The 121,896-nt window shown below is 50.4% G+C and overlaps 3 protein-coding genes across 4 annotated transcripts in view; 1 reads left to right on the forward strand and 2 right to left on the reverse strand.

Moving 5' to 3' along the window:
* Positions 1-1,314, reverse strand: part of IRF2BPL (interferon regulatory factor 2 binding protein like) — a 3,941-nt gene extending 2,627 nt beyond the window's left edge. The window contains exon 1 of the mRNA XM_052646465.1: positions 1-1,314. This exon is cut by the window's left edge and continues 2,627 nt beyond it. Within this exon, the coding sequence (XP_052502425.1) occupies positions 1-547 (547 nt within the window). The 5' untranslated portion in view covers positions 548-1,314.
* A 58,651-nt stretch (positions 1,315-59,965) lies between these two features.
* On the forward strand, positions 59,966-75,993 carry CIPC (CLOCK interacting pacemaker). Of its 2 annotated transcripts, none has more exons than XM_052646599.1 (4): positions 59,966-60,093; positions 65,353-65,540; positions 69,555-69,724; positions 72,514-75,993. In XM_052646599.1, the coding sequence occupies exons 2-4, from the start codon at positions 65,405-65,407 to the stop codon at positions 73,405-73,407; spliced, it is 1,200 nt and encodes a 399-aa protein (XP_052502559.1). In that variant the 5' UTR covers positions 59,966-60,093; positions 65,353-65,404; the 3' UTR covers positions 73,408-75,993. The 2 variants fall into 2 exon arrangements, with proteins under 2 accessions (XP_052502559.1, XP_052502560.1); XM_052646600.1 differs by lacking the exon at positions 59,966-60,093 and adding an exon at positions 60,313-60,333 and having other exon boundaries at positions 65,358-65,540.
* Positions 75,994-94,493: 18,500 nt separating this feature from the next.
* On the reverse strand, positions 94,494-100,273 carry ZDHHC22 (zinc finger DHHC-type palmitoyltransferase 22). Its single transcript, XM_052646601.1, has 2 exons — positions 99,748-100,273; positions 94,494-94,759 (listed from the first exon to the last, which is right to left on the reverse strand). The coding sequence occupies exons 1-2, from the start codon at positions 100,271-100,273 to the stop codon at positions 94,494-94,496; spliced, it is 792 nt and encodes a 263-aa protein (XP_052502561.1).
* Between the last annotated feature and the right edge of the window lie 21,623 nt (positions 100,274-121,896).

Genomic DNA, 121,896 nt, shown 5'->3' on the forward strand with positions numbered 1-121,896 from the left:
CCTCCGGGTTGGGCTTGGGGAAGCCGTTGGGGCCCCCCAGGCCGTTGGGCAGCCGCGCGGCGTGGCTGCTGCTCCCCAGGCTCACAGGCGGTGGCGGGTACTCGAAGCGGCTGCGTTGTTCCACCGCTGCCGCGGCGGCCGCGCTCAGGCCGTAGCGCTCCAGGCCGGACGGGGCCGCCAGCACCGCAGGCTTGCTGGAACCATCGACGTGGTTGAGCTGCTGCTGCTGCTGTTGTTGCTGCTGTTGTTGCGCGGCGGCCGCAGCCGCTGCCGCTGCCGCCGCCGCCTCCTTAGCCGACAGAGCCACCGTCTTGACCCCGACGGGCGGCGGCGGCCCGGGGGAGCGGCCGTCCTGGAAGCAGCCGTGCGCCCGTTTCAGCTGGCGCGCTGTCTCAATCACAAACTCGATGCGATCAGCTCCCTCGTAGTTGACGCAACCGCGGCATACGGGTTCCGAGAAGTCCCAGATCATGGCCCAGGGCATGCGGGGCAGATCGCACAGGTAGCAAGACTGTCTCCGAGACGAGGACACCTGCGCCGCCGACATGATGCCGGCCCTGGGGAAGGGAGGCCCCCTCCCCCGGCCGAGCTGTCTCCGCGGCGCCTGCTCCTCCCGGAGGGCCGGCCGGCTGGGGCAGGAGTCCGGCTGCGGGGGGAGGAAGCGGGGGGTCGGGGGGGGTGAGAAAGTTCTGCCCCAGGGGCTGGAGCGAGCGCGAATGTCCACCGCCAGCCAAGTGCCTGGCCACCGGGGACTCCACCGCCCGGGCAGCGGACGAGTGCAGCCCAGCTCCTCGCCCCCACCTCCTCCTACTGCGGCTGTCTCGTCGCGAGGTGAGCTCCGGCGCCTTCTTCCTGGTGTCGCGGAATCAGGCTGGAAGCTCCGGGCCCGGGACGGGGGAGGGGGCGAGGGTGGCCGGGTGCTGGCGGCCGTTGGCTCTTGGCCCCCTCCCCGGAGTATAAACTGATGCGTGGAAGCTCGCAAGGGGTTGTCTCTTCCTCTCCCCTGGTTGGCGGGGTGTGTGTGGGGGGGAACCCCCTACGACCTGCGTCCTCTCCCCTCCAGGCTCCCCGGGACGAAGGCTAGAGGGTGCAGTGCCACCCGACGCTCGGGTCCAATCTTGCTGAAGAAGCGGCTTCCCTGGAGGGCCGGGGGAGGAGCTGGCAGCCGCGAGGCGCTTCTCCCCCTCCGCAGAGGTCGGCCGGCCGTTCCGCTGGCGGCGGCTGGGCGTGCACGGCCGCGAGTGCAGCCGCCGCGGTCACTGCTTCCAGGACGCACGAGAGCCGAGGAGAGAAGGCGTGCACGCCAGCAGGCTCCCGCCGCCGACCCCAGCCCCTCCACCCACCCGCCCGCCCGCCCGCCCCGGGCCTGGCCGGCGGCGCCGGGGGGCCCCTCGCAGCTGGCGGCGCTCACGTTGGCTGCAGGGCGCTCGCGCGGCGCCTCGGCCCGGGTCGCATCCCTTTCCCAGCTAGCGCTCGCCCGGAATGTGGGGTTGTGATTGTTAAAACTCTACGTTCCGGAGGCGCGGCGCGGCGCTCCCGCTCGCGCTGCGGCTCGCGCTGTCCCGGGCTTGGCCGCGCGGGATGCCGCCCGGGCGGAGCGCTGACGTCACCACCACGCTCTGCACCAGTTCTCCCCCCCTCCCGCGCCGCCCCTCCCCTTTACACTTCCTCCGTGGAGCCCACTTGTTGCTCGGAAAAGCGCATGCGCGGCAGGCCGCCCAGATTCCTCCCAATTGGCCCCTCCTCCGCGCCTCCGCCCTCCCCTCCCCCCTGGCCTTGCGTGAGTGCGTGTGTGTGTGTGTGTGTGTGTACAACAGCTGAGGCCCGGCGAGCTGATGCTGGAAGTCCAGCGCTGGAGCGGGGAGGGGGGGTTGGAAATTAAAACAGACGATGACCTTTCCTTTCCCCGCCTGGCTTTCCCAAGTTTAAAACGCTTTTCAAAAGCACGAGCGTCGCTTCCGATCCCGCTCCCTACCCCATCCCCGCCCCACCCCGGGGGCAGTGAATTTAAATATGTCCTGTCTCAAGATTTTTTTCGCTGTGAATTTCATAATATAATATAAAATTTGCATATTTCATCTGCAATCAAACCTCTTTCCCCCCATCCACGCCCCCCCCGGATGAATGTTACACTCATTACTACCCCTGATGCCGAAGCACCTGCAAGACTAGCTGTTCTCCAGTTTTCCAGAAACTGCCTTTTCGCTTTTGTTTTTGTGCCCTGGTCTAGGAACCTGAGCTTCAGAGACGGAGCTAAAATGAATTCAGGGTGAGACACCCCTCCCCCCAAGCCGCACTCTTTAAAAATTTTGGCTGAATGTCTAAAGAAGCTACGAGCACCCCCGGAGGCCTTTAAGGAAAACAGTCTACTGGCTGCGCACAGCTGCAGTTGGGGGCAGGGAGGGGGAGGTGCTGGAGAGACCAGACAGGTGAGTGGTTTTCCCCGGTTTGATAAAAAGAAGGTGGGGACAGCCATTTAATAATATTGATAGAGCTTTGTAAAACACCGCCGCCGTTTTTCAAAATTCTTTTCTCTGTGCTGTGATTTCATTCCATAGGGCCCTAGAAGGCTGAGCAAGGTCATGATTTCTTTTCAGTTACAAGATCACGTCTCATCATTAGTGTTTATTGCAGAACAGATATCTTGGTCAAAGGGGCATTTCCACTGATTCTTTCAAGTATTGGTTTTTTCCATGAAGACTAAGGTAGTCCTGGGCAAGAAGGGTGGCCATGTAATGGAATTTCAGATTCTGGAGTCTGACACACTTAGAATTTTCTCTTACTGGCTTTGTGACCTTGAGCTATTACTTAGCCTAACATAACCTCTGTTTTCCATCTGTAAAATGGGATCCGAGCTCCCAACTTAATTAGGAATGTTTGAATTGTCATTGTATTTCTTGTTATAACTCATTTTGACTTGCTGTGGTTCAGACACTGTTAGGTGGTTTACTTATGTTATCATTAAACCTTCAATATTATCTACAAGGTAAATTCTATTACTGTGTTTTACAAGCTCAGAAAACAAGGAGGTTAAATAACTTGTCCAAGGTCACACACCCATGAGAGACAGAACTGGGATCTGAATACTGTAAATCTGTTTTGAATGCTGCCTTTGACAAGTTTAGGTTCTCAGTGGTATTTTGGAGTGCTCAAAATTTCCATCAGCCCGCCCCCCACCCCCAGTTTGTTACATACAATTCTCATGTAAAGTGCTACGCAAATACATCTTCATAACTGCCCCTCACCCTCCCCTTCCAAATAGATTGTGCCATTGACTTCTTCCATAGAAGCTGTGGACCTGCCACTGCCAGAGACTAGCATAAATATGCCACACATTGTGTAGAACAGTGTCAGGTATATAGGAAGCTGTGAGTAAGTGTTGGCTATTATTGGTATCGATATTGATGGTACTATTGCTGATTAACGTATAGAAATACTTTGTAAATTACATAGAACATAAGGATCCCTGCTTTTATCACTACTATTACTACTAATTGTAAAAAAAAGTTCAGTTGAAGCAACAAGAAGTATTTTGATTTTGACACTTGACCTTCAGAACCTGTTTCCCCCATTCAGCCCTCCCCAGCACCCTGATTGCCCACTCATTCTGGGGTCCTAGGGTGAAGGTGAATTTTTAAGAATAGGGAGAAAGGGGGAAGGAAGAGCCCTAGGGAGCCCCTCTTTCATCTCAAAAGCAGTCAGATTTCTGTTTCTGCAAAACAGTGAGCTCACTGTGCACTCCCCAACAATAATAAACTTTCGCAGGCCGCTGGCTCCCGGCAGTGATTCCTCTGTAAAGAGCTGCTGGGAGCATTGCTTCACCCTCCCAGACTTCAACCCTCCCCACACCACAGCTACCCTGGAGTGAGTCAAAACACAGGGCTAGGAAATAGAGTGACATTCCCACCAGCCTGGGGCTTGAGGCTGTTTAGATTTAGCTTGGCTAGTTAATCTATGCCTTTATACTTATTCAGCCTATCCCATTATTAAACCAAAAAATACTGAAGAAAGCAACTTAGCCCCAACCCTCTAGCCAGGCTGCTAGAGAAAGCAAGTTGGATTCTGTGTCATAGTGCTATGTTTGGTATGCACACACATATGTCTCCATCTCCTTGTCTGCCTTTGCTGTTACTAAAGAAGATACACACACACACACATACATGCCGGGTATCCTCAGACACACGAAGTTAGAAATAAACATGCATTTAAACAAACTTCCATTACAGTCTTGTAATCCTTTAATTTAAAAGGCATAGCTCTCTTGATACCTTTCCCTTCAAAGAGTCATCATCACTGAAGGTGATAAATTTCATCTTAACCGCTTATCTTGAGATGGCCCTGTTTGGGGATGTGTCAGGGATTGTGAGAGGCAAGAATATCAATATTTTGGAGAGAAATTTCCCTTGGAGAATTGCATGTGACAATATTGCCTCCACAAGGGGAAGTGAGGTGGGGGAAGGGGGCCTTCTACCTAAGACACTAGGTGGAGAGACCCACAGCTGGGACAGAATGGTTGGGGGGCGGGGAGTGTCTTGGAGACTGGCCAAGTTAGGGGTCAATCTGGCGCAAGGGGAAATGCCTGCAATTTCCCAAAGTTCCAACGGTGGCTGATCCCCCCACACCACCCGCAGCTTGGCATCTGGGCTGGCATCCTCGGAGGACCCAGCTTTAAAACTAGAGCAAAAGGTCAGCTCTCCACTTGGCCTTTCCGGAGGCGACACCTCCGATAGAGGTGAGAAGGTTGCAGCTGGATCCATGCACCTCGAAGCTCGCTGCAGTCTCCCTCCTGTCCGCGCCCCCGCTGGTTTGTGGCAGAGACAGGGTTGGGGGGGAAGGGGGCGGGGGACTCTGGCCTGGCATCCTGCAGCCAGCTGGCTCAGCCGAGGAGGCCCGGGCTGAACCTCGCGTCACCCCACTGCAACGTGCGGGCCAAGCTCTCAGGCAAGAGAAAGGCCTTTTTTGGTAACACTCAAGCCAGCAGTCAGGAGGACCCATTTCTTCGGCCCGCTAGAGCCGCCTCGAATAAATGAAAACAAACGTGTGGGCTGGGCGCCCCCCATCCCCAGGCCAGGAACCCCCACCCTCAACCCCGGGGGCTGGAGGAGTGAGAGGGAATAGAGTCAGCACGGTGATTTACACATTTACTCCCAGGCCGGTTCCGTGACGGAAGTACTTGCCTTTTCCTAAAGGATTAATCCTGGTATTAAAAAAAAAAAAAAGTTAATTTAGGCCAGGGCATAGGGTTACGCAAGACCCACTAGATCGTGAAATCCCAGGAACAACGTGATTCGCTAAGAGCCCCGGGGGGAGGGGAGGCTGCACCGCCCGCCGGGACCTGCCCGGCCCCGGGCGCGCGGGCAGCCGGGCGCTCCGTGCAAAACTGGGTGGAAGGGAGAGGAGGACGTAGTGCTTGGTGCTGGCGCGGCGGCCGCAGCGAGCGATCAGATCTCTTGACTGCTTTCTTCCTGAAGGGGCGGGGAGCAGGGAAGAGAAGAAAGGCGCGGGGCGGGGGAGTCGCGTCTGGTTCCTGCCTCCTCCCCGCTTCCTCTCCTGGCCAGCGTGCCAGGGCACCGGGGGAGCCTAACGCTGGCCTCAGCAAAAGCGCGTGTTTTTTCAGGTCCCCAAAATCAAGGAACCCTGGAATGAGCCTCTCAGGGACCAGCCCTAGAGGGGGGGCAGGAGGGAAGCGCCAGACAAGGGTGCTATTCACCGATCCATTTGGGTTAAAACAAACATCCACACCCCAAGTAGGGGGGTAAATCGGGAAGGGGGGCTTGGAGGGCGAAAGTGGGCGGAGAGGCGGGCGGCGGGTGGTCAAGACCACAGGTGCTCAGACCCTCCCGCCCCACCCCGTGTGCGCCCGGGGCCTGAGCAGGGAGCCGGCATGCCGGGTTCCCACGGGCCCTCACCAGAGCCCGGGGGTTTCCACCACCCGGCTTCAGAGACCCGTCGTCGCCGGCGCTTTCCTGCCCCGGGGCTGCCAGAAGGCGGGGCGTCAGAGCGGGAAGCCCTCGCTGCGGCCTCACTGTCCTCGGTCAAGTCTGGTATAGAAGGGCAGCCATCAGTGCTGTCCCCGGTTGGGGTGCATGGGCTAGGAACATCGCCAAGTATTTGGACTCATCTTGCTTAGCTAGGCGGTTCAACCTGCAACTCGGGAGAGAAAAAGAGGAGGCGCTTAGCATTTAGTATATACTTAGTTTGATGTTCCACTTGGACTTGGCTGACCCTAAATAGCTCTGTGACCTTGACCAGATCACCTGACCCTGTATTTCTTAGTCTGTAAAAGGGGTATAATTGGTCTCATTGGCCTGTGTGGAAGATAAATATTATAATGTACTTAATAAAATGGAAGCGATTATGAACAATAGAATGACCAGCGCTGGTTGAGAGCTCTGAAATGCCTTCCCAGACATTATCTCACCAATCACCACACCAGCCTTGTGACTTAGGTGTTACTTTCAACACTCTCCCGTGTAGGTCAGGAAAGCACATCCAGAGCTAGTCCAGAATTATTGAAAACCAGGTTCTCTGGCCCTAAATCCAGTGTTCCTTCTTCTGTTCCAGGGGTGCCAGCCTTTTTTGGAGGATGGGGTGGGGGTACCCTACCTGTCTGTAAGAAACTGCAAGACAGTTAAAATGTCTCTCCTGCAGAAATTTCCAGGTGAAGAATGCCACTACTGTGCCAGTAGATGGGAGATTATGCATAAATTAGCACTAGTTTTGGGGGAGTTAAAATCAGTCACCATTCAGCTTTGAGAAAAATTGGATAGCCATGATTCCCAGGCATCCCCTGAGACCTTCCTGGGTTTTCTATACCCTGCCTCTAGGTAAAGGTGATGGAGGAAAATCTGAAGCTGTAGCACATGCTGAAGTATTTAGGAACTTACTGAGTTCCCCTTACTGAGGATAGATATTGATAAATTTTAAATGTCCACACCTGAGAAGGACCCCCAGGCTGCATGATGAAAGAGAAGGAAGTGGAGAAGATCCACTTAATGGTGGACGTAGCCTCTTTCCAAACCCATAAGTCAAGTAACAAATCTTTGCTTTCACTAGATTCAGATAATATGGACTCTGTGTGCAGCCACCCAATAGGTACTGTCCTATACTTGGTCTGGGGGGCCACTTGATGACTATGGCAGGCTACTCCTCAAATCACTTCTAGCCTAGGAGAGGCCTGTACCTTGACAATCAAGCCTGGCATAGGTACCATAGGAGCTGGGAATCCAGGGACTAAGATAGCCCTCAACCCTGACCCCGGAGAAGGCAATGGCACCCCACTCCAGTACTCTTGCCTGGAAAATCCCATGGACGGAGGAGCCTGGTAGGCTACAGTCCATGGGGTTGCAAAGAGTCGGACTGGACTGAGCGACTTCACTTTCACTTTTCACTTTCATGCACTGGAGAAGGAAATGGCAACCCACTCCAGTGTTCTTGCCTGGAGAATCCCAGGGACAGGGGAGCCTGGTGGGCTGCCGTCTATGGGGTCGCACAGAGTTGGACATGACTGAAGTGACTTAGCAGCAACCCTGACCCATCTAGAGGACTGCCATCTGGATAACCTCAATTTCCCTCTCTGGCCAGACTCAGAGGATTCAAGCCTGGTGTGTCTGGATGAGTGTGAAGCTATTCTCATCACTTACATTTTGTTTCGAAGCTGAAACTTGGGTGCCAGAGGGCCTAGTGGGTTTCGGTCTCCTAGCTCCTAAACGTGTGCCCTTCCATTGCCATTCATTAGATTACTTAACTATTTAGAGAATACTTTCTCAGCCCTAGGGATCTAATGATGAATGAAGCCAGGCTGACTCTAGCCCAGAATCTAGAAGCTTCCATTTACTCCTAGGTGTCCTAGTTTCCTGAAGAAAAAGCCCCAAAGTCATCAGAGACAGTGCTTGTATAACACACCCCCACCGGCCACATGACTGACATAGAGCAATCTGCTTATTTTCTCAAGGCCCAGTTTCCTCATCTGCCAAGTGTTGATATTACCTATTTTCCAAACTTTGGGGGCTTACAGTGAGTATCTCTATTTTAATACCTAGGGGTGTAGAAAGGCAAGCCATTGTCAGGAATCTCCTTTCCAGCACTAAATGTTTCTAGGTAAAATAACTAGAAGAATTGAGGCCTGATCCATACTCTTCAGTCGTCCCCCGGCCAGCTCAGCATCTCTGTTTTTCTGGGCTGATGGACAAACAAACAGTGACTGCCTCTGGACCTAAAAGCTGCTGCTGCTGCTGCTGCTGCTAAGTCGCTTCAGTCGTGTCCGACTCTGTGCGACCCCATAGACGGCAGCCCACCAGGCTCCACTGTCCCTGGGATTCTCCAGGCAAGAACACTGGAGTGGGTTGCCATTTCCTTCTCCAGGACCTAAAAGCTAGGAGGAGACAAAAGCCAGGGTAGGCTGTATCCTCATCTCTCCTAGACCAACAGGGATTTCCCATCCCCAGTTCTGGTGGTGCCGAAGCTCGCAGCAGTTGGGATTTATTGGGGGCTTTTACTTTTTTGTTTTGGTCAATTTGAAATGAAAAGAGGCAATGACCTCTTCTTTAAAAAACAAAACTAAGCAGGAAGTGTGCTGGGCCTGAGTGGCAGGGACTAAGGGTGTAATTACAGGTTTTTTGTTCAGCATTTTCATGTAATTAAATCCAAAGGAAAACGAGCCTAGCCGAGGCGGCTTGGATGCAGGGTAGACGTGGGGTGGGGTGTGTGTGTGTGTTGGAGAGGGGAGGCAGGAGGTGAGGGTTTGCTTTTCAGGCTGAGAAGACGCGGGTTTCTCGCGTTTGTTAATAATTTTACACTACACTCCTTTTCCAAAAGGTAGCCGATCATTCATCATTTATTCGGTGCCACTGCACTCTCCTTGGTGACATTTCCCAGCCGCGCGCAGCCTTCTCGGCACTGATTTCCCTTCAGCCCGACTCTTCCTCTCCCCACGTTTTCATATCGCCGCTCACTGCCTGGTTGCCCACACAATGAACCCGCTGCAAAACCCACAGCCAGTGTTCTTGCCTATGGAGTTTCCATACCAGCGGCCTCCGACGCCGCGAAATAGCCCCTGTCTTTGCTGTGAACATCTTCTGGTTCTCCCAGTTTCGCTTTACAATACTTCCTACCGCCGCTGCCCACCCCCTCCCCCCCGGCCCGAGCCTTCCCGGTGGCTGCCTCGGTTTCCCCGCTGGGCGGCTCCCAGCGTAGGAGCCCGCGGTCGGCTGCGCCGGAGCATCCGACCTGGAGTCTGAATCCTCAGGCACGCAGGCTCCCGTCCCCTCCCTTTCCGGAGCGCTCTCCAACCCCTCCCCGAGCCCTCGGTGTCCCTCCGACGTTTCCTGGACGCCGCGAACTGGCAGCAAGAATGGGCCCACTGTCTGCGCACATTCTGAAAGCCAGGAAACCTGACCCACCCCAAAACCACGCGCTCCAAAGGAAGGGCAATTGCATTTGCCGGGAGGGCGGGACTAGAGAGCCCCCTCCCCTCCCCCTCCTCCCGCTGCCCCCAACCCCCCCCAACAAGGCCGGCAGATCACCACCGCGACCCCCCTCCCTTACGCCACCTTCACCTACTCTTCCCAAGAACAGACTGTTTATCAGAACGGGCAGCCAAGAAATCTACTCCTGTTTCTGGCCTCTGCCAGAGATTAATCACACTTGGGAAAGGCACAAAACTTGACTGTGTTGGGGCGGGGCGGGGCGGGGGTTGCGAATGGGGAGAGTAGTTAAAAGGAAAAGACCAGTAATTCTTACATTGACAAGCTAACCAAATTGGTGCTACCTTTCCCCTTCTTTATTTTAACAAGTCGGCGCAGAGGACTGAATTACATTCCTTATGTTCCATTCCACTGCCTCTACCCCTCATATGCCCCCTCCTTCTCTAAGTCTTCATGTTTGATGCTTTAATAGTACTGACTAGCTTTTAATTCTGATTAACATTCTCAGGGGGGTGTGTGTGTGTGTGTTGAAGGCTGGAAACACATTCACAAACCTCTGTGTGTGTGTGTGTGTGTGTGTGTGTGTGTGTGTGTGTGTGTGTTGGGGGCTGGAAAGACACATTCACAAACCTGACCGCCTGACAAATCCCCCCTTTTCATCCTTGCCTTTGAAATGACATCAACATGGACTGGGGAGGGGTGGGAATGAAGAGAGGAGGCATGGAAAAAAGAGGAGGGGGAAGCAATTTATGTGCTTTTCTAAGGCAGCTAGTAAAATTCCTAGGGAGAACAAACGCCAAAATTGACTGTCTTGGTGTATTTTAGACCGGATGGTCAGGGTGACTCATGTCAGGGCTTTGCACTGGACCGGCAGCCTGGAAGCCGGGGACAGACACACAAAACATCCCTGTGGCTGGGAGGTACCCTTCTGAAGGAGGCAGGAGACAGATATTTGCTCTCGCCAGGATCCTCTCCATCAGGATTTTTTTTTTTCCCTCAAATTCATTCCAAGATGGATTTAAAAGAAAAAGTCTGATAAAGAAAAATCAGGGACAGAAAATGCCCCATAAAACATGGCCCCCAAAGGAAAGGTGCAGAACCCATTTGATTCAAGATATAGATATCTCCTCCCTGGATTTTTTTTTTCCTTTACTTTACAACTCTGCAGACATCAGGTTAGCAAAAGGTAATAAATAGCCCTTGCACAGCAGGGTCTGGGCTAGTGAAAACAGTTTACTGAAATTAATGGGCCTCGCTTGAACCAAAACCTCCACTTTGGAATTAATGCCAGACATAGTTTTCCTGAACTCTATCCAACCGCCTAAGCAGCAGACAATTTTCGTTCTATTTGTGCTGGAAAATAAAGCCCAAGCCCTTGATCTCAGTGTAGATTATGATTAAAAAAAAAAAGATTCAGCACAGTGAATGCTTTGCCAATTTGCGGCTTCTGCTAGTAGAAGCCCTTGTGCTCTGGGCTGTGCCTGACAGTCAGAACTTATCGGGTAAACTTTCCATTGAAAATCATCTCCCAGCTTCCTCCCCATCGGTGGTCTCAGAGTTCTCACTGCGGACACCCGAGATTCGAGATTCGAGGAAAGCTCCAGAAAAGACTCTGCTCTCAATAACAACCCTCTTCCCCAAGGCTCTTGGATAAGGCTGGATCTGAACAACGCTGCCTGCATGACCTCAATTCCCCAACCGAAACGAAAGCTGAGAAACACCCAGCCGAAACCCGCACCGCCCCCCCCACCCCTACGTGGGGGGAGGGGTGTCCCCGTACCTCAGGATGTCTACAAGCTCTACTCAGGGTGTCTACAGTCCTGAAACTGCTTTTATTTTTTATTAATGTATTTTTCAGGCCGAAAAAAGGCACATACACGCATGCACACCGCACACAGGTTCACACCCAGTGGGTTCTGGCAGGTACAGCGGAGACCCGGTGCTCCAGACTGTAAAGGGTCTTGATCCCTGCCTGGCCTCCCTCCCCCAGTGATTAATAAAAGCCCGGCCATGGGGAGCCGGCGTTCTGGTTTTCATTGTACAGGCTGCATTGGGTGACACAGGACATGTGGAAAATTTTTGAGAGCGCTGCTGCGGTGAATGGCGTGGAGGGGGGGAGGGAGCGTGGGGGGGAGGGGGGGAGGGGAGCGAGTTACTTTTTAGCTTCCGCTAAGCACTTGGCAGCGCGCCAGGCCCGAAGGATTCTGGGAAGCGAGAGCCTCCCCGGTATAAACTGCCAGCTCTAAGCAGCCCTGACAGCTCTGCTCCTTCCCAAACCTGGCAGCCGTTCAAAGTGCTCTTTCATTCGGGATGCTGGAAGCCTGCCATGTGCAATGCAGATTTCGCTGTGCCTGTGCGCAGAAGGAACTGATAAATGCCGTTGCGGTTGCCATGGGGACGGGAGGCTATCAGAATGGCCTTGTGATCCGCAGCCTCCTCGCGGCGCGGCAGGCTCTCGCTCCGCGCTCCCGCCCCGCCTCCCGCGAGTCGGTGAGATGGTGAAATCAATGTTCTGGAAAAAGAGGTTAACCCTCCCCGCTCTGGTGCCGAGCTTCGTGAGCCTCTGAGCACTTCCCTGGCCTTCAGTGCAACCGGCAGCCCCACGGGCCTCCTTAACCATACCCTGGGCAGGTCACGGTACTCCCTCAAACCCCCCACCTCCCACCCAAACAATCGCCACCCCTCTCCTGCTTCCTTCTGCTCCCTGGCGGCGGGGGGGCGGGGGGGGGACGCTCACAAAGCTGTGTTTTTAATAGAGCTTTTCAGCAAGTCCAAGTCTTTTGAGTCATCACAACCCGGATGTAAACACACCAGTCCTGCCTTCTGCACAGTTGCGTGTATTTTATCTTTTTAATAATATTTGGCTGGCAACTTAAACCGGCAAAGATGCCAGATATTTTAGCCAGCCACTTACATCATGGAGCATCCATCTTGGGGAGAGCTAGGTGCCCGTTCCTTTCCTTGTTCTCCCTACCTACCCTGAGACTTCAGGAAATCTTGGGCCTTTCTGAAGGCATCCTGTTGCAGCAGAGGCAACCCAGGCCCTTAGAACCCTTGGGCTTTAGAATGAGCATGACATCACCCTAGGCAACGAAAACAGAGGGTATGTCACTGTCAGAGACAAGACATGGGGTGATCGGAGGTGGAACAGGTCTTTCATTTATGCTGAGAGTAAGGGTGCGCCTGTCTGCTTGGCTGCTTCCCCCCCACCCCCATTTTGCACAAGCTTCTATTTGAAACACCGCCTGATTCAATGTACAGAAACAAAATAGCACACTCAGATTTGGTACAAGTTCAGGTCTGTAATGCCAACTCTCCGGGTGGCCTGTTTAATGGGGGGAAAAAATGAAATACTCCATTCCAGCCAAGGCCTGTGGAGGCCAAGGAGGTTTAGTGATTTATTTACATTGAGCAGTATTCCTTCTCAACCCAACTCGCTATTTCCTGAAGGTTTCCTGAACCTAAACCTTCATTAACATCCCAGGAAGAGAACATATTTTTCCTGTGGCTTTCAATATTTTCTGCTAAATGTATTTCAGCATACTGTTTATCTAGGGTTTCAGCTTTCAGACCTTTATGTACTTTTGACACCTTGAGGCTGTTCCACTGAAAAATGGTGTATGTTTATTAAAGAGGACTTTCTGTGCTGGGCGTTAAGGCAGTGGGAATTTCTGTTGGGTCTGTCTGTATAATGAGGGCTTCAGGATAAGAACCAAGTCAGAGGCCTATTTGGTTGTGAAGCCCCTTTGACAAAGCAGGCTCTACAGAGCTCACACAAACCCTTGAATACCACAGAAGGTTGAACCAAATGAGGTAGTTCTTCATAAATGCACGGCTGACATGGAGGCTGGATGGGAGAAAGATGGAAAATGCCCCAGGTTCCTGGGGCTTCGCAGCAGTGTCTTTAAACCTGCCTGTCTCTAGTTGTCTGCTTGTGATTGTCATGGCAATTCTGGCCTAGGCTTTCTGTCTCGCTGGAATTTCCTGACTTCGAGGAGCCCCTTCCAAATAAATTAATCAATAAGAGCCATCTGCTTCACCTTGCCAGCAGGCGCGAAGCTGGAAGGGATAGTGTTGAATGCAATTTTTAGGAGCATTTGGCTTTTGAGACGTTTCGAGGTGGGTGCTGGCTTGGAATTTAACAGGAATTGGAGGCAGAAATCAGGTGATTCAGAAAGTCCCTCTTTCTCTCCCACCCCCGCCCCATACCACCCACCCCCCAGTACTCACCCCCACCTTCCCCAGAAAATCCAGGCAGCTGAATTTTTGGCTCCCACAGCTGCTAAGCTTTGGCAAGCCAAAAGCATACTTCGCGGTGGTGATTTCTTTCCCGGGTTGACCGACATGTTTCTGCACTGAACGCGAGGGATGTTTCCTGACTATGTGTATGAATCAGAGGCTGTATTTTTCATCCAGCGCTTCTGGTGACAGTTTTAAGCTGGAAAGAACAAAGCAGACCACGATGAGCCCCTATCATCAGGGTCCGTAAAGAATCTATCCAAAGTGCTGGCTACGTGGAGCTCAGATGTATGATTTCACGTTTTACCCGTGCCCAGTTCAGTCTGTGCCCCCAGAAGATGGTGCCCATGCTCACATTTCAGACACTATCTCCTCCCCCCGACTTCCCCCCATCTCCCTCTGTCCTTGTGATGTCTGCTTCTTTGTTGCCTTCAAAAGTTCTTCCTTTTTTCAACCTTCCTCTCTCAAATGGGAAGAGCCGAAAAAGCCATTTTGGGGCCCTCAGTGTCTTCCTAAATGGAGGCACACTCTGAGATCCCAAACAGCTTAGACCCTACCCAAGCTCTGCCCGTTAGAGTAGGATAATGACTGAGGGGAGTCGGTGATGTGGCCCTTCTGTCGCAGGACCCAAGGAGTGGACTTCCCAGAAGTCCATGCATTAGGAAGGTCTGCTTCAGGGACTGCCAGGGAACAACTCCCTTTTGTTTTGCTGTCTAGCATGTGACCAGAATGCTGCCAGCTAATTTTAACCCCACCAAAGTACTGCGGAAAAAAACACAAAAAACAACAACAACCGAAAAAAAAGAAAAACACCAAACTGTCTTGCATCTGGCGAGAGAAATGCTGTGGGCTGGATAAAAGCTTTTTCAGCTTGTGTTCCTTCCTGTTTCAGTTTCCAAACTTGCATTATCGGTAACCTGAAATATGATGAGTTTCACCAAATTCCTGGATATTGCACAAGAGGACAATGAGTCTATTTCGGGTGCTGTGAATGTGTCTGGCACAGACCCTGGAAGTCATTGTTTTCAGAAGGGAGCAGATTTGGGGTTTCCTGGTGCTTTCCTTCTAGGGTCTCAGAGCCCCCAAAGGTACCGGGGGTGGGAGTGCTCTCCATGGCAACCATGCAGACTGTATCTAAAAGGACAGAGATGGAAAGTGCGTGGGTTGTGTGGGGTGGGGGTGGGGTGCTGGCCAAGGCACTGGTGACCTTGGGATGTTAAGTGGTGGATGGTAAGGCAGTGTCTGAAGTGGGACAGCAGAAGCAGGAAGAAGTAGGTAGAAGGAAGCTTTCACAATAGCTGAGGGGGCCTCCCTGGGACACAGGGCCCCAGCTCCTACTAAATTTCCATATCCGTTTTCAGCACCGGGAATTCATGGAGGACTTCATGGAAGTCCTCACCTTGGATACTGAGTTCTCAGAGCATTACCATGGCGGTTAATTTGTTGCTTTCTGGCTAGGCTACCATGGATGCTAGGGAAAAGGGACGGAATCTCAAGAGCCAGGAAATGAAGAGGCCAGGATAAAACAGCGTGGAGCTCAGCAGCTTCTGCCGGCTGTTCTCGAACCAGATAGTGAGGTGGGCTATCCTCTACCTGAGGGGCTGCAGTGCAGTTGCGGAAGATAATATGATGGCAAAGAGACCGAACGGAGAGACCCCAGTTAAGGCTGAGCACTCCCAGAAACCAGGATGGCTTTGGTGGCATTTGTCCTGACAGCTGCTGAGAGCTTCAGCTGCCAGAAAAGCCATTTGCTCAGGCTTGCCCTGTCTGGCCAACTTTGATGCACTTAAAGGACCCTTGTTGGTCTCTGAGGTCTCCCTCTCTGCACCTGAATCCTCCCATCTTTGGAAGACAAGGGAAGTTCCTAGGAGACATTCGCCCCACCGTCTGTCTCGAAGCTGCTGCTGTAACCTTCCTGCAGTAGTCAACATCAGCTGGCAAATCCCTAAATTAAGGTTCTGTTTACTCTGTTGTTCCAAAGGTTTGTTTTGAGCAAGAGGCTGTGCCTTAATTAAAAAGATGAGTGCTCATGAGTAAGTGAAAATATTTTTTGACTGCCTCACAAATCTGTTTGACTTTCCTTTTCTTGCATTTCACAGCGGGGGTCGGGGGGAGGGGATGGGGGCAGGCTGATCACGTTTATCTGTAAGACCACTAAAAACCTTTCCTGTTAGCTGACAGCTGGCTCTTCGCCTAGGGAACCCAAAGTCCAGAATCTGTTCTTGGGGTGTCTCTGTTTGCAGATCCCCCCCCACGTTCAGGTATCATGAGGACACATTTCTCATCTACCTTTCTGACCAGAGGATTCTTAAATGTTTCCTCACTACGCCACAGCTGGAATCCAGCTGCTGCAGGGTGGAGCAAACGCAAACTCCTGTGGGTCACCCGGGTGAGGGAGGGCAAGGAATCTTGGAAAGTTGGGAAAGTCCTTCTCTCTGAAGCCAGAGCTCAAGAATGAGTAGGGCCCCTGGTGTGAAAGCTTTCCAGATGGGGGAAGGGACGTAAGTTTTTGCCTGTTCTGGGTAGATTCCAAAATAATCGCTCTGGGGAGGCCAGCGATTTTGGAATTGCCTTTAAAGCAAACAGCACAAATGTTTAAATTGACCTGGAAAACCCTTCCTTTTTTCTTTCCCTACAATCCAAGTTTGTTCCCTTGAACATTAATCAACTGGAACGTTTGCCCAAACTTCTCTCCTTCCCCACCTCTTTATTATTATTATTATTATCTTTGGTTCGGAAAACTTTTGGAAGCTTTCCCAGGCTGGAGCTATAGAATGCTTCCAGGAAAACGCATAACAAGTGTCTGTGTTTTGAGTTTCTCTGGAGGGGGGACTAAACATGTTTTTCAGAAAGACTGAGCTGGGGGCAGCCAGCTCTTATGCAAGAGGCCGGCCAAGCAAAAGGGCAGACGGTACCGGAAAGGTCTGTGCGCACCCAAAAAGCGCTGAGACGAAGGTATGGTTTAGCCAGTCCGCCTGTTCTCTCTTTCAGTCTCGTGACCGCAGCTGCCTCTGTGTCAGTTTGTGCGTGAAGCACCCCAGTCTCCAGGAGATGGGCGGAGAACAGCTGGGTGCCATGCTCTGAACTTTGTTCTCAAGTTAACAGCACTTGTAATTTCTGCCTAAAGAACACTTGGAAATTTAGCTGGAAAAGTGCAGGGGGTCAATACTCACCCAGCAGGCAGAGAGCCCAGCCAGGCGTGGAATGTAATGGACAAAAAAGGTGTCCTGGGGCTCTTGCTGCCAAGGTGGTGCCAACCCCCAGCCCATGCCAGCACAACTTTCCTTGGGACCAGAAACACAAACACAGCTGCATGCACGAGTGTATTGGAAACATCTGCACACAAAACCAGAAGGCGCATCCATGAGACCCAGGGTGATGAGGACTCGCAGGACCCCTCACCGGTAGACACAGCTCTTGAAAGTAAAGGGAGCCAGGCTCTCCTGGAAAGACATTCCACTGAGGCTGGTTCTTGAGAAAAGGAGTGGAAACAGTTCCATAGGAGGGCCACCCTGAATGAGGGCAGAGCTAGCAGCTCCAGCCAACCTTCAGTGCGAAGGCGGCTTCCTTCTCAGTCAATCCTCTGTGGCTGGCAAGGCCCAGAGACCTAAGCAGGGGTCTGCAGTGCTGGAAACTAAAGGACACAGCTCCTAGCTCTCCTCAGCCTGTGAATCTGAAGATTATTTACCAATAACTTTGTCATGGTTCCTGCAGTAGAGTCTCTTTCCTTTCTGCTCAGGGAACACACTGACTTCAGAAGGCACCGCCCCCCCAACCCCTAATGCACACACACACACACCAGCCCCCAGCGGGTTTGCACGCTTGCTAGGATACTTCAGTCATGTCTGACTCCTTGGGACCCCATGGACTGTAGCCCGCTGGGGTCCTCTGTCCATGGTGATTCTCCAGGCAAGAATACTGGAGTGGGCTGCCATGCCCTCCTCCAGGGGATCTTCCCAACTCAGGGATCTGACCTGCATCTCAATCTCCTGCATTGGCAGGTGGTTTCTTTACCATAGTTCCAACTGGGAAGCTCCACAGTGGGTTGGGAAGGTGCTTAACACCCCAGCCTTTGGCATATGAATAACTGATGACTGGCACAGCTGGCATTCATTGGGCACCTCTTCTATGTCTGGCGTTGTACTAGAGTTTTAATGCATTCTCTTTTCCAATCCACACCTAAGGAAGGGGCTTCCGTTATTATCCCCACTGTATAGATAAAGAAAAGGAAGCTCAGAGAGGTCAAGCAACCTGTCCCAGGTCACACAGCTGTAATAACAAGTGGTGGCTGCAGTTACCACTCAGGGTTGCCTTACTCTGGAGTCCTTATCATACACAGCTGAGTCTGAATCCAGAGTCCACACTATGTGATTGTGTGACTCGTGCCAACCTCCAGGTTCCTCCTATTTTCATAAATTATATACATCAAATTTTGGCAATTTCATTTAACACAAGCTTCCTTGGCTCAGATGGTAAAGAATCTGCCTGCAATGTGGGAGACCCGGGTTCGATCCCTGGGTTGGGAAGATCCCCTGGAGAAGGGAATGGCTACCCACTCCAGTATTCTTGCCTGGAGAATTCCATGGACAGAGGGGCCTGTTGGGCTACAGTCCATGGGGTCGCATAGAGTCAAACATGACTGAGCGACTAACACTTTGTTTCCTTTATAAGACTGTTGTAAGAATTAAATAAGATAATGTATATCGAGTATTTAGCAGAGTGCCTAAAATATAGTAAACAATGCAACCTTTTAGTAGTAATCTCAGAGTCAGTATGTTCTTTCAGTATGGATACATTAGTCAAGTTATTCCTGGAGAAGGAAATGGCAACCCATTCCAGTATTCTTGCGGGGATAACCTTATGGACAGAGGAGCCTGGTGGGCTACAGTCTGTGGGGTCGCAAAGAGTTGGACATGGCTGAGCACACACAGAATCCAGTTATTCACAGTCTCTGTGGTTTTCTCGAGACTTTGGAAGCTCCTACACATCCTAGTGTGGGCACGTCGGGCTCCAAGGACAGCTGGATGTGGTGCTGATGTGGGGAGAGCTCTCGTTCCTTCTCTGTGACTTAACTTGCGCAGGGATCCACATGTCTGAAGCATGCATCTGTGTCTGAACCATTGATTCCTTTCTTTCACGTTGCCCACTCACATTCACTTGGGTTCATTACGGGTTCCAAGTCTTCAAAATCACTCAAATCTGATCGCATTATTTTCCTTCTTAAAAAAATCTCCCAGGCGCCTAACAGAATCAAGGCAAACTCCTTAGCTTAGAACGCAAGGCCCCTGGGAAACTGCCTCCAATCCCCTTTCTGCCTCTTCCTGCCCTTCAATTCCTTTCTGACCACATTAAATCCCCCTTTGTTCCATGAACGCCACATGAACTTTCAAGCCCTATGCCTTTGCAGGGCTCTTTTCTCTGCCTAAAGAGAATGCTTCCCCTCCATCTTCTTTGACCAAACTTCTATGCATCTTTCAGAACCCAACTCAGTATTTTTGCCTTTCCTGTGAAACTGGTCTCCAGCGTATCCCTGCTCTTTCTTCAGTGACAGTCTGCATACTTCACAAAGTATTGCAGTTATCTGTTCATGCAACTCCCCAACTGGGGATTCATGAAATTTAGGGCTACGGCTTACCCTTCTATCCCCAAGCCACCTAGAAGGCCCTAAATAAATGCTAATAAATACATACCTTAATGTAAATTCTGATAATTTTATTGACAGTAAAATAAGATGTGTGTCTGAGTATTTATACTGTTCCTTGTTCCAGCAAGAATTTGAAATAGATGTGCATATAACAATCTTCCTTACTCACAAGAAGATATAGAACAGTGCTTTGTGCATCCTATAGCAGAAAGAGCTTTAGAGTTGAACAATTCTGGGTTCAAATCCTAACTTGGCCTCTTCCTGTGACCTTTACTATTTTTTGCCACACTGTGAGGCGTGCAAGTCTTAACCACTGACCCACCAAGGAAGTCCACCTCTTACTGTGACTTTAAGTCATTACTTCATTTCTCTTAGCCTTAGTTTTCCTGTGTGTATAAAATGTAGATAACAATAATTACCTGTGTGGCAGATACTGTTGATAATCACTCAATAGTCGCTTTCTTCCTTAGTGCCCTGAACTTTTTTCAGGAATCCACCCCCTCTTCCTTGTACCCAGGGTAGGGAAGGGGGACATCCTGATTAGTCTAAATAATTCTTGGTATCTTGTTGCCCTTGCCAGTGATTCTTTGGGGGATGGATCTGTGGCTCAGTTCTAGTCAATGAAATGTAGGGAGGGATCTTTGGGGCTATGTCTGGAGAGTTGTTTTAGGAAATATTCCCTTCCTCTTAAAACATGAGAGAAACAATTGTCCTTATGCAGTTGGACATTATGTCTGGATTGATGGCTGGGGCCACAGCAGCCATTTTGTTATGATGAAGGCAACTACTTAGAGAACTAAGCTAACACACTAAGGATGACAACGGAATTGTGGGAAGAACTGGGGTCCTGGTGGCATCATTCAGCACCTGGAGCCACTCATCTCTGGACTTTTACCTGAGATCATCAGTCCCTTCACTGTTCAGTGAGGGACCCCGGCTCAGTCCAGTGTTGTTAAGGTTGCTGTTACTTGTAGCTAAAGGGATTCTAACAGATCAACTTCACAGAGTAGTGGTGATGACTGAACAAAATAAAATTGATGAAGTACCTGGCACACGTTTAATTCTTAGCAATTATTAAAGAGCTTCCTCTGAGATGTTCTGAGGTGAATGCATGGATGACCCCAAAGACACGGCCGATGGTTATGCAGTGAGTTTAAAGCAGCGCAGAGATGGGTGGGCACTGCCATGGCAGCAACAGTGAAATTCATCCGTTATGTTAGCAAGCTTCCTGATGGAGCTGCTGGGCACTGTAAAAATGGTGTTCCTTTGTACTTCTCAGGCTTCCTCTTACCCTGGTCAGAATTAAACCCTGCACGACACAGGATTTTCTGATTGTGGGCGGCCACACTTGTGCAGTCGGGGTGGTCCCTGATTACCCTGAGGCATGGAAGCCCTGCTCTGGGACGGAGGCTAGAGTGTAATTTGTAGCTACAGGAGGAGCCAAGATTTGGAAGCAGAACTAACATACCCACAGCACGCAGAACGTGGCCTGCCACTGACAAAAAGCACACAGCATCCACCCCCTCCGAGAGTACCCAGTGAGGCCTTGCAGACTTCAGCACCTCGATAGGCCTGCCTTTGGGGGCCCTGGGGCCGGGCGTCCCGCCTGACTTTTGGCTGGCTGACCGGGCCAGAGTTTTCCTCCGTGCCAGCCCCATGGCCCTTCTGAACCTCGTTCCAGGAGCACTCAGCCACACCAGTGTCTGCCAGACTCATGTCTGCCCAGCTGCGTGGGCGGCCCTGACCGGGCACAGGGCAGGGTGTGTGCAAGGACACTGTGGCCCCCGCAGGAGGGTTGTGGGGGCAAGCCAGGAGACAACCTGGAGGAGCAAGCGGGGCAGAAGCTACAGATACGAGGTGGTCTCGGCCCCCGTTATGAAGGCCTTCTTCCTCCTAGCAGCTGGTTCCAGGCCCCCTTTCCCTCCAGCTGCCCTCTGGCTGTTTACTTCTTGCCTGGCCCCTCTGCCCAGTCAGCTTCAGCACAGCCCTGCTTCCCAGGGCTGACATTCAATTTGGTCACCAAATATTTATCTAGACTATCCTATGCAAGATGTCATATTCCAGCTAGCCGACTAGGGGGGAGAGAGATACAAAGGACAGCAAGATTTGAGTAGAAAGGACCTCAAATTAGTGTTCAAACTTCTCTTAGCCTCAGAACTTTCCTCCATTCTACCTTACGAAAACCCGAGTACTTAAGAAAGCAAAAAAAGCAAGGTTGCTGCTGTTGAATCTGGGGCAGGGCCCCATCCTCTCTGGCCAGAGGCAGACTCCACGGAGAGTGTCTGAGACGCCCTGACCTGAGACCCCAGGGGAAACTGAGGCCCAGGGAAGTGACCTGCCCCCGAGGCACACTGCAAGTCAGTAACTCAGCCAAGTTCAAATTCAAGTGTCTGAGTGCCTGGCTCAGTGCCATATCCACTGGACTGCCCTACCCCTTGGGCGCTTGTCTCAAAATCCACTGAACAGAGAGGAGGCAAGTTAGCCCAGAATAGAATGCAGGTGCAACAGGCCAGTTAAAGGGCCACGGTTCCAACACGGAGAGAAGCTCTCACGAGGGGAGGGCAGGAAGCCGGGAGCAGGGTTTGACACGGAGCATGGCAGAGCCGTGGTGGGCAGTTGGGTGGTGGGAAAGAGGCAATTCCAGGCCCCAAATAGCAAGGTCAGCTAAAGCCTGGTTATTCAAAGACCGGGGTTCCAGCCCTGGCTCTGCCATCACAAGCTGGGTGACCTTGGGCCAGTGGCCTCCCGGGTCTGAGTTTGTTTCCTTACATGTGAAGTGTCAGAGGGGGAGTGAGCCAGCTGGTCCACTGTGATGTGCCCTGATGCCTTCTCTCCTCCCACGAGGCTGGCCCTCCCCTTCCCACTGCCACTGCCAGCGCCACCACCCAGGACACCCCCCAGTGTGTGCCAGGTGGCTGGAACGGACACCGAAGAGGAAGTGTCCCTGGGTGCCCCACCAGAGCGGCACAGAGCTGGCAGGCCTGCTCAAGGGGCCCGCCCAGAGCTTTGGGGAGCAGAACTGGGGTAGGAACTGTCCTCTTCTGGGGAGGGTTCTCTCCAATCCTGCTCTGTCTGGAGGGCCCGGCTTCAGCCAGTGCGGTCCCCGACACCCCCGCCCCGCCCCGCCCCAACATGCTCCTCACCTTGGAGCAGAAAGGGGAGGTCTTAAGGGTACCCACTTAACAGCCCCAAACCTCAGTACTCTTGTTTTTAAAGTGAGGTGAAAATAGCAGCTTAGCATTCTTATTTGTAAAGTTGGTGAAGCTTGTCAAGTGGCTAGCCGGGTGCCTGGGTTAGAAACCACTCAGTAAACATTAGATGCTATGCATTGCTAGGGGGCTGCCTGCTGGGGACAACTGGACGATTGGAAGGCTCCTGACATTAAACAGGCTGGTTCAAGGCGTGGTGGTGGGGGTGCCCTGTGTGTGCAACCCACAAGCACAGGCGGGGAGGACCGCGACGGCGACACCTGGGGAGGTTGGTGTGAAGCCCACTGGAAACAATGTGTGTGCGCCCCCTGCTGGCTGGGGGCAAAAGGTGCAGGCCTGCTGGCTCGGGCCCTGGGGCGGGGAAGGGGGACTCGTGGTTGCTGCTGCCTGGTAGGTGAATCCAACACCCACGGAGTACCTGTGAGGCATCACCCACCTGGCCATTTGCCAGGTTTTATGGAGGGATGACTGACAGTGAGTGACAGACAAAATGAGTGACAGGTAAGTTAGGTTTTTGGGAACCAATCAGTTTTCGAGCCAACTCAGCCTTCGAGACCACGTCAGAAGCTGTTTCGGATACAGCAGTGAGCTAAGTTTCCTGCATCTTGGACTTGCCGCATGTGGAATGACCTTGGACAGGACACATAAGCCCTGTGAGCTTCAGTCTCCTCGCCTGTAGCTCATAAGTCTTCTCTACCCCAAGGATGCTGTATTTGGGGGGTTGGCGGGGCGGGGTTGGGGGGGCAGTTAAAAGCCACCACCAACAACTATGCTTTCTCAAGGGAGCCTCATCCTTTGATGAGCCTCACCCGTCCTGTGGCTCTCTGGTGCATTCGGAAGGGACCCTGTCATGCTCCTGGGGCATGCCAGTCTCCCCAGATTCTCCTACTCACCCACTAGGTACCCTGGTAGACCCCTGACTCTGGACCCTTGAGCTCTAACCTCTAATGAGAGGGCATTGGAGTGGATGTGAGAGAGCCGTGGGGACGGGGCTGGGATGGCAAGTCCCCACGCTGCATGTTCTAGGCCACAGAGGATATTTCTGCTGGAGTTAACTGGACTGCTTTGCCTCAATGTCACTTGCTGGGGGCCTTTGTCTTCCCAGATCCCTGTTCTCTTCCAGACTGCTGGGTGAATCTGGTCTCTCTTAGTATGGCTTTGGGGGCTTGTGGAGGATAGGGAGAGATGTTCTCAATGACTTTTTATAAAGATCCACCATCATTGCCACAACTAACAAATTTCTACTCCCAGTAGCCCTTACTGTGGATGTGCATGGACACACACAGCAAAAGTCAGCGTTGAAACTAATCAATGCTAGGGGAATATTTTAACATCTGTATCAAAACTACCCAAGTTCATCTTTTGAGGAAGTCTGTGGTATCATCTCACACGCTGTGTGTATGCGTACTTTTGCATTCATTCATGTAACAAGGGTTTATTGAGCTATTGCCAGATATTGAAGCAATAGCAGCAAATAAAATAAAGACAAATCCCACATAGAGCTTACATTCTACTGTGTGTCTCTATGTGTGTGTGTTGGGGGCGGGGTGCTGAGAGAAAAATAAATAAGCAACTGGAACAAACGTGACATTTGAGGGTAATGTGTGCGGTGGAGAAAACCAAAGCAGAAGAGGGGTTGGTGCCCCAGGATGGGGTTGGGGGGGTGATGTTAAATGGAGCGCTCAGGGAAGATCTTACTAAAAAGGTAACATTTAAGTCAAGATCTAACAGAGGTGAGAGTGGACCCAGCAATCGTTTGGTAAAAGAGGGCTCCAGGCAGAGGAGATGGAGATGCAAAGGCCCTGAGGCAGGAGCATGCCTGATGACAGAGAGGCTGCCCTGGAGAGAGCAGGGGAGGGGATGGGACTCACGCTCAGGAGTGGCCAGTGTCGGGCTTTGAGGGCCCTTGGGGACACTAGCGTCTGCTCTGGGTGAGATGGAGCTGGTGCAGAGCTTTCAGCAGACTGACATCATCCATCCTGCACAGGGACAGGGCCATTCTGGCGAGCAGAACGGTGGGAGAGCAGGGGGACTGTGAAGGGATGGAGGCAAAGGACGATGGCTGGGACCAGGAGGATAGTAGCCAGGTTAGTGAGACGTCAGCCACTTCTGGATGTTCCCTGAAGTGGGGGAAGATGGCCTGAGTTAGACAAGAAATCATCTGTTTTGATTTCGGTAAGTATTTCTTCTGCATATTTTGTTATTAGTCCCTAAGATATGTAGGAAAAAGGAGTAGCGTTCATATACACAAACATGCTTGACACAGCAACAAGCAAGTGTCTACTACAAGGTAGCCACCTGGCTCCTAAGGTCAGGACCTCTACCCCACAAGGGGCCTGGTGACAACTGCCCTTCCCTCGCAGGCGTGTTGTGAAGACAATGCATGCAAGCACTTACAAACTCTAGACTCAACAAAGAAACGCTATTTTTTTAATGAAGTATGGGCAAGGGTCCCCCGTACCCTTTTTCCAACCCATATAAGTAATTTCAGCTCCCTTCTGAAAGTTCTGAAAGTTAGCACCTGCCTTGTAAATAGGACACCACAAAACGGTCTTTAGAGACATGTGGTGGGGGAAAGTTAATCAGGGTAGGCTTCCTGGAGAAGGAGCTACGCTGACTTCCTCTGAAGTCTGACTCTTCTTCCAGTGAAGAAACTAAGGCTCAGTGACGTTAAATAACTTGCCTGAGGTCACAGAGCTAGAAACTGGCAGAAGACATCCATGCTTTCCTGGCTCAGAAGCTGCTGGTCTTAGCCAGGGTGTTGCCACGGTGACAGGCCGTTTCCATCAGAGGAGAATGATGGCCATTCATGTGAGGGCCTGGAACAAGAGGATTTGAATGGCTGTCACTCAAATCCGGGTGGAGCACAGGTATGGGGACCTTGGCATGGCCTCACTAATAGTCATGAATTACGGTTATCTGGTGAGCAGAGCAGTGCGCCAGGCCCTAGGCATTAGGTTTTAGATGCATGATTTCATTTAACTCTCATTTTGCAGGTGAGGCAACTGAGGTCTGACAGGCATACTAGTCTTGCCTATAGGCGTCAGAACTGAGAGAGGAACCCAAGGGTTTTCATTCTTTATTGCAATATAACAGTGGACTCAAGATGTGGCTTGAAGCAACAGTGCACAGGTTCTCCTGATTTTGTGAGTCAGGAATCTGGGCAGGGCTCAGATAGTTGGTTCTTCTGATTTTGTGAGTCAGGAATCTGGGCAGGGCTCAGATGGTTGGTTCTTCTGCTCCATGTGGCATTAGCTGGAATCATTCTGCCCTCAGCTGGCAGCCAGACTGGGAGGGAAGGACCAAGAAGACTTATTCACATGCCTTGCACTTCAGCACTTCTCTATGTGGCCTCCCCCATGTGGCTGGTATGGTGGCTTCAGGGTGGTTGGTTTCTTACATGGCAGCTGGCTTCCAAAGGAATGAAAGCAGAAGCTGCCAGGCTCCTTAAGGGGCTTGTCATGGAGATGGCATAGCTCCCTTGTACCGAATTCTGCTGGTCAAAGCAAGTCACGAGGCCATAACAAGTTCAGGAGGAGGGTAAATAGATTTTTCCTGTAGATGGACATGCAAGATGCCCATCCCGAATGGGAGATGCTTGTGGCCATGGTGGGAGACTAACAACCATCCCCAACCTACCCACTGCCAGCCCTCCTCCCAGGCCTAACTCCAGGAAGCTCTCGTTTCCAGGAATTCGCAAAAGTCCACCAGGCTCCTCCCACATGGGACATGTTTTGTCTTACCTGGCCCCCAGGCCAGTGACTACTTCTTGCTCTGTCCCCAACTTCAGAATAATTTATCTTCTTTCCTCTGGGAAAGGTCCCTTTTCCCCCTATTTCTTGGGGCCCCATCACCTGAGTTAGACTGAACATGTCTTATTCTCAGGACCCTAAAAGAACCAAACATGTGACTTGCAGGCAGTCAGCCACCTGTGCAAGAGTAGGTTGGATTTACTTTGCAGAGGCAGCACCCAGCTTTCCCCGGAAGACGAGTTCCATAAACAGGACTTTCTGGCACCAAAATCCATGTGCTTTGGCCTTGAACAAAGGAAAAGAGAATCTTCCTTCTCTAGGACCAGCAGCATCATCGTCCCCTGGAACTGTGTCTAGGGCTGCAGCCTTCCCACCCCAACCTCCCGAAACAGAACTTACACGTTAGCAAAATCCCAAGTGATGCATATGAGTGTTAAAGTTTGAGACAACTGAGGTAGAGGTTTCCAAGGTAAAGAACAGAAACAGGTTGGGAAGACAGATGCCAATGGAACCCACCTGGAGTGATGAGGCATAGGACTCAGCCTTGGCTGATGGTTGGAATCACCTGTGGTCCTTTCAAAAAAATTCCTGATGCCCAGTGTGCACTTTGATCAGTTAAGTCTTATTAGATCCTGGGGCTGGAGCCCGGCCATCAGAATGTTCAAAAATCTCAAGTGATTGCAATGTGCAGTCAGGGTTGGGAGCCATTGTTTTAGGGTTCTTCTTCTTAAACGGCTTCCCTGGTGGCTCAGATGGTAAAGAATCTGCCTGAAATGCAGGAAACCTGGGTTTGATCCTTGGGTTGGGAAGATCTTCTGGAGAAAGGAATGGCCAACCCATCCAGTGTTCTTTCCTAAAGAATCCCATGGACAGAGGAACCTGGTGGGCTATAGTCCATGGGCTCACAAAGAGGTAGACACGACCAAGTGACTGGCACTTTTCTTAAAGTGCAGTCTGTGGACAGTCTACACCCAGATCATTTGAGATGCTGATTAAATATGCAGATTCCTAGGTCCCACACTGGATTTTTGAGCCTAAATCTCCAGGCTCAGGGTGCAGGAATCCACATATTTTCCAAAACTTTTACTTTTTGGCCACACCATGCAGCCTGTGGGAACTCACTTCCCCAACCAGGGATCGAACCCACATTGCCTGCATCAGAAGTCAGGAGTCTTAACCACTGGCAAACCAGGGAAGTCTCTAGAAATCCACCTCTCTAACCATCTCCCTGGATGATATGAATGCTCGCTAAGTTAGAGACCACTGGTTTAGGGCCCTGAAAAAAGAACAATAATAAACAATAATAGCAAGGATGTTTCTAAACACTACAAAAGTTCTAATGTGCAATAATTAGAAAATACAGATGAGTAAAAGTAGGAAACAAACAAAAATCTCTGTCCTCCTCTGCCCAGAGATAACTGGGGGCCCCCTCGGCACCCACCCTAGAGAAGGGAAAGAGCCTGCATCCCCCAGAGAAGCCGCCAGCCATCACCGGCTCGGCTGTGATGCCGGCTCCCCTCCACTCGCAGGGTGGAGCCTGTCATCTGGTCCGGACAGAATTATTGCCTCAAATTACATGGTTGATTATCAATTACTTGTGTCCGTGCGAGAGCATGTGTGCGTGTGTGCCTAAGTGTCTTTGCAAATCATTAAGGGTCGTAATTCTGGATTATCGTTGATTAACGAGAGGGAGGCCTGGTACCTCCAGCAGCCGGGATGGCAGCCCCGCAATTACGTCCCAGCTGATCGGTAATTGGCGCATCACAAGATGATTTCTGTCTCCAGGCGGCCTCCTCCCAGCTTCTCCTGCCGTCTCTGCGATTAGCGCCATTGCTCATTCCTTTCAGGCCCCGGGCTGAGTCCAGAGGCCTGTTTTCTAGCAAGTGGATGTGGTGGGGCTGGCTTTGAAGACCACCACCCAAATGAGGCGGTGATAGCAGTGTGTGTTGGGGCAGCGGGGTGATAACGGTGGCAGAGGCGTCACTGGGAGGAGGAGAATGGAGCTGGCCTGAGCTTGCAACCTGGGGCTGCCTTACCATCATCCTTCCCAGGAAGCCCAGGGACCATTCTCTGAGCTCACCGCCCCTCTCCCCCTGCATGGATGAGGACACTGAGACCCAGAGAATGAAAGCAGCAAATCAGGTGCGGGGTGGTGGTGGTGGGGGCGGGAATCCCAAATCAGTTATTCAGAACAGCATGGTCACAGGAATCCAGCCCCACAGAGTCAAGGAAAGACCAAAGATATAGAAGGCGCTTCCTCCCACCTTCGTGCCCATCCTGGGGAGGCTGTCACCTCCCAAGTTACCTCTACCTGCCTTAGTTTCCCTGAGCAATGGAGAGCATTTGTCTTCCCGGGTTTGCAGACAGATGCCCCAACTCCCAGCGGCTGCAGAGGAAGTGCCCTGAGGAACATGTAGCGTTAATTCAAGGAAGCAGCATCACCCCCCTGAATGGCGGCAGTGGCCTCCAGTCGGTTCCCCCTACTTCTCTGTGAGTCCCCAGTATCCATCACGCTGGAGAGGGAGGGATCTCTAGAGTGCCCTGTCTTATTCCCCACGAGATACCATCCCTCCACAGGGCGTGACTCCCCGTGGCCCTTGGGATAAAGTCTGGATCCCCAGCCTTCTCTCTTGCTGCACCCCACCTGTCCTCTCTGCCCAGCAAAGACTCACTCCACGCTCTAGGTACCTCCCGCCGCTGCCAGGGTCCTTCACCCGGTCTGATCCCTCCCCCTGGCATCCCTTCCCCCTCCTCCCATCATCTTTCACTTGGGCACACCCACCCGTGGGAGAGGCAGGGATGCTTATGCTCGGACTCGGGCTCCAAGGCCCAGAAAGGGGGTTCTGCCCTTACTGGGGACCAGCAGTGACAGAAACAGAAATTTTAAGGTCGGCTTTATGGAGTGGGGGGTGTTGTGGGAGGATGGGGAAGGCGGGACCGTTCCGGAAAACTTCCACATAAAAGACTCTCCCATGGCTGCAGAGCCACCAGGCAGTTTGTTTCTGGGCCTTGCCAGCTGTCTTGGCCATTTTCATTTTTATCTACTTAGGGTGGTCAGCAGGTCATGGCAAGCGGGAGACGCAATGCTAATGACTCCGGCTCCACGTGGCGACCATTCAGGAAAAAGCTGCAATGTTCTTTCTGCCACATTAATCAGAGAAACGCATCAAGAGCTGTTGCGTGGAGACAGCTTTCCTCCCAGTACCTGCCCTGCATACTAATCACCACCCCCTCCTGGCGGTGAGTCAGCTCCATGCCAGGCAGGCAGTGAGGGAAGACCAGAAACGCCCGCTCCAGGCCCGTGGGGATGGGCAGAGGGGCAACAGCCATGTCCCAACGCCCTCCCCCAGACAAACACCGCATGTGGCTGTCACTGAGCCCCAGTAGGAGGGGGTTGCAGATTCTGGAAAAGTCCAGCCAAAGGCATACCCCTGGGTTAATTCCTTGGTCTAGGTCTTACCTAAGTCCACCAGAGGGAACTCTCTAGCAGCTGACCCCTGGACAGGGTCTGATAAAAGCAAGCAGGGCCTCGCTGGCAGGCACTTTGAGAACAATAAGACATAGCTTTAGATAGCGTTGGATGGCATCACCGACTCAATGGACATGAGTTTGGGTAAACTCTGGGAGTTGGCGATGGACAGGGAGGCCTGACGTGCTGCAGTCCATGGGGCTGCAAAGAGTTGGGCACGACTGAACGGCTGAACTAAACTGAGTGAGTATGTGGCAGGCATACATTGTAAGCACTCTGGGTGGATTACTCAGTTTACCCTCATCCAACCCTGTGAACCCTTGCTGGTTCTGCTGTGCAGATGAGCAAGGCTACATACAGACAGGTTAAGCAACCAACACAAGGTCACACAGCTGGTAACCCCAACTGTGTGTGAACCCCCGAAGCTGTGCTCCAAACCACCCCCCGTTTCGCCTCACTGTGCTCCTAGAGCCCGGAGTCGCCTGAGCCTCTGAAAGTCTTTTGCGTGTATTCATTCATTCACTCATTCATTCACACAGCAACTCTTTGTTGAACACCTGTTATGTGCAAAACACTTTGTTGGGCACCGGGGAGACAATGGGAAACAAAACAGATATACACTTAAAGAGGGAGACTGGCATCAATTGGACATTTTCTCAAATTCATAGTAAATGCAAACTGTGATTAAGTGCCATGAGAAGTGCGAGGTCCCACAAAGGCATATAACTGGGGACACTCATGTCGCTTGGAAAAGTCCAGGAAGGTTTCCCAAGGAAGTGACAGATAAGGGGGATGGCTTGCACCAGCGCTTCTCAAAGTGTGGCCCCTGGACTGGCGGCATGAGGTCGCCTGGGAACCTCTTAGAAATGCAGATTCTTAAGCCTCACCTCAGACTGACTGAATCAGGGACTTGGGGTGAGGCGGAGAAATCTGGGATCTCTTTGGGGGAAGATTCTGAGGTCCGCTCGAATGTGAGACCTACTGGCTTAACGCAAAGGCCCGGAAGTGGGCAGGAGTGGGCACGTTGGTGCAGCAGGAAGGGGGGCCTGCAGCTGGCAAGGGGGAAGTGGTCTGAGATGAGCCGAACAGGGTTTGGTCACCTGGGCCTTGTAGACATCTTAAAGGGTGCAGCCCTACACCAGCTCCCATCACCAAGAAGCCCAGCCAGAGGGCTTGTCGGCCCCGGGGACCCTCAGGTATAGTGGCAGGTCACTCAGGGGTCCAGTGTGGCTGAGGCGAGAGAACAGAAGTGACCACGTCATATGGCTTCTGACCAGTCACCTGACCTCTCCAGTGTTTTGATTTCCAGGAAGTACTGATGAGACGGTGGACCCCACTCCTGGGGAGGTGCCTCCATCTTCAACGCTGGAAAAGGAAGTTAGAATGGAAACTTCTTATTCTCCAGAAGCGTCTGGATCTCAGTGAAACCCCACCCGCAGCAGCAGCAGCAGCTGGCTATGACCGACTGGGTGGAGAGCTGGCTGGGTGTTGACGTTGCCAGCAGCTGAAGCCAGGTTCAGGGCGGTGGGGTCGGGGATGGAGGCTGGGCGAAGTCCCCTAGCTGGACATTTTTGAGGGGTCAGTGCAGAAACAGATGAGAGTTGGTGACTACCAAACAGCCCCTGGACTACTGAGTCAGGCGGCATTTGTGGAGTCCCTGCTGTGTGCTCGACACTGTCCGAGGCCCTTTCACACGTGCTGTCCGAACTTCCAGGCTTTCAGATCCCTCCTCCTGTCATTCCGTCCACAGAGGCATATGGATGACTGTTTGTTTGGACCTGGTTTGTCAGGACACGGTGGTGAGCAGGACAGACTGTCTTATCCTCAGGGACAGCCTTGTGGGGAAGACATAAGAATATGAACGCTCCACAAAGGAGCTCCCAGGTATTTTTTAGGGCCAATTGTGAGGGTTCTGGAGCTCTCTTCCCTTGGACTGCAAGAAGATCCAACCAGTCCATCCTAAAGGAAATCAGTCCTGAATAGTCATTGGAAGGACTGATGCTGAAGCTGAAACTTGGGCCACCTGATGCAAAAAGTTGACTCATTGGAAAAGACCCTGATGCTGGGAAGGATTGAAGGCAGGAGGAGAAGGGGATGACAGAGGATGAGATGGTTGGATGGCATCACCGACTCAATGGACATGAGTTCGAATAAACTCCGGGATTTGGCAATGGACAGGGAGGCCTGGCATGCTGCAGTCCATGGGGTCGCAAAGAGTTGGACATGACTCAGTGACTGAACTGAACTGAACTGTGAGGGTTCTGAGTATTCTTTTTATTAAGAAACATTTCATTTCTTCAAGTACCTGTTGCAGGGAGAAAGACACCAGGAGAAAATACAGCCTATTGGAGATGCTGGCATTGGCTTTGTCCCCGGGGTTACTGCTAGCCATCACTGTAGGATCTGAGGGGACTGAGGAGGTGCGGTTTGAGCTTGTCAGAGGGCCAGATGCTCTGCGTCTCTCTAAGACAGCCTGGCCAGTGTTCCCCACTGGCCCCTCCAGGGCTGGCCCACCTCTCCATGAGGCTTTTTCACAAGATGCTCAAGGAATTCCTGCAGAAGAGACACCTCCATCTTCCCTCCTGATGTGGAGACCTGCAAACTAGACTGAGAATTGGAGGCCACAGGCTCGGCGGGAGGTAGGGAGTCACAAAATAGAACATTTGAAACACATTCTCGTTTCCCTTCTTGGTCTACCGCATCTCCCCAATGGGCATCTGAACTTGGACTTCCCTTCCACGAGCTCTGAGGTAAGCACCATATGTCAGTTTTGTCAGGCCCACAGGCTGGTTTCCATCCAGCCCACTCTGATTTCCTCCCAGCTGCAGTTCTGCGGAATGACCCATCCCACTCGGGGCACGTGGAGGAAGAGACAGCAGCAGCCATGGACACGTGCTGAGCGCCCACCACTGGCTGGGAGTCATTCTGATGATGTGTGTGTTGCTGACATACAGCCCTAAGAGTCGCACTGCCATCATCCCCATTTTACAGATGGACAAACTGAGGTGCAGAGGTGTGCAGGGACATCCTCAAGGTCACCTAGCCACTGGAGGCAGAGCAGGGATCTGAGCCACACTGATCATTGGACTTGGCCTATTTGCTATGACAGAAAACCCCATCTTGGCTAAAAACTGTTGGCTGGAAGAGGTGAGGGTTTAGAGGAAAGGGGTCCCACCTAGCCAGTCAGGAGTGGGGACACCAGAGGAAGGATTAATGAATCCACGAAAAGGGGCAAGGCCGGGCTGATCCATCTCCAGCAGAGCAGGGTCGAGCCCAGTGACTGAAGCCACCACAAGCCAGGGAGTCCCGGCAGGGCTGGAAAGCAAGGAGGACTCCCTGGAGGCAGCCCCCTTTGGAGAACTGGTCAGGGAGCAGCAGGAGCCTTCAAGAGACCCTGGAGGCTGGTTTGGGTCCCTTGCCCTGCTTAGGTCCTTACCACAGGCCCCTCCACTGCTATTTCCTCTGCTCCCCTGGGCTGAGTGACAAGCGCACCCTCCCTGAAGCCTGCAGAGGAGTGAGGCTGCACTGGGCATAGAGGGAGAGAGCAGCCCTTTGGCGCAGAGGGACCCAGACTCACATCTCTGGTCCGAGTTGGCCAATAGTTAGGTCCCCCCAGTCCCACAGCTGTGAACCCCACCTGCAGGATGGCATGGCTGAGGGGTACAAATGAGCTAAGTGTCAAGAACCCAGGGAGGCTTCTGGCACACCAGAGATGTGTGACCCATGTGCCCTGCTCCTATTCTTCCTTCTAGAACAAGGAAGAAGGAAGGCAAAATCCCTTCACCCGCTGGGCCATGGGGGCTGGGCCTGTTGCAGGTCCAGCGGACACAGGTGTCTAGGACTGAAGGGCCCCTCGGTCAGAGCAGCGCCCTGGATGCCCGCAGTCCCTGCCCCAAGCCTGGCAGGCAAGCCGGGCGGTGCCAGGCCTGGGCGGGAATCCGGGGGTTCCTGGCTTGGCCCTGGGGATGGTCCTGCCCTGACTCCTTTGATCCAGAAGCCCGGCCTCGCTGGCTGAAGGCTCCAGCAGCCTCCCCACGGGGCCCAAGGCGGGAGACAACACCCTTCTTTCCCTCCTTCCACCTTCAGCCCCTGGCAGGGGGTCCCTAAAAAAAGGAGCCTCAGCTACAGCCACTTGGGCTCCTTCCCAGACATCTCCCCGCTGCAGGCCCACCTTGCAGGGGCTTCACCCCACAGGCTGTCTCTGCAGTGTCAGCTGGAGAAGCCAGCCACTGCGAAAGGCCAGGATGGAGGTTGGGCCGTGACCAGTCCCCCGTCTGATGCCACACGGGACTTTGATGTGGGCCCAGGTCAGGTCTAGCTCTCCCAGCCAGGGTTCTGGGGGAGTTCACTGTCTCAGGGAGAACAATGGGGAACGGGAGCTTGAGGGAGTCAGGCAAGGAGCGCCAAGGAGAGGAGGGTGCTGTTCTTGACACCAGGTTTGTTCTCTCCATAAAAAAATGTGGAGGGAGGTTCAAAAGGGAGGGGGTTATATGTATACCTATGGCTGACTCATGTTGAGGTTTAACAGAAAACAGCAAAATTCTGTAAAGCAATTATCCTTCAATAAAAAAATAAGTTAAAAAAAAGAAATACCTTAGAGGGGGAAGTTGATAAAAAACAGAAAGTATCAATCATTACCCCATTAAAGAATTTTGTATTCATTGAAGAAAAAAAAATGTGAACACAGAAGTAAAGAGAGAAACAGTGACAAGTTCTTTTTCCCCCAATATCCCTGCTTCCCCAGCAGTGACCTGTATCAGCAGTTGGCTGTATGTCATTCCAGACTTTTTCTGGGCATTTATACATACACACACACACACATGTGTATATGATGCCACGATGTTTGGGGTTTTTTGCTTTGACATCAGTTGGATCAAGCTGACCATACCGCCCTACAACTTTGCCCCCATAACAGTGTATCTTGAACATTTTTTTCATGACTGTATATATGAAGCACACGTATCTGTTGTTGCTTTATTTTTCTAATTTCTGCAGATATTGCCCTTGTGGATGTGATGCAGTTGATTCAACCACTGCCTTTCCACTCACCCCCTCACTCAGGGTCCCTGTTGCCAGGCCTGACTCTGGGGAGCCTGGTGTTTCAGGTAAATGGCGCCACCGCACAGTCCCAGAGACCCTGTGCACGTGCAGAATGCGGCAGCCCCTCCCTGCTCCCCTGAGCAGATAAGGGGTCTCCAGTTCTTTCTCCTGCAAACAATTCTGCAACCAGCGTCCTCGCCCATGCGTCTCGGTGCACAGACACCAGGCTTTCTGTAGGCTCTGATACCCCGAGGTCGAGCAAGGAGGCAGGAGTGTGTGCATCCTGCGTGTGAGGGACCCTGCCAAGCTGTGGGAGGGCGCAGCCAGCCTCCTCCACCCCCAGCCTGCTAGCGCTGGCCCGGCCGCTGCTTCCAGGAAATCAAGTGCAAAGACTGAGGACTGTCAGCGGCTTGCACACTGGGGGCCATCCAGGGAGTAGATGAAATTGTAGGAGAAAATCACACCAGGCTCAAGACCGCTCATGATAGAGACCCCGTGGTGACCTCTCCGGAGGAGTTAAAGGAATGCAGGCGGACACCACTCACCCTCCAGCATCCACCAGCGGGCGCACAGCCCTCTGTCTTTGGAGAAGCCGTTCCTCGTTAGCAGGCCTGGTGGAACGGGGACCCTGGTCCGGGGCCCAAGCTGCCACTGCGCAGGCCAGGAGACCAGCGGGGATGCCAGCTTCCCTGGAGGGTGGACCCAGAGGACCTCACGGGGCCCTCCACCACTCAAGGTCAAGGGACCTGCCCTCTTCCGCCGGCCCCTAGAGGCACCATCTGGCAGCCAGGCAGTGATCCTCAGAGACTGCCCTCCACCCCGCCCCTGGGCCCACGAATGCTGCAGCTGAGCACACGTGCCCCGCCCACTCTCTCCCGACCTCCCTCCCTGCTGGGATCCAGGTACTGGCATCACGCCTCAGGTCTTCTTATCCAGCTGCACCCCCATGCCCTGCCCCTCTGGGAGGAGGGGGCTCCGGACGGTGCTGGGGAGTCAGGGAGGTGCAGCATGGACAGGTCCAGCCTTTTCCTTAATGGAGGAAGGGTGGGTGACCCGAGGCTTCCCCTGGTTTCAAAGCAGCTAGGTTTATAAGCCTCCACCCTGCACCCCACCCCACTCTTTCTTCCTCCTCTAGATCCCAGCCACCCACACCCGCACGTAGCCCTGCACACAAAACCCAGCCATAGCGATGAACACGGGGAAACACGCAACCATGTTGTTTTCAGTAAGCAGCTGTCTCCTGGCTCTGCAGACCGACTTACCGGCTAATGATGAAAAGATAACTCTAGCTACATTCATTGGGCAGTGTGCCAAGTGCTTTATGGATATGATCCGACAATTTTCTTCACAAAACCAGTAAGTAGAAGCCGCTCTGAATTTATCGGTGGGGAAATGGAAGCTCAGAGAAGTTAAGTGACTTGATCCAGGTCACACAGCTGCTGCACGCTAGAGCCAGGACTGGAAGCCAGGTTCCCATCAAACTCCATGTCTGTGGGCTTAACCGTTGCGCTACCCTACTTACTTCTCTTTCATTTCTTCTGGGTTGTCCCAGAGACCAGCTTGAGCTGGTCAGTTTCCCAGGGCTGACCCCGGGCCTGGGTGGGGATGCTGCTTCTGATTGCTGAAGCTGAGTGGAAAGACTCTCCCCATCTCCTCCATGTCCGGATTCTCTGACTCTCTCATGAGCTTACCCAGTCCCCTCTGGACCAGTAAACCCTGACTGGTCACCCGGCCTGCCAGGGAGCACTTTGGCTGCAGGGGGCCATCTCAGCCTGAAGAGCATGGAAATCCCTCTCTACTCCACCTCCCCGCCTGGGTCCAGGTGGCAGCTGGTCTCAGGGCTGTCCATCCACAAGCAGGCTGGGAGGTGGGTGAGAGAGAGGCGGCCCCCATTCCAGCGGGGCTTGCTGCCCTCGTGTGGCCTGGGCCCGCGACCACTGCATCTCCCTCCTCCTTCCATCCTCCTTGCTGGTCTCCCGTCTTCCCCAGTGCCAAGGACACACATCCAGTGCCAAGCCCAGTGCAGGTGCCCAGGAAAAGGCGGCAGAAAGACAAGGGAAATTCCCAATCACCAGATAATACCCGAAGCCAATAACATCCATGGAGATGAAGTCTACTTATCTGTTGACCTGAAAAGATGCCCTAGTCTATTCTGTTTAAAAAAAAAAAAAAGGAAGAAAGCAGGTCTTAAAACTGTTGGAAAAGACCCTGATTCTGGGTAAGATTGAGGGCAGGAGGAAAAGGCGGCGACAGAGGGCGAGATGGTTGAACGGCATCACTGACTGGACATGAGTTTGAGAAAACTCTGGGAGATGGTGAAGGACAGGGAAGGCTGGAGCCCGCAGTGCATCGGGTCACAAAGAGTCAGACACAACTTAGCAACTGAACAACAACACAAATACAGTAAGAAAACCTTTTATTAATGAAAGGAAATATTCTCTATGTATCTAATCATAGAAAAAGGATATTTGCCAAGATGCTAACAGATGGTTTTTGTTGTCTTGGCTTATCTGTGTTTTCTCTTTTTCTCAATGAACATCAATTACCCACATAATTTTAAAAAGCAATAAAAATAAACCAATCCCAGACCGATTGTACATCTTCCTGTCCTCATCCCTACCCCCAACAGCTCTCCAAAAAAATTATCAAGATCCACAATTCTGGACCTTCCTTTCTCTCTCCTGTCGTTTCCACATCTCAGCAGGTATGTGCTGGGTTGAGGGTGGGGGAGAGATTGCTACCTGCTCCAGGAAGACTTCCCCTGACTAATGGGAGGTGTGCAGGCTTCGCCAGGGGGCCCTTTTCCCTCTGACCCGGCTCTGTCCAGATGCACAGTGCCCGAGGCCTTCTTCCCTCCTTGGTGCCCTTTCACGGAGGAGGAAATGCTCTGCGTTGTTGGCTTCTGCAGGCTGACCCCCTTCCCCGAGGCCGAGACCCTCAGAGGCAGCCACCCAGCTCCCCCATAATCACGTGGACTGGAGCCCCAAGGCAAATGGCTCCACTGCAGGAGAGGCGATCCTGGCAAAATGAAGGAGGAAAAAGAAACCACAGAAGCTCCTGATCACCAGAAAAGAAAGAGCCGTGCTTCGGGACGGGGCTGTGCGGGCCCCTTCCAGAAGGATCCAAGGGAAACGAGCTTCCTGAGCACTGACCACATGGACCCTCCGAAGACATGTTGCCACCCCCTCCCTTTGTGCCAGTAAGGGAGACAAGGCACCTGAGCCTCAGCTTCCTACCCCTCTGGTGCTTCAGCCCAAGTCTCACGTCAGGGTAGGCTCCGAAAAAGGCCTCTGGTTGGAGAAATTAGTGTTTGTGGGCAGCTTCTCCCTCCTCTCCCCGACCATGTTAGCCACTGCCCAGGCTCCCCAAGAACCACAGACACCCCTCTCCTGGGCGAGGGGGAGTAAAGAGCAGCTAGGACTGAGCGTTCTCCCCAGAGGGCCAGCTCTCTGAGCGCCTGCTACTTTAGTGATGAAGATGGCTAACGTCCTTATTCTGGCCATTAGAATACCAGCCATCAGCAAGGCAGCCTAGAGAGCCCCAGGAGCTGGCCGGCCACCCAGAAGAATCCAGGATTCAAGGCAAAGGAACAGAGGACATTTAATGTCACCTTGACCCCCATTGTTAAATCACATTCCCAGAGGTGACCATCACCAGGGACCCAGAAATCAGGCTCCCACGCCCTCCAATCAGCTCATACACACACAGGACAAATGCAGCGGTTGGTACATCTGATTGAGAGGAAGCCACCCTCCCTGACTCTTCCAGCTCTGTACCTAGCCACCTGGGTCAAGTCATGCCTGCCACCATAGCTCCCCTTCCACTTCCACACTGTGGTAGGGTCAAGAAGGGTTTAAAAGAGTGTTGCTGAAGAATGCTCAGCCCCTGGCAGCGTCTCCTCCATGCATGGGGGTCTCAGAATGAGTTCCATGCCCTGAGCACCTGGGTTTGTGGGCAGTTGGTGGTTCAGATGGTAAAGAGTCTGCCTGCAAGGCAGGAGACCCAGGTTCGATCCCTGGGTCAGGAGGATCCCCTGGAGAAGGGAATGACAACCCACTCCAGTATTCTTGCCAGGAGAATCCCATGGACATAGGAGCTTAGTGGGTTACCATCCTCGGGGTTGCAAATAGTGGGGGACACGACTGAGCAACTTTCACGATCAAAGCATGATTCGTAGCGACACCCTGTGGACACAATGGGTAACTGCCTCCACCTGGACGAAAGCCACAGGACGACATCCAACTTTCTTCATTATGTGGAAATGAGCTGATTGCAATTAATCAGGCTCATCACCTTTCACAGGGAGCTGTCTTAGAGCTGAAAAAGAATCCCTCCAAAAACCAGAAAACAGCCACCCAGCTGCACATTTCCATCTGTTTCCAGTAAGACACAGTTTCAATTTGCCCCTTTTCCAATATTGACTTGAAAAGTCTAGAGGCTATGGAGGGAGGGTAATGTCAACAATAATGTCTATAATATTAATAGAAGTGTAAAGGGCTCTTTACTCTTGCCGTGAATTTCATGCATTATCTCATTTAATCTTCCCAGCCAACCGTGCAGGTATGCGCACTTACTCCCAACAGTTAGAGGAAGAATTTGAGACTTGGAGCATTAGGGAAGGCTAGGTTTCAGACCTGGGCAATTTGACATCAGACCCCCCCCCCCATTCTGTTTAACCAACAGTCTGTGCAACCTCACTTCCCCCAGTGTCTACTGACCATGGTAATCCCTCGAGGCTGGAGAAAAATCCCAATTTCTGGGGCATTGGCTTGACTCCTCAAATGGAATGCCCTTGAGTCACCCTCTGGGGAAATGATAGGTGAGTGGACATGAAGGGCTTTAGGGTTCAACGGGCCTGGGTTGGAGTCAGGTCTCTACCTCTCTCGCCTTGGAGGGTGCTGTGGAGATTAGAGAAATCATTTGGTGCTGAGTAGATGCTCCAGAAATAGTGGCTATTCTCAACTGTATGGCGTACAATTTGACCTTGGGAGGAGCCAGCCTGGAAGATTTCTGTAGGTGGCAAATTCTAATTTGACCTCGTTAGAAACCACTGCGAAGAAGGGCTAGGATGGGGCTTCCCTCATGGCTCAGGGGTAAAGAATCCACCTGCCAATGCAGGAGACACGGGTTCGATCCCTGATTGGGGAAGATCCCACGTGCCTTGGAACAACTAAGCCTGTGTGCCACAACTAGTGAGCTTGAGCTTTAGAGCCTGGGAGCCCATGTTCCACAACAAAAGAAGCCCGAGCACTACCACTAGACAGCAGCCCCTGCTCTCCGCAACTAGAGAAAGGCAGAGCAGCGATGAAGACCCGGCACGGGCAAAAATTAATAAATAAAAAGAGAAGGGCTAGGATGAAGGTGAGGGCCAGCCTTCTCATCCTTAGGCTTGTGCTGGTTCAGACGGAGCAGCTCACCTGTCATGGTTCAAAAGATACCCAAAGGGAGTGACTTAACCAAGCTGGCAGGGCACACATGAGATCCCGTAACTTCGGGCCCCGTCTTTCCAGAGAGACAACATTATGCAAAAAAACAGTGTCCCGGCAGGATTCAAGTCCGTGCCTCCAGGCATCTGCAGAAACTCTGGTGCTCTGAACCAGTCCGTGCCCTATTTGCGGTACTTTGTTATGGCAGCTCAAAGAAACAAACACGGTCGTAAGAGCCATCACGACCTACCCCTTGCTCTCCCTCGGACCGCTCGTCCTGCGGGAAGCCAGCTGCCGTGCCATGAGGCTACCCAGGCAGACCGATGGGAGGTCCACATGGCAAGGATCCGCAGCCTCCTGTCAACATCCAGCACCAACTTGGCACCATGTGAATGAGCCTCCTCAGAAGCAGATACTATAGCCTCAGTCAAGCTTTCAGATGACTGCAGCCCTCAGGGACATCTGACTGCTACCTCCTAAGAAGCCTGGAGCCAGAACATCCAGTTAAACCTTTCCGCAGTCCCTGGCCTACAGAAATTGTGAGATGAGAGATGTTTAATATAGTTTGAAGCCACTAAGTATTGGAGTAATCTGTTAAACAGCAATAGATAGCTAATACTGATATATCTATTGTATTGGAGCCGCAGTATAACCTGAAACAGAATGAGCTGCATTTTTTTTAATACTACTCATTGGATTTAGGGCCTGAGCTAATCCATTACAACCTTTAATTGCATCTGTAAAGATCCTACTCCCAAATAAGGTCATATTCACAAGTACAGGGCAGGATTAGGGCTTCAGTATATCCTTCTGGGGTACACAGTTGGCCCACAGCAATGACCTAACCTTGCAAGTCACATACCTTCATTTCTGTAGGTATGTACTGGGTACAAGGGTCAGCCCTGTTCAGGGTGGAAGGAGATCACACAAGGGGTGACTATCAGGAGATGAGGATAACTGGGGCCATCCTGGAGGCTGGCTCTCAGGACATCAGATGGCAAACTCAGCCTGAGACACACCCCCATGTATAGTATTCATGAGGAAACAATGGGAAAGCGGTTGCACAGCATTTGGGCCTCCCCTACGGTCAAGAGTATAAAAAGGAGTGACCTTCCTGGTAGTCCAGCAGTTAGGACTCAGAGCTTTCACTGCCAAGGGCACGGGTTCAATCCCTGGTCAGGGAACAAAGATCCCACAAGCCATGCAGTGCAGCCAAAAAATAAAAATTACAAAGTAGAGTGAGGGAAGAGAAGGATCTGGACATAGAAATTGAGAGAGTAAAGCTATGTTGAACGCTCCACCCCAGTGGAGTTGGGGACCCTACCGCCTTGATCTTAAGTCTCCTGGTGTAGGTTCCATAGGCCATTCAGAGCCGGGGGCCCCCACAGGCCTGTGCGGCATGTGGGATCCTCCCAGACCAGGGATCGAACCTGCATCTCCTGCACTGGCTTCACCATTGAGCCACCAGGGAATCCCCAGGAATTCTCATGTGATCGCAGAGCCCACAAGAGGAGTGGCTGCCCTGGATTGGGCAGGGGCCCTGTGAGTGCTTCCCCATGGGCCTCTGGAGAGAGAGGCTCAGTGAGGCATCATTTGAGGTCCTGTAGCAGGCTTCAGCAATACGTGAACCGTGAACTTCCAGATGTTCAAGCTGGTTTTAGGAGAGGCAGAGGAACCAGAGATCAAATTGCCAACATCCACTGGATTATCGAAAAAGCAAGAGAGTTCTGGAAAAACATCTATTTCTGCTTAATTGACTATGCCAAAGCCTTTGACTGTGTGGATCATAATAAACTGTGGAAAATTCTGAAAGAGATGGGAATACCAGACCATCTGACCTGCCTCCTGAGAAATATGCATGCAGGTCAAGAAGCAACAGTTAGAAGTGTTATTGAACAACAGACTGGTTCCAAATGAAGAAAGAAGTATGTCAAGGCTGTATATTGTCACCCTGCTTGTTTAACTTATATGCAGAGTACATCATTCGAAATGCCAGGGTGGATGAAGCACATGCTGGAATCAAGATTGCCGGGAGAAATATCAATAACCTCAGATATGCAGATGACACCACCCTTATGGCAGAAAGTGAAGAGGAACTAAAAAGCCTCTTGATGAAAGTGAAAGAGGAGAGTGAAAAAGTTGGTTTAAAGCTCAACATTCAGAAAAGGAAGATCATGGCATCTGGTCCCATCATTTCATGGGAAATAGATGGGGAAACAGTGAAAACAGTGTCAGACTTTATTTTGGGGGGCTCCAAAATCACTGCAGATGGTGACTGCAGCCATGAAATTAAAAGACACTTACTCCTTGGAAGGAAAGTTATGACCAACCTAGACAGCATATTCAAAAGCAGAGACATTACTTTGCGAACAAAGGTCCGTCTAGTCAAGGCTATGGTTTTTCCAGTAGTCATGTATGGATGTGAGAGTTGGACTGCGAAGAAAGCTGAGCGCCGAAGAATTGATGCTTTTGAACTGTGGTGTTGGAGAAGACTCTTGAGAGTCCCATGGACTGATAGGAGATCCAACCAGTCCATTCTAAAGGAGATCAGTCTTAGGTGTTCATTGGAAGGACTGATGCTAAAGCTGAAACTCCAGTACTTTGGCCACCTCATGCGAAGAGTTGACTCATTGGAAAAGACTCTGATGCTGGGAGGGATTGGGGGCAGGAGGAGAAGGGGACGACAGAGGATGAGATGGCTTGATGGCATCACCAACTCGATTGACGTGAGTTTGAGTGAACTCTGGGATTTGGTGATGGACAGGGAGGTCTGGCGTGCTGCAATTCATGGGGTCGCAAAGAGTCGGACACGACTGAGTGACTGAACTGAACTGAGCGCCTCCTAATGGGCAGGAAGAAGGCGGAGGGGGCTGCTGGATTCTTGAAGCTGAAGATGGATGTCACTGGCCGTTACCCGAACCAGAGGTGCAGGTTGGGAACCTCAGAGATGGAAACCTATGGAGCACCCAAGGGACTCCCTGGGAAACAGCGTTCGCCATCTGCCAGGCTCAGAGAGCTGGCAGTTCTGCAATCATGGAATAACTACAGGGGATTCCCTGGTGGCTTAGTGGTGAAGCATCCACCTGCCAGTGCAGGAGACGCAGGTTCGATCCCTGGTCTGGGAGGACCCCACATGCTCCGGAGCAGCTAAGCCGTGCCCCACAGATACTGATGCCTGCAAGCTCAGAGCTTGTGCTCTGAAACAAGAGAAGATCCAGCACAACCAAAAAATGAATATTTTTGAAAAAGTTTCTTAAGAAAAAAAAGAGAAAAATTGTCCTATTCTTCCATCCCCTCCCTTCTGCCCGCCACCATTCGCCTCTCTCCCTTAGACCCTGCAAGCTGCCAGCAGGTGGGAGCGGAGGCTGTCAGGTGAGAAAACAGATGGAGAACTCCCACAGCCGAGTCCCTGAAGGCCGGCACCCCAACTCCAGCCCTTGGAGCAGGAGGCAGGTAGGTCTCTGAAGGAAGAGGAATGCATCATGTCATATCTATAACCAGTTGCTTTAGACCTCTAGATCGATCCTGGGCTTTGTGACATAGGAGGGCCATACCTGAGCCTGGCAGAAGAGGTGTGGGGTCAGCTGGGCTTTCATGTGGGGGGCGGGGGTGGGTGAAGCGGGGAATTGCTTCCTTTGCTGAAAAGTTCAAGTGGCAGGGATTCCCAGGTGGTCCAGTGGTTAGGATGCCACACTCTCACTCAGCCCCGAGCTAAGATCCCACAAAGCGGTGCAGCATGGCCAAAAGCAAAAAGTTCAAGCAGACGGTGAGAGGCACAAACTGAGTTGCCCTTTGATCACATCCCACATTCAGGGACTGGTTTTGCTGAGCTCAAGGGTTTGAAGGCAAGTTGGGTCTTATATTTCCACCTGTGTGCATCACCCGGCCAGGGGCACAGCCTTGACTGACCCACAGGGAAGTTCCTGAAGAAAAAGCTGTCTCAGCTTTTGTCCAGAGCCGAGGACTGTTTACTCCTGTTTCCTTCCTATCTGTCTGGAAATGACACCAAGGACAGGGGAGAAAAAAAGGACTCCTTGTCCCAGTGCAAAACACCCACACCCTGTGAACTCTTCACCCCGCCATGGTCCGACTTCACCCCGGGATGGGGGGGCGAGGGATGAGGTTGGCGGGACGGTTCCTGGGAGGACAAGCCTTGTCTGGGAACGAGAGCTGTTTTTCCAAAAGCTCGGTTTTCACACTTGAACTAAGTGGGGGAGGGGCCTGAGCAAAGACAGAAGTGAGCACCAGTGGAGAAAGTTCTGCTAAAGAAATAAAAACTCCCCGAGGATGTTGGAGCCATGGTCTGAACAGTCCTTTCAGAGTCTTGGTATTATTGGGGGGGGTGGGGGGAAGGCTGCCTGTGCGTCTCCTCTCTTTCACTGTCCTTGCACCAAGCTTGGGACTAAACCTTCGTTCCTTCTTTAGGAGTTGGGCTCTGAAAAGAAGGGCCTTGGAGATCCAACACCAGGACCAGGCATAAGCTGGGGCTCTGCAGTCGGAGAGTCCAGGGTCTTCAGCTCACAAGCCTGTGGAATGTCCCTGCTGGGGTCAGACACACACCAAGAAGGTTCCAGCTCCCAGTGAGGACCCAGCTGAGCAGAGGCGTTAGGCTGGAATGCAAGTGGGGCTGAGAAGCCTGGAAAGCAGGGCCCTTCCACAGTCAGCACTTCTAAAAAAGCCTGCCGTCCCCAGCACAGAGGCTGCAGGGAGTAGCAACTCTGGTTCTCAATATTTCAGAGAAAAGTGCTTTTCATGCTGATGATGTCAGTAATATTTCAGGACCTAAACAAACCTAATTTTTCACAGTCTGTAGGACCGAGGGTTCCTAATGTTCTCTAAAAGATGCTAGGCCCTAAATAAAATCCCATTTGTCACCAGGCCACCCATTTCTCTCTCTTTCTCGAGCCCTGGTGCCAAGAGGCAGTCACAACCCTCCACCAGGCAGTGGCGACACTCTTGGATCAGTTTCCCGAAGAACTTCATCATGAACAAATTGCTGTCACTTTGCCTGGAGCTGACAAGCCCAGGAGAATCTCTGAATGAGCCCTTCCCTGGTGAGAACACAGCCCTTCTGGGAGCCTCAGTTCCTCAGAGAATGTTCGAACTGGGTGGTAACTCCAGAGTGCTGAGCGCTGCTTAGGGTTTTTTTTTTTGTTGTTGTTGTTCAACTGCTCAGTCGTGTCTGACTCTTTGAGACCCCATGCACTGCAGCACGCCAGGCTTCCATGTCCTTCACTACCTCCCAGAGTTTGCTCAAACTCATGTCCATCAAGTCGGTGATGCCATCCAACCATCTCATCCTCTGTCATCCCCTTCTCCTCCTGCCTTCCATCTTTCCCAGCATCAGGGTCTTTTCCAATGAATCAGCTCTTCACATCAGGTGGCCAAAGTATTGGACCTTCAGCTTCAGCATCAGTCCTTCCAATGAGTATTCAGGGTTGATTTCCTTTAGGATTAGACTGGTTGGATCTCCTTGCAGTCCAAGGGACAGCATGGGGTTAGCGGGGCTTTTCAACTTCAGCACTAACGGTATTTGGGCTGGATAATTCTTTGTTGTGGGGGAAATCCTGTGCTTTGTGAGATATTTAGGACCATGCTTGGCTTCCATCCACAAGACATCAGTAGCATCCCCTCCCCACTCCTCCCCGATCATGCCAATCAAGACTGCCTCTGGATACCACCAAATGTCCTCGAGGGTAAAATCATTCCTGGCTAGGAGTAGCTCTCACTCAATGACTACACAGCTAAGGAGATCCAGGGGAAAGCTGGCCACACATACATCAAGGGAACTTTCACTCCAGGACAAAAGAGGCCAAATCTACATGGATGTCTGTCAGATGCAACTCTAGATGACTTAACAAGGGTAAGGGGTGGATGCTGTCACTTGTAACTGAGAAGACCAGGGATTTAGGCACCTTGCTGGCTCAGGCCCAGCTTGAACCAGAGACTCAAACAATGTCACCAGGACTTGGTTCTGAATTCTGCTCTTCTCCAGTTTTGGAATTCTCAGAGGGCCCAGATGGCTACCAGTGCTCCAGTGCTCCATCTTCCCGGGCTGGAGATTTGTGGAGGGGAAAAGGGGGAAGCGTTTTTCTTCCTGCAGGCCTTGCAAAAGTGTCATTGTATTTTCTTGGCTCTGATTTGGTCAAGAGTCTGTCACCAAGCAAAACACCATGGCCAGAGAATGTGCAGGCCTAGCTGGCCAGGCCGTGGTCATATGCCCACCTCTGGATCTGAGAGCACAGTCAACTCTGCATGCAGGACACCAAAGATGGAAAAGAAAGGGTTCCTAAGAGGAAAACCACAAAGACCAGGGGAGAGGACTCCAGATGACAAAAAGCCACAGGTCCCTACCACAGTCTAGACCAAAAGGGAGCTCATAAACTTATCCATCAAGGAGACTGGCGAGAGTTCAAGGAGGACTTGACTGAATGGCCCTACAAAGGCTGTGCTGTGGTCAAACATGTCAACCTCCAGGTGACAAACACTTTCTTAGGTGTCTCTGGGACAAGCTAGCAACTGTCATGATTCCTTCAAGTGGCTTCCCGAAATGGAGACGACCAGAGTTTCATCAAGACCCTTCCCCCTTCTTTCATAGGTATATGTTTGCCACTGGGCTCAAAGCTGCCCAACTGGGAACAGCATTTGCCAGCCTCCCTTGCAGTTAGGTGTGACCATGAGACTAAGCTAACACTAAATGAACAGAAGAGCTGACCAGACCTTAAGAGAGTGGGTGTGCCATGCACACTCTTTTCCCTTCCCTTGAACCAGAACAAGAAGTTGCCTGAGACCCAGGCTTTGCCCGTGCAAGTGAGAATGATGCCTTAAGGGACGATAGAGGAAAATGCACAGGAACCTGGATCCCTGAAGGACCAGGCAGAGCCTCCTGCTAGCCTGGAAGGACTATCTCAAGTGAAAAAGAAATGCCTATCTTTTCTAAGCCAGTAAATTATTGCGTTTCTGCTATTTTAAGATGCAATGACACTTTGCAAGGACTGCAGGAAGAAAAATATGCAAGTTTTTATTTTCATATTCTAGTATCTTTGAAACCCATGACACCATTGGCCTGGCAGTGGCCACCTTTAAGTCAGGCCTCAGGAAAATATTCTTGTGAGGCTCTTGTCTGTATAAACAAATTAAAATGAACACCTTATAAAAATGTGTAAGTTCATGGGAGGTATAGTGATTTATCAATGAAGATTTAGAATAATAGGTAGAGAAGAGCTGCTTACTTATTTTTTATTGTCTCATTAAAGCACATGAGGAATCTTCCTCTGGGGCAGACAGCATCTCTTCCTGTTTAGATCCAGAAATCTACCTCTTCATAATTTCATGTCTCCCACCAGGAGAAAACAGTGGCAACACATTATTATGTTGACTAAATACTGGACGCATAGTATCATTCTTTCAAGAACAGAGTGACAAAGTTCCATGTCGGCCTTTACTTGCCTCTTTTGCATGTGTGTTAGCTGCTCAGTTGTGTCCAACTCTTTGCAACCCCATGGACTGTAGCTCAGCAAGCTCCTCTCTGTCCATGGATTTCTCAGGCAAGAATACTGGAGTGGATTGCTATTTCCTTCTCCAGGGGATCTTCTCAACCCAGGATCAAACCTGGGTCTCCTGCATTGCAGGCAGATTCTTTACCGTCTGAACCACCAGGGAAGCCCTTTGTTGCATACCATTGGCCATTTCATGCTTACTGAGGCTTCTTCTCAGTTCTGGAAAGAACGTATTGTGTGGAAGTGATATTTTGTGTCCATTTGATACAGATCCTATGTGTTCCTGGTCCCAGATACCCTTGTTGGCCAAAGCTAACCATGAAAGATGGATTTTTTAAACAAGCAACCTTAGTAACAGAACATATATTTTTGTTATGATTTTTTTTTAATGGGGACCATTTAAAAGTCTTTATTGAATTTGTTATGCTGTTGCTTCTGAGGGCTTCCCTGGTGGCTCAGAGACCACCTCCAATTCGGGAGACCTGGGTTTGATCCCTGGGTTGCGAAGATCCCCTGGAGGGCATGGCAATGCACTCCAGTATTCTTGCCCAGAGAATCCTCATGGACAGAGGAGCCTGGTAGGCTACAGTCCATGGGGTCACAAAGAATCAGACAAGACTGAGCGACTAAGCACATTGCTTCTGTTTTTTTTTTTTTTAACGTTTTGGTTTTTTGACCGTGAGGCATGTGGGATCTTGGCTCCTTGGCCAGGGATCATACCTGTACCCCCTGCATTGGAAGGTAGAATCTTAACCACTGGACTGCCAGGAAAGACCCAACACTTCGGTTTTGAACTTACAATATATTTAGACCATAACAGCCAGATACTATAGTTCCTTTCACCATTTGAAGAAGGTGTAAAGTAGCTGCTGACTTCCATTCCTGACCTCAGGCAGGTCCCAGCTCTCAAAACTCCAGTTCTGCAAGTAGCAGAGCAGGATTTTGCTTTTCTTGGTACTGGTGTTACTTACTTCCTGCTTATGCAGCATCCTTCCCGCAAGATCAAGAAAGTACCAGCTTCAAAACCTGAAGAGTATCCCTACCTTGGAAAACAAATCCCAAAGATACTAGTGAAATACTCTTTTAAGATAAGCTGCGTCAGTCACCAGCGCTCTCGACATGAAGAATGATGCTGGGGAAAGTGCACCAATGATTCTGAAATGGAAAGTGGCTCAGATAGCTGGCCCCTGATGGCGAAGGGGGGGCAGATGCTTGATCTCAGCATGTCAGTGAGCACACACGTGCACTAAGTCAGTCCCATTGCTTCTGGTCCTAGGACTGGCCTCAGCAGTGGAGGGGACATGGACTGTTTCCCACTTGGCCTTAAAAAAAGGACAAGGCAGTGTGTCGAGATGGACTCTGTTGGGTCCAGACCTCACATCTGGGCTGAAGACACATGATGTGTGGACACAGAGCTACTCTGGGAAAGACCCCACCAGCCTCGTGAAAGTCACACGGATGTGTGACGGCCGCTGTATTTCCTTCCTCCAGCTTGCCTTTAGAGAACAACAAACGCTTTACAGCTTGTAAAGCACGTTCACTTACATTGTCTTATCCCCTTCTCACAACCCTGGAAAGGAGGGCAGATGTTATCATTGCTGCCTTTCAAAACTGAAAAATAGCAGCCCAGAGAGGTAAAGAGATTTAATCAGGGAACCAACCATGGGTTGTGACAAAGCCTGAATTTGACTGATATCTTTAATGCCTCTCCCTGAGCTCTGTCTACCATACCATGAAGTGTACTTTCAGGAAAATTCCACTTCTGTCTTTGTCTTTTGCATTCAGTTCAGTTCAGTTCAGTCGCTCAGTTGTGTCTGACTCTTTGTGACCCCATGAACTGCAGCACGCCAGGCCTCCCTGTCCATCACCAACTCCCGGAGTTCACTCAGACTCACGTCCGTCGAGTCGGTGATGCCATCCAGCCATCTCATCCTCTGTCGTCCCCTCCTCCTCCTGCCCTCAATCCCTCCCAGCATCAGAATCTTTTCCATAGAGTCAACTCTTCGCATGAGGTGGCCAAAGTACTGGAGTTTCAGCTTTAGCATCAGTCCTTCCAAAGAACACCCAGGGCTGATCTCCTTCAGAATGGACTGGTTGGATCTCCTTGCAGTCCATGGGACCCTCAAGAGTCTTCTCCAACACCACAGTTCAAAAGCATCAATTCTTCGGTGCTCAGCTTTCTTCACAGTCCAACTCTCACGTCCATACATGACTACTGGGAAAACCATAGCATTACCTGGATCTAAATAGTTTTGCTCTGTGTTGGTTGGCTTTTGTTGTTGTTGTTGTTTTAGAGAAACATTCCAGTCTACAATCAAAATTCTTGTAGAGCAAGAATCCCTTTTGACAGCCACCATTGCTAATTTCTCTTTAAAAAAATTATTTGGCTGCATTGGGTCTTAGTTGCAGCACGCAGGAATCTTCTCTCTTCATTGAAGCCTGCAGGATCTTTAGTTGCAGCATTCAAACTCTTCGTTGCAACATGTGGGATCTAATTTCTCAACCAGGGTTGGAACCTGGGCCCCCTGCCAGGGGAGCTCAGAGTCTTAGCCACCAGAACACCAGGGAAGTCCCGCTAATTTCTCGTAAATGACACCCTCACCAATTGCCCATGAGATAGCCACTTTCATGCATTACATCCCAAGAGGGGCCTTTAAGAATGGGGTGGGTAGTCTTCACCTTATTTTCAAGTTACACAAGAAGGCCTCAGTACTCCTGGCTTTTGTTAACTCTGGGAGGGAGCTTACAGAACACCACCAACTCCCCCGCCCCACCTCCACCCCAAGTATTAGTATCTGTTTGCATCAGTGGGCACAGTTTCGTTATTTTTATTGAAGTAGAAGGGTTTTGAGTTTTACTCCTTTTGCTTTGTGGGTTGTTTTGTTTGGGTGCAGAGCTCCTTGGGAGGAAGGTCAGAGTAAGGGAGCTGTCATCCCCCATCCTGCCTGGAGACTCGTCTCCAGCCCCAGTGAGGAAAGAGTTAGCATGATAGATGGCGAGAGAAGTAATCATGTGAGACTTTGAGCAACTAAAAGATACCAGCGGTTCTGCTAGGGCACACGGGCTGTAAAGGGCAACCGATCAGTGAGAAGGTCATTAGTTCCCTACAGATCCATCCCGCCCTCCACTTTGGCAACTAGGTGGTGTAGTGGCCCCAGGACAGAATGGCATCCCCAGGCAACAGGAGTGACCACTCTAAGAACAGTGTTCTTACTGAAGACACACATGCTGATGAGGTGCACTTCTTTAAAAAATTAAATTATTCATTTATCTTGTTTATCTTATTTTTGGCTGAGCTGGTTCTTTGTTGCTGCATGCAGGCTTGCTCTAGTTGTGATGCGTGGGCTTCCTATTGCAGTGGCTTCCACTGTTTCACAGCATGGGCTCTAGAGTGCATGGGCTTCAGTAGGGCTGCACACAGGCTCAGTTGCCCACAGCACGGAGAATCCTCCCATACCAGGAATTAAGCCCATGTCCCTTGCATTGGCAGGCTGATTCTTAACCCCTGGACCATTAGGGACGTCCCTAGGTACCCTTTCCAAGGGGCTGTGAAGGGTAGGACCATCAGCGGGAGGTCACAGTGGAACAGCAGAGTGGATCTAACTCTGTCTCCTCGGGAGACGCCTCAGGGGCCTCCAGAAGTAACTGAAGAAGAGTTGACAGGACAGAAGATAAGCAGGGACTTCTGCAGACCTTCAAGAGGGGCTCAGAGCTGGCAAGATTGTGTCTGGATGTCAGTGTGACCTCACTGGCACCCTAAGCTGGTGAAGTCTACTGATGCGCTGCTGTGAAACACTGCACTTTTTTCTTCTCCTCTACGTGCCATTCAACTTCGAACATCCCATCTTTAGGAAAGATGCCGTGAAATGTGCTTACAGAGCAGACTTCTTCCAAGAGCAATTCTCCCACTGGCTGATGGCCCTGCTCCCTTCCCCCTTCTCTGGAGGGCCCTAGGAAGGGGGAATCCTAGGGTTCAGGGCCGGAAGGAAAAGAAGTAGCTCTTTTCTGTGTTAGGGCAGAGCAGCAGATATGATTGCTAAAGGTTTCTAAATGATCAGGAGACGAGGCAAAGGTTTTTGCTGTTTCAGCTGAAGTTGGAATGAGAAGACCTGTGGGGTAGGCTGCAACATGGATGATACAGATTAGAGAAGTCAAGGATTTCCCAACATCAAAGGGTGTTAAAAGGGACCCTGCTCCAGGCCCATTTTGAAAGGTAAACAGAGAGGCCTCCGTTTGTCTGCCGACCTTCCAGATCTTGAACTGACTCTCTCTGTTCCCGACCCCCACCCTCTTCCCGAGTTCACTGGCCTTCTGTCCACGTTCAGCATCTTCATTACCACACTTACAGACACTGAGCTGTGAACCCCTCAGGGGCGGAGACTGTGTCCTAGTCTTTAATGTGTCCTTGGACCCTCGGGAGGCACAACACACACAGTGAATGTTGGTTGGTCTGATCCTAAGTGAAAAGGGGCTTGGAAACAGGAGGCTACATCAGGGCTCCTTAGAGCAGTAGGCGTTCACACGTCTGAGCTTCACCTGGGGAATGGGCCGCCAAGAGCTATAGAAGCCGCCAAGAGGATGCAATGAGGAAGCATCAGGAAAACATCTCCACAGTGCCGGGTCACATACGGTCCCCTCCTCCCCTCTGTCCCCTTCCTGGTGTCCCCTTCTGCCTGACGTTGGGTCTGGAAGCAAAGGTCAGGCGCTCTATGTGAAGATGGGTCTGAGTGAATTCTCACGAATGGCAAAGCATCTGAGGGAACTCAGCAGCAGAGATGAGCAAACTGCAGGTCCCGCCTGGGATGTGGAACGCAAGTTGGTTCACAAAACACGGGGATGGGGGTACATTTCTGGTGTCAGAACACAGCTACCCATGGAAGCTACCACCTTCATCTGTGGATCCAAGTCCACTCAGAAGGGGCGGCCAGTGAGTGTGTGCTGGGCTGGGCACCAGGGCTGCAGCTGACAGATCTTTCACTCCATGGCCTGGGAGCTTCCTGGGGAAGAAAAGATGCCAAATCAATACCCCAGGAGAATCAACTCCAGGGAACGAGGCTAGTCAAACCCCGGGTGCTCTCTAGTCATGGTCTACCCGATGGGAAAGACCTCGCTCAAGGGGTCAAGCTCAAAGACTCCTTAATGCAAGATCTGGAACATGCCAAAGTCCCTCCTTAAGTGGAGGGAGGCTGATGGCACTGTAGACAAAGAAAAGCAAGTGGCTCCTTATAACAGAAATGTGTAAACTAGAGGTGGGGGCACGCTGTGAACACCTCAGCAGCAATCACACGGGAAGATGGCGGTGCAGACAGAGGGCAGCACCGTCCTCCTGACAACACTGGTGGGGTCAGACTCCAAAAGAGCTGGTTAAAAGCTGCTAATTACTGAGATTCCAGTAAGAGCTCTGTCTTAAAAGTGATTTCAAACTGATTGCAGCTTTTTGAACTGATTGTAGCTGTAAGCTATAAACGAAGGAATCTAAATAAAAGGGAAAAATCCTTTGATCAAACACTAAGAACTCTTCCAAATAACAATACCTTCCTTTTACATATCCATCTCAGCTGTCTCACATGTGTAAACAAATGATTTATACACATCGATTAAATGCACACATTCCCGGAGACAAGGACCATACCTGTTCATCCTTATAACTCCTGACAGTATTTAGCATATTAGCTGGCACATGGATGATGCTTACTGAATTGAATTTAATTGATGCAATTGCTGCATTAATGATTTAATCAGATTGTTGTCATTTCTGACAACAACAGGCTGCTTTAAAATGAGTACTAAATTTCTGTACTGTAAAGCAGTACAGAAGTCCATTTTAATAGCCTCAAATCCAGGAAAACATGACCTATTTTTTCCAGAAGCCCAAAAGAAATATGCAAACAGACATTTGCGAAAGGCAAAGTCACCCACTCTACATTCTACCACAGAGACTATGTTGATTGTGCTGCGTGAGTTGCCAGGCAACCACTTGGTAATTCCCCATGTAATACAGATGAACCTGTCATCTGCTCTCTCGGCTATATGTGACATGAGGAGACAATAGGTAAAGGACGGCCAAGAACACCTACACCTGGATGCCACCATCTCTCCCGAAATGTGATGACACTGGGGAAAGTCCCCAGGCCCTGTCAGAAAGTGCTGGAGGGAGACTTTCATTTAACCATTAGCACAAGACAGCCAGTGAATTTTCTTGGATTTGCCCTGTGGGTAAGTCCTGTGGGTGATCCTGTTATCCCTGTCCACAAAGCAGGGGACCAAAAGCCCTGAAATTCTGCATGTGGATGCTGTCAATTCAATAAGGGCTCCAGATCAGTGGATCCCATGTCTCCAGCTAGGATGAAATTTTACTGAATAAAAGAAGCCTTTAAGTCTTAACAGGGACACTCAACATCTCAAAGAAACCCGAGTTCTGGGTGAATAAACCATACTCTTTTAGATCAGAAAAGAATGCTCTCAGTAATTTCTTTGCAATGATTTCCCAGACATTTTAGGCAAATGAGCTGCCTTACTCCACTGTAGGTACAGACATCCTAGTCTTTAAAATAGACTGAAAAATCCAATAAAGCTTTGCAGAATGCATAAGGAATGTCAGAAAGCGTCTCTGACATTAAGAAAAGGACTTAAATTTAAATGCCACTTCAGATTTGGGAGTCGAAGAGTACTCATCTTTTTCATATGAATTTCAAAAGGACCACTCCCTCAAATTAAAAAAAAAAAAAAGGATATCTGTCCACTCCCTGTTCCCACAAATATGATATTAATGTTTAAGTCTTTTTAGGAAATTACTTGTTTTTGTCTCTAGTTTGTGATTTAAGATCTTGGACCCTGGGATCAGGTAATCAGTTGGAGATAAAATCAACCAGGTAGTTCTGATGAACAACTGGGCAAGGCTTGAACCCAACATCTTGTGCCACCCTGATTTATCTAGCCTGTTGACATGCTGACTGATGCCAAGCTGGCCCACCCACGTGGGTGAAGACCTCAGCCTTCACCAGCCCTGCCTATCTGGTGCTGGAAAGGGGAGTACTGGTGGGGAAGTTCTGGGGCATTTCTGCATCTGCAAACGGAAGCCATGACATTCGTCATCTCTGACTACCAGGCTTTACACGGTGCTTCGTGGGATTCCAAATAAGTCAGCCATGAGCCAAATCGAAAGTGAAGGGAGGAGGATTCAAGGGCACTTTTGAGCAAATGCACAACCTCCAAAGACTGGGGATGGGGTAAGGTGAGGCAGCACGAGCAACAGAGGTTCTGGAATTTCTTTGCTAGAATCACAAGTGTGGAGCAAAACCTGTGGGCAGCTACTTTCACTCCAGCTTCTCAATAGGACACATATAGTCATGTGCAAAAGGCCTGGAGGTGGGAGAGAGTGGAGCAACAAAATAAAATTAAAGGGCATGTCCATTCAACCCTTGCACCAGGGGCCCTGGAAACCCCTCACCATTCTGGTTGGTGGGGTCTTCCTTCTCTGAAGTCCAGTCAGTGATATGGAAGCCCATTGTCAACTTTTCAGGAACCTGGGGTCCCCCAATGTCAAGTTGGTTGAATGCTTACTATGAAGAACTTGTTTTGCAGGAGAGAAATATTCAGTATAATCCCTGCCCTGAAAGAGCTTAGACTCAGTGGGGGAGATGGGTACCCAAGAAATTACAATACAAACCAGTTTAGATCAACCCACAAGACACAGCAAGTGTTCAATTTCAAGAGTAATTGATGTCTATGTGGAGGCTGCCTCTTATCTTGGTCTCTCTAGCCAGCTTCCTATTATGGGAGTGTCAGGTTCCACAGCTCTGTCTGGCTTTCTGCTGTGCTGGCCTGTATTTCTTGTCTTTGGTGACCCCATGGTGGGGAACTCAGTTGTGATTGGAAAGCTGTTTACAGAAGGGAGGGAAGATACAAGGCCAAGGAGAACTTCTAAAGTCAAATGGGTCTACACAAAAGGACAACTGAACAGCTTTTGGAGTCATCCAGAGAAAAAGTTGTAAGTTTAAATCACAGACTTCATCTTCAGTGAGGGGAGATGACACTTTAAAAACCTTTCCACCGGGAAGATTCTAGATAGGGGATAAAACAAGCAAAAGGCAGCTGCTGAGTGGTTTGGAAAGATGTGTGGGTTGAAATCAGCATATACCCTGTCACACACAAGAAATATCTCTGCCATGTGCAGAGTGAAAGAAAGGATCAGCTGGAGGTGTTTTCTGCAGACTTTGCCTTTACAGTGCCCAGTCTCCACTCCTGGCATCCTTTCCCACACAAGTGCTTGGACCTGGTGCCTTCAGCTCCGCTCCCCACTGGTCTGCTCAGCACAGTGGGAAAGGGCGTGGTAGCACCATTTCCACCAAATACGCAGCCTAGCAGAGCGGCCAGAAGCAAGGACTCAGAATCCGATTCCTGCTCCACTGCTTACCACCCATGAACTTGGCAAGTGACATGGCCTCTTGACCTTAGTCTCCTCCTCTGTAAAACGAGAAGAACGATACCACAACCATGTCACAGGACTGTGCGAGGATTAAAGGAGTAAATCTGGGCAAGTCACTTAGGACAGCGTCTGGAAATAGCACTCTGTGTCAGTTATGATGAGAGAATTTGTCTTGGGTTCTACAGCAGCTGCAGGTTGAGCACTTATACTTGAGGAATTTCAGGTTTGGGCAAGAAGACGGGGATCTTTGTGGGAGGGGTTTCCACTGTCCCTGAAATCAAACCCATGCCTAGTATATTGACACCCTGACTGTAACCCAAACCTCTTTTTATTGTCTCTGTTCTTCCAGATAGCCCTAAAAATATGAGCTGAGAACTAACCTGGCTGGTGGGGGCTTAGGCACTTGATTCCTGAGGAAAAATGGAATACACATCTGCTATCGCTCATCTCTGCCTCTGCCAGTCTGGAACCTGCTGATTCCCGTCCCCACACACAGGCTGGAACATCCCCCTCCTCTCCGCTCACTGACCCATGGTGCTGGGACTCTGGGGGCACACACATAACCGCCATTCCATCAAATCCTCTAAGAAAACTGTGAAGTGGTCAGCAGTAATGCTGAATGCCAGATTCAGGATATCTGTTACAGATGGCCAAACTGAGGTTCAAGAGGAAAAAAAAAAAGATGGTTCTCGAGTGTTGTTTCAAGAACTAATGCCAGTCCTTGTGGTGATGTTTTCACTGCTCCTCAGCAAAACTGGAAAAATAAGAATAGCAATGAGTTTTCATAAAGCAGAAATTATTCAATTTTTGACTTATGAGACTATGGCCTATCTTCTTTCCTGTGTCTTACGTGAGGGAAGATGTTGAAATGCCCATCATTTGTAAAATGGTATCAATAGGAGCTGGGATGTGAAATTAGATCTTTTGAATACTTTCACTGCTATTATACTATTTTAATTAATTTTAAATAACTTTAATTTTAAATTCAACTTCATTAAAGTAAGTATTAAAGAATTACTTATATCGCAAATTATATACTAGATTGGATACTTGAAAATATCTTCAAATAAAACTCAGCACAAAGTTAACTCTTCGCGGCACACTATGTAGGACTGAAAACTCAAATCCTCACGTGGTCTGGGAGAAGGCTGAGCAGAGGTGCAGTTCCTGACCTCCAATGTGCAGCAGGCACTCTGTGAGGGAAGAAAGAAAAAGAAGCCTTTTTGCAAACCCCTAAGTGTAGCATTTCAAGGAGCAGGTCTCCCCCTGCTGGCAGTGGTGGTGGCAGAATGAGTCTTAACCCAGGACTGGTACTGAGGACTCCAATTGGAAAGGATTCCGCAGCAAGAAGAGATGGTGCTTGGAAAACCACTCTCCATCACAGAACCCTGAGTGTGATGACAAAGATGAAAAGAACTCATGGCACTTTGATAGGAAACTGTCATCAGAGGATGCTGATTTGCAAACCCTGGTGAATCAGCAAAGAAAGAAAAAATTTTACATTGGTTAGGCTCTATAAAAGATTCATTATCCATTTTCATGAATTGGTTATTCTATGTATCTAATTATATACAATAGAACCATACAGTAGCTCAATTAAAATTATGCCTATCAGTAAATTAGTCGGATTCATTTGGTTCCACTACCAAATCTGTTTTTGAAGTTCAAATGACTGATACAGCATGGTCATTAGATAGGTGAAACCAGGGAAGTAGGACTTATTTGCGCTTGTGGAGGATTAAAATAATCGTCACACCTTTGCTTATTTCACCCTTTCTCTTTTGGCTGGTACGCACTCTGCTCTCAGCCACTTCCATTACTGGATATCCTACTTTTACCTGACCTTCCTAAAGCTTTACCTCCTGGTCTCTTTCTCAGTCAACAGCAGAAAACAAGCAGATTATTTTTCCTTTGATTTTATTAGATTTTGTTCAGAATCCACTGGCAATTCTCTCTCTCATACAAGTTATTAAAACATATCTGTATTTCCTGTATCAGATTCTAAGGTATTTGAGGGCAGACACTGTTTTATTCTGCCTCGAGAAGAGGCAGTATGGCCTAATGGTTTAGATCCAGGGCTTAGGAGCTCTGTCATCATGGACAAAAGCTTCAGTGCTTTCATCTAAAAAATGGAAACATTAATAAACAGCGACCTCATCAACTTGTACAGACATCAGTAAGAGAATGGGCTTCACTGGTGGCTTAGATGGCAAAGAATCCGCCTGCGATGCACGAGACCAGGGTTCAGTCCCTGGGTGGGGAAGATCCCCTGGAGAAGGAAATGGCTACCCACTCCAGTATTCTGGCCTGGGAATCCCATGAACAAAGAAGTCTGACAGCTACACTCCATGGGGTCACAGAGAAGTCAGACACAACTCAGTGACAGAACTCTCTCTCTCACACACACGTGTAAGAGAATACATACAAAGCTGCCTGGCTCTTCATTACTTGATAATTGTTAACAGTCCTTCCATCACCTAAACAAAAGCCATATATGCTGCAGGGACTCAATTATTTGTTGGTAGAGCTTATGCTAATAAATACATTTACGTCTGGTAATGTATTAGCATTATCTGTGTCTGGAGGACTAATGGGATTACCTATGACTCTGCAAGGCTTAGATTACCAACAGAGGGCGAATTTCCCCTACCCATCTTCTAGATCCAACGCTAACTTTCCAGGATGCTGGTAATCAATGCACTGCACAACCAAGTAACCATTAGCTACACGTGGTTGCTGAGGACTTGAAATGTGCACAGCCTGAATGAAAAAAGAAACCCCACTTTTTCATTTCATTTAATCAGTTTCAGTACCCCCTTGTGATTAGTGGCTACCCTACTGGACACGGCAGCTGCAGAACTTGCCTCTACCGGTGGCAATCTTCAAATTCACCTGTGTCCCCTTTTCCAACTGTAAAATAACTTTTCCTAATTTAGGAGGTAACCTTCACTGATTCAATGCATCGTAACTTCAACTGATCGCAAGCCCCCCCCCCCCCCCCGCCCTTTTCTTTTGTTTAGCTGATAACACGTTGTTCGTGGTGACACTTCAAGAACTGGCCTGAGAAACAGGATCCATCTGAAACTCAACATTTCGGCCAGTCGCACAATGCGTCATACATCAAATGACATGAAATCACCCATCAAAAAATACTGATTGCGTCCCTGCCACGTGAAGCACTGTCTGGAGGTAAGGAAGGCAAACCGAAGCCGCGAGAGGCTCGGCAACAAGATGAGCAGTGCTGGGGGCGGTGGGGGCGCGGTCCGGGCAAGCCTCCTTCGGGCCGAGACCCGGCGAAGCTGCCCAGCTGCTTCCGCTCGGGCTTGAGGGCAAGTCAGCCTATGGCTCGTCCCGGTCCCCAACGCCGACGGCGTCTCGGGGTACAAACCGAGAGAGCGGTCTCCTCGGGCTGACTTCCACCCACGCCCTCAGAAGAATCACGCCTCCGGCCTTGTCTGCTAGAAGCCGACCCGCCCCGGGTTCTCCAGACCCCGCCTCAGAACCGCGCCCCACGCCCGCTCCACAGCAGCTCCTATAGCAAAAGGTCCCCGTACAAAATGGCGGCTCGGTCTGAGGAACTACTAACCATAGAGATGGCCGCCTTCCGCGGAGAGAGCGCCGACCTCTGAGGGGACGCCCGCCCCCCGTTCCCTGAGGACGACGTGCCGGCGTCGTCTTCCGGCTGAGACTGGAAGAGCGGGCGCCTCCAAGGGCCCTTCTAGGAGAACAGCAAGCAGTCTCGGTGGTGCCGAGTCATCCGAGCCGCGTCACGTGACTGGCGAAAGCCGTCGCGGAGGCGGCGGGGAGCGGGGAGGAGAAATGGGCGGGCGGCCGAGAGGGGGGACTGCTTGAGACGCGACGACGACGACGACGAGGTTGTCATGGAGCCGCGGGGCCGGGCTCGCGCATGCGCCGCCGTACCCACGGGTCGTCCGCTTGTGGAGCTGCGACCCCGGTCCTAGGTGAGCGACGGAGGGCTGCGGGGACAGGGGAAAGGGGTTTGGTTGAGGAGCCGGCGGAGAGGAAGCGGGCGCAAGGAAGAGGAGGAGGGAACAGGAAAGACGGAGAGCGGGCACTTTCGGGGTGCCGAGGGCCAGATGGTGGGAGCTGGAGGTGATGGAGCAAGGGGTGATGCTCCCTGCTCCGTTTAGTCGGTTGGTTTTGTTACGAGGGTCAGAACCGCGAGGGAGAGGAGGTCACGGGTGAGGAGGGGCCTGTGTGTGGGGACCAAGTAGCGCTGGTAACCCTGTGAGGGTCCTGCCCGCCCCCCGACCCGGTTTGGGGTTGTGGGGTGGGGGCGCGGGTGGGTAGCGCCCAGTTCTGGACCCGGGGCACAGGTGTGCTGTCTTTTTCCAGAGACTCGCTGTCACCCACTTTGCTGGTACTTTTCCCCCCCCCCGGGTGACCATCTTGTACCAGGCATGGTGCCAGGGGGTGGGGAGGTGGCCGAGAAGGTGGCCAGTGCCAAGTACGGAGTGAGTGGTTGACGGTGGGTGGGTTCAGGGGACCTCCGAGCCATCTAGGCCCCAGGGCACCGGGCCGCAGCCAGGCTCCGTGTGATTGCCCAAGTCCTGGCAGTACTGCATGGCCTGGGCGTTTACCCTGGCAGGTTGGTGGCATGCCAGTCACAGCACAGTCCAAGGGTCTGCCCAGTTCTGCCCTGCTGAGCCGGCAGGCTGGTGGGTGCCTGGAGGACGCTCCTGCTGCCTGGCACAGATGTATCGTGGGCTGGTGCGAATGGGGAGGGGTGGTGTGCACTGTTAACTGCGAACTCTTCTCCAGGCAGGAGGGTTTGAGGAAGTTCGCTAGTCTCATCTAATTGTTGAAAGAGCAAAATGAGTAAGCCATACATACCTGGTTCCAAACAGAGGACATTTGTATGGAATCCGGGTTCAGGATCTTTGACCAGAATTTACAGTCAAATCGAAGCGTGCAAATGGTTGTGAAAGGGAAGAGGAGTATTAGAGGTGTAGGTAGATGGTTGTGTTTTTTTTCTCCTTTGTTAAAACCCACAGACATTCCCCCCAGATTGGTATCTCTGAAAATGCAGACCAAGAGAAAATGACTTCAGAGGAAAGCCTAGTAATGCATTTATAATTCCAACTGGGATTACTCATGGCTTCGGGGTGGTAAAGTCTTAATTTTCTCTGGCCGTGTATCTTTATTGTATTTAAGCCTCTGCCTGGGCTTTCACCTCACACCTCTGTCTGTGCATGCCTGTTATACACGTGACACATTTTAAAGGGAACTTGAGCGCTCAGGAAAGTTGCCAAGTTGTCTATTACAGAGGGATCTGCAAGCAGCTTTTCAGATCCTTCCCTTGTGTACCTTGGGCCTCCTTTTTATCAGAAGCCTGAATCTCCATAGAGATTGCGGATTAGACCAACCTTTAGTTTGGCTGCTGGATTTAAAGGTGAAATGAGGGGTGGCTTAAAATGAGGCGTGGATGAAATACCTGTTTCCTGCAGGAGACCAGACCTAGACATTAAATCTTGAGGTGACCAGGAAATGCAGACTCCTGACCTTCAAGCTGTTCAGGTGTTTTGGTGACAGCTAAGCTGTTAGACCTGTCCTGAGGCTCGGCAGGACAGAGGTTTGTTGGAATTTATTATTCTGTGAGTATACCCCACACATGAATTGTTAGGGGCTGAGGTTGCAGAGGTGAAAACTCAACCCTTGAGGTTGAAGAGATGAACAGATAATTAGACTAATGTAAGAAGTGCATAAATAGAAGAACCAAGTGCTGTGCCTTGCTTGTTAGAATTTTTTGTCTTACGCCTATTGATGTAAACCTCTAGATACATTGGTTCACTTTCTGTTGTGAGTTTTAGTGTATACTTCTCTCTCTGGGAACCTTTTGGACCTTGTGTTACATGTGCGCTTATAAGAGGCCTTTTTCAGGTCAGTTCAAGCTTAGCTCGGAGTCCTTCTAATGCAGAGTTAGGCTCATGAGGATCTGAGATGTGGGTAAGACAGTTGTCGTGGTTTCCAGTCTGTGCCAGGAATTAGAGATCGTGCAGTGGGTATGAGCTTGGTAACCCATCTTCAACCCCTGGTCAGTTTATGAGCATCTGACCTTATTGTAAAATGATACCGACCAGGAACATAATCTTCTTGAAGTTTTCAGACTTTGCTATCGGCGTGGCCCTGGGTTTGAGGGCACCATCTCTCTGGTCGGGGGCCCCGTCTGTGCTGTGTATGAACGGGTCTGTTGTTCACTGGCTAACTGACATCTTCAGCGCCACTCGCAGGAGGGAAGCGCCTCTCTCAGAGGAAAGGTTGGATGGCACGTAGCCCTTTGTTCTGATGCCCACTTGAACTTCTCCTGGACACTGAGACTGCTGAAAGAGAATTTTACTTAGGACAGAGGCTTTCATATTTTTAGCACTTCCACATCGAAAGCAGTCACTTTATTATTCTGAAGTAGATTATGCAGTCTCTAATTGCCACCAGGTCCCCAGAATCTAAAATTTTTACATCTGTTCTCCTTTTAATGTCCACATTTTAGCATTTTGACCCCACAATCAGTATCGTCCTGAAAATTCTCAGACGAGCTGGATAAATTCCTGTGTATTTTCTGTAGCTCCATTGACTGCAGCTTAATAGCAGTAGCCAGACCTTGTTCCTTGTCTTGTTGCAAGGATTGTGGAAGAAGTTGGGATGCTTTATCTCAAATGCCTGTAAAATAATCCATTTCATAAGATAATGTGAAACTTTGTCAAGTTCTGAATTAGTTGCAACTGCCATGAGCTACCTTCCCAATCTAAATCAGTAGCAGGGTCAGGCTTGAATTTAGTCTGATGGCCCATCGACCAGGGAGAGCTGCTGCCGTTTTTGAAGAAGCCCTCTGTTCAGTTTCAGACAGCAGTGTACATTTGTTGGGTTTCATACAAAAGGATCCAGATTTAATTAGAGAACAGTTTTGCATTTTATTTTGCTTTTTAAACTGACTGGTCCATGCTGTCAGACTTCCTTGCTGTCCAATGGAGAGGCGTGCACACACGTGGCGTGCCATGAGAGGTGTGACAGGGCCTGCGGTGTGGGAGACCCGGGTTCGATCCCTGGGTTGGGAAGATCCCCTAGAGAAGGAAATGGCAACCCACTCCAGTATTCTTGCCTGGAGAATCCCATGGACAGAGGAGCCTGGTGGGCTACAGTCCATGGGATCACAGGAGTCGGACACGACTTAGCGCTGTCTTTTTTTTAACAAGAGGTGTGACAGGGCCGTTTCCTTTCATGCTCATGGTACTAAGTGTGCTCCATCAAAGAGTGCTCAGGGTGGCGTGGCCTGAGTGGGGAAGCCACTCACCTTGAATGAGTTAGGTATGGTACAGGCTGATTTTTACTGGGAATTGTGTTTAATTCAGTCTCATTCTGATCAGTGTGCATTCCCTTTAGTCCACTTACACTGTATGCAAAAGAGCAAGAGAGCTGTTCAAGGATGCCTGTAAGCATCCTTGGCTTCTATTTAATTTATTTCCAGTCCCTCCTCTGCTTCTGGAGTGGTTGATGTTCTTCACTAGATCCTGTATTAGCAGAAACGTTCACACTCGGCATTTTCAGGGTGTTTTCAGATACGCAGCTGTCTGACAGGGGCCCCATGTTTCTCTCTACTTAGAAGGACGAACAGATGGAGTCGAAAATGAATCGTGAATAAGAATGCCTCCAGGTATAGCTTAAACGTACTACCTCGGTCCATTTTGTCATGACAAAACACCACCGACCGTGTAGCTTATAAACCACAGAAATTTATTTCTCGCAGTTCTGGAAGCTGAAAGTCCAAGCTTAGGGTGCCAGCATGGTCAAGGGACAGCCCTCTTTTGGGTCACAGACTTCTCACTGACTGTGGTGCAAGGGGCTGGGGACCTCTCTGGAGCCTAAGGCACTCATCCCATGAGGTGAAGCTCTCATTACCTAAGCCCCACCTCCTAATACCATCATCTTGGGGGATTAAGATTCCATATATAAATTCTGGGGGGACACAGACATTCAGATTGGAGCACTCGTCCAGTTGCGTTGTTATTGCTGTTTTACCTGTTGGTCCGCTGTTCTCTTTATCCGTGCAGTATCCTTGTGTTCTGACTGTGCCGCCTTTCCAGCTGCCATCCCTTGGCTGTTCAGAAAAGAAAGTGAAAGTGTTCGTCGCTGAAGCGTGTGTCCGACTCTTTGCAACCCCGTGGTCTGTAACCTGCCAGGCTCCTCTATTCATGAAATTCTCCAGGCCAGAATATTGGAGTGGGTTGCCATTCCCTTCTCCAGGGGATCTTCCCGACCTGGGGATCAAACCCAGGTCTCCTGCATTGGAGGCAGATTCCGTAGCATCTGAGCCACCATGGAAGCCCTAACTGTTCAGAGGGCCCTGTTAAGATATCTTGAAAGGGCTCATTGGTCTCACAGTTTGCGCTGTTAACCTAGTTCTGGATCTGCTTTGAACTAGCTGTGTGTTACTGGGTCAAATCTAGGCGTCTCTCAAGGAAGAGGGGAAGCAGGTCTATCTGATTCACTCTGTACCCACCACTAGCACCATGCCTAGCTCACAACAGGCACTCAGGAAGTATTTTTAAATGACTGAATATAACTTATCTGAGCCTCAACTTCCTCCTCTGTAAAATGGGATAACAACTGAGAAGGATGTTTTGAGGCTCAAATGAGATAATCTTAACATCAATAATGTTACGGGTGTTTGTGGATCAAAGCACTGTGTATCTGGTTTTCTGTGTGCATAGACGTACTTTCTAAGCCAGAATGTGGCATGCATATATAAGGAGTTGTTTTTTGATCTGGTCACTACCTCCTCTAATTTGAGAAACTACACTCGGGGAGGTGGCAGAAAGTCTCGGGCCTGCGGAGGTATCCTGGGAAGCAGGCCTGGTCCGAGGTGGGCATCCCCTCTCCTCTCTTCTTCTCCCTCAGGGAGCATTCCAGAGAGCTAATCAAATGTGCCTTTGTTAGCAGTTTACAAAGCTTCCACTGAATGGTCTGTGTGCTTTGCATTTGTAATGGAATTAGAGGGCAGGGAGAGGACAGTGAGGCTGCCTTTGGATGGAAACCATTCTCCTGCTGAGTAAACGTGTAGCCTTTGTCTGCTGAGACCTCTGAGAAAGTGCCGGCTGAGGACGTGGGCGAGGCCCGTGTCCTTTGCCCCGACTTTACTCACTGGTGGTTCACCTGTCCTAGCTCTCCAGGCAGTGACTTCTTATGTAACTGTTGTTTTTTCACAGGGCAGTCCAGATGAAAAGAGTACTGATGTGTCCCCTCGCAGCCCAGTAAAACATGGAGAGGAAGAACCTGTCCAGAGAGGGCTCTCGAAGGCTGTCAGCCAAACCAAGCAAGGGCTCAGAGATGAAAAAGGCGTCTCGTCAGCTCGGCCTGGCAGCTGCTGAGTCAGATAAGGACTCTGGATTTTCAGGTTAAAATTACCTTATCCTTTCTACACTGTAGTGAATGATTTGCCTGAAAAATGTCCTCCGTAAAACTCATTTGTGTGATAAGGATGGGAAGATTTCACCCACAGGAGAAATGAATGGCTCTCTGGTCTCTTAAAATGGTAGTTCTGTTGCCACATGGCAGGGTATTCATCAGAGTCACAGTGGGGTTAGTTCTGAAGGAACGGTTTGATGTCTTTTTTCAGCTCAGACTCTCAACTTCAAATCTTACATGTTTCCCCACTGTGGGAAGTGGTTATGGGAGAAAAGATATAAAATACTCATAATTCTGTTGTCTTTCCTCCTTTCTCACAGGAATAGTTATATTGCAGTTACACTGCATTCCAATAATCACATTGGGAAAAAAAACTGCATGTTGTCACCACATAAAACAAATTAAACAAAGGTAGTGGGGTCGCACAGAGTCGGACACGACTGAAGTGACTTAGCAGCAGCAGCAGCAGTATATAATTTGTTAAGATATCTTTTTTCTAAGAAAGTATTTTGTTATGTTTAAAAACATTTCCTCCTGACAGCCCATCCCTGCCAGTGTTTGCTCTTTGTGTTTGGTCTGTGAGTCTCCTGGCCCCATTCCAAACCTGAGTACCTATTAGAGATGAGAAAGCAGGACAATTTTCCTTAGTATTTTTTCTGAAAGAACTAGCTGCATACCCAGTAAATCTTTTAATTTTGTGCTGAGGCTTTTTTTAATCTCCAGGTCTGAGAGAAGTGGCTTAAATATGGCTTGAGTGGCAACATTTTTGGCCCAGGGGATGCAGAGAGGTGATGCCAGGGGATTCGGCCTGGGCCGGCATCCCGAGAGCAGAGCCCTCTCCTGGAGGAAGATTTTTCAGCCCACAGAGACTAATCAGTCCATCTTGTCGATTTATGAATTTATAGTGAGAAATGCAGCTCTTAGGAACCCTGAACTCTCTCACCCTTAGATTTGTAAATTTTGAAGCTGCAGGGGAAGCCAGGTTATCAATAGATTGTTGATCTGAGAGGAGCAGAGCACCAGGTCAGGGATTAGAATAAGTACAGTTCAGGAAAGTTAGGGCCAGCGTCTAGCTCTTTGGGTTTTTCTTCTCAATTTTTTCCCATTGTTTCTCAAGCTTGCCTCATCATAAGGCCTTTCTGAGGCATTTGTTTAAAAACACCAGGCCCCTCTCCTGGAGATTGTGACATTGAGGGTCTGCGGGGAGGGCCTGGAGTGTGGGTTTCCTATTTTTACAAGGGTCTCTGGTGATGCCTGTGATCAAACAGGTTTGGGAAACTTTGCAAGCCTGCTGCTGTTGCTGCTGCTGCTAAGTTGCTTCAGTCGTGTCCGGCTCTGTGCGACCCCATAGACAGCAGCCCACCAGGCTCCCCCATCCCTGGGATTCTCTAGGCAAGAACACTGGAGTGGGTGCCATTTCCTTCTCCAGTGCATGAAAGTGAAAAGTGAAGAAAGTGAAGTCGCTCAGTCGTGTCCGACTCTTCGCGACCCCATGGACTGCAGCCCACCAGGCTCCTCCGTCCATGGGATTTTCCAGGCAAGAGTACTGGAGTGGGGTGCCATTGCCTTCTCTGTCTTAATATCATATTGGGTGTTTTTTTTTTTTTAATATCATGAAGGTAATATATGCTCATTGTAGAAGCTTAGAAGTTTAGGTACATGCAGAGAAGAAAATAAATATTAACCATAATCCCACCTCCTGTTTTTCTCAATACTGTGGCCATTTTGGTACTTCCTCTGACAACTTCAGCTCCTGTTCAGGCCAGCTGTTTTGTAGCATGTTGCACAGTCTGGGTAGTTTTTCTGAAAGTTTCCTATTCTCAATGCAGCAGTGCCTTAAGAAGTTTTGTGCTGTTCAGACATAAGGCAGTCTTAAAAATACTCAGACTCATATGCCCCAGAAGGTGGTCCCAGTGAAGGCCTCCAGCCACTTCTGGGCCAGGTGCCAATGGTGTCATCCCTGCTGGAGTTATCCTTGCAGTTCCTTGGGATGTGATGTAATTGGCAGTTATTAATTAGCTACAGTCCGTATTTAGATTTTTCGCATTGTCTCAATAGTGTCCTTTATAACTGTTAGTCTTTTTTGTATATTTGCTTGATTTGGGTGCAGAACTCAGTTGAAGGTTGTGCATTTCATTTCATTGTCCTGTCTTTTCGATCTTAGTCTAGAACAGTTCCCTTGTCTTCCCTTTCTTTTTTTTTCGTGAAATCGACATCTTTTAATGAGTTAGGCCTGTTGTTTTGTAGGATGTTTCACACTGGACTTCTCTGGTAGCTTCCCCAGTATTAGAAACAGAATAAACATTTTTAAAATAGAAAACTAAATTTTTGATGTTATATCCTCTCATTGCAACACATGAGGTGACTCCTAGGTTTGTCTTATTCTTGGTGATGCTCTGATTAAGGGAGTAATTGTAGACCAGATTTCTTTATTATGAAAGTCCTCCTTTCTCTTTGTAATTAATAAGCAGTTTCTGGGATGATACTTTAAGATTGTGTGACTCTCCTGTTTGCCAACAACCTCTTGACCAGTGGTTTTTGCATCCACTGATGATGCTTACCTGAACCAGTTATTAAATTTGTGGTTTGAAAAATGGTGATCTAATTCTATCATTCCTTTACATTTTATTAGCTGTTGATCTTCTTTAGGGAAACACTTCTCTGCCCCCTTTGTTGAGCATCACTGTGGATTCATGGAATTCTTTTCTGATTTGGTTTGTCAACCCATTATCAGTATTCTTTCTGATACCAGGTTGTCCCACATTGGGTCAGTGGGGGTCCCTTCTAGATGGCACCTGTGTCTTTGACATGTCTTGCATTTGTGTTTGAGCGCTTCCTTGCTTTCTGGGACAGTAAGATGTCTAGGCTTCCCTGCCAAAGACATCAGCTATTTCTCCAAGGAGCCCTGGTTTCCTTTTCATGCAGAACGGTATTTGCGTAGAAAACAAGATACATGTACTAGGTACATACTTTTCTTCTGAAGTTCTTTGTTTCTGGCCCAATAGCTCTTAACTAAAGGTGCACACCTGGATTACTTGTGCTTTGTGAAAGTATGTGTGCCTGGACACCAGCTAAATCAATTCCGTAGATTGAGGGGAAGGCCCCAAGACCCATAATTTCTGAAACGCATCTCTGGAGAATCTGATTAAAGGCAAGTGTTGACAGTTGCACTCTTCTAAATTATAGTCACATTCCAATCTCGCCTCATCCAGACGACACTGAGATTTTTGACGAGCATCTAGGGTATCCCCAGCCTCCTTACTGGCAGTCTGTTGGTTTACTCCAGCAAGGAACTAATTAAGTCCTTTCTTTATGGATGTCACGTAGAGCAACCTTCTTTTCTTGGCTGTGGAGAGAATCTTTCCATCACCCGTTGTACAGGATCCCCAGTAGGCACACTCAGCATGCATTCAGGACACTAACAAAGGAGGTGCTTAACTGGGTGGAAGAGGAAAACAAAGGAAGACATCGTAAGCCTCAGCTTGATGAACTTATCCAGGCTTTTGCAATTAGGAAACTCAGGAGGCATCTGTTTTAGTTTCAGCGAAGTGGTAAGTCTTGGGGTTTTATTGTTACTTGTTTTTGTTGTTGTTATATCATGTGGTGCCTAGAGCCTCTAAAGATCTTCATCTTTTCTCAGGTTCCATGCACACGCCTCTCCCTTTTCAACCACAGATTCTTAAAAGTAATAAGCTAACTTTGAAGCCTTTACCCACTTCTGTAGACTGGTGGTGGTTACTTTCACGTGAACCCTAATTGATGCTGGCTGTTGTCTATGAGAGAGTTAGAACGGAAGTCTGCCGTCCTAGTGCGGTGATCCTTAATCTCCTGGGGTGGGAGAGAGAATTATGCATCCCATTGAGAATCCCATGAAAGCTAGACATGCTGGAAGAAGTCTCAAAAGCATGGATCACAAATGTTCTATTCGATTTCAGGGCGTCTGTGGCTCCCCAGTAGGACTGGTTGGGAGCCTGAGTGAACTGACTGTTTCTCTGCCCAGCAGATGGGAGCTCAGAATGCCTGAGCTCGGCCGAGCAGATGGAGTCGGAGGACATGCTGAGCGCCTTAGGCTGGAGCCGAGAGGACAGGCCAAGGCCAAGCTCCAAGCCCGCGAATGGAGCCTTCCCGACACTGTCCCCCATGGTGGTCATGAAGAATGTGCTGGTCAAACAGGTGAGGAGGACCGCGTGCTCATCACTTCTTCGCACACTCGAGTTTCTGAGCTTCCTGTGTACAGAGTTTCTTTCTGCCAAGGAGGGGTTTGAGAGGCAGACCACCAGAAACCACACCAACGCGTGCTGCTCTCCTGGGAAGAGGGTGTGGCCTTTTAGCTCCTTACCTGGATTGAAAAAAGGAGTACAAGAGTCAGGACGTGTATTCTCATTTTCCAGACAGTAAGACTGCACCCCTCATTTGTCCAAAGGTGTCTGGAATATCTTAGTCATGTTTAAAGGAACCAAGCAGAAATGTCCTAACTTCCATAGTACATCTAAGATTTGACAGAGTTTAGGGTTGAAGCAAGAGGCTCTTTTTTTTTAAGTTTGAATTTCCCTGGGGACTTTGAGAAGTATGTGAGAAGTAGAGGCAATTTCCCTGTTTCTCACATTATATTCTGAGCATTTTCTTAGTAATCAGCCAGAGCTATGTCATTAGCGAAAAAGCAACTCTTTGGTATAGATATGACTCTACCAGCAGATTCCACACAGCATTGCCATAGAATTGAATAGTACCTTGTTTTAGGTTTTATTACATAACTATGCAAATTATGTGGTTATTATCTAGATATGGAAGAAAAGATTTAGATAGAAAATCTAAGCTTAACCCCAGTGTTTGAGTCAGAGAACTCAGTCGTATGAACTTAGTTAAAAGAACATGTAACCTTATCCTGCTTTGCTCTGAAACAGACTAGTCCTTTCGTGGTTCTGTTAATGAGGCTGTTTGAAGCTAGTGAAGTTTGCAGTCTGGCTGTGTGTAGGTGACCTTCCCACCTTAGGTGGAAGAACATGGCTGTAGCCTGACAGGAAACCCTAATGTCTTAACTCTTACCTAGTTATTGCTGAGCAACTCAAACTGATTCTCAACAAGGCAACCTGGTGAGTTTGGAAAAAGAATTTGAAGACATTTGCTTTGACAAATCATATCTCAGCTGGAAGCACGTCTCTCCTCGCTGAGACGAGGAGATTTGAGAATAAAGATATGAAATGGAGCCCAGATGAGGTTGTTCAGGCCCCACCAGTGCTCCTCAGGACTCCTGCCTCCTGCTGTTTCCTCGCTGCCCTCCTCTCCGGCCCCTTGCCGCTCTTCCTTAGGCATCTGTGTTTTTTGTTGTGGGTGTTGTGGTAGTTCCGGAAGGCAGAGAACAGCCCAAAGTTGCTGGTGAAGAGGCGGGCCCAGCAGAGCCGTCGTCTTCAGGATAAAGACCCACTGGAAAGGCTTGATCAGAAGACAGGAGGTTTGGGGGCAGAATGACCTGATGGAGCGGTCTAGGAGTTTTGTGTTTTCACATATGCTAGAATTCCACCACATTCCAAATTTTAAAAATCTTTACTTATTATATAGTGTCTTAATTATTGCTTCTTGGTTTTAGGTATTTTTCTCTTGTGAGTCTGATTCCAGTTCTGTCAATGTCTTCTTACACACAAATTATTTCCTCACTGTGGACTTCAGTTACCTCATCTTTAACATGAGGCCTTATGTGAAATGATTCTGAGATCCTGTGCAAGTCTAAAATCTTGTCTGGTATTCCCTTAGATGATTTCAACAAGAGTGGTAACCTTGTACAAATCTAATAATTGGGACAAACAGACTAAATCAGCGGGCATAACAGCAGCACTAGAAAGAGTAACCTTGGGAGAGCAATGAATTGGGTATTTTCTGGGTCTGTTTGCCTTGGAAGTCAACCCCTGTGGTGTGATTGACCAAGGGAACAGCCTGAAGTTTTGCTTTTGGCTGAGCTGCACTGGGCTGATCTCTTCTTTGAAAGACTCCTGATTTCTGTATCTCCTCTGCTGGGGGAGTGTGGTTGCTGGGCCCAGCATTGCTTGCTTGTTATTGTAGCACCTCTCAGTATATTTGAATACCAGGAGGACTCCAGAATGGACTTTCCAGGTCATCCCACCCTTTGCACAGGAGCTGAAATGTAGTTGAACTTGGCTAGGAGTTCCTAACCAGGTATCTAAGGAGCTGAAATGTGTGCAAATCAGGTGCCCACGTGGGAGCAGGGTCCGTCACTTTCCGCAGATAAATCATGTGACTCCACCAAGGGGGAGAGCCTCTGTCAGGGCTCTCTCTGCCTGGCCTCAGGTGTTTATTACTTTATTCTCAAGTCTCCTCATTTCAGTGAAGAGAGCTGTGCTTCCTAGCCGGGCTCAAAGACAGGAGAATACCGAGACAGCCAGGTAAAGTCACAGTGTGGAAGCACTAGGTGGCGGCTGTTGCTGCCTGGCAGAGCTTTGTGGTTGGTGAGGGTCACTGCCGTAGAAGCGGACCTGTGGCCTCCTGACAGTAGCAAACTTCTTAAAAAATACGTAACTTTTTAATCAAAAGTGGATTTCACATAAGAGAGATCCCACAAGTAACTAAAGGAAGACTTGACTTTGGTGTAAAGTCACATGGTGGTATTGAGACAAGCACGATTTAATTTATGCCAGCAAATCGTACCATTCGTACTTTCATTGCCTCAGTTGTGACCTTGACTATGTCATTACTCCACCTACCTACGCTTTTCTTTTTCTTGAGTGACAGCACTTGAATAAAGATAGCCATTTCCTCCAGTTTTCCCTTAAGAGAGAAGATCTGTGATATCAGACCCAAGTGAATATTGAAGCCACTTTCATCTCGAGTCTTATCAAGAAGGGCTGCCCTGTGTGTGGGAAGCTCTGTCCGTCCATCTGGGTATTTGCTTTGCCCCATGGACAGCCGCAGGTAACGAGCGGTTTGCCACTCTTTCCCTGTGTCTGCAGGGCAGCAGCTCCTCCCAGCTCCAGTCGTGGACTGTGCAGCCCTCCTTTGAAGTGATCTCTGCCCAGCCACAGCTCTTATTCCTTCATCCGCCTGTCCCGCCTCCTGTCAGCCCGTGTCACGCTGGTGAGAAAAAGTCGGACTCCAGGAACTACTTGCCCATTCTCAATTCTTACACCAAAATAGCCCCTCACCCTGGCAAAAGGGGCCCTTCCCGCAGCGTGGAAGAACGAGGAGACGGCGGCATGCAGAAGAAGGTCTGTACTGAGAGACTGGGGCCTGGCCTGTCTGCTCGCGAGCCAACCAAGACTGGTGCTGGCCCCCCACAGCCCCTGACCCCCGTGCCCCTTGGCGCCAAGCTTGCCGAGGACTCGGCTCTGCAGGGCGTGCCCTCCCTGGTGGCGGGTGGCAGTCCACAGACTCTGCAGCCAGTATCCAGCAGCCACGTGGCTAAAGCTCCCAGCCTGACCTTTGCCTCCCCCGCCAGCCCCGTCTGCGCGTCCGACAGTACCCTGCACGGGGTGGAGAGCAGCTCCCCGCTATCCCCGCCTGCGGCCAGTTACAGCTCCACTCTGTGGGCCGCCGAGCATTTCTGCCGCAGCCCAGATAGCTTTCCAGAGCAGCGGCAGAGCAAGCACAGGCGCTTTCAGAATACCCTGGTAGTCCTGCACAAATCCGGTTTGCTGGAGATCACTTTGAAAACCAAGGAGTTGATTCGTCAGAACCAGGCAACTCAGGTGGAACTCGACCAGCTCAAGGAGCAGACCCGGCTGTTCATAGAGGCCACTAAGAGCAGGGCTCCTCAGGCCTGGGCCAGGCTGCAGGCGTCTTTAACGTCAGGGTCGGGTCATTCCGGCAGTGACCTGGAAGCATTCTCTGAGCAGCCAGACATGTAACATCGAAGGCATATTTTCCTGTTACTTGAGTGCTGCTTTTTAACTCTTATACTGTTACCTACTCCTGTTTCCCAAAGCTTACATAAGATCTTTTCCTTTTAAACTCAGACTGTTCGTTGGTTCACTTACGAAGCCACATGCCAGGACCTGGCTGCTGTCTTAACCTGTGGCCTATGCACAGTTTACCTGTGTCTCTGTTCCAGCAAGGACCTCAGGTTTGGGTGCCCTTGAGCCCCTCTTCCTCAGCCCGCAGGCAGTTTGATGGCTCATGGGGCAGAGTGTGAGAGGTGATCGTGTGGGCCCCTGCTGGCTGTCACCCCCCGCCACCCCACTCACCAGCCGTGATCGAGGGTGCAGTGATGCAGATGAGTGCACAGAGCAGCACCCATCGAGTCAGGGAGCAGGTGACATAGGAGCCCTTCATGGTTCTTCCCCTGAAGGCCTCAGTCACAGACGAAAATGTAAGAGGAGGGCGCTTGCCTTCCACAAGGCCCTGTGCCCTTTGGCAGAAACCTGAAATGCTTTGGCACAGATTGCTCTTCGGATGCAAGCACTTAATCACTTAAAGCTTTGTTTTTTTAAACTTGAAAGTCAAAGAGAAAGAGTAGCACTGTTAACTCTTACACTTTAATCATAAGCCAGATTTTTCTTAAACTGGTAGGCGAAATACTTCAGATTTGTAAAGTATAGAATGGATTTAGGACCATCTGGAGCTACAGTTGATGAATTGCATTTTTGACTCATAGAGTCTAAAGAAAGGAGAAACGGCTAGCGTCTCTTGGTTAGGAGCTGGAAGATTCTAGTAATTTATGCCTTTTTCTCCTCTCTTCTTTTGAAACAATGCAACCTGTTTTATATGTGAAAATCTTAAAGACAGCTTCATGGTCTCCAGTTGTGTAATCCAAGTCAGCCCTGTGCGACCACTTTTTTTCCCTTCTTGTTTTTACAAAAGAAGAAAGAAAATATTATTAAGCTTGATTAACTTTGAATTAAAATCATTGCAAGGTTATGACATAAAAGTCTACAAAAAATTGGAAAACATTCTTGTTATCCGTTTTCTTTCCACATCCAGAGTTCTCATTTGTCTGATGTCACAGTGATGTGGAGCAGTCTTCCATGTTTCTTTTATGCATTGGATTTTGGCAGTAAAGCCAAAAAGGTATAGTGGGTTCTGTGAAGTCCATCTAGAAACAGAGAGTATTATGAGGACTTGCAGGTGTTACACACTTTTTCAGCTTCATTGTAAACCAGATTTCTAGGTTGTAAAGTTGCCAATTTCTTATGCTCCCATTTAAAAATTTTCATTCTCTTGAAAATCTTAAGAAATCCTGTATGACCAACTTCATTTTTTCTGCAAGGAAAGTGGTCTTGAAGTTCTTCCAAGGCTAGAAGCTCTTCATATAATTTTAAAATTACAAGGCTTCGAATTGCCTGCATTTTGTTCTCAAATGCAGTTTAGAAATAAACAACCCGGTAAACTCCCTTAGACTCTCCTGATCAATGCAGAATAATTACCTGCCTTGTGCTTTCCGGAAGAGTTTCAGAAATCGGAGCAAATAGGTCTTTAAGCAGGTTCAGCTGCTTTTAATATTTTTTCTCTTGGCCCACTCCTTTGCCTCTCCTCCATCTGTGTGGTGCTACTGCAGCTCCACTCTGCACACCATGCTAGGAAGCTTCCTTTTTGGCAGAATATGTTTGGCAGCAAAGCCATAGAAACAGGTGCATTCAGAACAGCCTGGGCACCAGGCATGAGTCTTACTGAGTCAAAAATCTGAACACACTTGCTGAGAACCAAATTTACGCCATCGGAAAACTCCCCTGTGGAGCCGTACGCATCTTGGGCTCTTCTTCCTAGATGAAGGTTTGCACTTCCCTCCTGTCAAGCAAAAGACACCGAAAGCCATCACCAGTGCTCGTTGCTGAGTGGCAGGGAGAAGCAGCGCCCACCCTGGCTCCTCTCAGGTCTTGTAACTTGGTGTGGTGAGTCCCTCTAGGCTGTTGGCATGGGTGTTCTTTCCCTAGTGGAGGAATAAGCAGATGAAGCCAGGTAGAGAAGCTGGTCCACCAGAGAGACATCCACTGAGGCTAGCAGACGTGTGGGGCCAGAAGCCAGATCGACAAGTGGAGGAACCTCGGAGTTAACCGGAAGGACCTGCGTTGGTTTCTCACGGCTGTAAGTAGTCACGGTCTTCTGATACGTGACCTGATCTCTTCTGCAGTTCTGTGACAAAGCTGTTGTTTTCTGAAAGCTGTTCTTAACTTACATCAACCCTTAAGTTTTGGCAAGATGGTGTTGGCAGTGTTGAAACACATCTAGAAAAAGCTGCTGATTCAATTTGTTATGGGAATGGAGTTCGGTGACATTTGTAATTTATTACACTCTCCTTGCTTTTATTGATTATGGTATTGTCTGACTTTGATTCTTTTGGCAGAACAGTAACTCGTGCATATATTGAAGTGTCTTTCCAGCTATGAATTCTTTACAGTAGAGGTTTCTTTACCAAATGTGAATTCTTTTGAGGAAGTATGAAGTTTTGGAGAAATTGACTGTGAAACGTCAGAGAAAAATAAAAGTCACTTACTTGAAAACTATTTGGCCTTTGGGCTTTATAACTGCTTAAAACATTGAAATCAAGAGTAAATGTTCGATTGATAAAGGTTTCATACGCATATACTCAAGGTATTTGGGGATGTTGAGATTAGACACTGAACTTGTGGAAATTCACTGTTCAGAAATTAAAGGCGATACAGGCACTCTTAAGATAAATGGGTGGTTTGACATTATTCTCTAGAGTCATGGAGGGTTTATATTGGGTAGGTTGGGAGGAGAAAAGAGAATACAGTCCAATGATTTCTTCCATCTGATATGATACTTTCACAGATGGAATTTTTAAATGACAAAACCACTGTAGTTGTCTACTGGGATAAACTAAAGCCACATTAAGTAAAGATCTTTCTACTACAGGGAGGTCCTTAACGAGTGCCTCTCCGTGCCTTTTCGTTCATGCTTCTCTGAGTTGATTCCTGAGGCTCTGCTCCTCCTCAGAATTCACCTATGGAGTCTCAGTGGGGAAATCTGTTGAGTCTTCCCTGTCCTGAGGCCAGTCAGGACACCCCTCCTGGGATTTTTTTAAGTCACTGGAAAAATAAGAAACTTATCCTCATTTAAAGTCCTGAAGGATTGTCATAGTCTTAATTCTTACAGCATTATTCCTATCCTACACAATTTTTAAAGTAACTTTTCAAAATACGGCTGGAAGCGGCCCCTCCTGAAACAGAGAACCAGCCTCCCATAAGAGATGGAATCCAGAGACACAGGAGCCCGGAGTTGGTCCCGAGAGGCTCGGGAGAGCTGGGTCGCTCTCACTGTTGCTCCTAGCCCTTCGGCGTGATTCCTGCATGTGGAGACACTAGCCTGTTGCTAGTGTGTCCGCTTCGTCCACGTCCCTTGGGGCATCACTGCAGAGCGTGGCCTGTGCGGTGGGGACCAGAGCCCTGTGTGCACCTCTCGCATCTGTCCCTCATCGGCTGGCTGACTTTGGATAGGCATCCCTCCTCTCAGTGGAATAACGGAGAATCGGAAGTTGTCCTCTCTGGGGTGCTTCCCAGCTTTAACTACGTGTAAGATCTCTGACTTTATTACAGCGAGCCTGGTGGTATGTTATCTGATAATAACAGCTCTTCCTCAATTTACTGTGGGGTTCCATCCTGATAAACCCATCATAAATTGAAAATACCCTAAGCCAAAAATGCATGTGATCCACCTAACCTACTGAACCATCATAGCTTAGCCCAGCCTCCCTTAAACGTGCTCAGAACACACACGTTAGCCTGCAGCTGGGCGAGCTCATCTCACACAAGCATTGTAGGCAGATTCTGTACCATCTGAGCCACCGTAGGGGCTAACGGGTTAGGTGTGTCACGTGCATTTTTGACTGTGGATAGCTCAGTAGTTTGTTGATTGTTGCACTGAAAGTGAAAACGGAGCAGCTGTCTTGAGTAGAGAATGGCGGTGAGTGTGTCGGTTGTTGACCCTTGCGATGGCGTGGCTGACTGGGAGCTGCCCACCGTGAGGACATAGGATTGTACTGCGCATCACTCGGCCAGGGAAGAGATCAAAATTCCAAGTAGGTTCTCTACAGAAGGCCCATCTCTTTCGCACCATTGTAGAGCCGGAAAATCCTAAGTCAGAGACCGCCTGTAATCTGTTAAATTTTAAAGAAAACCCTGGGGTGCCCACAAAGCAGGTTCCTAGTGCTTAGTTGATTTTAAAGCATTCTGTCAGATTTTAAACTTATTATGTGTGGCTGGGAGAAGCGTTTTGCCAGGCGGCTTTGATTTTGATTACCTGGTTGGAGCTCACATGGATTCACTCATTCCCATATAAAAGACTGCTCTCAAATGAAGAAATATTAGCCCCAAAGGAGAATAATGGGGCGAAGAACAGACTCATTAGAAAAGACCCTGATGCTGGGAAAGATTGAAGGTGGGAGGAGAAGAGGACAACAAAGGATGAGATTGTTGGATGGTATCACCGACTCAATGGACATGAGTTTGAGTAAACTCCGGGAGCTGGTGATGGACAGGGAGGCCTGGCGTGCTGCAGTGCATGAGGTTGCAAAGAGTCGAACACGACAGAATGACTGAACTGAAATCAAACTGTGTCCTTTCCTATCAGTCAGCTGCAAAGAGCTATTTCCTCTGAAATGAAGGACACTTAACAGGATTTTATGTTTTAGAGAGTATGTCAATGTTCTTTTATTTTCCTCTGGATTTCTCTACCCACGGCCTTTAACACTTTTTCTTCTGGCCCACTCCCTTTGCCTCCCCTGAGCCTGTGTGGTACTCCACTCTGTGCCCCGTGCTAGGAAGCCTCTTCTGAGGCAGAGGATATTGCTGCATGTTTTATAAGGAGCCTCTTAGGTTGATTTACTGTTACTTTAATGGTAAATAGTCATAGACTGTGCCAGTATGGTGGTACTTTGTCAGGACTTTATTCTGGACCCAGGCTCTGGGTGTCACCTTTCATACCCACCAGGAGTGGTGTTAGAGACGAGATGAGGTCTGCCTGGGTGATATGGAACGAGCAGAGTAGCTGGAGAGAAAGAGGCAGCAGGAAGCAGCTTTATCTGTTTCCTTCATTAGAAGAGAAGAGGAGATGTTTGGTCTACTCGACATGCTGAGATTATGGTGAAGTACAAAAAAAAAAAAGATGTCTCTGAAGTGTTTTTTCAATTGCTCCAGAGAGCAAGGTAGCTTCCATGCACAAAAGCCCAGCAGTGGAACTCATCCCACCCCTGAAGGGCTGTCCTTTGCTTGGAATAATTAACACTGTCTTCTACCAAAATCTCATTGACAGCTAATGGGAAGAGAGCAAATCTCAACCCAGCCTCTTAACTGGTTTCCTGGAAGGAGGTGTTTTGTGGATCCCTGGACTCCTGTGAGCACTTTGGCTTTTTCCTCTCAGAATTCCTCCTCCGTTCTTACAACACGTGGCTCTCCCATCTCTTTCTGAAGGATGGTTATGCAAGACACGAGAGAATTGCTTGAAAGAACAGGCTGTGTGGGTCCTGCCTCAAATTTACAGCATCTGGAGGAGACGAGAAAGAGAGAGAGAAGCCTGCGGAGTGACACAGGGAGTGGGTGGGAGCTCTTAGGAGATGAAAGGGAATAAAAACTGAAAGTGGGATCCCGAGGCCAGCCCGCGTGAGTCAGGTCGAATGGTGAGCGTTTGGGACGAGGCCGTCGGAGTGGCTGGCGAGCAGGAGAGTAAAAATAGCTGCTTTTACTTTTCCTAAAACCTTGCTTCATCTCAGGCATTGCAGGGGCCCTGGAAAACTGCTCGCTAGTTCTGGTAAATGTTTGTGTAACAGAGGTGGGCCAGGGCCTCTGTTCTCCGGAGGCACCCACAAGCCTTGGGCTGCTGGCTGGGCAGATGAGAGCGCTTGGCCTGGAGCCCATCCTTCGTCCAGGGCAGAGAGCATGGCAGCTCCTGAATCCTGGCCAGAAAGCCCAGACATGTTCCTGCCCGCTGATAGGAAAACCCTAATACCCCTCTGGAGAGCTGAGCTGAAATTGCCACCTCTGCTCAGCCCTGGTAACAAATCCATGTCACCCCAGAGTCAGGGAAGAGAAGACGCCAAAAGACACCCACAGATACACTGCACCTTCGGTAGGCCCTGCGTCCTGCTGGGCAGACGCAGGGAAGCCTGGTTCTGGAGGTCAGGTGGTCCCCACAGAGCGTGAGTCATTCTGACTCCTCTGTTCTCCAGCAAGGCTTTGGGGCTTCCTGCCTGTCACTGGGCTACTCGGCAGACGCAACTGAGGGTTCACTTAAGTAAGACACACAGAGGAAGGGCAGTGGACCACCCAATCCAACAGCCCAGGATACCCACAGCGGACAAGGCAGCCCCAGGCCTGGGTCAGACGTGGTGCTTTCACTGATGGTCACTGATGTCAGTGAGGCCAGGTGGGCCAGGGTAACTTCAAAGACGTTTTGTAAAGCCTCAAGCCGATGCTTGTCTGTCTAGTGCGGATGTATTTGGAAGTTTGTGCTGCTGTGTTCTTGAGGTGTTTTCCAGGCTCAGTCACACTCTGAAGCCCCTGTGCTGCCCATTGGCAGTGGCAGGACTGGCCTCCCGCCCCATTCACGGCAGGGCATTGAGAAATGTGGGAGAGCTTATACCCGGGTGTGAATGTCTCTTGCACTGATTTTTTTTTTAGTCAAGGGAAGAAAGTGCTCTTGGAGAAGGGCATGGCAATCCACTCCAGTCTTGCCTGGAGAATTCCATGGATGGAGAAGCCTGGTAGGCTACAGTCCATGGGGTCACAGAGTCGGACATGACTGAGCAACTAACACGGAAAGTGCTCCGGGACCCACAGACTCAGGTGAGCAGGCCGCCGACAGCACAGGCCAGCCCCACGGGAGGTCCCACTTGTAGTTTAGTCGCCAAGTCGTATCCGACTCTTGCGACCCCATGGACTGTAGCCTGCCGGGTTCCGCTGTCCATGGGATTCTCCAGGCAAGAGTACTGGAGTGGGTTGCCATATCCTTCTTCAGGGGATCTTCTTGACCCAGGGATCAAACCTGCATCTCCTGCGTTGACAGGTGGATTTTTTTTTTTTTTACCATAGAGCCAGCTGGGAAGCCCTAGGTCCCACTTTGGGGACCTTTAAAAATCTGAAAGCTTTGGTTTCCTGACACATACCTGACCAGGACATCATTATTGTTACTTCAGAGTAACAAACACATTAAGCTGTCAATGCGTTTACGTCCCAGGTGCTGACCTAGCTGTGGGGTATGAAATGGTGAATGAAACAGACATTCTCTCTGCTTCTGTTGGAGTGGGAGGGTAGAAGACACCCTCAGTCAGTCAGTCACTCCTTTGATGGTTTGTGTCTCACCAGATCTTACACAACGAGAGCTGGGCGTGTGAGCCTGGGCAAGGTGATAGGGCCCACTCACTTCTACTTCTGCTTCAAAGATTAATGTTTTGATAATCTTCGGCTTTAGCATCCTTTGATTAGGGCAAGAGTCCTCCATGTTAAACTGCTAGTTGAGAACAGAACGGTTGATAGAGGCACAGTATATGGGTTGATAAGTTTCACTCCCAACACCCAGCACACTAGGAGAGAGTTCTAGAAAGCGGATTATCCTGTTTGGTGGCACCTTCAGACTTTCGGGCTCACTCAAAACAGCACCTGCGTCCGCTTTCCTCAGCTTCCCCCCAGCTGGTGCCAGCAGAAGCATTCACACGACCCCAACCCTGAATACCTCCTTGAATTTTGCACCGTAGGCACCTTCCTTGCCTCACCCCAGGCCCCGCCCTGGCAGCACCAAACGCTTCCTGAGGCCCAGGGCCCCCGGCCCATGGAAAGACACATGTGGCCCCTGACCTTGGAGCCCTCACAGCTGAGCCAGGAGACATGGCTCACAGAGCAGCAGGGCGAGGTGGTGTGACGTGCCCAGGTCAGCTACAGACCAGAGTTGCAGGAGCTCTCCAAGGCCTCAAAAGGAATGCAAGGCCAGTTGAGGTTTGAGCTCAGCCTTGGCGTTGGGTGGAGTTAGGCTAAGCTGCAAGGAAGTTCAGTTCAATCGTTCAGTCGCATCCGACTCTTTGCGACCCCTTGGACTGCAGCACGCCAGGCCTCGCTGTCCATCACCAACTCCCGGAGGTTGCTCAAACTCACATCCATTGAGTCGGTGATGCCATGCAACCATCTCATCATCTGTCATTCCCTTCTCCTCCCGCCTTAAATCTTTCCCAGCATCAGCTGCTGGGACCAGCATTTTAGCCAAAGGAGAGAGACAGAGGAGCTTCCCAGGTAGCTCAGTGGTAAGGAATCTGGATGAAGGAGACGAGGGTTCGATCCCTGGGTCGGGAAGTTCCCATGGAAGAGGAAATGGCACCCCACTCCAGTATTCTGGCTGGGATAATTCCATGGACAGAGGAGCCTGGTGTGCTGCAGTTCATGGGGTTACAGAGTCGGACATGACTGAGAAGCTGCACGCGTGCACAGAGCCTGGGTAGAGGCATTGTGGTGAGAGGGAAATACGACTTCGGATCTGGACCTGGGTTTCTGCGTGATCCTGGCAAGTTACACAACCCCCTGGGCCTTACTTCCAAGTTTGTTAGATTACTGTGCCATAACAAAAGGCTACTGTGCCATAAGGTGTAGAGTTGGTGGGGGTTGAGGGGGGGCTCAAGAAACTAATCGTACAGTTGTTACTGCAGGTGAAGCAGGCAGTTCAAGGGGTGAGGATGGCGCCAGCTGGACTGGCCTGTGTCCAGGGTCACAGCCTGTCACATAGAACCAAACAGGCTGTGAGCAGCCCATCAAGCCAGCTCCCTGCCGGCCTCCCACACTCTGCTGCCCTGAAAACAGATTCCCCTCCTTAGCACACACCTCACAGAGTACTTGGCAAGCACGCTCTGCCAGCCAGTCCTCAGCCTCACCCCTCTTTAGGGCAGTACGCCAAGGGGTGGGGAGTTATTGAGGAATTGGTATTGCTTGCAGGCCCCACCCTAGCCAAGATCGTTGTAATCTCACCTGGCCCAGCCTCCTGACTGGTGACTCAGCCTGCAGCCTCCATGCATTCGGTCCTCCACACGTGTACTGGGCGAACTTCAGACCCCCTTGCTCACATTACTGCCCACCCCCCCCCCCGCCCCCCCCCGGCCAGGGCAGCAGGTCTAGCCTGGGCTGCATAGTGAAAGTGTCAGTCGCTCAGTCACGTCTGACTCTTTGTGACCCCATGGGTTGTAGCCCACCGGGCTCCTCTGTCTATGAAATTCTCCAGGCAAGAATATTGGAGTGAGTAGCTATTCCCTGCTCCAGGGGATCTTCCCGACTCAGATCGAACCTGGGTCTCCTGCACTGCAGGCAGGTTCTTTACCGTCTGAGCCATAGTGAAAGGCCTTAAAATCCCGATGGCCATGCCAGACCCCAGACCAATTCTGTCAGATTCTCTGGGAGGTAGGACCTCCCTTCCCACCCCTGCCAGTAATTAAGGCTCTTTAAATGGCAACCCACTCCAGTGTTCTTGCCTGGAGAATCCCAGGGACGGGGGAGCCTGGTGGGCAGCAGCAGCCGAGGACGTGCAGACTAAACTGGGAATTACTGCAGTGGCTCCCCCTTGTGGGCTTGGGCTTGGGGCCAAGCCGAGGGATTAGGCCTGCACCGTGCAGCATGATCCGGGGTGTGGCCATCTCCAGGATCTTGTTACAAGTGCAGAATTGTAGGCCCATCTGCTTGCAAATCTGCATTTGTAGCAGGTTCTCAGGTGATTCCCGCACACTGTCAAGTTGGAGAGGCACTGGCAGCAGCTTCTACGAGACGCTCCCAGTGGTCCAAGTACAGTGCCAGGTGTTTACACACGCCATCTCAGTTCAGCCTCACAGCCTCTCTGCTGTTACACCCCCTCCAACAAACAAGGAAATAACCCACCATTTGTTCAACAAATCCTTATTGAGTGCCCAGTAGGGGAGAAGCTCTGTTATCAGGGACTGGGGATCAAAAACGATGCTCCCCTGCAGATCAAGTGCTCAGAGGCCAATGGGGTATGACTTCAACATCATCACTTGACAGCTGTGTGTTCCTGGGTGACACCCCTGGCCTCTCTGAACTCCAGTGTCCTCTTCTGCTGATCTGGGCTGTGGTCATGATTCAGTGATTTTTTTTCCCTAGGTGGAGTGCTCACCAGAAGGCCTGGATCTAGTCTGAGCTCAAGGATGTTTGCTATTGTTACAAGAAAAAAAAAAAAAATACTGCAAGGTTATGGCGGGAGGTGCAGTGAGGCGGTTGCAGAGGCGGCAGGGAGGAGAGCGAGGTTGACAGGTCTTGGACGCCAAAAACACCCAGGAGGTGATGCACGGGGGAAGGGCCAACGTGTGGACGAGGCCGCCCTGTCCTTGCACTCTCTGGCCCGATTTCTCCGGATCAGGCTGGTTCTCCCCACTTTTCAGACGAGTAGATGAGTCAGACCACTGTTGGCAGCGTGAGTCTGGGCCTCGATCCCGCCCCTTTGCCCCTTGAAGCTCTTTGCGGCTCCGGGGGAGGAGAAGACACCCCAGGCGGCCCCTCCAGGCTTCGATCGCCCCCCAGGTCCTCTCGGGCGCGCCACCTTGGCCTGCGGGGCGCGGGCGCCCCCTTCTCGCCGAGCCGAGTCATGGCAGCGAGCCCTGACGGGCCCCAGGGATGCCCAAGCGCGACGCGGAAGCGCAGCCCAGCCAGGGTAACACCCAGCCCCGCGCGGTCCTGCACCCACGGGGTGGGCCCGGGCTGTGGAATTGCGACCCGGGCCCGCGCAGGAGTCTGAGGAATCGGTTTAGGGGTTTTGTGTTCCCTCGGAGTACACCACCGTTTCCTGTAATTTAATTTTCTCTCCTGAAAGCGTTACTAATTAAATCCTTTCTCCGGCTAACAGTCGTTCGCTTCCCCTGCCCCTCTCTCCGTTAATTACCCAGCACGTTGCCAGGGAGTCCTGGCCCCTGCTGCCAGGCGCGCCCAGGTGGATGGACCTCGCTGCTGGCTCTACTGGACGCCTGGTCGGCTCCCTCCTCGGGTTTCCCAGGGCCCTTTCCACCTGGACCTGGGGAGCAGCCCTTACCAGCCTGATTAAAAGCAGCAACAGCCCTTTTCCTGCCGCTGCTGGCTTGGAATCTATCAAAATCTAATTCATATGTCGTTTCACCTCCCCGTTCTTTCCAGTTCTGAAGTCATACTTACTCTTCACTGCTTTTTTCGCCTAAGCACTCTTCCTGCCGTCTCCCCCACTGTCCACTGCACATCACGCTAGGCAGAAGTTTGCCAGACTGAGCCCAGTGCCTGGTGGAAGGGTACTCAGTGAATCTAGGACATAATCCGGACTAGAAGTCAGCTCTCCTGAGGCTTAGTCTCTTGCGGTCACAATTCAGAAGCCTCCCGCTGCCCTCTGTGTCACCCCTTTGGGGAGGTCATTCAGACCAAGTGTCCCATTGAGGGCTGAGAATGTCCAGTTCTTGATAAGTCTAAGTCCAGAGAGGGTGTGGAGAAAGGGGAGCCCTCCACCCTGTTGGTGGGAATGGAAATTGGTGCAGCAGCTATGGAAAACGGGAGGGCAGTCCCTTTAAAAACTATAGAGTTACGCCACAATCCAGCAATTCCACTCCTAAGCACATACCTGGAACAGGCAAAAACTCGAATTAAGAAACATACATGTTTTACAATAGCCAAGACACGGAAACAATCTAAATGTACATCGACAGATGAATGAATAAGAAGATGTGATACATATCTACATGGAGTAGTGCTCACCCATCGGAAAGAATGAAATGGTGCCATTTACAGCAACGTGGATGCAACAGAGACGACCATAACTAAGTGAAATAAGTCAGAGAAAGAGATGTCATATGATATCACGTATATGTGGATTTAAAAAATGGTACAAATCAGCTTATTTATAAAACGGAAATAGACTCACAGACATAGAAAAGAAACTAATCATTACTGAAGTGGAAAGGAAGAGAGGGATAAATTAAGAATTTGGGATGAACAGATATGTACTGCCACATGTAAAATACACAACGACCTGCTGTATAGCACAGAGATCAGTTTCTTGTAAAACCCTATAATGGGAAAGAATCTGAAAAAGAATATATATGCACGCAACTGAATCAGATATATAAATATACATACAACTGAATCACTTTGCTGTATACCTGAAACACTGTGAATTACAGTAATAAACATTGCATTCAGTTCAGTTGCTCAGTCATGTCCAACTTTTTGTCACCCCATGGACTGCTGCACACCAGGCCTCCCTGTCCATCAACAACTCCCGGAATTTACTCAAACTCCATTGAGTCGGTGATGCCATCCAACCATCTCATCCTCTGTCGTCCCCTTCTCCTCCCGCCCTCAATCTTTCCCAGCATCAGGGTCTTTTCAAATGAGTCAACCCTTCGCATGAGGTGGCCAAAGTATTGGAGTTTCAGCTTCAGCGTCAGTCCTTCCAATGAGTGTTTAGGACTGATTTCCTTTAAGATGGACTGGTTGGATCTCCTTGCAGTCCAAGGGACTCTCAGGAGTCTTCTCCAACACCACAGTTCAAAAGCATAATTCTTCAGCGTTCAGCTTTGTTTATAGTCCAACTCTCACATCCATACATGACTATTGGAAAGACCATAGCTTTGATTAGACGGACCTTTGTTGGCAAAGTGATTTCTCTGCTTTTCAATATGCTATCTAGGTTGCAGTTTTAAACATTGCATATTTAACCATTAAAAAAAAACAGTCCGAAGTCCAGTCACAACAGTGACTTGCCCAGGGTCACACAGGGACTCAGCATCAGAATCCTGGGTACTCTGGACTCAGTGTGGTAATCTTTCCAAGATGCCACTTACCGGATAGGGGATATGTGAGCCCCCCACCCTGACTTCTGCTTATGCAGGGTCCCCCTTCCCCTCAGAGCACCATGTCTTGAACACCACTCGCCTTTCCTCTCTATCTAAAAGCCCCCATTCAGGGATTTCCCTGGTGCCAGCAGCTAAGACTCTGCTCCCAAAGCAGGGAGCCCAGGTTCAATCCCTGGTTGGGGAACTGGATCCCAACTGCTGCAGCTAAGATACAGGACAGCCAAAAAAAAAAAAAAAAAGAGATAAAATCCCCTATTCAGGCCTTGTCTGGCCCAACTCTCAGCTCACTATCAGGCAGGAAAGGAAAGCAGCTCAAGCCAATCCCAGAATTTGAAAGGAGGAGTTTGGCGGTGATGGGGGGAGTGTTATTTTTTTTTAAGGAGATATTGGTGGTAGGGATTTCAGGCATCACGAGTGGACCAGAAAGGGGCATCTGGGTACAGGGACTCTGGGAAGGAGCCCGCACACAGGACTGCCTCCCTTCTGGAAGCGTCCAGCCCCTGCTCTCAGCTCTGTCGGCTCAGGGTTCCAGGTCAGTGCCCGGCTCCGTCTGCTGAGCGTTGGGCTATCGCTGCCTTCCGCTCGGAGGACGTTACCACGTTATCTCGCTTCCGCTGTCCTCGGCCCTGCGGAGGCTTCTCTCTTCCCGTATGTTGAGAGTGAGCTTTGACGTATGCTCTGCTTTCTCCTCGGAGCCCAGGCCATCTCAGGGTTTCTGGTGCCTCCCCTGTTCTGGTCCTTGGGTGTGGGTGTGAGAGATGCTGAGCTCAGCCTCCAGGCAGCGTTTCGTCCCCTCCTGCAGGCGCCACAACAATGCCTGGGAGGGCAGCAGCCCAGCTACAGCTCAGGCCTTTCTGGCTGGCTGGGCATCGTCCCTGAGCCCTGGAGGAGGGTCCCTAGCCTGCACTGTCCTCAGGCCTCCACAATCAGCCTCTGGAAGAAGCTGCTTCATCCAGGGCAGTTTGCCATCATCATCATTCTGGGAGGAACCAGATTCACCTCACTGGCTCTGAAGTCAGCCTGTTTCCATCTGCACGGCCACCTTAGGCAGCTGACTGCTCTATGAAGTCAGAGGCTGAGCCTTGGGCCTCTTTCTGTCCCCACCAAGGCCTATCGCATAGTGAGTGCATGCTTAGTGGCTTCAGTCATGTCTGACTCTTTGTTGGACGCTGTGGACTGTGGCCCACCAGGCTCCTCTGTCCATGGAATTTTCTAGGCAAGAGTACTGGAGTGGGTTACCATTCCCTTCTCCAGGGGATCTTCCTGACCCAGGAATCAAACCTGGGTCTCCTGAATGGAAGGCAGATTCTTTACCTTCTCAGCCACCAGGAAGTGACACCTAGTGCTGAATAAATGTGTTAGATGCATCCATCAGTCAATGAATTGATGAACAAAAACTCGACTCATGGTTACTTTTCAGCAGGAAATTTATTGGATATCTACAACAGTCCATGTGGAAAGACCAACTAGTGTCTGGGTTAGAAGGATAAACTCAGGAGCAGGCACCTGGGTTCAAATCCCAGCTCTGCCACAAGGCTTTGGGTAAATGATATAACCTCTCTGTGCCTCTGTTTCTTTATTTGGGAAACAGAGGTAATACTAAAGCATGCCTCGAGGGGTTCTGTGAGGAATAAACAGTGCATATGTGTATATGATAAGTGCATAGAGTGTGTATATGATAAGGGTCTGCCAGGTAAAGAATGCTCAGGAAGAGTTGGTCATTATCACCCACAGTAGAATTACTGCAACAGCAGCGTCGGTGGGCCACACTCTCACGAGGCGTGGGGGAATCCAGGGCAGTCCATCATCTCCACTCCCACCTTCTACGGCTTACAGTAGAGTTGGGAGACAAACCCACGCAGGAGGCAGTCAGTTAGAGCTGCCAAGTGTTGAGGAAGATCCCTCCAGTGCTGGACTGCAAACCTCATGGCGTGTGGTGGGACTGGGAGAGGCCTAGGCAGATGGAAGAGGCCTGTGGTTGTGGGGCTGTCCACCAGGGGGCAGCACGCCACAAAGGGCATGTGGGCCTCGCCAGTCAAGACAGGAGATGGTGCCACATGCAGTCTTCCCTGCGTTTCAGGGTTTTCAGCTTTTCGATTCTGCTCTACTCCCAGAGGCTATCTTGACAGAAACAGTTTCCCTCCAACCCCACTTGCTGAGTCTGGCTGGGAAGGAAAGAGGGATGGGGGAGCTCCCAGGGGCCCCTCTTTGGGGCCAGAAAGAGGTCCCAGTTGAGCTCTCCAGCGGCTTCAGGCTGAAACTCGGCAATGACCATGACCCCCTGCCTTTAGACTCCAACCCGGAGGACCCTGCCGATCTAGACATCAGGTTGTGCCCGATGCACCCAAGTGGCACTGCCTGGACCTAGGAGGAGCCAAGGTTTAGGCTGAGTCAAGGTTTTGTAAGAAGTGGTCAGAGGGAGGAGGCAGGGAGCACGTGCCCTCAAGACTAAAAATCTTCCTCAGCTGTGGCCTCACGTTGCCTACTCATGATCCCATCCCTCGTACATGGAGACTTGAAATTCCCAGAAATCACCTGGCATCCCTCCTTCTGTATAGTCCTTCCAGTCCCCACTTCCACCCACATCCTTGCTTTTCTGCCCAACCAACTCCTATTCATCCTGTGTGACCCAGGTGTCACCTCCTCTGGGGAGTCTTCCAGCTTACCCATGGCCCAGTGAGTGCTCTCCCCCAGGCTTCCCTAGCACCTTGTCCCTCTCCCTCCCGTCTATGCTCTCATACCTCAGAACTACAACCATCTGTGATTGGTTGTCTTGTCAGTGAACTCCCCTAGATTAAGCAATGGGTCTCAGTCATCTTCACCTGCCTGGTTCTTGGCATTTTGCCTGGCATCGAGTTGGCATCAATGAAAGTTTAAGGAATGAGTGGAGGAGCTGGGCCCGCACCACCCAGAGAGAGAGGAAGAAGGCAGAGGCAGAGACCAACACCAAGAACAGCTGAGCCACCCCTCCCCACCCCACCACACCAACAGGCTCACCTTGGCTGGTAAGCAGGACCAGGGTTCTGCCTCACCTCTAAAGCACCTGGGATAAGATGGGAGCCAAGCATCCTTGCTCCCTTGCCCAGCCCTCCTTTCTCCCCAGCAGGAGGGGCTGCCTCTCAAGCATCTCTGAGAGCATGCCCAGAAGGTACAGAAAGGAGCCAGGAAACTTGGGGAACCAAATGCATGGAATGACAGGGACAGCTGTGTGCTTAGGGGAGGAGACTGGCTGAAAGATGCCTGCCAGGACCTAGGACTGGCTCCTCATTACAGTGGAGGGCAATGTAGTTTAGGTCTCCTCAAGTACATCGTTTTCCCAATGCTCCTTTGGTTCTTGAACACTGAGGAGCCCAGTGTATCGCTCCATCTGACTCTGGGTGTGGAGGCCAGAGGACCTGTGACCTCTATTGCCACGGGCAGATGGTTTCCGACCCCCAGTTTTGGGAGTCAGAGTTGTGTGTTAAAGTAAGCTCTGACCCTCTTCCCCAACTCAGGGTTGCAGGGTGGTTATTAGTGACACCATCAACTGCCAGCCAATGATGGGCCAATGACAGCATCCAAGTGCTTCAGGGGGCCCTGAACCCCACCCAGGACCCCACTGAGGGTCACGTTCTCCCATCTCCAGGGCTCCTGCTGGCCTTGCTGGCCTGCAGGGCACCCTGGTCACCCCACTTCTACCTTCAGGATCACTTTGGATCTTTCCCCAGTAGCTCTCTGGTCATGCTCCCTGTCTGTGAAGTGGCTTTGGCATCCCCCCTCCTTACCAGCCCACAGCTGCTAACCACCCGAACCCTGGTTACATCACACTCAGAATGTAGCAAATGCCTCTTATCAGGTCCCTCCCACTTTCAGTCTACCTGCCAAGGCTCCATTTCTGAATTCTAGATCTAATCAGGTAATCCCCTTGCTCAAACCTTCAATGGTTCCCTCAGTCAATTCAGTTCAGTCGCTCAATTGTGTCCAACTCTGCGACCCTACGGACTGCAGCACACCAGGCCTCCCTGTCCATCACCAACTCCCAGAACTTGCTCAAACTCATGTCCATCGAGTTGGTGATGCCATCCAACCATCTCATCCTCTCATCCCCTTCCCCCACCTTCAATCTTTCCCAGCATCAGGGTCTTTTCCAAGGACTCAGTTCTTTGCATCAGGTGGCCAAAGTATTCCCTGCTGCTGCTGCTGCTGCTGCTAAGTCTCTTCAGTCGTGTCCGACTCTATGCGACCCCATAGACGGCAGCCCACCAGGCTCCCCTGTCCCTGGGGTTCTCCAGGCAAGAACACTGGAGTGGGTTGCCATTTCCTTCTCCAATGCATGAAAGTGAAAAGTGAAAGTGAAGTCACTCAGTCGTGTCTGACTCTTAGGGACCCTATGGACTGCAGCCCACCAGGCTCCTCCATCCATGGGATTTTCCAGGCAAGAGTACTGGAGTAGGGTGCCATTGCCTTCTCCAAGTATTCCCTATGACCTGTCAAAGTCATTCTAGATTTCTTAGCTTGGCATTCAAGGCCCCTCTGCTCAGGTCCCGTCTCTTAGCCTTAACTCCATCTGTAGTGTCCCCTGTGCTTACCGTTCCACGCTCACTCCAAAGCTCCAGGCCTGTTCCCTCCACCCAGGCAGCCCTCCCCGGGTCCCTCCACCTGCTGAGACCTCATCTCCCCTCCCCTACCTTACCCTACCCTACCTGGAAGTCCCCTACATCTAGGTATTCTCTCTCCTTCCTCTGAGCACTCCCAGGAATCTCTCCCAGGGTGTGAACCCTTGGAGAACAGCTGTCTCATCTGTCTTCCAGCCCCACTGTGTGCAGAATCTAGTTCTGGGCACATTAGGGGAAGAAGACATATGGAACGTGCGAATAAGCACTGACCTGTGCAAACATTCGGGCCGTGTTTATTGATCATCTGCTATGTGCTGAGCCGCCGCTAGCATCCAGGGCAAGACGGTGAACAAGGCAGATGTCTCTGCCCGGTGGAGTACAGGTGGCTCCTGCTCTAGAAAGCGCTGAGGGCTGACCGCAGCTCCATGTGTCCCCTCCCCACCTGCCCCAGCTTATCTAGGGGCTGCCTTGCTGTTTGCCTGGTGGTGAGCGTTCAGGGAGTGCAGACCGTATACAACACTGGCCTCGGCTGAAGGTTCCCCAACGGCCAGTTGTGTCCACCATCAGTCCAGGCTTGCAGGTCTTTGGATACCATCAGAGGTTATGTCCACTCACCTGCTCAGGGACCAGGCCCTCCCCCAGGCCTCAGTGCCCTCCCAGCTCTCCCAGGGGTGGGCAGCTCAAGGTGTCCTGATACTGCAGGAGCCGAGAGGGCAGGGCTCCCCGGCTGATTCTCAGTGCTGCTGAGTTCTGGATGAGATGGAAGACCGGGTGGACTCCCCAGCTGTCCTCTGACGTGGGAAGGAGAGGGAGGAGGAGGCAGGGTCAGCCATTCCATCCCTGGTGCCTGTGGGTCTGCAGATCCTAGCATGCAGACCTGTCTCCAGCCAGGGGTGATGCCCACACTTTTACCAGCCATGCAGCACATCCTTGACCCCTCACAATGGACACTGGCTGAAGGGCAGGAGCAGGGTCCTTGGGGTCCCACGCAGCTGCCAGGCATTGCCCTTTTATTGCTGACTTGTGAGGGGAGCCCAGGACCCCAGGGGAGGAGCAGGAGCAGCTGGGACAGCAGAGGTAGATTATGGACAGTGGTCATTTACCTGCTGGGACAGAAGCATTGTTAATTCTTACCTTCAGTATTTTAGCAGTTAGTATGACTGTGTCTGTGCATTCCAGTCTGGCCAGCCCTGATACCAACGACAGTGCCAAAGCAACCACGTCAAATCCAATTTAAAACCACATATTTTATTGATGTTCTTTACTGACAATACTCAGCCATGTGTACAAATATTACTCAAGCCCCACACCTGGCAACCTCCCCACTGCCACTCCCTCTGGCCAATCAGCCAGGAGATGACTCCCTGCATCATCTGTCTTCTGCTCCTTCACAAGAGCTGAGCCTCCAGGAGTCAGAGCGTGGCAGGGCTGCCTTCCAAGCTTGAGTATTGGGGTCTCCCTGCTCCTCTTCCACTTCCACTGCTTCAGTGTTGTCAGAACTGAGGGTGAGCATGCTCCCCGCCTCAATAACCCCTCCATCCTGGAAGCCTGGGAGCCCCATTTCACCCCCTCTGCCACATCCTTCCCCTCCAAATGACCTGTCCTGCTGACCAGCAAGATGGCAGAGTAACCATTTTTCAGGGAGTGGGAGTCAGTGCATGGGGACAGCAACTGGATGCTCCCGGGGGCAGGGATCTCACCATCTTGTTCAGTGTTGTATACCAGTGCCTGGTAGAGACTTGGCACATAGTTGGTGCTCAATAAATACAGTAGGAGGCATGAATGAATGCATGAATATAAGAGGGAGAAGTATGAGCGGGAGGCACTGTTACTACATCAGTTCTCAGAGACATGAAGGCAGGACCTTCCCAAGCTCTGCTCAAGAGCTCAAGGTGTTGTGCAGCCATGGTTGGGGTCACTGTGACCACCAGCTGGACACTGCAGAGTGTGGGCTTCAGCAGGCTGGATGGCAGAACGGCCTTGGGACCCAGTCAGGAGGGGTCATTTGTGTTGTCTCCACTCCCTCATATAACCCAGGGGTCTGGTCATCTGGGCCCCAGAACACACAGCAGCGCTTTCATTCAGAGTCAGTCAGGGCTGGCCTCCTATCTGCACCCCTATATTCTGCTCCCCACTTCTTGAGCCTCCACTCTCCCTGTCTCCCTTCTCAGAGTTGCGCATCCCCTTCCAGCTTTGCTTTCCCTGCCACTGCCCCGACCTGCTCCTGAAATGGCTCCATGCCCCTGTTCGCAAATGCCGACACCTCAACTAGCATTAATACCCAGTGGTCCTGAAAGTTTGCACCATGATTTTCAGACCCCTCCCTACCTGCCCCATCCTCTATGAAAGCAAATAACTCCCAGGTGTCTCTGCAGCAGGTCTTGCCTCTGGACCTGGCAAGTATCCTTTTGTACTCAGGAAGAGGACACAAATCGTGGGGTGGAAAGGAGCTTCCTTTCCCTGACCCTGTGCCAGAAATTCCTTCCACAGCACACCTATCAGATGACTGCTCAGTCCCTTCTGGAATACCTCCAGTTGTGGGGCACTCACTATCTCCCCAGGCAACCATTCAAACATGGAGCAGCTTTAGCTGCTAGAATGTCCTTCAGAAATAAGCCCATTTGCCCCCCTCATTCTCAGTCCTAAAATATTCCAGTGCCCAATCTCTGAACAACCCCCTCCCCTCCTCTCTATTTTCATAACAACATTCGTCACCACCACCCCCCCCCCCCACAGACACGCATACATGCCCTCTTCTATGTAGTTGTACAGTCACACACCTCTCTCATTTATCAGTATCTCCCTTCCTTTCTCCCTTATTCCTTGTCTTCCCATCATCTATGGAAGACCTGGAGGTTGGAGACCAATGGCAAAGGCTGGAAGAGTGCCAGGGAAAAGAAGCATCCAGCCAGGTCCTGGACTGGGCTGGGGGGCCCAGCTGGGGTAGGGAGGACAGGAGACAGCAGCTGGAAAATCTCAGGCTGTTGGCTTCTATCTCCCAGAGAAAAGGCCTTGCAACTTGGGGGCTGGGCAGCAAGCTACTGAGTTCTTTTTTCCTTCCACTGTCCACAGTTCCACAAAGATGAAGACACACGACCCTCCTTTCCCAACCTCACTAGCAGTTGGCAGAGCTGACTTGGCTGCCTCTCACCCATGGTCATTTTAAACATTTTTGCCAGATTTCAGGCCCTTAGGGAGCATCATACCAGCAGTAAGAGTCCGCTCCCCACTCCTAGTCTAGGGTTGAAAGGAAAAGCTCTAGCAGATAGCAGTGATGGTGGGAGACTTGGTAGAGAGTGTATGGACCAGGCAGAGACGGAAAGCAGGCACCCAAGGGAAGGAAACAAAAACGGAGGCCTCTGAACAGTTATCAGCCACCAGGCTGGCTCATGGGGGAGCCTAGCAATGCCTGGGTGGCCATCTTTCCCCCTTGAGAACCAACGCAGTTCTCTGGTGTTATAGACCAGGGGTGGATGCTAGGACCTTACCAGTCCAAAGTTGTAGTGGGTCATGGGTGGAGACGGGGTGCTGTGGTCTCATGTTCACAAGGAGTCAAGACAGACAGACACACACAGAGGAGTGATGGGAGTGCCTGCTACTTGTCCCGCTGCTTGCAGCTCTCGCTTCCAACATTGAACATGGGGACCAGCAGGCCCAACAGCCACCTCTTCCCGAAGACCTCCTGTAAGTTCTTGCGCCAAGGCCGGGGCCTCACCGCCACCCCCTTCCGCACCTGGTGGCGGGTCTGCCCCCGTAGGATCAACAGTAGCTGATGGCAGCAGAAACCAGCGCAGGCCAGGCCAATGGCAAACCAGAGATAAAGCATGAGGATGACGAACATTTCAGAACCGAGGACAGCTCCTGTAGAGGGAGGGGGGAAAACAAATTTCAGAACCGAGGACAGCTCCTGCAGAGGGCGGGGAAACACCAGACTCGCTTTACACTCAGGCCACGTACGAGACCGCGATCCAGGCAGGCGCTTTCCGCTCCGGAGAGAGGGAGATGAATGAGACTGAAACTACTTTTTGTAGGAGTCTCAGCGCTGTGGCGAGGGATAGGACTAGTTGTCCTAACTTTTTATTAATGCTGAGGCGAGAGAGGAGGCGAGATAGGAGCGCTGGGGACGTGGGGGTGAAGGAAAGGAAACTCCTATAGGCAGTGCCTAGATGCTAACCTTTGCTCAGGGTCAGTGCTTCCCATCTCTCTCTGCCTTCTCTTTGGGGGCTAGAAACAGGGAGAAGGGGGTTTTCTCAGGAGGAGAGAGGGATGAGCTGAGGACCCTGGAGAGGGAGATGGTGTCTGGGCAACTGGAGAGCCTGCTGCCTTCAGAGCTGTGAGCACTGGCTGGGAGGACTCAGGAAAGTGACAGCATGATGGAGAACAGGGCCTCGTCATCAAGAAGTCACGAGCTTCAAGGCAGCGCAGAGGATAATTCAATTATCAATGTTAAAAAGAGGACAGTATGGCCACTGGAACTTTCGGCCAGAGCTGTCCTATCAGAGCTTGCTAAGACTGGAAGAGGCCCCCAAGGCCATCAGTCTAGCCCCCTGCCTTGAGCCGGACCTCCCTTAAACCCCTCTAAATCCGCACTCTGCATGACTGGCTCAAACATCCACTGAGTAAGCGATTGCCCATTCTCTTCCAAGCTGGAGTGGTCGGTCCTTGCTAAGTTTGACTCTCCCAGCCCTGTGGCCTTGCACAAGTTTCTTAACCTCTCTGAGTTGCAGTTTGCTCATAATGTAAAATGGGTAGAATAGCAATAATTCCACAGGGTTGCATCATTCAGGGACACTGTGTGCCCAGTGGCCAGCATTCTGGTTCACACTCAGCCCAGCCCTCCCTGCTGAGCATCCTTCACAGATAAGAAGACCACCTCCAAAAGAGGCTCAAGTTTAACTCCTAAAACCATCAAGCTTTCTCCTTCTCCTTTCCAGGGCTTGGAGACCTGGTTGATCTACAACTTTGGCAGCCTCCACCTGCCCAGCCACCAAGGCAGTGGGCCTAGCAGAGAAATCAAAAGCCCTCCTCAGCCCCTCTCTCCTACAGGGCAAGCTCACCACCACTCCTCCCAGTGAGATGCAAGTGCCTGCCAGAGACCCCACCTTACAACCTACTCATCCCTGCAAATCTTAACCATATACCTCCCTTCTCCAGTTTCCCCTGGCCCTCAAGGACCTCTTCTCATCTCCCCAAGCTTCCATTTCCAGACTCCTGAGGGCTGGGCTTTTAAAACTTTTCCAGTCTGAGCAATGCTGGACTCAGCAACCAGGAGGACGTGGATACGACTCAGGTTTGTTCATTAGCATCCCTGTCTTGCCCTCAGCCCTAGGAGCTTTGATAGCAAGTTTCTGTTGGCAAACTTGGGGACAGATAAGTCCCACTGCCCGAGGGATGGAAAGCTCAGTCCAGCTGGCTTGCACTGGGGGCAGGGAACAGCAGAGGGACAGGGCTCACCTTAGGCTGTGCCATGCCTCTGACCCACTTCTTCCTTGTCAGGTTAGCTCAGGCAGCCACGTGTAGGATGAAGGACCCTGGGACCATGGTGCCCTCTGGGGTACAGGATGCTGACAGGCAAAGAGGGCCTGCAAGCTGGGATGTGTGAACATCAGAGCTGTCAAGCACAAGCATGCCTTGCAATGCAGCCTCAGGGACAGGCCTGGGCTGATGGAAGCTGTTTTCCATAGGCTTTTTTTCTGGCACAAATTAAGGCATATAGAAAAGACCTTGTGGCCTTTCCTTGGCCCCTTGCAGCAGCTATAAAAGGCTATTCTGGGGATCTGTTTTCTCTCAAAGTGTTTGAAGATAGCTAGCCTGGTTGCCTCAGCTCCTCTGAACTATTTAATAATAGTTCTGCTCCTTTTAGAAAATCACAGAATTTTCCTAATGGGTTGAAACAGTCACACCATCCAATCTCTCCAGCCCGGCTTCCCACCAAGCACCTTTGACAGAGCATCACCCAGATCTTTAACATCCATCCAGGGATAAGAAGCTCCCTCCCTCCCAAAGTGGCTCAATCATCAAGAAGCAACTTCAGAGGGGCAGCCCCAGGAAGCAGTATGGTGGGAAGAATATGGGCTCTGGATGCTAGCAGCCCTGAGTCGAAATCTTGGGTTTGATACTCTGTGTTTCAAAGCAACTTATCCTTGTTAAGCCTTTCGTTGCTGAGTCTTTAAAAATTATATAATACTTATCTCACAGACTTGTCCTGAGGATTGGCTGAAATGAGATCTGCGTGGTGAGTAGCACATACAGTTTGCCCAACAAACATTAACCTTTTTATTTGTCCATTGGATTTTTTTAGCACCTACCACACTGGCATAGTCTTCCAAGTGCTATGAACACAGGTCAGATGGCATCACCTCCATTTCTCAGATGAGAAGAATGAGACTCAGAGAGGTGACACAACCTGCAGTGGCCCATAAAGCCAAAAGAAAAAACAACTTCTAAAAATTTCACTGGCCAGTCCTTCTTCTCTGGCACCAACTGAGGGCATGTGGGCAGTACCCATCTGAAGACCCATCCCAGTTTTAGCCCCCAGGGCCCACATTCGCAGCCATCCCATGCTCTGGTGGCAGATCCGCTTTAGGGGCAGCCCCAGTTGAGGACAGGTCAGCCTGGGCACCTTTGTTCCTTTTAACACCCTCCTGTCCACCTAGCTTCCTGAGCAGATGAGAAGTCGGGGGGAGCCTCAACCATTTGGGTTAAGAAGTGAGGGAGAAGGGACAGGAAGGGAGAAGCTGAATAGGGGAGGTGTGTGTCAGGGCAAGGGAGAGAAAGGCTGGCAAGGGGAAAGATGTGTGTGTGTGTGTGTGTGTGTGTGTGTGTGTGTGTGTGTGTGTGTGTTAGTTGCTCAGTCATGTCTGACTTCTTTGCAACCCCATGGACTATAGCCCGCCAGGCTCCTCTGTCCATGGGATTCTCCAGGCAAGAGTACTGGAGTGGGTTGCCATTCCCTTCTCCAAGGGGAAAGATGAAAGCCTGGCAAAGGAGGAAAGTGAGATGAGACAGTTGGAGATTAGAAATCAAGGCCTCCTTTACTAGGGGGTCTGGCGAGGAGGTAAAGGATAGTGGGGCTTATTCTTCTGCTGGAACCAGGATCTGGGCCCCAAGAAAAGGACTGACTGGCTCTGTTTCCCCATCAGATTAAAGCAAGAGGTCCCTCTCCCTTACTTTCCTGTCTCCCAAACCTAGCACATATGGACAGTCCTCAAGCCCAGGCTTATCTCAAATCAAACCATTTCAAAATCCTCCCTTAGCAAGCATCCATTTTTATGTGAATAAAACTACTTGGAAAAGGAAGTGTTATCAGGCTCTCTGGCTCTCCTCCTTTCTCCACCTGCCTGTGCTCACACTCCACCCCCTAACCCGCCTACCTGCCCTCCCCCAGCCTGGTTATTTCAGTCCCTGGCAGCCTCCCATGCTGGCACCCGCCCGGGTCCAGAAGGCCCCGAGAGCTCTGAGTTCTGGGCCCAGATCAACCACCAGCCCTCAAGACAGCCCTCTTCGCTGGGTCCTTCCTGGGCCTCTGTGTTCCCACTGCCAAATGGCACCAAGCTCTCTGTCTTCTAAGGACTGGGCCACAGCCCCAACGAAAGACCAAAATGATGCTTCCCCAGAGTAGAGCAGAATTTCTTATGAGCATCCAGCCCAGACATACCACAACCATTTGGGGTTCTCAGTGGAAGTAGCTGTATTCTGTCTTTCTTTGTCCCTGAAAGGTCAATGGGGGAGGACACAAGCTATTTGTCCTGAGCTGTTGTGTGTTGTCTATAAAGACCTGGGAGGCAGGCCAGAGGCTGTCATTCGGAAATAAAAGATACTGGACAACTATTTAATACCATCTGAGTCTGTTTCTTCATGAGAAATGGAAATAACAATGTCATACACACATGGCTACCTGTCCATATATATATATATATATATATATATGCTACTGATTGTAAGAACCAAGACAGTCAGGGCCAGGGTGGGCGAAGTGAAGGAAATGAGGTCAGGGCAGATTTCAAGGCCAGGTAAGGAGGTAAGAACTGCCACCAGGGACCAGGTCCCTTTGGGCCTTGATACCCCAGTCTCCTTGGGGTACACTTTACAAGGTACAGCCCTCACCAGGGTGCCTAGCTGACCCCAGTGTGAGGGCCCCCACACACCTGGCTCCTGCTGGTGTAAGAGCTTCCTGGAGGGTCAATGCCCCACCAGTCCTGTGATGCTGGTGTGAAGATGGTCATTAAATATGGCTACAACTCCAACCAGGGTGCTCTTTGCTCTGAGCCATCTGTAGACCAGAGAACAACCTGATGGGGTCAAATATAATGGGTAGAAGGGCAAGACTGGCCTGGCACCCTGGTTAACCTCCCTGTGGTTGGTTGGCGAGATCTTTAGAAGGCAAAGTCCTTGGAGGAATGAGTGAGCCAGACTGGGGTCCAGGCAGAGGAAGGTCATAGCATGGGGCTACCTCACAGGCTGCATGGAGGGACTGCCAGCACTCAACCCTGCCTGCTACAGAGAAGGTGTATTGCCTGGATGGCCACAGTTCAATGAGCACATGGGCAGTGGCACCCAATGAGATAATGAACGAGGATGGGGGTGGAGAGGGAGGTTGCCAGGTGACATAGATGCCCAGTTAGTGTGAATTTCAAATAGATAACAAAACAAAACAAACAAAAAAAACTAATATGAATATGTCCCCTGCAATATTCAGGTAATACTTGTACTGAAAAGTTAAGCATCGTTTTATCTGAAATTACAGTGTAACTGGTCATCCTGTATATTATTTGCTAAACCTGGCAAACGTAGGGTTGAGGTGGAAGGTCTCTGTGTAGGGCCCAACCTGCCTGCCAAGGCCCACTCACCGGAGAAGAACTGGCTGATGGAGGTGGGAAGGAGCGTGAGGAAGGCCAGGGGGTGGGCGAAGGAGATAGACAGGACCGCGGAGATGTAGGCCACGCCGGCCACCATGGAGTAGAGGCAGGCCAGCGAGGTGTAGAGGCAGAACAGGATGAAGTTTCGCATGTTCCTGCTCCCGATGCAGTTGCCGGTGAAGAAACAGTGGTGGTCGTGCCTCAGGGTGACTCTGGCACACACGCGGCAGAAGTGGGTGCTGGGCGGGGGGCACAGGGCCCTCCTGGCCTCAGCCCCCTGGCAGGCATCCAGGTCGTCCGGGGAGTTCTGGATGACCAGGACGTAGTTGCCCAGGGCGTTGGTGGAGAGGAACAGGAAGAGCGCCCCATGGAGCAGGGCGGGCGAGAAGAGGCGGGCGGCCGTGGGGTCCTCACGCATGCGGGGCAGAAACAGGAAGAGCTGCAGCACCAAGGTCACCAGGGCGATGCACAGGAAGTAGGCGGGGGCCACCACGTTGAGCAGCCTCAGGGCCAGCATCCTCAATCACATTCCTAAGGGTCCAGGGTGAGAGGGAGACTTACCGCAGTGTCCCGAGGGCGCCCTAGGGTGCTCCCCAGTTCTGTCTGTTCTGCTCCACGAAAATCCCTCAGATCGCCCCTCCTCTTCTCCCTAACTGTCACCCAGCAGGGGTGACACCCGGAGATCACCATGGCCTCTGGGAGCCAAGCCCTACCTCCTGGTGTCTGCCTCCTCCATTTTTGAGCAACCTCAGCACCCTGGAGCCCCCCTGGGGGTCAGGCACGAGGAAGGCTAGGTCAAGGAGGTGGAGCGGGGGAGGGGAGCTAGGACTCTGCTCCTCTGTGGCAGTGGAAACGTGCCTGGGTTTGGGATTTCTTCCTCCGACCCCTAGGAGGACAAAGCAGAAGATCTGGGGTGAGGGCAGATAGAAATGACCTACTGCCAGTCCTGTTTCTCCTCCCCTTTCTCTGCCCCACCGCCCATCTTCGGCAGTACTCAGCAACCTTACCCATACCCCAGAGAGCGTTGGGGGTATGTGTGCCTGTGGGTCCCCTGATGTGTGCATGGGGTGTGGGGGGCTGTTCCTTGTGTGTGGTTCTATGTGTGTAATCTGTGTGTGCGCCTGTGTATCTGTGTTTATGTGTGTCTGAGTGTACACATAGCAGCCGCTGCCTCCTGGCTTCTTAGAAAAATCAATGACAACAATCAATACATTCACACACACATTTAGGATGGGGGGGGTGGCGCACACCGGAATACCAGGGTCAGCTGGTTTTGCTCAGTCCATCTCTCCGACTGCTGACTGCCCTAGCTATTTCTTGGCAAAGAGGCAGCGAAATTAAAATCCCCCTACGCCTCCTCCCCCGCCCCCTCCCACCGCTACCCACTTTGCGCCTGCCTCCCGCCCTCCTGGTGCGAGAAACCCAAACAACCCCGATGGCGCCGCCGAAACCCTTTCGATGCCAACAAGCTCTCCCCCGGCACAGAAGTGGCTGCTTGGCCAGCCTTTCAGCGGACCTACCCCCGCCGCGGATTGCAGCCCCGCACCAACACATTTATTCCCCCTCGCCCCTCACAGTCCCGGTTCCTGCCCAGCTTCGGAAGCCACTGAAAAATAGGATTCCGGGCGCCCGCGAGAACTTTTCCAGGGGCTCAGGAGTAGGCGAGCCTAAGACTCGAGAAAAGTTCTAAGAAGGGTTGTTGCACCCAGGATGGGCGAATGCCACGAGGCCTCGGTCCAGGCTGTCCGGTGCCAATCGGGTGACTGATCACCTTGGAGTCCCCTTTCCAGGTGCCGGAGCCCCCAAAAGACTGGCGGCCGCCGTAGGGACCGCGGGCCTCTGTCAGCGGCGGGGGTCTCGGCGCAGGGCTGAGACCACTGCGGGTGGTCGCTGGGGGCCCCTCACCGCCCCTCCGCCAGACGCTCCGGGGGGACTGCGGCGGCGGCGGCTCTGCCCACCCCCAGAGAGCCGGCAACCCGGGCTCCGGCGAGAACCAAGTGCCTTCCCCACGCCGGTCGCCAGGGGGGCCGCGGGAGCAGCTTCCAGATGCGCCGCGGCGCCGTGAAGAAGGACGGGCTCGGGGCTGCGAGGGGCGCGCGGCCGGCGGCCGCAGCCCCAGCCGCGAGCGGGAGAAGGGACCGCGGGGGCCGCCGCTGTCCGTTCAGCACTGGCGCCGGCCTCGCCCGCCGAGAAGGGAGGCACAGCCGGGGCCCCGGCGAGACAGACAGCGCGGGCGGCCGCGGTCTGGGCGGCCACCGCCTCCCGGGCGCCCGGGAAGCCGCCCCCCGCGCCGCCGCAGAGCGGGTGGGGAGAGGAACTCACCGAGCTCTGGCCGCCGACAAGAGGAGCCCCGGACGCCGGCTCTCGCCCTCCCCGAGGCTGCAAAGTTGCGGGCTCGGCCCCACGGGCTCTCAGCCTCCTCACGCTTCGCTGGGGCACCGGGCAGGTAGCGGGGGTGTCGGGAGGAGGGAGCGGGCAGCTGCCGTCCTCCCACTTGGGCGCCGGCGAGAGGGGGCCAGGAGGCGGCGGGGACGGCAGCTGGGCATCCCCCCCACCCCGCCCTTCCCAGAGCCCCGCCAACCCTCCCTTCCCTCCTGGGGGCGGCGCTCTGGTCACCCCGCTCAGCTTCGTGGACTTGCTCCCCCACCCCACGCCAACCTTCCCCCACCTCGTTCCTCTGGAGCGGGCTGGGGCTCCCCGCCTGACTTCAGCCACCAGTCCAGCTGTGAGCTCTGGGTTCAGCCCTGATGCGGATGCTCTCTCACCGTCATCTGCTCCTTCCCTCCTCACTGTGGCTGAGACCCTTCCATCCTCTCCTGTCGTTCTCATACTGAGGAAATCGGAGGGGATTAGGAGTTCAGCTTTTCCCTGGGGGGCGACCACCCTTGAAGATTAGCGTCCTTGTGGTGATGGCTTGAGAGCCCCGACCTTGGAGCCTGTCTGCCGCAGAGTCTGAATGTCCATCATTCACAGCTGGGTGATCTTCAGATTCCAGTTTCCCCATCTGTAAAAGAGAGAAGTGAGCTGATATGACAACAATCTATGTAAAGAGCTTAAACCGTGCCTGCACAGGGTGAACGCTATTTGAGCATTGGTTTGTAATTATTGACTCTATTTGTTGGGCCCTTACTGGGAACCAGGCACTATGCTAAGCCTTTAGCATGAGGCAGCTTTGTTCATCCTCAGCAGAAGCTCTGTGATGTCCATTGTATGGATAAGGAGACTGAGGCATGGAGGAGCTAAGTTCACATGCCCAAGGACATACAGCGGGTAAGTGGCAGAGCCTGGATTTGAACTAATGCAGCTGCTCGCAGCCTCTACACAGCCCAGCGTCACTCTGAGACCCAGAGGGAGCTCTGACTTGGGAGAAAGGAGTATAACTGAGCTATTTATCCAGACACAGAGCTTGAACAGCTTGAACCAGGAGCTTCTGCCTGGAGTCTTGGCCCCATCTCACTTTTCCTAATTCCTTTCTTTTTTCCAACCCCACTAGTCTGAGGTAGGTACCGAACGGCACCAAGAGGGTGGGGACAGTTGGCCAGTGTGTGTCAGATGGAGGTTGGAGGGAGCAGAGAGGGCTTTAGAACCCCCGCAGGAATATGGGCACCACCACCACCTCGGCTTCTTGAGCTGTCAGAGATCACCTCACTGCCCTGTTACACTCCTCTGGGTGAAGGCAAACATCATAAATGAGTAATTATTTATTGCTTCCTCAACTGGTTGATTAAAACAAGAATAAGCCCTTAAAATGAGGACAGTATGCTTGTCAGCTCAGCCTATATTTTTGAAGCATCAGATACTGTTTTCTCTGTATTTTGACGGTAGGCATCAAAATGAAAACGACAACCAGGAAATCTTTTCATGTTCTGCAAGGGTCTTATGTATAAGCAAAAGAACAGCTTGCCAGGTGTTGGCCTCTGAGAATCTGGTAGCCCTGTGAGGCCTGATGGCCAGAGGGCAGGCACAGGAAAGCACAAGTGGTCATTTTTTTTTCCTTTAGAGCCTCTTTGTGTCAAGATCATGGCTGTCTGGACCCTTTTCAGAAGCCCTGCCTGCCTCTCACCCTGGCTTGGGAGGGAGGGAATGGAGGACTTGGCTGTATTGATTGAAGATCTCTATTCCCTAAATACCTTGAGAGTCAGGCGGTATTTCTAATTTTATTTTGCATATGGGTGTGTGGTGGGAGGGTGTGTGGTGGGAAGGTGTGTGTCTGATTGTGTGTGTGTGTGTGTGTGTGTGTGTGTGTGTAAGGGGAGGGAAGGAGAGGGAGAAAGGAGAAGCTAAGGAATGTGGGAAGATGTTGGTGGGGGAAGGGAGCATTCAGCCAGGAAAGAGATGGAGATCTGGCCTTGAAAACACAGACAAGAGCAATTATTTGCTTAGAAATATGGTTTATCAACCAAAAAGGACATTAAAGCTTCAAGTCTAGAGCTGGTAGTTCCCCAGCACTCCCCTCCCCCACTCAGTGAACTGCAGAAGAGGAAGGAGAGCCAAGTGTTATTTTGTTTTTCTAAAATTGGTGATTATCTCTGAGAAAATCAATAGGGAAGGTAATTTGAAAACTTCAGTTTTGGCCCCATCAAAATTAAGCAGACTAAGAAGGGACACTTTATTGCCACTGACCGCTGCTGTGGCACCTAGAGCAAAGTCATCTTACCTCTGCTCTTAGTATTCTCATCCATAAAATGAGATGAAGATGTTACCTGTGATGGTGATGGTCAAACGGGATAAACTAAGTGCCTCGTCCTGGCAGGAGATTGGACAGCATTAGCTTTTTTCTCCTCCTGCCTGTCTCTCTTCTGGGCTCTTATCTTTATTCACAAGAACATCTTATCTTTCCAACTAAAATGAGAGCTCCTGGTCTATATGGGAAGTATTTGGGGGTCTTCCATATCTCCTAATATGATGGTTCATCCAGAAGGGACGCTGAGTACAAGTGTATCAGTGATGAATTGATTCTGGACTTTGAGAGACATAGCTATGTTCCAAGGTCTTTGGAGTGTCTGATGAGGACACATTTCCTATTGATCTTGCATCCCGCCACCACCCACCCAGACTATAGTCTCATCCTCCATAAACAGCATCAGAAAATAATTTATAAACCACACTCTCCATCTCCCTTATCATATATTCTCATAGTTAAGCTATGACTCTACCTGCAGGCAATCCCAAGGGAGCAGGAACACAGACAGGCATCTGACTGCTGCTGAGCATTTTCTCAGAAATATGTGCCACAAATCTTGCTATTTGGTGATGTTATCTGAATAAAATGAACTCCCTCCCCAGGGGCAATCATTCCATTTGCCTCAAAATGTTGTGTACAAAGAGAAAAACTGCACAGTAAGAGGCTTCTCCCTTGGATGAGGATCCATACAGATGTCTGTCTGGCCCTACAACTCAAGTGTTGGGACAGAGAATATTCCAAGATGCAAGGGCCATACCTCAGGAGGCTGTGGGGAGTGGGTTCCATTCATTCTTGTGCTCTTATTTCAGATTGATCATGAAGACAGGCTGGGGTCTCAAGGCTAACTGGTGCCCTGAAATTAAGATCTCAATAGACCTCCTCAGACAGGATGCTCTTTACTGTGAAGAGCAAGTCACAGCCACAAAGTGGCAACCACAAAGTGCTCCCCAAGTCTCAGAAGATTCAGCGAGACGCCATCCCTGCCTGCCTGGATTCCAAAAAGATACAAGGGCCATCTTTGTCTTAGCCAGCCAAATACATGAAAATTGGGTTATCACAGAATTTCTATTTGGAGGTGGTAATTTGGTTGGCCAACTACATCTTCATTTTAATGATATTACTTTAATGCAATCAAGTACTTTGCAGATTACAAAGTGCCTACACAAAATTAAAATTTCATTCTGCAAGTCTCAAAACAGCCCTGTAAGCTAGCTGGGGAAACATTATCAAACCCATTTTTCTTATGAGGAAACTGAGGTTCAGAGATTTTCGGCATGTTGATTTGTAAGCCTGGCCTGTGTTCGATTTAAAATGTGACTTAACATGTAAACATCTCATTGACGGTTAACTTTTCTAGAACATACAGAAAGGACAAATGTACGTGGCATACTTCTCTAGAATAGAAGACCTGCATAGTCTCTCTTTAAGTAAGTGATTCGTGTAAAATTACATAAATAAAGGCTGCACCATGTTAATCAGACGCTCTCCCATTTGTGCTGCTGGAGAGTGTGAATGTGGTTAAGCCAGTGATGCTCAATCACCCAAGGCCACATGTCAAGGTAGGAGCAGCAGGTCTGAACGTCACCCTCTGGGTGACAGGTAACCTCAGTGGTCTCCTGGGTGATGGATGCATCAGAGTGGAGATGTTCACTGGGCTTGGCAGAGTCTTCTTTGAAATGTTCAGGCTGCGGGAAAACAAATGTGATCTTTTACCAATTAGCCGTGGTTTCCAGGGACTGCACAGGCAGTCCTGGTAGGAACGCCTAAGCCTGTGGACCAGTACACAGCTTAGTAGCCTGGGGTGGTGGCAGCAAGATTAATTGGCCCTTTTATCTCAAAGCCTGAAGGAGGCAGAGGGGAGAGAGAAAGAGGGAGGTGTAGGGAGGGAAAAGAAAAAGGAGGTAGAAAGCAGAGGGAAGAAGGAAGGTGGGGGGGTGGGAAGAAGAGGAAGGGAGGGGGGAGAGGGTGGACCCTCACCTGCCTGATGCAACCTCAGTTTCTGTTTTCGTGATGGAGGTGCAGGGTGAGATCAGCTGTCTCTATGGAGAGCCCTGCAATGCCAGGTGTCCAAGAAGGGAGGGAATGAGGCAGAAGGTTGGCATCTCAATTAGAGGAGGAGGAGGGCAGACCTGGAGGCTGAGGTCACGCAGTGCCCTTGGCTGTTCGTAGGACTCTCGGACATGTGGTTACAGGTGCAGAGCAGCAGGCAGCCCAGACCTCACACCCTGAACCCCCTCTGCCTCCATCTCTCCTCTGCTCTAGCAGCGATGGCCCAGGGCCCAGTGTGATGTGATGAAAAAAACCACTTGTTTGGGTGTGAGATTTTGATGTCTGCTGACTTGGACTTGAAGCCTTATTTTCCCATTCACTTGCTGTGTGACCTTGAGGAGGTTCCAGTCACACAGAACTTAGCCACTTTGAGCCTCAGATACACTGCCCATTAAATGGGGATTTTTAACTAACCTGCGGCATTTGTTCTGAATTTTAAATGACAAAGATAGCACCTGCCCTTTCAACTGAAATAGTCCCCCTGGCTACTAACTAACAAAAAATCCTGCTTGTTGCATAGCACTCATTGCTTCAGTGATGATCCTATTTGTGTGCATGTTTATTTGCTTGTTTATTGTCTCCTTCCTTCTGATAAACTATAAACTTCCACGGGCAGGGACTTACCTGTCAGTTTTGTTTCTGTAGCTTAGACCTAGCATGGAGCCTGGCACACAGTGGGTACTCAGTAAATATTAGAATGAATAAGAAACAGTCTTGGGGAAAAAGGTGCCTGAGGGAACAATTCAAGCGTGAAAATCTATACCTTGATTGTGGTGGTAGTTACGTAACTGTATGTTTGTCAAAACTGTAGAACTGTACACTTCATGAGGGTAGACATTACTGTATGTAAATTATATCTCAAAATCTGACCTTTAAAAATAGGCTAGAGGGAACAACAGATAAACAGAATTCCACTAAGTAAAGACTGATATCTACTGCCACTTATTGGGTACCTAGCTGATAAGGGGCCAGAGCCTTCACATTGGTTATTTCATTTAATCCTTACAGCACCCATGCAATGAAAGTCTGATTCTATTTAATTTTGTAGAGAGGAAAGTGGAGGCTCAGAGTGGTTATGAGATTGCAAAGCTTGCTGGCTGCAGAGATAAACTTCAGGTTACTTGGTCCCAGTGGCTAGGCCTAACCCAGTGTGTTTCCTTCTGTGTTTCTTACACCTAAACCCTCACACTGACATAAGATTAAAGGGCCAGCTTTTCTTATGGAAAGGGAACTTATCATGCTGAGGTCAATCTCTTACATCATAGCATGAATTAGCCAACCAGAATCTTTTCTCAGTGAAACAGGACGTAGAGAAAATGAGCTTTTTGCTGGAGACAGGGAATGGGGTAGGGTGGGGATTAGAATTAACACAAGGAGACTTGGGCTTCCCAGGAGGCACTAGTGTTGCTAGAATCCACCAGCCAGTCAAGGAGATACAAGAGACAAGTCTTTGATTCCTGGGTCAGGAAGATTCCCTGGAGAAGAAAATAGCAACAAGGAGCCCAACAGGCTACAGTCCATAGGGTCAAAAAGAGTCAGACATGACTGAAGTGACTGCACACATGCATAGGACTGTTACATAGATTAAATGAGATAACATCTGTAAGCACTTAGAAAAGTGGCTGGCATAGAAATACTAAATAAGAGATAGAAGCCCCATGGACAGAGGAGTCTGGCTGGCTACAGTTCATCAGTCACAAAGATTCAGACGCAACTGAGCAACTAAGCACACACCTTCATGCTATTGTAATTACTTAAGATTAGTTTCTGGACTTCCCTGGTGGTCCAGTGGCTAAGAATCTGCCTGCCAATGCAGGGGACATGGGTTTGATCCCTGGTCCAGGAAGATCCCGTATGTGGAAGGGCAATTTAACTTATGCACCACAGATACCGGAGCCTGTGCGCCTGGAGCCTGTGCTCGGCAACAAGAGAAGCCACGACAATGAGAAGCCCAAGCATAGCAATGAAGAGTGGCTCCCACTCCCTGAAACTAGAGGAAGCCTGGGCACAGCCACAAAGACCCAGTGCAGCCAAAAATAAATAAAAATTAAAAGAATGTAACATCAAGTTATGTATGCATTAAAATTCTTTTTTTAAAAAAAAGAGTAGGTTCTATGACATGTGAAAGAAATCCCAAGAAAATACTAGTTTAAGCTAAGATGGAAATTTATTCTCACTTTGGTGAAGTTTAAAGGAGACAATCCAGGGCTGCTGTGGAGGCTTTGTGATATTTGCTCAGACTCTTTCTACCTTGTTGCTCCACCATCCCAAGTATGTTGCCTCATGGTCCAGAATGGTTGCTCCTGCCCCAGCCATCATATTCGTATTCCAAGCAGCAAGAAAAAGAAAAGGAGAAAGGCTATACACCTCTCTTTAAGGGTGTTTCCTGGAAGTTGCATGCAACACATCCATTTACTACCTCTTATCGCCCAAAACTTAGTTACGTGGCCACATGCGTGCGTGCATAAGTACTTGCTAAGTCACTTCAGTCATGTCTGACTCTTTGTGACCCTATGGACTGTTGCCTACCAACCTCATCTGTCCATGTAATTCTCCAGGAAAGAATATGGAAGTGGGTTGCCATGCCCTCCTTCAGGGGATCTTCCTGACCGAGGGATCAAACCTGCATCTCTTACGTGCCCTACATAGGTAGGCATGTTCTTTACCACTAGCACCACCCGGGCAGCCTCACATGGCCACACATAGCTGCAAGTAACTAGGTAATGAGCTAAAATTTGTTAATTATATTGATAGGCATGAGCCACTGGGGAAGCCCCATGAAAAAGAAAAGGAAAATTAATTTGGGGGACAACTTTGATGTTTTTTCTTCTACTAGAAACATTTAGACATATTCAAGCTATTTATCCCCCAGGTCTCGGGACAGATGCAAGATTTTCCTGGCACTTCCCGCCTCTCTGAGATTCCAGCTCCTCACTGGGCAGATGGAGCTACTACCCACTGCCCTTCCCTATTCCCTCACCAACCCTTGACTTCCTCTTGGCACTTCTCCTCCCAGAAACAGGTCCAGGAAAGGCAGCTACAGCTTGCCAAAGCTTTGACCTCAAATGATCATGGACAGTGAACAATGCAGGCAGCTGTGGTCAGTATCCCGGACCATCTGGCCAACTCAGCAAGCTTGAAATCTGGCCCCGGGTGAGAAAGAAAGGGGAGACAGAAGAGATACATTTTAAATATTTTTAATTTTAAAAAATCATATGAGTGGCATGTTTTACAAGAAAATACAAATAATGTGTTAAAAATAAAGCAGGAATCCTTTCATCCTAAACCCAAAGATAATCATCATTAATGTTTGGTAAGTGTCTTTCAATCTTTTATTTATTCGGACTTTGCCCCCTTAATTGCAAATTTGGGCTCACAACTTCATCCTCTTTTATAATCAGTATTTAAAATTCAGCAATAATAAAACACTTCTTCCATGCTGATACATACGTTTCCCACATCATTTTCAATGGACAGCTTACAGAAGGGACATGGTTTTGTAGGGATGCCCACAGTTTGGCTCTGACCTTGATATCTCAACAAAATACACTCTTCATCTTCAGCCATGGTCATTGAAAGGCTGAAAAGCTCGTTTCAGACATTAGCATCATTTCTGGGTTCCCTGGACTTGCACATGACCCATGAGTGTGACCATGTTACGAAACCTTCGCACCTATGAAGCAAAATAATCTGCATTTTACACACATGGCATGTCATTTGGCTTTACTGCTAATAATCACCTTCAAGTGTGGATAACCTTCTAGATGTAACTTGTAATGAGTTCTTCTCTTGTGCTCTGTTGAAATTCTATCAGTCAGTCAGAGAATAAATATATATATTATCGCAAAGGTAAAATGCGTATCACTCATGATGATTATCATGAGCAAGTTCTGGGAGATGGTGAGGAGAGGGAAGCCTGGCTTGCTGCAGTCCATGGGGTTTCAAAGAGTTGGACACGACTGAGCCACTGAACAGCAACATGATAATTATAAACACTGTCTCTTTTTTGTACAGAATTCATTATTAAGCATTTCGAGTATTTAAATATAGAAGGAAACATTGATAGCTAATAAAAATATTGTCAGCCAAATTCCTTTAGAAGATACTTTTTCAGGCAACAATAATGAAACATTAAAATAATAGTATGAAGCAGAATAATAGAGATTCAGTTCAGTTCAGTTTAGTCGCTCAGTCGTGTCCAACTCTTTGTGACCCCATGAATCCCAGCACACCAGGCCTCCCTGTCCATCACCAACTCCTGAAGTTCACTCAAACTCACATCTATCAAGTCGGTGATGCCATCCAGCCATCTCATCCTCTGTCGTCCCCTTCTCCTCCTGCCCCCAATCCCTCCCAGCATCAGAGTCTTTTCCAATGAGTCAACTCTTCGCATGAGGTGGCCAGAGTACTGGAGTTTCAGCTTTAGCATCATTCCTTCCAAAGGAATCCCAGGGCTGATCTCCTTCAGAATGGACTGGTTGGATCTCCTTGCAGTCCAAGGGACTCTCAAGAATCTTCTCCAACACCACAGTTCAAAAGCATCAAAAGCTTTCTTCACAGTCCAACTCTCACATCCATACATGACCACTGGAAAAACCATAATTAGATTATATTTAATTTTAATTTTTGTACAATTGAGATACTAACATTTGTAACACTAAACAAAATAATCTCTTAAAAATGTAGTCAACTTTTAGTAACCTTATTCTGTGTAGGGCATGAAACTTTAATCAAAAGGCTTATTTGTAATTATTTACACCTTGTAAAGACAAACTAAAAACGGAATGTCTACCAACTTCCCAATTTCATGAGGAGGCAAACCTCTAAAGTGATGTGTAACACTACCCACGGCAACTCATATTTGACCCTATGTGGGAAGAAATATAAAGAATATGAAGAAAAGAATAAATTACTAGAACAAGTGAGGGTCCCACTCCTCCACCACCCTCAGCTGAAAGAAGCATCGATTTATTAACTCAAATGTGCGTCATATACAATACAGGAGCAAGCTCGTTAACTCCCAGCACTGGAGAAGAATTGTTCTTGTGTTAAAATGTTAAACAGTTAAGTGTTGACATTCATTAATGAAATTAATTATCATCACAAATAATCTCTGATAACATTTTAGATGTACTCCTTTAACAAAGACGCTCGTTTCATGAAGGTCATGTTAGACCTTGGCCTGGACTTCAGTTGGATGAACAGGATTGATCTTGGCCATTTGGCATTCAGCCGAAGTGTGTGTTGAGTGCGTCTCTCACTTTATATTACTTCCAATTTCTCACTATTGTTAGTAACATTGCGATGAATGTCCTAGCACAAACAACTCTATGATTATATCCTTGGCTGAATTCCAAGAAGTGGAGTGGCTGGGTCTAAAGGACCCCTATTGCCAAACTACCCCCCTAGAAAGCTTGTACCCATTTCCCTCCCATCACAGGAGTGGAGCAAGGAGAAATTGGCTCCTGGCTCCAAAACAGCTTTGGCATTTGCCTCCTCAACCTCCTACAGCAGTTGGCAGTTGGATGGTTGAGAGTAGAATCCTTCGGATACCTCCAAACCCTCCTGATTCCACCATGGCCATCATAGCTAGACCTTCTTCTGGGTTACCTTGTTTCTGGTATTATGTTAGGCCTTTTAGGTACTCCTTGCATTGTAACCCTCACGATGATCATCCTAGTAAATATTACTAGCCTCATTTTATATATGAGGAAACTGAAGCTCAAGGGTTGGGTGGCCCTGCTCCCATCCGTCATGGAAGCCTCCAGAAGCTGGCCAAGTAGCAGACTGAAAGCCTTTTCCTGCAAATAAACGAAACTGTAAATTTCAAACACCATTATGCCAACTGTTCAGCCCCTGGAGGCTAACGGGCTCCCTGAGCCCTCCTGCCTGCATGCATTTCCAGCCAGGGCTTGAAGGTGGAATAAAGGTGAAAGACAGTGCTGACCGCACCCAGCTCTGCTCTGGGTTGGGCTCTCTGCTGGGCACCTTGTGAGCTTGCGTGCCCATCGCTTCTCGGTTGTTTCTAAAGGAAACTGTGCCACAGCCTCTGTTATCCCTGAGCAAGTCACCCCTCTGTGTATGTGTGTGTGTGTGCATGCGTGTGGTAACTCACAGTGCCAGGAGAAGGTCAAGACTGTTAGCCACGGAATCCCCTCATAGCAAGTTGACAGTTGACTACTTGGGGAGAAGGGTAAATGGTGACCACATGTCTGGGACTTAGGCACCATCTCCTGCAGGTCTCAGACTGCAAGGCTCGAGAGCTATTATCCAAATCTTACTGGAGAGGAGCCAGAGGCTTGGGAAAATGTTCAAGGACTCATAGCTAGCACGTGGTGAAGGACTCAAATAGCCCAGGATAGAAGTTCAGGCTTTCTCCGATCCAGATGGGAAAACACACCCTGCTACGTATTCTATTACACTTGTAAGAGCCTGAAGCCTTGAGAGAGAAACAAAAAGCGTCTTCAGAAGCACCGCAGAAGCAGGAAGGCTCTTGTTCTGAGGTCCTTGCAGAAGAAACACACGTTGTCCCTGAGAGAGCTGAGGGAAATCCACGAGGGTGGACTGCCTTGGGGGTTGCTGCTGAGCCCCGACCTTTCAACTGCCTGAGCTGAGTGGGTGGGAGCTGTGGGGAGCTGTCTTCTCCTGTGAGGACCTGCCCCCTTCCTATCCTTTTCTAAGTCTGGGCCTTGGAAGTGACACCCCAAAGCCTAAAGGAGCTGAGGATGGAAGCCAGTCTCCCCTCCTCCCTGGCATCCTTCAGCAGACACACATACAATACCCATGGGGGCCGCGGCCAGAACTTGGAGTCACAGACCTCAATCTTATCTGTCTCAGCCACGCTCCAGCTCTGTGACGTTGAGCAACTTACTTAACCTCTCTGAGTCACTTAGCTTAAACCATAGAATGTGGGCATGCTAGTATTTCTTTACCAGTGGTTGTAAGGACTGAGTAGCTGATGCCCCAGCCCCATTGTTGCCTCAGCCAGAAGCTGCCCCCCGAATCACTGTCTCCACGGCCCACCTGTGCAGGGAGCCACCTTGGGCATGGCCTTGGACCCGTGGAGCTCCAAAGACCCACCTGGGGCCCTCCAGGATCTCACTCCAAAGCCTCGTAGGCCACGAGCTTATTCTAGCCTTCAGGTCTTTGCATGTACTGTGGCCCCCACCTGGAACACTGCCTAGCCCTATGCCTGCTTTATCAAATTAGTTCAGGCTTGACATAGCTGTCCCTCTCTCCAGAAAACCTCCCCTAGGCCCCTCAGGTCCAACTGACATGTGTCTCTCTGCACTATATCATGTAACCTTTTCATGTCCTGTTCTCCACTGGACTGCAAGCTCATGAAAGGTAGGGACTAGGTTCTGCCCATATTGTTCCCACAAAGCCTAGCATGGGACTTGGCCCAGAGCAGATGCTCAGGACATGTGCACAAAGTAGAAGGAAGGATGAAAAGAGTCTATATGAGTCTGAGTAGCAAAACTATGGAGACCGACTACAACAGAACCTCTGTTTGGATGAGGGACTGAAAGATGAGGGCAGGACTTCAGTTACCATGATTTCCAGGGCCCTGTCTCTTTTCGTTCTGCCAGGCAAGAGAAGATGTATCTAGGGCCGCCCAGTACGGTTGTTTAGGTTCTGCACTTTACAATTCCAGAGGGCATCATTTTCACACTTGAGTCATCATGGATTTACAAGATCGTTTTGACAACTTCCAGTAGATGGCAGTAAAACATTTGAGTTTCGGGCATTTTGTGTGTGTGTGTGTGTGTGTGTGTGTGTGTGTGTGTGTGTTTGTGCAAATGCACTGTTTGGGTTCTCCAGTGTTGGGTGCACCTGACTACCAGCCCTCCAATCTGCTGAGAGTTTGCCTGACATCCTCTGCCTTGTCACACCTCCTCTTCACTTCAGGGCTCTATAAACCACAGCCAGGGCCTTAGTGTTGGACTCGGGATTTCAGGGGAGAGAGCCACTTAGAGCCAGAAATCCCCAGTTGCATCTTTTGTTCAAAAGAAGGGGGTGTTTGTGATCAGAAGCCCTGGGTTCAAGTTCCAGCTGCTGCATTTCCTAGTGAGTGGTCTTGGGAAAGTGACTCTGCAGTCCGGGGACCTACTTTTCTCTTCTGGAAAGAGTGGAGTCATCATCCGTGCCCTTGAGATTATGAGGAACAGATGCTACCCTGAACATGACCGCTCCATTGGTAGCCATAAAACACCCTTCCTAGGAATATCCTGTCTTAATAATACACAGGGTTTTCCCAGCTGACCCCAGGAGGATTACACTATTTGGGCAGGGGTGTGCCGCAGACCACATTGACTCCTATTTTATCATTGCCCCGCCCCCCAGAGTCATCTTCCCCCAACACATTTCTCTCCTGCTCTCCACCACTGTTCCATCCCTAGGGGCGCTTCAGTCTCTGCTCCAAACAGAAGTCATTGAGCATCTTCTGTGTGCTAGGGGCTACGGTGATCTTTCCCTCAGCTTCTCACAGTCCCCAGGGGGCAATAAAGTTAGCATAGTCACCATTTGTTTCTGAGTCTTGAGATCTCGTCCCATTTTTTAAAACACTTTTGTGTGTTGTTATATAAGGTGTTTTTTTTTTTTTTAAACTTCAGAACATCACTGTTTTATTTTTCTGTGAATGCTGCACAAACCTGGTATCTTAAAACAACAGAAATTAGTGCTTTTACAGTTTGGGGTGCCAGAAGTTCAAAATCAAGGCGTCTGCATGGCCATGCTCCCTCCAAATCTCTAAGGGAGAATCCTTCCTCGTTTCTTTTTTTCTTTTTTTAAAATTTTTGTTTGTTTGTTTGTTTTAATTGGAGGCTAATTACTTTACAGTACTGTGGTGGTTTTTGCCATACATTCACATGAATCAGCCATGCGTGTACATGTGTTCCCCATCCTGACCCTCCCTCCCACCTCCCTCCCCATCAAGGTGTTTGAAAGAGAAGGGATTATCTTTTTACAGGAAATAACTAAAGCCAGAATATTTTTCAATTATACTCTTTCTTCTAGGTTTACTATTGTTCCTCTATTGAGATTCATTAAATGAAGAACATTCTTGGTTAAATGTGGCAGAGGCGTGTTCAACTCAAAAACCGTTAATATCAGGAACGGAAATTAATCTCTCTGGAAGCTGCAGCCCCATCTCTCTTCTGCTGGCTGTCAGTGGATTCAGATCTGTGTCCCTCTCCATGTTCTCCGCCTATGACAGCTGGGTGATTCCATGAAGGGATCGCTTCCTGTTGTGATGTGTCTGAGTGTCCACTCACTGTCCAGTTCTGGAGGTCAGAAGTCTGTTTTGCATCTCACTGGGTTAAAATCAAGGTGCCTGTCTGCTGGGACTCTGAGGAGGAAAAGGCCTCACCCAGTTTCTTCCTTTGTGATTCCTAGGCCACTTATTGACTGGACAGTATCTTAGGCTCACATCACTAAATATCCCCCAAGGTCCAGACCAAGAGAGGCTTAGCTGGGGTCTTCCCTGCCCATCTCATAGTAGCGAAAAACAGAGAACAAATTCACTATGGGTTTCCCTTAGAATTTGGCTGAGAAGGGACAAGAACCTCGAAGTAGAATTGGCTTAATTGAGATAGACGTGTTTTGCCCGCTCGGGTATCTTAAGCCTAGAGGCAGGCCTTCCACAGTTAATACAGTCACTCTACAGTGTCAGGAAAGACCAAGCCCTTTCCAGTACCCTGTTCTGTCATCCCTCAGGTGTAGTTGTCATCCTCACAGTAGAGGTGGAAGTTCAGGGCTGGCAAAGCCCTTCATGACATCAGGACCCAGGTTCCTCGTATATCATTTCCTCACTATTCCCAATATACATCTCCTGGTACAAAATGGTTGCTCAAGTTCCAGCCATCAAGCCAACATTCCACCAGTAGGAAGTATGAAAGAAGGCTGAGCAAGGACATACCCTGTCTACCGAAGGACACTCCTTGGAAGTTATTCACGATTATTCCACTTGTCTCCCATCGGTTAGAACTTAGTCACATGACCATATGTAGGTGCAAAGAAATTAGTCATTATTGTAGGGGCAATTCCTGGGGAAGAAAAGGAGAACATTTATTGAGGAGCCATGAGAATTCTCTACCATATTCTGCCTGTGAGGTACCATCCCCTGCCTACAGGGTGGGTATCTCTACCTAGAAAGCTCCTCAGTCTAAATTAACCAGGGAAATTACCAGTAACCATAAGAGCACAGAACAAGAATTACCCAAAGACAGCACCTACATATGTCCTGTGACTAAGTTCTAACCAATGGGAGATAAATGGAATAATCATGAATGACTTCCAAGGAGTGTCCTTCTGTAGAGAGGGTATGTCCTTGCTCAGCCTGCTTTCATACTTCCTGCTGGCGGAATGTTGGCTTGACGGCTGGAACTTGAACAACCATTTTGGACCACGAGATACATACCAAGAATGGTGAGGAAATGATATCAGGACCTGGGTCCTGATGTCATGAAGGGCTTTGCCAGCCCTGAACGCCCTGCTCTTTCCTCCCTGCATGTAAATGACACTTGTGTTCTGTAGTAATGATCACCACTGGCAACAGTCAGTACTGTGCACCCATTAGCCTCTGCTCTCAGCTGCCCACCGTCCTGCCCTGCTGGTCCAGCTATGGCATCTCCTCTCCCACCCGCAATGCGCCCAACACTACCCTCCTGTCCCTTTCTAGAGTGGAGTCTGGCTGAAGTGACATGAGGGCAGCCGTGAGTGGGGAGGCCCTGTGACATCAGCTGCCACACAGCAGGGGTGATGGTGGTTGCCCTGGGAAGCTGGGCAAAGAGGCTTGTAGGATTCTGCCAAGTGTTTCTTCCTGACCCCCCACCGCCTTCTCTTTCCTGCCTAGGAGACACCTCTTGCGGCCAAGACCACTCAGTCTCATCTTTTTCTCTCCTCTGCCTTGTTTTTGTTTTTTAATAATTTTAATTAATTTATTTTTATCTTGAGCTGTTCTGGGTCTTCACTGCTGTGCGGGCTTTCTCTAGCTGCAGCGCACCGGCTTCTCATTGTGGCGGCTTCTCTTGACGGAGAACACGGGCTCTCAGGCGGGCCGGCTTCAGGAACTCTGCGTGTGGACCCAGCAGTTGTGGTTTCCAGGCTCGAGTGCACAGGCTCAATAGTTGTGCTGCACGGGCTTAGTTGCTCTGAGCCATGTGGGATCCTCCCTGACCAGGGATCGAACCCGTGTCTTGGGCACTGGCAGGCAGATTCTTTACCACGGAGCCACCAGGGAAGCCCCTCCGCCTCCTTTTAAAATACCCCTTTGCCTGCTCATTCCCGGTTCCTGCGGGAAGGGGCTTCAGGCACCCTAGGGTGTGAATGAGGGCTCAGATGTTAAGATCGTCTCTCCTGCACCCTCACCACAGCCCTGTCCCATAGGCTCCTCGTTCCCACTTGCCAGATCAAGGCACAGAGCTCGAGGGCTGCCAGGGAGTTGGTCCCGACCACCCAGCTGGTAGGTGGCAGCCCTGCAAGGGGAACCAGCTCTCTAAAGCCTGTGACACCTTCACGAGCTACCCATGCTAGGTAGGGGTCTGATGGCGGAACTTAGCAGCTCCCTGATCGTGGAGGCGACTTTGAGGGGCAAGAGAATGTTCACAGCACCAGCTGTCCTCAGCAGCTTTCCAGGGACAAGAGCGGGGAGAGAAACCAGGACCTCGCTGATAATGTGGGCAGGAAGCCACATCCCTGAGCTGCGGTCTGCTGGTCACTTTGAGACGGAGAACTGCGGGCGGCACTGGCTGCTTCCACCCCCCCACGGCCTCCCCACCCCCTGGTCCCTGATCGCCAGGGACCCTGGCTCTGTCCTGCCGCCAGGGTCTCCGAGCCCAGGAACGTCATGCCTCCTCTCAGCAAGGGAGGCTGTGCCTTCAGTCCACCCCGCTCCCCACTCTGGGTTCTTTGTGATGGGTCAGAGATATCCTTGCCTCTGGTTCTCCATGTGGGTGCCCGAGGGAAGGGAAGCCTGGCAGGGAGCTGGCGGTGTGTGTGGGGGGGGTGATGGGGGCTCAGCATGCGCTGGAGCAGGTCTGGCTTTCCTGCTGAGTCATGGCTACTGGAGCTTCGAAGGAGGGGGGCAGGCCTTCTGGAGGGAGAGAGAGAGAGAGAAAGCTCTCCCACACACACACACACACACACACCCCTCCCAGCAGAGAGAGGCTTTGTTCCCCTACAAGGTGGAAAAGCTGCAGAAACACAGGAAAGGCAGCTCTCGCCAGCCCTGTCCTCCGCTGCCATTTCTGCCCCTGCTCTCTGTCCTCACCACATTTCCACCAAGCCGCCCTTCTCGCTCCATCCAACCCCGATCCTCCCCTAGGGTGACCAGTCATCCTGAACGGCCCAGGGTAATGGACCTTTCTGGGGCCAGGTTGCTCACCCTGTGTGCCCAAGTCCATGGTGATGGGCGCTTTCCTGGCTCAAAGGTGGTGTTCTGATGTTCCAGACTTTTATGAGGCTTGTCCTGGTGCTGTGGGAGACAGAGATGAATGAGGCTGCGTCTCTGTGTCCTGAGGGGCTTATACGCTGTGGGGCAGGGAGGCTGAGGATACAGTTCATCCCTCCTCCCCCAGAGCTGGCTGAGGGCTGCCCCCGAACATCCCACCTCCTCCCCTCCATGTGGGGCAAGGCTGCTTATAAATGGGGACGGGATGGGCGGATGGGCTGGAGCCTCGAAGGCAGCCTAGGTGGAGGACAGAATGCCTCCCTTGTTTAAAGATCACTGCTTGTCTTTGTACAAAATCCCCAAGCCCAACTGTTATCCGATACCCAGCTATACACCCTTCAGACCTATTCCTATTCGTGTGGACCTGGTTTTGGGGAAGTCTGACTGCGACAGGATCAAACGCGACACGTTGCTGCTGTGTTTCTTATCATCGCCTTCACCCATGCTTTGTCAAAGGTCTTCTCTCGAACAATACTCTTGGCAGACTTCAAGTTTTCTGATCAAATTCCCTAGTGTTTTTAAATGATTAAAAATCCAGTTTAGTTTAATCCAATTTAAAAGTTAAACATCAAATGCAAATATAGGGTGATCCTCACCTAGTGCCGAGCAAGGCTAGGAGTGGGGAGGGGGCTCCTCCTCCATCAGAGAGCTTTGACCTCCCCTGAGTTTGAGGTTGGGGTATAAATGGAGGGTGGAAGAGCTGGAAGGGGGTTCAGTTCAGTTCAGTTCAGTCGCTCAGTCGTGTCCGACTCTTTATGACCCCATGAATCGCAGCACGCCAGGCCTCCCTGTCCACCACCAACTCCCAGAGTTTACCCAAACTCATGTCCATTGAGTCAGTGATGCCATCCAGCCATCTCATCCTCTGTCGTGCCCTTCTCCTGCCTTCAATCTTTCACAGCATCAGGGTCTTTTCCAATGAGTCAGCTCTTCACGCCACAGGCTTCGTTCTCTGGGCCAACACTGCCTGATGGCAAGTGTCTCCTGGGGGTGAAGTCTTGCAAGTGGGGTGAGCAGTTGGGTTCTCTGGGGAGAAGCGCCATCTGGCTCGGCTGTTTTAACATATCCTGTCTGTTCTTGCCCCTGGATGTCCCCCACTGGAATTCTTCCTCCTTAGGAGGGACTGACCCACAGGAAATCCCTGCGTCCTTGCGTGGCCAAATGGGGGCATGCAGGCCATCTTCACTGCCTGGCTCTGTCTCTGTTCATTCTCCTTTCCACCCCCACCTCACCCCAAGGCATGATCGGTTGACCAGTCAGCGGGCACTCAACTAAGGAATGGGGTGTCCACCTCTCTCCCACAGGCAACCCCTCTCTGGGGATAAGCTCTAGCAATCCTCCTTCCACATCCAGAAAGTGGAGGGAAAGCCAAGCATTCCTGCTCTAGCCTGGGGACATTTGCTGTGCCCAGGAGGGCCCCACACTTGGTCAAATGCCGTGTTGTCTTGAAATTCTTCATGATGTTTGAACAAGGAGCTACTTGTAGCAAACCCTGGAAAATTATGTAGCTGGTCGCCCCTGGGACTGACTGCTCTCTGACCATCTTCATCTGCTTGTTGAAAGGAGGGGAGGGGTGGTTGTCCTGGTTAGAGTACCAAGGCTGGTTCTGGAGACTGTAGGTGCCCTGGGAAGTACCACCCTACAGTGATGTCCATCTCTCCTTAGAGTGAGGGTTGTTCCCCACCCTATGATCCTCCCTTTGAATTCCAGTCATCAGCCTCCAGGCAAGAGGATCTGAACTAACCAGCAAGCATCCTGTTTGGAATATGAGCACCCTTCAACATCAAACACACTATCCAAGTTGGAAATCGAATAGGTTCAGAGTACGTGCTCTTTTGTTGCAGCTTTTTTCACAGCAATGAATCATGTTGCATATATTGCTTTATAGCCTGTTTTTTCACTTAACAACACACTGAAAATATATTTTCACAGAGAAAATACTCATCTACCATCTAATTTTCAACATTGGTTTCAATTCCATGTTGGTGGGCTACAAGCCACCCCAAACCCAGGGCTTGAATCAACAGTGACTCATTGGTTTTCATTCTTCTATGAGTTAACCAGACAGCCCTGATCATTCACAAGACACACAAAAACTAGAGAGAAAAGCTGACTTCCAGGGCTAGCTGAGCCATTACCTGGTTGTGTGACCTTGGTCAAGTAACTGAACCTTTGATGCCTCATCTTTAAATTGTTCCCTCATCTTTAACTGGTTAACAGATGGTAGCAGTGATGTTTCCTTTCTTTACCTGAGATATTTTGAAGATCAAATGAGAACTATAATAGTCATGTCTACCATGTAGGGGTGTCTTGAGGATTATATGAGTTAATATGGCAAAAGTATAACCAGTGTTAGCTCTTAACTATTATGCGTCTTGGTGAGGGGCTAGGCTAGTGAGGGGATATTGGGCAAGGAAGGAGCTGGCTCTCCAGCTCATCAGACTGAGAGACAGGATGGAGGGAGGGTTTCTGCTGGGAATGCGTAGAAGGATGAGAAAAGGCTGAAAGTAGTAAGCATTGCTCAGTCACCGGGGAGATGAGGGCTGGGAGGAGAGTCATCTTGCTGCCGTAAAGAGACACTTGTCTGCCTTATTTCCCTGCATACTGATAACATGCTGGTAATAAAGCCAGTGTTAACATGTGCTGGAAAGCAGGCAGTGCCAGTTTAGAGGCACCTGACTCCACCAATATCCGTGGGTATCCACTGCTCTATCACAGGGAGCCCTTCTTTAAGGAATGGAGAGAAGAGGACGAAACCAATGGGGCATCTCTTAAGGAACAGAGAAACAGTATCAGGGAGCCAAAATCTAGGCCCCCATGGCTTTCTGTGCCCCCAGTGTCTCCTTTCAATCCTTTCATTAAAGTCTCAGAGATTCTAACATGTCCTTGTGTCTCTTTAAAAATTATGTAATAATTAAAACACAATATAAACAATAGCACAACAAAACCCATGTTCTTG

Source organism: Budorcas taxicolor, chromosome 10 (assembly GCF_023091745.1).
Source record: "Budorcas taxicolor isolate Tak-1 chromosome 10, Takin1.1, whole genome shotgun sequence".
Lineage (NCBI taxonomy): Eukaryota > Metazoa > Chordata > Mammalia > Artiodactyla > Bovidae > Budorcas > Budorcas taxicolor.

Excerpts from the sequence above, each read along its gene's own strand:
- CIPC (XM_052646599.1), top strand. The coding sequence starts at position 65,405 with ATGGAGAGGAAGAACCTGTCCAGAGAGGGCTCTCGAAGGCTGTCAGCC. Across the intron at positions 65,541-69,554 it reads TAAGGACTCTGGATTTTCAG|ATGGGAGCTCAGAATGCCTG; the intron begins GTTAAAATTACC and ends TCTGCCCAGCAG. Across the intron at positions 69,725-72,513 it reads AGAATGTGCTGGTCAAACAG|GGCAGCAGCTCCTCCCAGCT; the intron begins GTGAGGAGGACC and ends CTGTGTCTGCAG.
- ZDHHC22 (XM_052646601.1), bottom strand. The coding sequence starts at position 100,273 with ATGCTGGCCCTGAGGCTGCTCAACGTGGTGGCCCCCGCCTACTTCCTG. Across the intron at positions 94,760-99,747 it reads CATCAGCCAGTTCTTCTCCG|GAGCTGTCCTCGGTTCTGAA; the intron begins GTGAGTGGGCCT and ends CTCCCTCTACAG.